The sequence below is a fragment of the Pogoniulus pusillus genome, chromosome Z (genome assembly GCF_015220805.1).
Source record: "Pogoniulus pusillus isolate bPogPus1 chromosome Z, bPogPus1.pri, whole genome shotgun sequence".
In the NCBI taxonomy this organism is placed as follows: Eukaryota; Metazoa; Chordata; class Aves; order Piciformes; family Lybiidae; genus Pogoniulus; species Pogoniulus pusillus.
In genome coordinates, this window is record NC_087309.1 from 35196563 (window position 1) to 35340741 (window position 144179).

The following is a 144179-nucleotide window of genomic DNA, read 5'->3' on the forward strand; positions in this document are numbered from 1 at the left end:
TGGCCAAGAGAGCCAATGGCATCCTGGCCTGTATCAGGAACAGTGTGGCCAGTAGAATGAGGCAGGTTATTCTTCCCCTGTACTCAACCCTGGTTAAGCCACAACTTGAGTACTCTGACCACTTCTGGGCTCCTCAATTCAAGAGAGATGTTGAGGAGCTGGAACGTGTCCAGAGAAGGGCGATGAGGCTGGTGAGAGGCCTTGATCACAGGCCCTACGAGGAGAGGCTGAGGGAGCTGGGATTGTTTAGTCTGGAGAAGAGGAGACTCAGGGGTGACCTTATTGCTGTCTACAACTACCTGAGGGGAGGTTGTAGCCAGGAGGAGGTTGCTCTCTTCTCTCAGGTGGACAGCACCAGAACAAGAGGACACAGCCTCAGGCTGTGGCAGGGGAAATTTAGGCTCGAGGTGAGGAGAAAGTTCTTCACTGAGAGAGTCATTGGACACTGGAATGGGCTGCCTGGGGAGGTGGTGGAGTCGCCGTCCCTGGGGCTGTTCAAGGCAGGATTGGACGTGGCACTTGGTGCCATGGTCTAGCCTTGAGCTCTGTGGTAAAGGGTTGGACTTAATGATCTATGAGGTCTCTTCCAACCTTGGTGATACTGTGATACCACCAGGGATAGTGACTCCACCACCTCCCTGGGCAGCCCATTCCAATGCCAATCACTCTCTCTGTGAAGAACTTCCTCCCAACATCCAGCCTATACCTCCTTCAGCACAAGTTGAGACTGTGTCCCCTTCTTCTGTTGCTGGTTGCCTGCGAGAAGAGACCAACCTCCACCTGACTACAATGTCCCTTCAGGTAGTCGTAGACAGGAATGAGGTCCGCCCTGAGCCTCCTCTTCTCCAGGCTAAACAACCCCACCTCCCTCAGCCTCCCCTCACAGGGTTTGTGTTCCAGGGCATCTCAATGTCCCTCCTAAACTGGGGGGCCCAGAACTGAGCACAGTACTCAAGGTGTGGTCTAACCAGTGCAGAGTACAGGGGCAGAATGACCTCCCTGCTCCTGCTGACCACACCATTCCTGATGCAGGCCAGGATGCCATTGGCTCTCTTGGCCACCTGGGCACACTGCTGGCTCATGTTCAGGTGGGTATCAGTACCCCCAGATCCCTTTCTGTTTGGCTGCTCTCCAGCCACTCCGACTCCAGCCTGTATCTCTGCATGGGGTTGTTGTGGCCAAAGTGCAGCACCCTGCACTTGGAGCTATTGAACCCCATCCCATTGGCCTCTGCCCATCTGTGCAGGCGGTCAAGGTCCCGCTGCAGAGCCCTTCTGCCCTCCAACCCAGCCACATCTGTCCCCAGCTTGGTGTCATCTGCAAACTTGCTGATAACTGACTCCATGCCCTCATCCAGATCATCTATGAAGATGTTAAAGAGGTTGGGGCCCAGCACTGATCCTTGAGGGACACCGGTAGTGGCTGGCTGCCAGCTGGATGTGGCACCATTCACCACCACTCTCTGGGTCCGGCCCTCCAGCCAGTTCCTAACCCAGCACAGAGTGTTGCCATCCAAGTCGCGGGCTGATAGGTCAGCCAGCAGTTTGCTGTGGGGGACAGTGTCAAAGGCCTTGCTGAAGTCCAGATAGACCACATCCACAGGCCTCCCCACATCCACCAAGCGGGTCACCTGATCATAGAAGGAGATCAGGTTGGAGAGGCAGGATCTGCCCTTCCTAAATCCATGTTGGCTGGACCTGAGCCCTTGGCCATCCCTCAGGTGTGCAGTTTTTGCCCCCAAGATAACCTGCTCCATCAGTTTCCCTGGCACTGAGGTCAGGCTGACAGGTCTGTAGTTCCTGGGTTCCTCCATCCGACCCTTCTTGTGGATGGGGATCACATTGGCCATTTTCCAGTCTCCTGGGACCTCTCCAGTGAGGCAGGACTGCTGGAAAATGATGGAGAGCGGCTTGGCCAGCTCAGATGCCAAGGTGTTGAAGAAAAGCCTGAATGAGGCATTTAGTGCCATGTTCTAGATGACTGAAGAGGGCTGGGTGCTAGGTTGGACTGGATGATCCAGTTCTGGGCCCCTCAATTCAAGAAGGATGTTGAGGTGCTGGAACATGTCCAGAGAAGGGCAACAAAGCTGGTGAGGGGCCTGGAACACAAATCCTATGAGGAGAGGTTGAGGGAGCTGGGCCTGTTTAGCCTGGAGAAGAGGAGGCTCAGGGGTGATCTTATTACTGTCTACAACTACATGAAGGGACATTGTAGCCAGGTGGGGGTTGGCCTCTTCTCCCAGGCAACCAGCAATAGAACAAGGGGACACAGTCTCAAGTTGTGCCAGGGTAGGTATAGCCTGGATGTTAGGAAGAAGTTCTTCACAGAGAGAGTGATTTCCCATTGGAATGGGCTGCCCAGGGAGGTGGTGGAGGCACCGTCCCTGGGGGTCTTCAAGAAAAGACTGGATGAGGCACTTAGTGCCATGGTCTAGTTGATTGGATAGGGCTGGGTGATAGGTTGGACAAGATGATCTTGAAGGTCTCTTCCAACCTGGTTGATTCTATGATTCTATGATAAATATAATTTCTCAGGTAATATTTTATAGCCTTGCTTTCTAAGAATATGTGATGAAGCTGAATGTGTGTGGTAAAATGCCTGAGACCGCCAACAGCCTTTGAACCTAGTGGCCCAATGCTGACCCAGTCTTTACTAAAATTTGGAAATAATTACTTTTTCAGAAGTTTTAAGAAAATTAAAGTGAGATGAAAAGACTTCAAAAAGCCTCCTCTCCTCTCTTCTCCCGCAAAGAGAAATGGATCAAGTGTGCATATGGCTTTAAATCAAATTGTTCGAACATGGTTCAGAACCAGCGACATGTCATGCCTTTTCCTCCTCAGGAAATATTTAGAGATGAAAAGAAGAGATAATAACGATGTGAGAGAATGCAAGAGGCAAAGATGCATAGAAATGTGCAGCACAGGGTCTTAAAGTATTGCTTATTTTTTTTTAACTTGCTGGCCCCCACTTTCACTGCAGCATGGCATAGCAGTTCATGTGAGACCTTGCTTCTCTGCTGTCATGGTACTGCTCTCAAATATACCGTATTTTCTGTATCTGTGTTTTGGAAAGAAGAACTAGATTACAGGCTGTGAAAGAGAAACAATGGTGATGTCTGCTTCACTCATAGGCTTGCTGAGATGAGGCATCCTTTAGCAGAAACCACCCCTTGGACAGGTTTCTCTTCTTGGCTGCCCATGGTAGATCATCTTGGGAAGGATATCTCATAGCCACAGCCAACAGTAGGTGTGTCCACAAGCTAACCTTACCAAGAGGACTTGCTAGGTACTTGTCCACTCCACTCTCCTTTGTGAGTGGCCCTAGCTGCTTAGCAGACTTGTCTCCTACCTGCAGGGCCTTTGCATCAATAGTACAGCATCTCATCAGCCAGCACACCATCTCACTAGCCAGCTTAGGATTAGCTCTCCTGATTCCTTTGAGTATCCCTTTCTAACTTTCCTGACCTCTCTGAGGGGATCATTGGAATCCTGGATGTCATCCTTCTTCTCTTCCTCTTGTTGTTCTGGTTGTCCCTGGCTTAGAGACAGTACTTTCCAAAGTGTAGTGGAGGGCCACATAGGCCCAAATGGGCATATATATATATATATATATATATATATATATATATATATATATATATATAAATATATATATGCTTGTCTGGACATGTTTTCCCACCCAAACATGTTTTTCTGCCCAAACCAGAGGTAAAAACATTAAACGGACAAAAGGGGCACAAAAGGCCTGCTGCCACAAAGTCTGGCCTGCCCTGGTTATATAATGTGGATGTAAACAGGTTGCATAAGCCCACATGCTTAGTGTGTGGCCCACCTATGCTCTTCCCATATTTGGGGGTACTAGACTTTTGGACCCTTCCTAATTTGGTGTGTTTTAGCTGACTGCCTGTGATGGTTTAGGTGTTCCTTGTCCCCCCACACTTTAGAAATTACCCAGACTAGTCTCAGCCAGCTCTGGAAATTGAATGAAGCTATTTATTTACAGCTAGCACAATATACAAGCAGATATTTACAGTACATACAGTTATATACAGAAATACACAAGGTAAAAGGTAATACAGAAACACAGCTCCCCTCCCAGAAACCTGAGTCCCCAGGAGGGGCTCTCAACCACCCCTGCACCTTCCCCTTGCCCCTCTCAACCTTACCCCAGTCCCAAGGAAGAACAGAGGTTTGGACAAGAGGTTAAGAAGCAAAGTGGGTTAGGCCAAATGGAAGGTGAGGTTAGGGAGTGAGATGTTGCTCAGTCAGCAGCCCAAGCCAGAGTGAGAGAAAATGGCGAGAGTGTTATCTAATGTTTTCATTTCTTCTTCCCAAGCTCCTCAGTGAGACTTCCAAGGGAGGTAGACATCACCATTGTTTTCCTTTCACAGCCTGTAATCTACTTCTTCTCACTAAAACGTTCTAGATAGCTTCAAACTAGCATACTGCCAAAAGCCTGTTGGACAATATTGTGGCCAAGGGGCCATCAATCTTGGCCCACATCTGATAAATAGGGTGATTCAGGTAAACACGGGGCTCTTGTCACCTCCTTTGCTCACCTCTCCCAACCTGCTGCCTGGGGCCACTACCTTTATTCACTACACATGACCCTTTGTTCCACGGTACCTTGCACCCAACAAGGCGTTCCTGGCCGGCCGCCGCTCCAGCTCGCCACAGCAGCGCAATCATACCTGTGGAACCTTCTCAAACAGCGCGCCCCAAATTCGAATGGAACTATTAGCTTCACGAGAATCAGCTACGTGGCTTTCGCTATATATATTTTGGGACCACAGATACTGAGACTTCCAATTAGTGAGTATTTGAACTCCTTGATTCAAGTTGCTAAGGAATTTCATTGACTTTATCAGTGGCACTTTATGCCACAAGACTCTGTCCAGAACATTTCCAAAACCTCTACCAGATTGCTTAATTCGGCTGTAAATAGACATTCTGTAAAATAGTTTCACCAACTGTGTACAAAGAATTTGTGTGGGTTAACTGTACATAAGTTTGGGAAAATCCTTTGTATATATTAATAAATTATTTAAAAAACTTCAAATTGGCCTCATATCTAACCCCAAACGCAGACTCATACACCTCTAATACACTAAGAGCACTCTATTAAATAAAAGATGTGACAGTCTGGGTGTTACTCACCCCCCCATACTTTGCAAATCACCCAGACTAGACTCAGCCAGCTCTGGAAATTGAGTGAAGCTTATATTTACAGCTTAACACAATACATAAGCAGATACTTACAGTATATACAGTTATATACAGAAATATACAAGCTGAAAGGTAATACAGAAACACAACACCCCTTCCAGAAACCTGAGTCCCCAGGAGAGGCTCCCAACTGCTCTTCCCCCTTCTCCTTCCCCTCCCCCTCTCTACCTTACCCTAGATGTTGCCTTGTGCCCAAGGAAGAATGAAGGGTTGGCCAGGGGGGTTAGGAAGCAAGCTGATTAATCAGAGAGGTGGAAGGTGAGGTTAGAGAGAAATGCAGCCCACAGCCTGGACAGAGAGCAACTCCCTGATCTATGTTTATACTCTTGTTCTTATACATCTCAGCAAGTCTATGAGTGAAGTAGCCATCACCATTGTTTCTCTTCCACAGCCTATAATCTAGTTCTTCTCACCAAAACATTCTAGCTAGCTTTGAACTAGCACAATCTGATAAGTAGGATTTGCTTTAGTTTCTTCCTTGATGCACTCATAACCCATTATTTTAGTCTTAGGTGAAAAGATATGGCAAAGATCCAACTAAAATAGTGGGTTTTAGTTATGCCAATATCAAAAGTAGGATAGAAAAAGGCAGACTATAGAAAAACTTCAGCCTTCAGGCAGCTAGTCATGTCAGATATTCACATCGTCCAGGTTCTCTATGCCTTGGGAAACAGAGGTGATGCCACTAGGTGGATTGGCTAGTTAGAACTGTAAAGTGGTTGGAAGGGTGAGAAAGCAGGAAGGCAAATGAAGAATTACTAGAAAGTCTGGCACAGATGTAACTAAACAAATTTATGTTAATTCAAATTACTTCTCATTCCCACAAGAAGAAATTCTCCAGAGGAAATCTGAGTTACAGAAATATGAGTTGTACTGAAATTGTAGACCAGAACAGTAGTGTTGCTGTAAATGTCTCACATACACAAGCCTAGAAGTTTTTCATTTTGCATCTGCTTTAACTCAAGGCATGGAATTGCCAGACACTTAAAGACAGGTTAATAAGGGTAGAAGGTAATGCAGGAGGTTATATGTTTGTCCATAGTTCCCTTACTTATACACAAAAATTCAGAAGCACTAGTATTAAGATGAATTCTTTGTCAGTGAGAAGGGACACACTTTGCTTCGTCAGACATAACATAAGCTAATCTGTTGCAGAGCGATCATAGAATCATAGAATGGTTTAGGTTGGAAGAGATCTCAAGGATCATCCAGTTCCAACCCCCTGCCATAGGCAGGGACACCTCCTACTTGAACAGGTTGCTCAAGGCCTCATCCAACCTGGCCCTGAACACCTCCAGGGAGGGAGCATCCACAACCTTCCTGGGCAACCTGCGTCAGTGTCTCATCACTCTCACTGTAAAGAACACTTTCCTAACATCCAGTTTGAATCTCCCCTCTGTCAGCATATACCCATTACCCCTTGTCCTGACATTACAAGACCTTGTAAATAGTCCCTTCCCAGCCTTCCTGTAGGCCCCCTTCTGATACTGGAAAGCCACCATAAGGTCTCCTCAAAGCCTTCTCTTCTTCAGGGTGAAGAGCTCCAACTCTTGTAGCCGGTCCTCATAGCAGAGGTGCCCCAGCCCTCTGATCATCTTCGTGGCCCTCCTCTGGACTCACTCTAATAGTTTGATGTCCTTCTTGCGTTGGGAGCTCCAGAACTGTACAGAGTACTCCAGGTGGGGTCTGACAAAAGCAGAGTAAAGAGGGAGAATCACCTCCCTTGTCCTGCTGGCCACACTTCTCTTGATGTCTTCCTAGAGAAAATAACAAATCTTAAATGGCAGAGCAGTTGACTCAAAACCCTAAATAGATATGCACCAGTGAAGATCCACTCCCACTGCCAGCTCTAATTCCATTGCAAAGATGATTTTAACCCTGCCTGAAATCTGACAATCTGATTTTACTCCCCTTCGCACTGCTGACCACTACGTTGCATGCATTTACCCAGAAGGCAGAGAACCCTTTGTTTCTCAGAAAGAAAATAGCTTCTGGTTTATAGCAGCTTTGTTGAAAACAGGCTGAAACTTGTCTCACAAGCCCTGACAAATCTTCTATCTGTAACACTACGTATCAATGGACTCTGAGTGTCCACTGCAAGCTTTACTGACCCTCTTCTAACCACCAAATGCAGAGGTATCTTTAGCTCACAGCATTCATTCAGTTGCAAGCTGATTTTCTCAGAAAAAAAAAAAAAAAAAAAAAAAACCGTTTCTCAGAAAAACCACTGGACTGAATCAAAATAATCTTCTTCTTTTCTAGGTACTATTAAACACCTTTCTTCCTAAGTGTTATTTGCTTCTCACTGCACAAACCCCCTTTCATCACATATTCTGCAATTCCTCATTAGTTACAATTGAAACATACCAGCATTTAGCCTTTCTTATTTTTTTGTTTACTGTGGTAGACCCTCTTGTAACAAATTTTAGCCATATACTGCTGTTTGCACACTAAAATATAAAGAACAGACATGAAGATTTGAGTGGTTCTATTATTTACTGTGCGATTGATGTGCTTCTCCAAACAGTTGCATTTTTCAGTGTTCTACATTTATACGAATAGCAAAAAACTTTCTGTAATTGCCAGTTAGAAGAAATGGTAAATTGCACTGTATCAGTGAAGGGTGTAAAGATATTCACAGAAGCTGCAAAATCAGCAAATGAACTAAAGAGTTACCAGCAAGCCTTGGAAAATCTTAGATTAAATTATAAGCAGTGTGTACATGTATCATTTAAATGTAAGTGCAAGGAATATTACTTACTACTAACTGATAAGTGCTGCTACAATAACCGTTTGCATGAAACAGAAGCAGCATATTCCTAATGGTCAAAAATGTGTCATGTTGAAGCATATATGTCAGACTTGTATCCCTTTTAAAATAATTTGTTTCATCGGTGATTTCACTATTACCATTAGATACTCAGGTAGTTCTAACTTAAGATCAGGAAGAATAGTCCCATGACAGCTAGTAATTTCTTGTTTAATACCTCTCAGCATTTGATCCACAATTAGTTAAAATGAAGTAATCACTTTTAGATTACTCTGGAATTAGATATACCACACTTAACTCTACAGACTAGTTATACTACTTCGAATTATGGAATACTTATGTTCCCATTTCTAGTAGCTTCTTACTGTGGAAATTACTTCAAAATCAACAACAATACAACTAGATTAAACAAACTGCTTCCAAACAGGTAAATACCATCATAAGAAATAACTAGAGTAGTAGTGGAATAGGAAAGAGTAGTAAGTGGACTATTTGAAAGTATACATTTAGATGAACATGATATAAGGTCAAGAAGCCTAGGAGTCTGGGCAAGTACATTAAAAAACACAGCAATTTACCTGATAATTTTTGCAGTTAGAGTAATACACTGTGCCTTAAGTCAGTCCTTGTATTCTAAATAAAGACAGCTAAGAAATACTGTTAGCATATTGGATTTTAACATTTAGTTTCTTCTATCTAATTGAGAAACATTTTTTAACCGGAAAACTCATCCTAGGACCAGGGACATATAGGAATAAACCTGCATATAGAAGCACAGGACACCTGAAATATCTAAGTGTAATACTTGAAGGAACTTGTTCCATGGGAGTATATACATAAAGAAATAGGAATCTTCATAAACAGAATGGATACTTGAGATGTGTAAATATGACCTCAGATAGTTACCAATTTTGCAAATATATTTTATATGCCTCACATGCAAATACTGGTTTCTGTACAGTCAGTAAGCATATATGCAAATTTTGTTGGCACTGTGTGAGCAGCCATTTTAAAAAATTACTGGCTTTACAGAGAGCTGATGTCCACGAAATCAGATCTAGCTATATCTTAGCTAATCTCACATCTGTTACATGAAACAGTATTTCCTTTCCTGATTTTTCAGTTTTCAGTGACAACATTAAGGATGTTTATTTAAAAATAGAAGGCAAAAAGAGTTCATTATTATCTTACAGTAACTGTAAACAAGTGAAAACTTAAAAGTAGAAATTAAATAATTTCCACTGTTATTATTTTGTGATGTCCATTATACAAATATTTCTTTAAAAGACCAGTATTTGTTTTCTATATGACAGGAAAATCTAGAAATGCTCTGCTTAAATTTTACTCTTGAAGTGGTCTATTAAGCAACAATAACAATTTCTACTACCAATGCAGAATATAAGCATCTTGAGTAATATGTGCATTATAATATTTTGTTGATTTTTTAAAAGTTGTGCAAATAATTTAATTTACAGGAACTCCTGTTAGCTGTGTCTTAGAGAAATATTCTTTATTTAAGTTCAAGATATAGGTAGGTGGCAACTAATAACCACAACATGAGAAATTATTTTATTAATGAGAACAATATATTCCTCAACAGTGCAATTACTTGCTTGTTTAAATGTGTCAGGGCAGACAGCATGAAAAATTGACCAAACCTGAAATGAAAGACAGCCCTCCATGCAGTGGCTGACATTATCCCATGAAGGTTACATCATGGCTCTCAGAGGAAGTTCTGTAGGCATTACGAGTGTAATCACATTTTCCTGTTTGCTCATTCTTATCAGACTTTTTTCCTTTCCCTAGCTCCTGTACAAGCACCTACACAAATACCCAAAGGATACCTAAACAGCTGCACAAACACAAAGATGTTTGTCAACGTGTAATTTTTTTCCCATCAACAGTCAGAGATACGCTGCATAAACATAAGGTCATTCATTGACAAGAACCCTTATGGGAGTTAGCTGAAATTAACTAAGCAGTAAAAAATAAAATAAAAAGAAACAAAACACCAAACAAACCCAAACTCGGTTGTCCTTTGTACCTCAGCTCTTTGTCTCATTTTTAGCATCACTTAAAAAGTAACATGACTGTTTAGTGTATCTAAATACAACACCTAACTAAAGACTCAGGAGAGAATCCATATGTGCTTTCTGTGAAGGCATCAGCTACGCATATAGGTAAGGATAAATACACAAATACAGGCAATAGCATGGAATTTAACTCAAAGAGCCACAGTCTTCAAGACTGAAACAATTCTCATAGCACTTGTTCCTATTCTACTGAACTTCTACAGGGGTATTTTACCATGGCCCTTCAGGAACACAAACTTCAGCTCTCAGAAGAATGCTGGTGCTGTTTAATCAACTATTGCATATATGTATATGTATATATGTGTATATTTAAAGCAAATCAATCTGTCAGAGATAAGGACAGAGACCAACATAAAAAAATACAGAAAAATCACAATCAGCTTTTCAAAACAAATAAAATCAATGTTCATAGCTGTGCCTTGTTTTAGTTTAGTTTTTTAGTTTTTTGAATGTTTTTCAGATTGTTATTAAGATTTTACCATGCAGCATTTATTCTGGAAAAATCCACCATCTGCATGGCCACTCAGCTTTCTGGACTCATATCCACTTACACCTTTGCAGTTGCTGCTCTGTTTCAAGTAGAACACACATGGTGGCAGATGTATTTTAGATATAGATCTATTTTTAGACATACTAACCAGTTAATGTTTTAAGCAAACCTAAAAACTGTAGCAGCGTTATGTGAAAAGCATGCTCCCATTGGCTACCCGTGGACTAAAACAATATGCCACCACCTCTGTGACTGAGGCTTACATCTTTATTTTCATCTTCAATACACTTAAAGTGTATCGATGGTAACCACCAAACAATATCTTTCCTTTGGAATGTCAGAGATAAGACCTTCAGTGTGGGTTCTACTTACTTATCCGTTTAATCAAGTCTCTATTACATGAATTTTCAAATTTGTCTGCAAAACAAAACAACAGAATTGACAATTCCAATGTGGTACCAGCTCAGGCACAGTACAATGCTCTGGGAACAAGGCAGAACTGCTTTACTGTGTGAGATCCATCCTTGAATACTGCATCTAGTTCTGATGCCCCCATCATACGAAGGACATAGAAGTGTTGGATTGAGTTCAGATGAGGGCCACAAAGATGACTCAAGGTTTGGAACACCTGTGCTGTGAGGATAGGCTAAGGAAGCTGAAGTTGCTCAGCCCAGAGAAGAGTGGGGGAAGCTTACAGAGGCTTGCCAATACCTGAAGGGATCCCAGCAGAAATTGGGGAGGGACTCTTTATAAAGGTGTCTAGCAACAGGACAATGGGGAATCTATTCAAGGTAAGAGGGATTAGGTTTAGACTGAATCTTAGAATCATATAATCAATCAGGTTGGAAGGGACCACAAGGATCATCTAGTTCCAACTCCCCTGCCATGGCCAGGGACACCCTACCCTAGATCAGATTGTCAAGAGCCCTATCCAGCCTGGCCTTAAACACCTCCAGGAAAGGGGCCTCAACCCCCCTGGGCAACTCATTCCAGGCTCTCACCACTCTCATGCTGAACAACTTCCTCCTCATGTCCAGCCTGAGCCTACCCATCTCCAGCTTCACTCCATTCTCCCTAGTCCTGTCACTCCCTGATATCCTGAAAATTCCCTCCCCAGCTTTTTTGTAAACCTCCTTCAGATACTGAAAGGCCACAAGAAGGCCACCTTGGAGCCTCCTCTTCTCCAGACTGAATAGCCCCAACTTTTTCAGCCTGTCCTCACAGGAGAGGTGCTCCAGCCCTCTGATCATCCTCGTGGCCCTTCTCTGAACATGCTCCACCACATCTTCATCCTTCTTGTAATGGGGGGGCTCCAGAACTGGATGCAGTACTCCAGGTTGGGTCTCACCAGAGCAGAGGGGGAGAATCACCTCCCTCGACTTGTTGGACACACTTCTCCTGATGTAGCCCAGGATCTGAGGCTGCAAGTGCACGCTGCTGGCTCATGTTGAGCTTCTTGTTCACCAACACCCCCAAGTCCCTCTCCTCAGGGCTACTCCCCAGCCAATCACTGCCCAGCCTGGATTTGTGCTTGCAATTGCCCCAACCCAGATGCAGGACCTTGCACTTGCTCTTGTTGAACCTCGTGAGGTTGACTTGTGCCCACCTCTCCAGCCTGTCCAGGTCCTTTTGGATGGTGTTGTGGAGGCAGGGAATTAATGTGGCCAAGTCTGGAATACATAAAAAAACAAAATTATTTCATTTTCTCGACACCCCCCCAAAAAAAAAAACTATACAGAAATTAATTTAGTTTCAATTAGCAGATTCAGTTTGGTTGAGAAGATCTTACAAGGATACCATAAGTAAGTTTGATTATATTGGAAGTCAGGAGTTGGAAAAGGCTAAGCTACTAAACATAGCATTCCCCACTATTAATCAGGCTGAGCCAAAAGTTTACTCACAGGTAAGCCAGACTATCTGAGAGAAAGGGTGGTCCAGATGCTTGCAGGGACAGTCCTGACCCTCAGAAACTTGTCCTTCAGAGCACCAGGGGACTCTTTCTTGCAGTACCTATCCAGGCAAGGAGGGAGAACTCCCAAGGCGGGAACCCCAAGGCGGGAAGTCCCCCAATATTTATACTCTTCCTAGATGAAGAGTCGAGTACCATTTCCTAGGCACGAAGACCACAGCCAATCACTAGCCCAATTCCAGCGCGGGCATCTGCACAGGTTGCCCCTTGTGCCAGAAGGGCTCTTTGCTCACCTTCTTCACGCCTGCAGGGCACGGGTGGAAACAGGATTTTGTGCCTTTTCCTCTCCTATTCCAATCACAGAGAGAGAGGAATTTTGGGGTATACTGGACTCCAGGACAGATGGCATCCCCTCCCTCCAGCGTATCTGCTGCACCACACAGCTTGGTGTCATCAGCAGACTTGCTGACGGTGCACTCAGTGCCACTGTCCATGTCGCTGACAAGGACGTTGAACAAGACTGGTCCCAGGACTGATCCCTGAGGGACTCCACTTGTCACTGGTCTCCACTTGGACACAGACCCATTGACAGCCACTCTGTGGGTGCAACCATCAAGCCAGTTCTTTATCCATTTAGTGGTCCTCCCATCAAACCCATGTTTCACCAGCTTGGAGACCAGGATGTGGTGTGGGACAGTGTCAAAGGCCTTGCTCAGGTCCAGGAAGAAGTTCTTCAGTACAAGGGTGGAGATAATCTGGAATAGGCTGCTCAGAAATGTTGTGGATGCCCCCTTCTTGGTGGTGTCCAAGGCCAGGTTGGATGAAACATGAGTAAATATAGTCTAGTTAAGAAGTGTCCCTGCCCATGGCAGGAAGGTTGAAACAGGTGATCTCTAGGGTCCCTTCCAATCTAAGCTGTTCTGTGATGATGATGCACCTGAATTTGTATGTGCTGTGCCTGAAATAACAGCCTAAAATTAGCAGGTTAAATGGATCCAGAAGTCCAATATCAGTGGCTTTTCTAAAAAGCAAAATTCTGCAAGGTTGTAAAGAGCTGTAGAAAGCGGCACAAGTGAATATGCATTTTCTCAGAGATAAATGAGAGAAAAGTATTTGTCCCCAGGCAAATACAGTAGGTAGAACAGTTATTCTGATACAACTACTTCAATGGGTTTGCTCTATACAATTTCATTCTTTTGCACTCTTTTATGCTATGTGTACTTTTAATGCTATTAGCTTTTACAGGCATTTTCACAGCACTTAGTTTGGATTTCTGAGAAAAAAATACCACAATATGGTTTCTTTCATTGTTGTAGATATAAAATTAAACAAAAAATCCCAAACAAACAATCAAAAAAAGCAATTACTTACCATCAGCAAACAAAGTTTCTTACTCATACTACAAGTCAATGTGTGGCTAGGAGGCTATGAAATGCTTTCAGAGAGAGTGCTACTGAATGCTGTTACTCTTGGTTAAAATGGTTGTTTCTGAGTAATGTGCTGGCTGACACAGTGTATAGCCCAAGATGAATATTTAGCCTGAAGAACACAGTGTGCTTCCACCAGCATGTCACAAAACACCAAGTAAAATTTCAGGAAGATAGCAAATGGTCTAAAACTAGAAAAGTACCAACTGGAAAAATACAGTATAAAACACAAAGTATTTTGAAAAATCACTGGTAATGTGGTAAAAATAACAGGAAAATGTATGCTGACACTAGTGTACTACATTCAAAGAAGCGGATTTTTTTTTTCAAATTGATAGTAATGTAATTAATCTGTGGATACGCTAGTAAGATCTGCATAACATGAATGGCATGGTACAGAGCTCTGTAATTCTCAAGAAATTGCAAAGTAACAGGTTTTGAGCACACCTATAAGGATATACAAATAGTAAAGGTAGGAAAAGTACTTCCATCAGTGTCTGTGACTAGAATGTCTGGATTGGAGTATGTCCTTACTCAGATAAGCAAGAAACAAGATTTATCAGGAAGGAAACATTTTTGAGCCTTGATGTTCTAACTAACATAAGGCTTCAGATCCAAAGACATGTTGTGCTGAGCATCAAACTGTAACATCAGTTTGATTCTGAAAGGAAGAACACTCACTGTGTGCACTGTGGTCTTATGAGAAGGGACTCAAATACCACATCTATTTGCACCAGCAAACCATGAAATATGCAAAACTAGAGGGGAAAGAAAAAGAATTCTTTTCCAGATGCAGCCTGAAGTGAGGTGAGACAAGTGAAAACCTATGACTGTATATAATGGGACTGTCTAAAATGAACAATAGAAAGTGAACAACTACAAGCTACTATAAAAAAGCTTTTAAAGCCATTTTGAAGGGCAGACAAACCAGAAAGAGCTGTATCACCTGCAAAAATAATTATTACCTCATGGTAGTTGTTTGCACATATTTTTTTCATCTGCTTAAGAGATAAAATGTACAAATGTAATAATAATTTCTTAAATGAATTTTAAATGTTACATATTGACTCTTATGATAGGACACAATTTTTATTAGTATAGGGATTACATATTTAATTTTATTTAATATTATATATTTATTTGGAAGGGTCTCAAGCAACAACAACAAAAAAATGAGTAGGGACAAAATGTTATGGAAAAGTCATAGAATTGTAGAATTAACCAGGTTGGAAGATACCTCCAAGATCATCCAGCCCAACCTAGCACCCAGCCCTAGCCAGTCAACTAGACCACAGCACAAAGTGCCTCATCCAGGATTCTCTTGAACACCTCCAGGGACAGTGCCTCCACCAGCTCCCCGGGCAGCCCATTCCAATGCCAATCACTCTCTCTGTGAAGAACATCCTCCTAACATCCACCTGTACCTCCCCCGCCACAACTTGAGACTGTCCCCTTGTTCTCTTGCTGGTTGCTTGGCAGAAGAGACCAACCCCCACCTGGCTACTATCTTCCTTCAGGTAGTTGTAGACAGCAATGAGGTCACCCCTGAGCCTTCCCTTCTCCAGGCTAAACAACCCCAGCTTCCTCAGCCTCTCCTCATAGAGTTTGTGTTCCAGGCTCCTCCCTAACCTTGTCGCCCTTTTCTGGACACATTCCAGCACCTCAACATCTCTCTTGAATTGAGGGGCCCAGAACTGGACACTGTACTCAAGGTGTAGCCTGACCAGGGTTGAGTACAGGGGAAGAATAACCTCCCTCGTTCTACTGGCCACACTGTTCCTGATACAGGCCAGGATGCCATTGGCTCTCTTGGCTACCTGGGCACACTGCTGTCTCACCTTCAGCCTACTATCCACCAGTACCCCCAAGTCTCTTTCCTCCTGGCTGCTCTCCAGCCACTCTGTCCCCAGCCTGTAGCGCTGCTTGGGGTTGTTGTGGCCAAGGTGTAGAATCCTGCACTTGGCCTTGTTAAATCTCATCCCATTGGCCTCTGCCCACCCATCCAGCCTGGCAAGGTCCCTCTACAGGGCTCTCCTACCTTCCAACAGATCAACACCTGCTCCTAGCTTAGTGTCATTGTGGTGGAGGGGCTGTAGCCCCAAAAACTGAGGCTTCCCTATGCCTCTACATGCCTGAACATGTTTTTCTGCCAGGACCCATGGTAGTAAACAGGTTGTGTAACACACACATCCAGTCCGTGTATCCCTGGGGTCCGCCGAGGTGATCCCCGTATTTGGGAGTGTCCAGGCAAACAACTTCTGCCTATTAAGGTAAGGTTTGGCTTACTGCCAACCTGATTGGTCACTTTAGATGCCCAAATGAGCCACGAATCTCAGCCCACAGTCTATAAAGAGGGATGCAAAGGAGCGCCACGTGTTCAGAGTGGTCAGATCTGTTCAGAGTCAGCTCTCTGATCCACATTGCAGCTGTGACCTGCACCCAAAGTGCTCAGTCGCTCACACCCACATACTCGGAAGCCAAAGTATTGCTCCGATGAGCACAGAGGCTTCGGACCTCTTACTTTGATCTCAAGGCACAGTTAACCTGTCTGCATACCCTTAGAAGCAGAGCAAATTCATGCCTGCACCTGATACATATGGGGAGCCGATAGCCCCCTAAGCCTAGAACTATCTCGAATTATCTACGGAGCTCAGTTTCCCAGCAGCCTGGCACACACTGCATGCCCACTGCTTTAGCCTGGAGAATCAAGACAACAGACCTTCTGGATTGTCTGCAAACCCATGAGCACAGCCTGCTGGCTGTACAAAGGACCGTGCCAGAAGCTGCCTGGACAAATCCTTCTCCTGTTCCTGGAATCCTGCCAGCTGACCATCCCTGGACACGCAGCATCCAGAAAACCAGCAGTATCGAGGCAGAGACCACCTCACACCAGGAGAAAAGGTTAGAGAAAACCTGTTTACCCCAGAGACTGGGAACATTTATCATTTCTCCCCGCAAGCCGGGAAGATTCCAGCCTCACAAAGACTCGAACACCGGGCACATGCTGTGACACAATCCCGGGAAGGTGATTAATAATTAAGGGCAACACATCTAAGTAAGCTTTGATTCCTTTGTAAAATAAGTAACCCCTGTCTTAGAGCAGACATAGTTTCAGCCCCTGCTGGGCAGACAGTATAGTCATTAAGAGGCATCAAGCCTGAGGGAAATCTCTCTCTGTCTATGGTTGATAATTTGATAGTTAATAATCCAATCCCTGTACATATATATATCATATCCTAATTGTTTTCATAACTTTGCACAAAAGAACTATTCAGTGGTTGGGGGTGGCAAATTTGTAAATATTAATTTTAATAAATATTTTTAATAAAAAATTAATACCGCCTCAAATTAATTTCTCACCTCCCCCTAATAAGGGAGGAACAGAGAAATCCCCTCCACAACAGTCATCTGCATTATTACTTCATGATATCAGTCTGGGACCAGCCAGCTGTATTTAATAGAAAAAAAAAAAAAAGAAAATGTAAACATGATGTAAGAATTCAACTATCAAGAAATAGAAACATCAGTTCTTTCCCAGATTTTGCTCACCTTTCCACCTCCCCAGAAATATATGTGGCCTCCCATGGGGTTACAACAGCTGTGTAGGTAGCAAGAATTAGCACTCACTCTGCAACTGTTTATTGTATAGCTATGAGAGTAAAGGGGAATGAACTAGAATATCTGGAGCATGGTCGTTTCTTTGTTATAAGAATGATGTTTCTTATCACTCCATCGTGCAATAGAAAGATTAATAATTTCCCTGCTTCTATGTACTTTTGAGACAGGGTAACAGTTTTGGAAAAGCAGAGATAAGCTTCACTCAGGTAGAAGAAGAGGGAAGCAGGTTCTGTGCTAAAGTAAAGAGTGGAAGTAAAAGTTACACGGTGTTTGTGTCCATGATCTATGTAACGCCTTCTATATAAGTAACTGAAAGGCTGGGTCGTTCATTACACGTGGCTTTTCACTCTAAGAAGCATTCTTGTTTAACAAACAGCTTTACTGACAAAGAAAACATGACTGCGTTCAAATGACTTGTCCAAGGCCAAGTAGATCAGTGACAAATCCAACCTGAAAACGCAAGTTGTTAATCACATATTCAGCTGCCCAGGACATCTCACCACTGTCATCACTCTTATGATATGAACTGTTGCATTAGTCCTGGCTGTGAATAAGTGGTATGGCACAAGCTTTCAAGGAAGTATTCAAGACCAGGGTCACCACAGCAGGTGGTTGGAACTAGATGATCTTTAAGACCCCTTCCAGTCCAAATCATTCTGTGATTCTCTAAGTATCTTATATAAACCAGAATGAGTGATTTAGTAATGTATTCCAAAGGTCTCAATGTCACTGTCATTCACCTGCCACTGCAATGGAAGACATCACTTCAGATTCCAAAGTCTCTGTGGTTCAAACAAGACTGGTATGTGACTCCACATGGGAGCTCTCAGTCTCAACAGGGTGGCTGCACACAAACCACTATTTGGGAAGGACACCTGATGTATCTCCACCATCAAGCTGTGCTGAGGTGGTGATATACTTGGAGACAAGACTGAAAAGGTCACTATGCCCCAGGCTTCGCAGACAGGCATCTCCAAGTGCTAGGAACACTCAGGTTTATTTACAGGCATGGTCACATTTTGTAAGTCCTTCACAGGTGGAGTTCCATGCTAAGAACTGTGTTTATCATAAATCAACAAATTAATAGTAGCATTAAAAATGTACAACAATGCGCTTCTGTCTTCAGACTCAGCTTTGGCCTTTCTAGACTAGTCTTTAAATTAGAAGAATCACAATCTACTTGTGCTCCAACATTTTAGTACTCAAACAAGAGTAGAGAATACTAGACTCAAATGCCATCAGGTAAGAAATCGGATACACTCCTAGATCCACCGTTCTGCAAACTGACCCTAAGGAGCACCCAGTACCTTTCAGAAAATCAAGCCTGACAGTGTCTACACAGCATGTTTTTACCAAGGATTTCAGAAAAAGACATATTTGCAAATGTACAAGTAGTAGAGAGAAAATTACTACTACACTTGATCCTTCATCCATAGGCATGTAAACATAGCCTCATGAAGTACTGTAAAATGGGTGTCAGCTTGCAAGTCTTAAGAAAGAGGAAATACAGTGATGTGCGTTACCTGCAGCACCAATAGAGGGGGGACAGATGAGAGCCAGGACAGACAGCTTTGCCTGCAAAGTGAACAGAAATGATGTGTCAAGGTCAGAGAAGCAACAGCTCATCTGATCTCACCAGAAAAATCTCTTTCTGATGAATCATTGTAAAATTTAAAACTGCATCTTGCAGAATAAATGTTCCAAAGGAGTGCCACATCCACATGACCCTCTCCTACAGGAAATTCTTAGCACAGCTCTCCCTGTAGTCCCCACACACCCATACATGCATTGCTGCTCTGGGAGGCACTTAGAAAAGGCTGCCTCCTGAAAGAAGTTTTATAAATATTTACACTGCATTTTAACATTTAGTTGTACTCCTACAAGAGCAACAAGGCTGTGTTGAAATAATTTTATTTCAAAATCTGTGAGGGAGAGCAAGCAGCAGCAAATAGAAACCCACAGAGAAGGCTGGCTATGATATTATTTGAAATTACATTTATAATACTGAAAGGTGGCAATGTGAAAAATGAATTTGTAAGGGACTGCTTCTGAAACGGTGATTTCTTCAACAGAAAACCAGCAGGGTACGAATGTTACATTGCTGTAAACTAAGGGCTGGAGCCAGCTACTCCTTTCACAGACACTGGGCATAAACCCAGCATAAATCTGTGGATTTTAGTGGTGCAATTGGAAGTAAACTTTGCTTTCAGAAAACAAGATACAAAACCCCATTTCAGCAGATAAAAAGAGGATGGCTGGATAGCTGTGAAAGTGGGAGCTGTGGTTTGTATTAGTGGCCTCAGGAAAAATTCACTTAATACTTTTGGGTAATGCAAAGCTTTGAAAACCTGAATGTTTAGATGCCTTCTGAGAGCTCTTGAGAGCAAGTGGCAACGTGCTGCTATTTGTCAGCTCTTTTAACAGCATGGGGAAAAAAAGCTATCTACACCATATACATTGGCTGTTAATGTTTGTCATAGATGCCTTATTCTTGATCATGGAGGCAATTACACATGAGATAAAGCCAATGTGCGAAGTCATACGTCTCTAATAAAATTATTAATGATGAAGACTGAACTGTGGCTGTGAGAACATCCAGGGTTGAGTAACAAGGTAAAAAATTCTAAGTCAGTTTCAGGAAACATGGACAGGCTGGACAGATGGGCACAGTCCGATGCCATGAGTTTTAACAAGGCCAAGTAATGGGTTCTGAACTTTGGCCACAACACCCCCCCTAGTCAATGCTACAGTCTGGGGACAGTGGCTGGAGAGCAGCCAGGCACAGTGGGACCAGGGCAGACTGGTTGACAGGCAACTGAACATGAGCCTGCAGTGTGCCCAGGTGGCCAAGAGGGTCAATGGCATACTGGCCTGTATCAGGAGCAGTGTGGCCAGTAGGACCAGGGAAGTCCTTCTGCCACCTGTACTCAGCACTAGTTAGGTCACACCTTGAGTACTGTGTCCAGTTCTGGGCCTTTCAATTTAAGAAAGATGTTCAGGTGCTTGAACAGAACAGAGCAGGGCAACAAAGCTGGTGAGGGGGCTGGAGTACAGACCTACAAAGAGCGGCTCAGCAAGCTGGGGTTCAGCCTGGGGGGAGACTCGGGAGACCTTACTGCTCTCTACAACTACCTGAAAGGAGGTTGTAGCCAGGCGAAGGTTGATCTCTCCTCCCAAGCAAGCAGTGACAGAACAAAGGGACACAGTCTCAAAAAGCACCAAGGCAGGTTCAGGTTGGACATTAGGAATAAATTCTTCACAGAGACGGTGATTTGCCATCTGCCTGGGGAGGTGGTGGAGTAATCATTCCTGGAGGTGTTTAAAATGAGGCTGAACGAGGCATTTAGTGCCATGGTTCAGTTAATTAGAAAGGCCAGGTGATAGTTGGACTCGATGATTCTAAACGTCTTTTCCAACCCGGTTAATTCTGTGAAAATCCTTTTCAGTTGCAACTCTTAACACGATAAACAGTATCTTGTAGACTCCAGTATGCACTTTTAAAATTCTTACTACAAAAGTATCACTTCTCTTTAACAGCAGAAAACGTTCACCTTACGCAGAGAAGCCAAACCCAGCCAGCAGATCGATCAGCCCACGTGGAGGCAGCCAAGCCCAAGAGCGGTGAACTGCACCTGGACCTTTCCCTCACTCCGCGGACACTCGCGCCGCGGCCGCAGGACGACCGCAGCCATCTCGCCCGAGCCGAGGCGGCCGAATGCAAGCGGGATCGGGACCACCGGCACCGCTCACCAAAAGTCGCAAGACCACGTCGCTAAGACAGTCCCTCAAGGCCTCCCTCCGGGAAGGCCCCACTCGCGGCTCAGGGCTCTCCACCTGCCGCGTCTCCCCCACCACGCCATCTGCCCCTTTTTATTCCTCTTTCACCCTCAGCAAGGTGAGCAGGAGACAATCCTCCTACCCCGGCGTCCCTCACATTCTCCCGCCCTCCGCCCGCGCACGCGTGTGCGCGCGGTGTGTGTGAGGGGGTGGGTTGCGCAGGCGCGGTGCGGCGCGGCCCGTCCCGCTGCCGCGCGTTCCCGGTCCGGCCGGCGGGAGGCGGAGTGAGAGCGCGGGGCCGCGGGAGCCGCTCCCCTGGCGGCCGCCGCCGGGGCCCTGCGGAGCTGCCCTGTGCGTCCAGCCCCCGCCCAGCCCGGGTATTGTTCCCAACCCGTCTCCGCCGGGGAAGTTTTGCCTTCGTCCCGGCTCCGCTCCCCGCCGGGGCGGGGCGGGGAGGGGGGGCCGGGTCCCCTTTGTCGCCACCTCCCCGGCGTGCGGCGGCCGGCGGAGGGGAGGTGGGGGGGCGGGGGGGGGCGGTGAGGCTCAACATGATGGCGGCCGAGGCCGGGAGTGAGGAGGGCGGCTCGGTTAGCTCAGCTGGGACGGCAGGAGCTACCGCCACTGCCGGAGCGGAGCCGGGACACTACCCCGCCGTGTGCCGTGGCAAGGGGTTGGGGCCGCAGGGCCCCTTCCCAGTCGGTTCTGGCGGCGGTGGTGGCGGCAGCAGCCCGGGCGCCGGCCCATCAGGTGGCCCGGCTTTGTGCTCGGTGCTGGGACACCTGGAGCTCGGCGCGGGGCCTGCCCCTCCGCCGCCCTGTGGTGCTGCCACAGCGACCGGCCTGGGGCAGGGACTGGAGGCGGCCCGGGCCACCGATCCCGGCACTACCACCGCTGTATTTCCCCCGCTGCCACCACCGCCGCCTCCCTTGTCCGGGGGCCTTGGAACTGTGGACGAAGGTGACTCACTGGACGGACCGGAGTACGAAGAGGAGGAGGTGGCCATCCCGCTCAACGCGCCCCCCACCAACCAGTGAGTAGCCACCGCCCCGCCGGGGGCTGCCACGCCCGGCGCTACACCCCCATCCCCTCAACCCCCTCCCCGTCGCCAGCCCCCGAGCAGCGGGGGCTGCAGCGCTGGACCCCCACCTCTGCCCGGTGGAAAGTGTGTGTCAAACTCCCACAGAAAGTTTTTCGCGCACAATTTTCCCTGCCCCCCCACTCCCTGCTCCTCCCCCGGTTCCGCTCCAGCAGGAAGGCAGCGGCACTAGAAGAGTGCCCCGGAATGGGAGTCCCGGTGTGGGCAACCCCGGCTGGTGCTCGGTGGAGTGATCAGCTCCTCCGCCGCCTGTCTGGCCTGCTGTGATGAAGGGTGAGCAGTGGCTGTAGGGACGTGAAGCTCCCCTTCACTTAAAAGATGGTACTCTGGTAGCGGCTGAAGTCAGCTCCTGGAAAAAAAGGTTGCTGTTGTCGAGCTGACTTAGGTTTTTACGAATTTTCGTAGCGATGCAGAAGCCTGCCAGGAGGAGAGGGCGATTGCAGTGGTGGTTTAACTGACTACCTTGTGGGGAGACACTTCCAATCTGGCACTGTAGTCTTTCTCAGAACAGGCACGGACTTCTCACTCTCTCTCTTCTTTTTTTTTTTTTTAAATGCTAACTAAAGAAGCTGTCTATGGCATAAAATTACTCCTACTCCATTTCAGCATTTTGTGTTGTGCTGTTTTGTACTGAAATAACTCCCACCAAAGTAGTATTTCTCTTTTCCATTTTACACAGAGCAATGTGCACATCTGATCTTTAAAATAAAAATTTTAAAAAAACAAAGCAATCTGGAAAAGTGAATTCTAAGTGAATTACAGTCTGTATTTCTTAAGTGTTAGAGGCTATTTCTATGGATAATGTCCAAGTGCTTTGCTGCTCAAACAATTTAAAGTTGTTTTTAATTGGACTGTATTTGGAGAGAGGAGGTAGTTCTGAAAAAGAAACTGTAAACCTGCAGTATAAGTTATGTTTTACTTAACCATTCATTAGATTAATCAGGAGTCTTGCAGTGCTGGTAATAAAATCTTGTAGTAGGGATAGACCAGTTCTGTGTGAAATATAAGATCAGATAATGTTGCATAGAGTTTGTGTAATTGGTAATTATTCTAAACACAGCTTTTGGAATTAACTGTAGAAATTCTTCAGGTTCGTATTAGAATGGGAAATAACCCTCAAGGAGGTACTGTATTGTCCCCAAAATTAATTGCTTCAAAGGCTGAAATTGCTTTCATCAGTATCTGGAAATATGTTGTTCCTGAAGTTAAACTGAGTGTAGTCAGTAATTTAGAGTGTTGGGTACAAGGTGGCACATGTATTCAAGGTATAGGGCAGTGTAGTGGTTTGGGTGTTACCCACCCCCCCCCCCACTTTGCAAATCACTCAAACTAGACTCAGCTGGCTCTGGAAATTGAATGAAGCTTATATTTACAGCTTAGCACAATACACAAGCAGATATTTACAGTATATACAGAAATATACAAGGTAAAAGGTAATACAGAAACACAACAGCCCTCCCAGAAACCTGAGTCCCCAGGAGGGGCTCCCAAGCGCCCTTCCACCTTCTCCCACCCCTCAACCTTACCCCAGATGTTGCCTTGTGACCCAAGGAAGAATGGAGGGTCGGCCAGGGACATTAGGAAGCAGACGGATTAGTCAGATGGTAAGTGAGGTTAGAGAGAAATGTAGCCCACAGCCCAGTGAGTGTCCAAATGCCGAATGCCTTATCTATGTTTATACTCTTGTTTTTATATATGTCAGCAAGCCTATGAGTGAAGTAGACATCACCATTGTTTCCCTTTCACAGCCTGTAATCTAATCCTTCTCACCAAAACATTCTAGCTAACTTCAAACTAGCACAGACAGAAAACTAATCAGAAAATCCATATGAAATTGAGTGATTCTTTTCATTCCTTCCTGACTCCACTGTCAAAGAGTTAACTTCAGCAGTATTTCACATACTTAGAAGATTTCAGGCGGTGTTGCAGTTTTAAGTAGGACATGAAGTCTAACATTGTAGGTTTTCTTTTAACTTGATCCTCCCTAACCTGAACAGGCTTCCTATTATTCCTTTATTCTTTTAATTTCTGGGCTTTTTGTGGAAGCTTGTAAACATTGAATCTTTGTTTTGTGAAGACACTGTTTAGAGAGTCTTAAATTTGTAGAATTCCTGACAATCTAGAAATAGGATTGTGCATATTCGACAAGGGATAAGGAGGGAAATACAAAAACGTGAAAGCCAAGTGACTTTTTCAGTGTTGTGTGCCAAGCTAGGAAGATAACCACTCATGATTTTTCTCTCAGAAAGACCAGGCTACTACTTCTGTTAGAGCCCTCTAGGAAAAGGCCAAAAAACAAGCTTCTTTGAAATACATTTAGAAAGTGGGATAATTACTATGAATATTACCTGTTTGATACTAATTGTCACTACATCTAGAATTGTGAGTCAATTTTGCAGTGACAGTATGATCTTGTAAATCAAGTGCAAGTGTGATGGTTAACTTCCATGAAAGAATATGTCAGATGCCTGACAAGGAGTACCTGCTAGGGGAACACAGCAAAGGCCCTGATTTTGTTTTGATTGACAAAGCTACTCGCCTTTTCCACACAAAGGGGACATTGATGTTTCTGCAGGAGCAGGGTGTCACTCTGTAGTTAAATGTTCTCACAAAAATTCTTTAGTACACAAACATCCAAGATGTAAAATGCATTAAAAAATTGTCTCAGAAGTTCATATCTCTGTATACATAACCTTTTTGTTTGTTACTTTATCATTAGTTTGTATGACTTTCCTGTTTAACAAAAAAACAAAAAAGGCTGATTAATTATAAGCTTTTTTTTTCTCTTTCATTCATCTCTTCTCTGGTTTATACAGCATCAGTTCTTACCATTCTCAGTTAAGTTAAATTGGCCATATGTTGCTAGTATATTGTATCTTTTCAGTCATGCTGTTTTGTTTGGGAAGAGCCCTATCTTTGTAATCATACCATCTGCTTCAATGGACTTCAGCTCTTGATTTCTTACCAAAAGCAAAGATAATATTATCTATCATCTTGTATAAGGAAAGATCCAATATAAGTTGTATCATAAGAGCAGTAACTGATCTTGTAATTTAAACTTGGATTAAATTTCTCCAGTTGAATATGATTACAAAACTGCTATTCCATTTGCTTAAATGTGACTGCTAGCTCCACCCTTTCGCACTTCCTCCTAATGCATTCAGTTTTTACAGGAGGTATGCAGGATTTGCTTGGTGGATAATTCTGTGATTCTGGAAAAAGGTTTTGATTCTTTGTCTTAACTGCTTACTGTGTATTATGTGTACATCAGAAAACTGAGCGTGCATTTCAATCCTGGTCTTGCTTTATGTGATAAGAAATGACGATTCTCCTGTACCAGAATGAAAAGACGTTATTCCTTTCATAACAACTCTGTAGGCTTCTTTGCCTTCTAATGGACATGCATCACATTGCAGAATTACTGAATGTTTGGCTACTAACTCCAAACAAAGATACCTGGTGAAAAGTGCTGCGGGTGTTTTCGAGTTTGTACTCCAAGCTTAGATTAGTCTTTTAAGTTTTAAAAAAAATTGAAGTTTCTGCAAATAGTTAGACACAACTTTATCACTTTTTCATGTCCTAAATTTGCAAATTAAAGCCAAACCCAACCAATCAAAAAAACAAAAAAAACAAACAAAAAAACCCCAAAACAAAACACCAAACCAAAGCCCCAACAAACTCGAACAAAATCAGAACGAGTTCTCAGTTTGCAAGTGTTACGCCACAGAGGGTGTTATAGACCAAATATGTTTTTGAGCATGAAAAGTTTCTAAAATACGTTTGACATGTAGTTGATGTTCTGGCTTTCAGAGTAACTAACTTAAATAGTTGGGAAGTGAAGCAAATGAAACAGATGCAAGTTCTGCATTTCCTATCAGGATACAGTAAATGTTTGTTCAGAGTAGTCATGATGTGTTTGTCTTTGCTAGCAAGCACTTGGTACATTTAGTTTCCTCTTCTGTTTTCCACATACCTAAGGAAGAGGGAACCTTATCTTCTCTCAGTGTTTTCTTCAATTTCCCAGCAGTGGAAGGTGATAGTTACCATGTTACAGGCCATCTTTATTCACAAACTCAAAATCTCCTAGTAAGGCAGAATTTTATCTTCTTTGTTCCAGAGCAAAACCAGCTTAAAATTTGTCTCTTCCTTGTATATGGTTTTTCACTTTTCTGAAGCACAGCAGTAGTATGTTTATCTTTCTAGCTTAATGCTAAATGTGAGACATAGGATGCTGGGGAATAAATTGAGTAACTTGGTGATATTTTTTTTCCCCTTCGGTACATTCTACTCCATTCACAAAGCTTACTGGCAGAGACTAAGTGGTGTAAGGAGATGCTTTTGGGTTTAATGAATGGATGCTGTCTAATTTGGTTGTAAATCAGCAGTATGTGGAATAGTTATTTGTGTATTTGATTTAAAATCTTAGTGGACAAAATTATCTTAGGTCGTGTTGTTGCATTAAGGTGGCAAGAGCAGTTCCATTATGTTCCATCAAAACTGACATTTTCATACAGTCTTTTTTTGAGCAGTAGATAATTTGAAATGGAAATCAGTTGAAATTGAAAGCTATCAATCATATAAACGAAATAGCCTGTCAAAACTCCATCTAGTTAAAACAGATCTCATCCAAAGCATATGTAGTCTTACAGTCAATCTTGGTGCTTGTTGAGGCAACATAGCAGTGAGAAAAGGAGATGAAGATGGATACGTGAATAGAGTAGTATTAAATAAGCATGGATTACATATATTCTGTCTGATTATAGAGGGAAATTGTGGTTTCTTCACACAAGTGTTGAAGGTGGCAAGTCCAGAGTTCTGCTGTATTTGTTTATTTCAGTAACTCACAAAAATGATTTTTTTTTTTAATAGTGGCTTAAGGCTCTTTTCCATAGTGATGGATGAATCTCTTGCACTGAAAACTAAGAGGAAGTAGTACTGTCATGTGCAGTTAGGTACTGTATAAACAAAAAATGAAGTGTGATATAACTTGATTTTGGTGTATGAAGTGGCTGTTTAGTGTGGTAGCAGGTAACCTTTTCTCTTTTTATTATCTTAAAAAAAAAAGCATGATAATGAAATAATTTCTGTTGTCCATACAAGACAAACACCTTGCTTTTCCAGAGTTGATGTGTGGCTTACAGATTTGGCAGACCTGAATTTGTGGTGTTAGGAGTGCTGTCTTACATGAATGGAGAAGAGCAAAATTGTACCTGTCCATATACAGGAAGCGAAGCACTAAGTGAACTGAGTATCTTTGTTACATCCATAAATGAAAGCTTCAGATGAAGTAATCCAGAAGTGAACCAGTATTTGATGTTGGAGAAGTTTGAGAAGGATTTTTCAGTAGTTTATTGTTAGTATTTCTAGTTACCAAGAGATGATGGTGTTTTGTTTAAAACAGTGAATAGTCTCTTGACCTACACTTTATATAGTTTTTGTTTCATGCTGTCTTCTGACTCCCAGACTTCAGTATAGAACAAAAATACTTCATTCACTGGCCTGCCTTATTGAGAAACAGAATATCTTGCCATATTTCTTCACCTTCTCTCAGTTTTTTGTGGCTGAGGAAGTGGAGAGGAACACAAATTTTATGAGTGGGGGCATGGATCTTTTTACTGTGGGACTCCATCTGCAGATTCAGCTGTAAATTGTAGTACTTATTTAGTAGTTTTCCAGTTTCTCATGTATCTTTCTTTCTTCTTTAAATAATAAAAAAAAAACCAAGCAAAATGAAAAACAACAACAGCAACAACAAAATAACCAACAAAACAAAACAAACAAAAAATCCCAGGAAAAAACCACACAATCCCACCAAAACCATCCGAACAAACAAATAAAAAAATAATCTTGGTATTTATCTCACTGATAAGTGTAGTAGGAAGGATGAGAAAGCATCTTGTTTTATGTGTCTTTGTGCTTCATTGAAGTGAAGTGATTGTTCAGTTCCTCTTTGTACTTCCAGAGTATGGTCGGTACCAATAAAATGTTACCAGTGCTTTACAAGTTTTATATACTTGATTCTGTTTAAGTGCTTTTACATACTATATAAAAGCTAGGTTAGATTTAAATATTTTTTCTTTTTTTTTTTGTAAAGTGTCTGGTCTGTTGCAGGATAAAGGTTTGTGTCTTGCAATTATGTTTTGTTGCAGATGGTGAGGAGTAGTCAGCATGGATTTATGATAGGGAAATAGTGCTTAACCAATCTGACAGCCTTCTACAAAGAGGTCATTTGCTTGGGGAGAAAGAGAGCATACCTCAGCTTTAGTAAGGTATTTGACACCTCCCACAGCTTCCTGAGGCAAATGTACAGGTTAGATAAATTGACAGTGAAGTTAATTAAAAAACAGCTGAATGACAGAGCTCAGAGGGTCTGTGTAGAGGTGCTGGTGGGGTTCCCTAGGCTGTACTCTAGGGGTCAGGCCAATACTGTTCAGTGCTTTGACCTAAGTGGTGGTGCAGAGTGCACTCTTGGCAGGTTTACAGACAGTGCAAAATTGAGAGGAATAGCTGAAACCCCAGGTGTGCTGCCATCCACAGTGACTTGACTATGCTGGAGAACTGGACTGTGAAGAGTCTCTTTAAGTTCAACAAAAGAAATACAGTGCTCTGGCACTGCAGAGGTATAACACCAAACACACGCTGGGGGCTGACCAGCTGGAAAGCACTCTTCAGAGAAGAATGTGGCCTTCCCAGTGGACAGAGCCAGCAGCCTTCATGGCAGAGAAGGCTAGCAGTATCTTGTGCAGACTGAGGGAGCATTGCCAGCAGGATTGAGTGAGATGGTCCTTACCGTCTGCCTAGGACTGGTGAGACACATCTGGAGTGCTGGGTCTGATGCTGGGCTCACCAATACAAGAAAGCAGGAGTACCAGGATGGTGAAGATAATGGATTATTTGTCTCATATGGAGAGGCTGAGAGAGATAGGACTGTTCAAACTGGACAGAAGGAGGCTTGAGTGACAGGGCCAGAGGCAACGAAAACAAATAAAAAGCCTTAACAATCCCAACCCCTTTATTTTATGATGGGATGGGTCAAACAGTGGCAAAAGCTGCTCAGAGAGCAAGTAGAGTCCCCATCATTAGAGGTGTTTGTTATCCAACTGAACATGGTCCACAGCAACCATGTGTAGCTGTCCCTACTTGAATGTGGTAGGAAGAGAAGGTTGAATTAAAGATTACTTTCAGCTGGGGGTCACTTCCAACTTAAGTGATTCTGTATATGTGTAAACATACAGTTTGACTTGTGGCATCAGTGTCACAAATCTATTTGCCAAAAATTGTTACCTGGTATAGACAGGAATAGTTGTAGGCAGCAGTTAATACAGAGGACTATAAAGGAAAGTGCAACAAATCTGTAAGCTGGTAAACAGGATATTTCCTTATTTTTTAGGGAGGCAGATCTCATAATTTCTTCTGTAAAAGCTGGAGAATTTGCCTTAAGTCTAAGGTAGCTAAGAGTGCTGTTTAAATATTTATTAAATGTATTTGGAACATCTGCCTTTTTAAGGTATGTTTTTATTACAGTTGCTGTCTACAAATTAATGTTTTCAAGCCAGTGTTGCTAAATTAACTTGAACGCTCCACTTATATTTCATGAAGGGAGTATCAAGGATTCCAGGACACAGTCAGTGTTCTGGTAAGGTGGCACTCTGCAATAGACAAAGGAGGAGCAACTGATGTTGTCTGCATGACATTGCAGTCTCTGAACTGGAGAGGCTTGGATTTGTTGGGTGGAACTCTCAGTGGATAAGGAATTGTCTGGATGTTCACATTCAAAAAAATGCTGCAGATTGTTTGATGTCTAAGTGAGGACAAGTGGTGAGCTGTGTTCCTCAGTATTTGATACTGACACCAGTGCTTTTTAACAACTTTGTTGGTGACACAGGCAGTGGAATTTAGGGACTGTCAGGAAGACTGCTGATGGGGCTGGGTGATAGATTGGACTGGATGATTTTGGAGGTCGCTTCCAACCTGGTTGATTCCTTGATTCTGTGACACCACTCTGTGGTATAGTTAGCATACTGGAGGGAACCTTGACAAGCTTGAGAGGTAGGCCAATGCCAACCTCATGAATTTGAACAAAGTGAAGTGCAAGGTCCTGCACATAGTTCAGAGCTATCCCAAGGTAAAAATAGGGACTTGGCGGCGAATGGATAGAGAGCAGTCCTGAGGAGAGGGACTTGGGAGTGCTAGTTGATGTCAAGCTCCATGCTTGCAGCCCAGAAAATCACTCATATCCTGAGATGCATTAGAAGAACTGTCCAGCAGGTCAAGAAAAAATATGCGATCCTTCTACTCTCATACAACCCTACCTGGAGTACTGCGTCTAGCTCTGGAGCCTCTAGGCATGAAACTGTTAGAGTGGGTCCAGAGGAAGCCATGAAGGAAGTCAGAGGGCTGGAACATCCTACAAAGATGGATTGAGAGAGTTGAGGTGTTTGCCATGGAGAAAAGAAGGCTCTATGGAGAACTTAGAGTGGCTTTCTAGTATTTGATGGAGACCTAGAACATAACTGGAAAGGGACATAGGGGCTCCTGTGACAGGACAAGTGGTAATGGCTTTAAAATGGAAGAAACTAAATTTAGATTAGACATTAGGAGAAAGTTCTTAACCATGAGGTTGGCAAGACGCTGAAACAGGTAATTCAAAGAAGTTATGGAGGTGTTCAAAGGAAGACTGTATGCAGTCTTGAGCAACATGATCTAGCATGAGGTGTTCCTGTCCATGGCACAAGGGTGGAACTAGATGATGTCTATGGTCCTTTCCAACCTACATCATTTTCTCACTATTGTGATGTTCAGACTCTTAAAAAGTAATTTTTCTTTTCTGTTTCCCCCCCCAGCTTCCTCTCAGGCCAGGTCATAGCAAATCAAGTCTTTTTGTTAGAGTTTTCATTTTCCATTAAATTGAAGTGTCAATGAGCTCTTTTTTTTCTTCTATGTATACAGTTCATCAGGATTTTAAAGTCTTAGAAAACTGTAAACTAACACGATTTTGGAGGGACCTCAGAAGATTATCTGGATCATTCTCATGCAGAAAAAGGAGCATAGCTGAGACTCTCCACCACCCTGTCCAACCACATCTTGAAACCTGCAGTGAACTTTTCCTCCCTCCCTGTGCAGGTTGCCCCAGGGAATGGTTTACATACTGGAAAATTGAGACAAAGTCCGCTTGAGCCATATTTTCTTCAGGAAGAAGAGGCCTGACTATCTTCATTCACTGGGCAGGTTCTCCAATGTCTTGTGACCCTGCTTTGGACCCTCTCCAGGCTGTCCACATCTTTCTAGAAATGTGGGTACCAGAACTGGAAACAGTACTCCATGACAGCTTGGTAGAGTGGGATGATCACATCTGTCTTTGCTAGCAGTGTTTCTGTGGATGTGGGTCAGGACCTGATTTCCCTTCCTTGCTGCAGCTTTGCATTACTGACTCATGTTCATTTTGTTGTCCACCAGGACCCCAAGATTCCTCCCAGCAAGACTGCTTTCTAGCCACACAGACCCTAGCCTCTGCTGGGCTCTTTGGTTAAATCATAGTGTTGTTCCTAGCTCACTCTTAGAATCATAGAATCACAGAATCAACCAGGTTGGAAGAGACCTCCAAGATCATCCAGTCCAACCTAGCACCCAGCCCTATTCAGTCAACTAGACCATGGCACTAAGTGCCTCATCCAGGCTTTTCTTGAAAACCTCCAGGGACGGTGCATCCACTTCCTCCCTGGGCAGCCCATTCCAATGGGAAATGACTCTCTCTGGGAAGGACTTCCTCCTAACATCCAGCCTATACCTCCCCTGGCACAACTTGAGACTGTGTCCCCTTGTTCTATTGCTGGTTGCCTGGGAGAAGAGGCCACCCCCCACCTGGCTACAATGTCCCTTCAGGTAGTTGTAGACAGTAATAAAATCACCCCTGGGCCTCCTCTTCTCCAGGCTAAACAACCCCAGCTCCCTCAGCCTCTCCTCATAGGGTTTGTGTTCCAGGCCCCTCACCAGCTTTTTTGCCCTTCTCTGGACACATTCCAGCGCCTCAACATCTCTCTTGAATTGAGGGGCACAGAACTGGACACAGGACTCAAGGTGTGGCCTGACCAGTGCTGAGTACAGGGGAAGAATAACCTCCCTCGTTCTACTGGCCACACTGTTCCTGATACAGGCCAGGATGCCATTGGCTCTCTTGGCCACCTGGGCACACTGCTGCCTCATCTTCAGCCTACTATCTATCAGTACTCCCAGGTCCCTTTCCTCTCGGCTGCTTTCCAGCCACTCAGTCCCCAGCCTGTAGTGCTGCTTGGGGTTATTGTGGCCGAAGTGCAGAACCCTGCACTTGGCCTTGTTAAATCTCATCCCATTGGCCTCTGCCCACCCATCCAGCCTGTCCAGGTCTCTCTGCAAGTCTCTCCTACCTTCCAGCAGATCAACACCTGCTCCTAGCTTGGTGTCATCTGCAAACTTCCTAATGAAGGACTCAATCCCCTCATCCAGATCATTAATAAAGATATTGAACAGGACTGGGCCCAGCACTGATCCTTGGGGAACACCGCTAGTGACTGGCTGCCAACTGGATGTGGCACCATTCACCACCACTCTCTGGGCTCTGCCATCCAGCCAGTTCTTGATCCAGCACAGAGTGAATCTGTCCAAACCATGAGCTGCCAGCTTCCAGTCTGCCCAGGTCTCTCTGAGATGTCTCACCTTTCTGATGCATTCACCTCACCACCTGCTTTGGTGCCATCAACAACATTAGTGAAGGTGCTTTCCATCCCATCATCTCCTTACAGATACTTGAACAGAGTTTCTTCTATGAACTTCCCCTTGCGGAATACACTGATTTTTTTCTGGAGTAGCTTCCAGAAACTATCTAGGTTTAAGCTTTGATAATCAACTTAGGAATCATAGGATAATACTGTGTAGGTTTAGATATGAAATTTTCTTAAAATGTTGCTCTCATTTGTTGTTATTTTAAGTCCACCTCCTGCTTTCTTTAAAATTATGGACATATATGCAATTGTTCATCTCTCTGTGGGGCATGCAAAATGATATTGTCTGTGATGTTTTGATGTGCCATCTTTTTCTACATAAAAAATTTAGGACTAACTAAACGAATCATTTAATTTTTTGTATTGCCACCTGTTAGCAGGGTGTCACTGCAGACATTACGAGAGTCAAGCTTCAATACTTGATTAATCTAGAAGAATTGCTTTTCTTATTTTGTTCAAACCACACCTTTTCCCTAGATTTCTACTTCCTGATTTCTGGCAAAAAAATAGTTTTATCTTTGCTTGGACTTTCACCAAGTCTGGACTGGTTTATTTATTCTTTTTGTAAAGCAGACTGTGACTGTATTAAGAATGTAACCAAAGACATGCCTAGAAACAAACCGCGCGCATAGGGTGCAGTTCTAAACCTTACCTCTGATGAAAGAATGGTATACACATCTCTGCTGTTTCTCTCCGTTCTGAACTGCAGTACACCTTGCTGCTATAAAGTGCTGTGTAGGCAAAGACTGACATTCATACCAATCATATGGAGCTGAAGGCTGTGGAGAGTGATCTGTGTAATCATGTTCCCTTGCCTGTTAGGACATGCTTGCTGGGGTCAGTGGCATGTATCAGATTGAAGTCTTATTATTAATGTAAAACTGAAACTACACACTTTATGGTATAGAGACACTCTTGTATAATTAGAATTTGTGCTATGGTAATCACACTTCTCTCTTTCTAATGCTTGTTCATAGTCACTGTTAACAAATATTTGGTTGACTATTTTTATAACATTAGGCTTACCAGTGTCTTTTCCAGATGGCCAACCAGTCAGTCATGTTCCATGAAAGAGTACTGTGTAAGGGCAGCAGTGGTTGTTGATAGTTTTGTTTGTTATATATTTGTAGAGATGTTTGTGACTGACTTGCCTTTGGTACCTGTAAATACCTCATACTCATTCCATGTATTGATTGTTAATTTCACTGTAACTGGAAGTTTGAAATGCAGTAAAATGCTCTAGTTTTGTTCATATATAGTTAAGTGATACAAAGTGTCTCAGGTGCTGCCTGGATGGAAGGGAGTTGATGCTTGCAGGAAGGAAAGATGTTTTAAATGGTGGTTATGAAGCAAAGTCTTAAGAATGGCACTGCCAACAGTTTTCTGTGTTTTTTTGTCGTTTTATTAAAAAAAAAGAATCTGCTGGCTCTTCAGATATAGAAATTTGGTAGTGATTCTAAAAATAAAAGCAATAATGGAGACCTGCAGGGATGTTTAATCCAGTTCTGAGCAAGCCATCTGAACCAGGAAGTGCAACTGAATGCAGTGAAGGAATGCATCCAGTGTGTCCAGAGATCTGTCATTCTTCCTATAGGTGGGAGGTTGGAATAGATGATCTCTAAGATTCCTTCCAACATAAGCTATTCTATGATTTTTTTTTTCTTCAATAAATTTTTGTGCTTTCTAACATCCATGCAGAGGTTTCTTTTGTTCCTTCCACTCCTTGGCAGAAAAAAGAGATTATAGAATTATAGAATGATAGAATGGTTTGGGTTGGAAGAGACCTTGAATATCATCCAGTTCTAAGCCCCCTGCCATGGGCAGGGACATCTTCCACTAGACCAGGTTGCTCAAGGCCTCGTTCAACCAGGATGCTGGAGAAATGCCTTTCTTCCCCCAAAAGCAAAATATTGCCAAGCTTCTGTAGTAATCATCTTGTTCAAATCTAGAAACAGGTTTTTGTTTCTTTTCTTAGCTGCATGCACAGTTGTTTTATATCACACTCTTGTATTTTATATGTGTGGGTTGTACTCTCTAGATTGTGTTGTCTGCTGTTGTTCCTAGTGTATGTGGGAAGTATTGGACTTTTTTAAGTCAGGCATTATACTTATCTTTGATTTCTAGTGTGTAACTGTCAGGTTTTCTCATTATAGAAGCAAATACCTAACTGCTTCCTGTGCTTCGTTAGAGAGGGTAAGGGTTGAGGAGGAGGAAGATGAAGTAGCTTTCAGTACATCTAATGAAGCTAATGGCAATTAAGATGAGTAATATCTTGGAAATTCCTTAATTATTGCAAAAGAGTATCTGCTGATTTCTGTAGCAGTATTAAGGAAATTTCTGTAATAGTTACTCTTAGTTCAAACAGAAAAAGGCCTAAATTTGACCCAAGGTCACAAGTAGGAAATATGTAGGGAAGTTTCTTCCTAGAAGCTTTTATGAGTTCTAGAACTCACTTCCTAAACTGATCCTTCAGTGAAGGTAATCAAAGCTGTTTCAAGAGCTATTTTGCAGCCAGTTTAGCTATATGTCAGTGGTTAATTGGTGGCTGTAGCAGAAGTGAGGTAGGAAATCTTTTCAGTGTGTGTGTGTAAACATATATATGTATATGTATATATATCTGACAGGATTGGGAAGGGATCTTTTGATTATGCTGAACGGTATGCTGTTGTCATGTCTCTGTCTTTTAAAGTTCCTAGCATTCTTTGTTACTGCAGTTGAAACTTTCAGAACCTTCCCTTAGTGAAGTTATTTGAATGTGTTCTTTTTCAAATGTATGCTTATCTTGCTTTTTTATCTTTACATAGTCTTTTAGTTAAAATGTACTCTGAGGTTTTTGGTTGATCTGTTCTAGCCCAGAGATGAAATAAGTTATGGTGAAAGTGTTTTGAATTGCTTCAACGTATGTGCAGGTATGACAGTTAAAAAGTTAACACAGCTGGTGTACCAAGGAGTTCCATGATAGTGACTTGCCATGTCAGTTGATTGATTCCTGATCTTGAAGAGCAGCATGGTTCTTCAGTCTTCCACATGCTCTTTCTGAGGGATTTTGAAGCTGTCAAAGGAGAAAAGCAGAATTAGTTTTCATTAGGCATATTTGGCTATGCTGAGATGCATTGTACTCTCTCCTAGAAGAATGCATAGGGATGCAAAAGGGATTAAAACCTCATTCCTGCCTTTTCTAGAAGAGTATATAACGCTCAAATTTTGTGAATACTGGGAAAAGAGCAGCTAGCTTAGCCTCAAGTTAGTTTCAAGTCTTTTTTCATTATTTTAAACAATCATTGAGTGTAGTAGTTGATACATATTCTGAGGTCTTTTCTCTGGCAGGAAGTTTTGTACTGGTGGAGAACTGTGAAGACTTGGTCAAAAATTAGTAACTACTGGATAGTAACTAACAACAGAAGAAGGAAGTATGTTTACTAGTGTCTGAGTGAAACCTGCCTTAGTTAAATTTAACTCTACAAATAATGTACCTGAAGGAAGTAATGCAGTCTTACACATCAGAGAGGGATGGGTTATAAAATGTTTAAAGGCAGTCTCACAGTCTGGATAAAAATGTTAAATGTAAGAATATGTTTTAAACTGAGAGAGTCTACGGGTGAAGTGGAACTTGAAACAGTGACTAGGATCATCAGGTATTCAGATGGAAAGTGTGAGAGGCAATGGATGATGTTGGCTGGATAAGAAGAAAGACATTGTAGAGTGGCAGAATTAAATAAGATAGAACAAGGGAGGTTGTAGCCAGGTGGAGGTTGGTCTCTTCTCCCAGGCAACCACCAATAGAACAAAGGGACACAGTCTCAAGTTGTGCCGGGGGAAGTATAGGCTGGATGTTAGGAGGAAGTTCTTCACAGAGAGAGTGATTTCCCATTGGAATGGGCTGCCCAGGGAGGTGGTGGAGTTGCCATCCCTGGAGGTGTTCAAGAAAAGACTGGATGAGGCACTTAGTGCCATGGTCTATTTGACTGGCTATGGCTAGGTGCTAGGTTGGACTGGATGATCTTGGAGGTCTCTTCCAACCTGGTTGATTCTGTGATTCTACGATTTTCCAAGTTCAGGGTAGTCATCTCTGCTCTGTTTCGAGGGAACAGCACTCACGTAGCCTAAGGAATTGATAATATTGATATCTGATGAGACATACTTAGGCAGTGACTGAATAGAAGCAAGGTATGGCTGAGAGGAGGTCTGAATGAAATAAATATGGCATTTGCTGTTTTTCCTGTGCACTGTATCCTTCTTTAGATGGAAATAAGAGAGGCCTCTGGCTATTATAAACATCTGTATTTGTACTGAGTTGCTGAAAAGCACTTTTAATCCTCTTCAGCACTTTCTCCTGCATTCCATCCTTCTGAACCTACTATGCTCCCAAGTTAAAATTGCAACATACTGTAACAGAAGAATCCTTCAGTGGAGCAGCAAAGCTTTGTAATATTTGCCTTTCCCACATGCAAAAGGGAAGTATGTAAATAAAAGGATTTGGTTGAATAATGTGACATTCTCCCACACACAATAGCAGCTGCTTTCTTCCACATGGTAAATTCACCATCTCTTTCCTCTTTACGAACAGCCTGTGTCTTGCATGGACCTTGTGGTGTCCACACTGGCGGTCGGACATCCTGTTACTGTACCATGAGCTGGCTCAAGGGATGCAGTGCAGATGCATTCTTGCTTGCAGTAGGAAGTGCTGTCTGGGCCTAATGAGACTGGTGTTATTGGGTGTCTAGTATCCAGCATCTTCCCCATAGTGGAGGACGATTAAAGACCTCTTGTCTGTAAGCCAGAAGTAACAGCTCTAGATGCAGTGCAACTCATTTCGTGAAGTTCATGACTTGGCTATGTCTGTGAGCCACCTGATTTGACTGTGTTGTGTAGGGATCATTGTCCTGCGCAAATCTGTTGCATGTGTAGTTATATAAGCCAGTTGTGACGTTGTTGTGTCTGTGTTCTGCTCTTTGCTGTAATTAAGATTTTAATGCATAGTTTTGAACATGCTGCTGTTAATTTAAACTGGCAGATGGAAATATTTTCTCGCATAGCTTCTGACTGATTTGTGAAACATGGAAGCCTATTGCTGGTATCCTTTTGGAAGCAAAATAAAGATTGTACTTTAGGTAACTGCTGTAAAAAGTTTGTAAAATTGTTAAATTAGTGGTCATGGGAACAACCACCTACATTGTGAGCCATAGCATCTCATAGTAGCTATTGGATAGTTTGGGCATTGGCTGTCATTTGAGAATGTCATTTAATTATATCTGTCTAAAATAACTGTGAAAATAGTGAATTGCCAGCATGTTAAAATTTGCAAAGTTGCTATTAGAAGTACAGGAGGTATTCCTAGGCAAACAAGCGGAGCTGACTGACTAGAAATAAGGATATTGTCTTTGGCAGTGATGGAGGACATACATCTAAATAGTAGTGAGTTACAAGTTTGAGTGCATAAATTTGATAAGTCACAGACTCAGGAAATCTGTATTAAATTTAGGGAGATTTTTTTTAGTTTCATACCTTCCTATCCAAACTTTGATTTCTTCGGGAAACTTCTAGTGCACTGTAGGTATGTCTCCTTTATATGCTGATTTAGAAGCTTTGTTTGATATGAATCAAGAGATCTGGTTAAGCATTGCTTTTGAGTGTGAGCACAATAAACATGAAGCTGTTATGGTTGCAGAATGCTGAAGCTGTTGATTTTTGCCTACAAAAATCAAAATTATTTCCTCTGAAGAGGAAAAGCTAATTCCAAACATTTTTTTGCAGAAGCACTGAACTTGAGCTTTATTGAGATACCTGATTGAGGTACAAATCCAGAGGATCTGGAATTTATTTCAGAAATTATAAAGGCCTTGTCCTATCCATCAGTATTCTGCACTCTTTATTCTCTGATGAAATTGCAAAGTAGGGCAGGTTCTCTAGCCATTTTTGTTTTACTTTTTGGAAAGCAATGAGTCTTGGTTAGATCTTCCTTTTTAACCTATAATGGAGCAGAAGTAATATTTTTCACTAGCTTGAATTTGTGCTCATTATGTTAGCCAATATTCACTGAAAATTTTGGCTATGGATGTATTTCAAAGCAGAAATACCCACAATCTTTTAACAGAAATATTACAAAAAAGAAGATAATGACAACCTTTAGTGAGCACTTGATATCTTTACATGAGATTAACCAGTGCAGTTTTTTTAAAGTAGTCTATTTGCTATCAAACTACTTGAAGATGATGCAAAGTTCCAGAGTACTTTGTCATATGATATTGAAAACAGGTGATAGATGTATGAAGTAGAAGACCTGCCTTTATGAAAAAGAAGTCTTTCATCACTCTTAGACTGTACATTTCTTAGATAAAGTGGTTCTCTCTGGTGATGAAACTTTTTTCTCTGGAAAAATATAATTATTTCTTGAAAAGCATTTTGCCTACTCTAATAGTATCTTAACATCTTGTGCTTCAGTGTTTATCCTGATTTTTGAAGATGCATTCTGTCTACAGAGGCTTTCTGAGATAATCTTGAGCTATTTTCTGCGCGGTATTGACTGCTTTACTGCCGAGTGTACATTCATATCAATTGGCAGTTAAATTCTATGTTAATACTTATTTCTGTAGCTAGTGGTATAATTTGGGTTACACGTTAGTGTATAGTGTAAAATACAGCATATTTTCTGTCACCTGTTAATATTTCAAATATGTGCTCAGTGACACTATTTAATTGCGCCTAGAAGTTAAGTAGATCTCTTTTATTTCAGAAAACCTTCTGAAATGAGCAAGCAAATAATTTTTAACCCTGCTTCCACTTTACCAGATAATAAATGTCTCCTGCTAGGATTGATACAAAACTGTTGAGTAGAAGGGAATTTATATAACTTGTTCAGCATTAGAGGAAGTGATCTCCAGTTTGTGGGATGCACAAATGTATGTGGTGTTGTCACTGCAAGGAGGGTGTCTTCTGTTCAGAACTTCTGGTCCTAACATTAGAGCACCCAAGCTTCTTGCTATCATTGTGAGAAATCCTCGTTCTGTTAGAAAAGTTGGATGTTTTGTTTGCAAAGTCCTTCATTTTTGTTTTCCTTGTGTGTGTATATGTATATATAATTCATATTTTTCATTCTTGCTAACACTCCCACCTTCTCCATTTCAAAATCAAGCCTCTAAATTTGACATTGTAATGGGGAGTCTCAATAGAGTTAAGATTATTTTTCTGAAATGGGTGATAAATAGGAACAAAAGCTTAGTGAACCTGTTGTTAGTTCTTAAAATAGACTTCATAGAATGTTAGTTTCAAAGAATTTCTTGATTGGGAAAGTTTCTGAGTCTCTGAGGAGTTTCTTCACAAAAGTTGGTTTAGGAAAATGCTGCTGTTGAGATGTGCTGATAATGAGCAGACTCTGGTTTCAGTTATACTGTGCGCACTGACAAGCAGAATATTTCATCCTGTATACTTCAATATACATGGTCTTCATTTCTTGTCATAGAGGACCCTCCAAGTAGGGATGGTATGCTCTCCTCTTTAAGCCATAGATTTCTCTCTGTGAAGCTGTAATGGAAATCAGGCAAGATCTCACTAATGTAACAGGGCCTCCAGTAATGTAGCAGCCTCCAGTGTTATATGTTGTACAGACACAGCAGTGCTTTTTCTGGTTTAACTTGTTTTGATTAGAATGAGGAAGAGAAGCAAAGAAGAGCTATACTAGCCAGCACACAGCTTTGCCAGGGTAAGCAGTATCCATGCTGGTGCCGCTTCTGCTGGTATATGCCAATAAACAGGGTTTATCCATTTAGTTAATCTGATTTTCATTATGATAAAAGTTCTCAGAACTTTTGCTTCTCTTTAATAGAAAACAAAAAAAACTTCTGGTCAGATTTTACTAACAATGAAACAGTTGGGTTTTTTTGCTTTAATTTTATTTTGATTTTTCTTCTAACTTACCTATGCACTTTTTTATATTCTTGTCTAAAAGTAGGCTGCATGGAAGCTGATGTTTTCTTGAGTGTAGAAATGAAAAGTTGAATTAAGCACAGTTAGCAAATGGATGCAGAGGAAATGATGTAGCTTCAGAATGTGCTGAGGCTAGGTGATGTGCTGAGGACAATGTCTGGCTTTATATTTGAATGGCTCTCCACCACTGCCTTAAAAGAAAATCCTCATCTAATACTTGATCATTAGGAATAGGACAAGTGTTCTGACAAGATCTGTGTAAATAAACTGAGGTAAGGTGAATGAATTCCTGAATGGTAGCTGTCTAACCTTTGATTGAGACTCCGGTGTTCCTTTGTCGTGTTTTGAGGTCTGTGACTTGCCAGCATCTGCCCTTGCCTTTAATTGTAGGGTATGCATTGTGACTAGGAAAGACCGTTTTGAGGTTGAGTGGTGATCTGGTGACTGCTGTCACTCCAGGTCAATGCAAACTTTGCTGCAGCTGTGTCTACTGAGAATCAGACCTTTGCAATTCACTTCTCTATTGATGCTTTTGGAAAATTCACCCTGAGCTGAAGCCCCTAAAGGCTTAAAATGCAACAGTCTTCCAAAGCATGTCAGTTATGTCTGGTTCTGTGTATTTAAAATAAGCAAATTAAAGAAGAGAGAAAATCTGAGACGTGACCTCAGTAATGTTTATAAATATGTAAAGAGTGAGTGCCAAGAGGATGGGATCTGGATTTCCTCAGTGATGGCCAATGACAGAACAAGGGGCAATAGATGGAAGCTGAGGCATAGGAAGCTCCATGGAAACATGAGGAAAAGTTTTTCACTGTAAAGGTGACAGAACACTGGGACAGGCTGCCCAGGGGGTATGTGGAGATATCTTTGAAGATATTCAAGACCTGCCTGGATGCTTTCCTGTGTGATCTGATATGGGTGATCCTGCTCTGGTAGAGGGGTTTGGACTGGATGATCTGTCGAGGTCCCTTCTAGCCCCTAATATTCTGTGATTATGTAACAATATGTATAGAGCTTTCCCCCTGTGGTGCTTTGGGTGTTACCCCCCCACACTTTGGAAATCACCCAGACTAGACTCAGATGGTTCTGGGAATTTGAATGAAACTTATATTTACATGCACAATATACAAGCAGATATTTACAGTATATATTTATATACAGGAAATATACAAGGTAAAAGGTAATACAGAAACACAACAGCCCTCCCAGAAACCTGAGTCCCCAGGAGGGACTCCCAAGCACCCTTCCACCTTCTTCCACTTCCCTACCTTACCCCAGATGTTGCCTTGTGCCCCAAGGAAGAATGGAGGGTCGGCCAGGGACGTTAGGAAGCAGATGGATTAGTCAGAGAGACGGAGTGTGAGGTTAGAGAGAGATGCAGCTCAAAGGTCAGGCAGAGAGCAACTCCCTTATCTATGTTTGGATTCTTGTTCTTACACATCTGAGCAAGCCTATGAGTGAAGTAGACATCATCATTTGTTTCTCTTTCACAGCCTGTGATCTAATCCTTCTCACCAAAACATTCTAGCTAGCTTCAAACTAGCACACCCCCTTGGGATGGCTAATTAGTAGAAGCAGTATTCTGTCTTAGAAGTACTGTGTATTGGAAATAAGTAAACTGTTAGGCTGAAGATGTGGATATACGATAACTTTGAAATAAAAGCTTGGAGCTACATTTGTTTTGATTGAACACTTTTGTTGACTTCATGGGTCTATTTTATGAGAATAATAAAAACTCTTCAGTTCTAAGGACATCCATTTGTGATGTTTTTTTCAGGTGGTATCATGGAAAACTTGACAGAACAATTGCAGAAGAACGTCTTCGGCAAGCGGGAAAACCTGGAAGCTACCTTATTCGAGAGAGCGATCGGAGACCAGGTTCATTTGTGCTTTCGTTCCTTAGTAAAACAAATGTCAATCATTTTAGGTGAGAATTAAATGTTTTATTTTAAAATACTGTAACCTGTTTATTTTTGATTGTGGGACACAAAATAGTACAAACAGAAAACAATCGTATTACTGTATATTTTTGACTATTCTTGCATGGTATGGGTTTCTATTTGTGCTCAACTGTTTTAAAATGTGCTGCTTAAAAATTACTTTCTGGACTAAAGAACAAAAATATGAGGAAACCAGCAACATATGGATAGATGCCTGTCTAAAGCCGTTGTAAGCAGACTTAAAACAACATGGGAGGTTTCACTAGTGAAGGAGATTGTTATGAATTTGTTTTGTAGTAGCCATTGTGTCTCACAGGGCATAAAGTGCTAGCAGCTCAGATTGCATCCTTAGCTTTGAGGGAAAACTCCCCAAAACCAGAAAACCAAGAAGAAACAAAGAGATATTTATTTAATAATCCAAAGGCTTTCTGGCAACAGTGTTCAGTATGTATTAGTATTAGCTGTTCTAAATACAAATAGCCCTTTATCCCAGGTTGTAGCTAGGATTATTTTACCACTGCCAAGCTGTGTACATTAGTAAATGACTTTATTCTTTCATGTAAGCAAGATGTGTTTTGGGAAGAGCTTGAAGGCTGGTCAGCAAGCAGAGTGCTAGATGTAGGATAATGTTAATGTTTATAACACAGGCAAGCAAATGTTAACTTAAGCAGAGAAATCTTTGTCTATTGTCTCGATAAGCACAAGTTCAAAGGAAATTTTTAACTTCTGTAAGTGGGAATTACCCAGAATACCAACATATGAGCCATTATATGCATGGTTTGCAAGTGCAGGGACTTATGGTTTGCATCTGCTGTATGAAGAAGTGTGGTTCAGAGGTCCTGATCTGCTATATTGCAATCTGAGCTATCGGTTTCATCTTCTCAGCTACACTGATGCTCGTTTGGGATCTGATTACTGTGTCACACTAGCAGAATCATAGAATCAATCAGGGTTGGAAGGCACCACAAGGATCATCTAGTTCCAACCCCCTGCCATGGGAAGGGACACTCTACTGTCGATCAGGCTGGCTGGAGCCCCATCCATCCTGGCCTTAAACACCTCCAGAGAAGGGGCCTCAGCCACCTCCCTGGGCAACCCATTCTAGGGTCTCACCACTCTCATTCTGAAGAACTTCCTCCTCACATCCAGCCTGAAGCTACCTGTCTCCAGCTTCTCTCCATTCCCGCTAGTCCTGTCACTCCCTGATATCCTGAAAAGTCCTTCCCCAGTGAAAAGTCCCTCCACAGAAAAAGTAAACTATACTAATGTTTGCTTTCCAGTGCTGTTTGAGAGGCTTCGATTTTTTTTTCATAATTTCTCCTTTTGAAGCCAGTATCAGGCATTTGACTACTGGTTCTTGTCTGTCATAAATCTGTTTCTGACATCACAGGTATAAAGTAGTCTAACGATATTTAATGATTCTGTGATTTCAGTTTCTCTTACGGAAAACATCCTTACAGTATTTTCAAACCTTACAGAATTTTTCATTTTCACAGGTAGATAATCAAAGGCAATGAATCTGTTAGTTAATAGGTTTTTTTAATAGATTGGACTGCCAGGTGTACTTTTGTTTGCTATTACATAGGCAAGTATCACACTCAAAGAACATTGATAACCTCCAGAATTGGCAGCCTTAAAGTTAGTTCTAGAAAATAGAAGGGTGAATCTCCTATGTGCCATGGAGTATTAATTGTTTCCATCAAATCTTGATCTTTGACAGTTGCTGCTGAAAATGCTTAAAAGTGCTTATTTTTCACATTATAATTTTCCTAGATTCCAGTATGACTGATATCCCCAATCTTTAAATTCTTTTGATGCCTTTTGGAAGTTGTATACAGACATATATGCTTAGGTAGCAAAGTTACATAAAGCATTCTGAAGGAAAATATTTCTTTTAGTCTTGTGTTTCAGAATTATTTGTGATTACAGAAGACTTTGTTTATCTGCTGTCCCTATGTTTTGAAGAAGGGTTTAATTTAAGACTGATGAAATAGTAATCTGAACCTAATGTCTATTGAATATTGTACCAAGGAACCTTACACAGAGATCTAGCCTGCCAGAAGATCTAGCCTGTGTCTTTCAATTTTTATTGTTCTCTGACTCCTCTTGCAGTGCTGCATGCGTAGATCCTTTAGACTGGCTCTCCAAAGGTTCATCTTTGTATATGTGTTACATCACTGGTTGAGAGAAATAGTTTAATTCAACTAATTAATTGAGAATAAAGATTTCTGGAGAAAAGTATATTAAAATCCTGACTTCTTAAAGGAAAAGAGTAAAAATAGAAGAAACCAGTGAATAGTGTATTCATTTGAGATGAAGGATGGGTTTCTTGGCAATTGAATATTTGAGTTCTTTTTACCTCCCTTTTTTTCTTTTGAGTTGCTTACAACCTTATTGAAGAGTTTGAACATGAACTGGAACACTAGAAGTTTCAAATGTATTTATTCTTGGTATGAAATTTGTTTTGAAGTATCTTTAAGATAATTGTTCTGTCTTCTGCAACTGTTGAGACAAGCAACATGAGCTTTTATTTTATTTTTTTTTTAACAAAATTGCTTAGCTTGGGAATAAATTATTTCTCACATTTTCTAAGTATTCATGTGAGCTGCTGCTGCTCAGTATTTCTGTCTGGTCTCCATTGCTGGCAAAGTTTGAATCTGATTATAGAATCATAGAGTCAACCAGGTTGGAAAAGACCCCCAAGATCATCCAGTCCAACCTAGCACCAGCCCTATCCAGTCAACTAGACCATGGCATTAAGTGCCTCATCCAGTCTTTTCTTGAAAACCCCCAGGGACGGTGCCTCCACCACCTCCCTGGGCAGCCCATTCCAATGGGAAATGACTCTCTCTGGGAAGGACTTCCACCTAACATCCAGCCTATACCTCCCTGTATACAGCTTGAGACTGTGTCCCCTTGTTCTGTTGCTGGTTGCCTGAGAGAAGAGACCAATCCCCACCTGGCTACAACCTCCTTTCAGATAGTTGTAGACAGCAATGAGGTCTGTCCTGAGCCTCCTCTTTTCCAGGCTAAACAACCCCAGCTCTCTCAGCCTCTCCTCATAGGGTTTGTGTTCCAGGCCCCTCACCAGCTTTGTTGCCCTTCTCTGGACACATTCCAGCACCTCTTGAATTGAGGGGCCCAGAACTGGACACAGGACTCAAGGTGTGGCCTGACCAGTACAGTACAGGGGAAGAATAACTGACCACACTATTCCTGTTACAGGCCAGAATACCACTGTCTCTCTTAGCCCCCTGGGCACGCTGCTGGCTCATCTTCAGCCTACTATCTACCAGTACTTCCATGTCCCTTTCTTCCTGGCTGCCCTCCAGCCGCTCTGTCCTCAACCTGTGGCGGTGCTTGGGGTTGTTGTGGGCCAAGTGTAGAACTTGGCACTTGGCCTTGTTAAATCTCATCCCATTGACCTCTGTCCACTCATCCAGCCTGTCAGTCAAGGTCCTTCTGCAGGGCTCTCTTACCCTCCAACAGATTAACACCTGCTCCTAGCTTGGTGTCGTCTGCAAACTTGCTGATGCTGGACTCAATCCCCTTGTCCAGATCATCAATAAAGATATTGAACAGGACTGGGCCCAGCACTGATCCTTCGGGAACACCACCAGTGACTGGCTGCCAACTGGACGTGGCACCATTCACCACCACTCTCTGGGCCCGGCCTTTAAGTCAGTTCTTGACTCATATCAGAGTGAATGGCTTGATGCCATCCGTTTAAATAATACTAAAGGTTTGGGGTTTTTTTTCAGCTTCTGAAAATTTCACTTGACGGTAACAGGAATGTTGTAAATATTGTTGACTTTTTACCTAAAGAAACAATTTCTGAACGATGTTAGAATTTCTAATGGTCAGCAGTAGTGAACAGGAATGGTTCCTTCAATTTTGATAGTACAGTGAGAGATCTCTATCCTTTCAGACGAAAAACAACCCTTAGAGAATAAAATCAAGTTTTGTAAGAATTCTTAATTTTTTTTAATTTACTGAAAAAGTTTTGTAATCTTCCTCTCCCATTAGTTAGCAAATTACTAAATTGTGTTTAAGGAGATACTTCCATTATTCCAAAGCAATTTCTTTTTATATGGTAATGGTAAGGCTGGCAAAAACATTAATAGTATTTGAAGGGGGGGGAGTGTGTTTTCTGCATTGTATAACCAAGTGCAATTATTTATTGAATTTATATAGGCCTGCCATAAAAGGTCTATATTCTCCATGATACAAATAATACTAATATTTTCTCTATTAGGTAATTATTTCAGTTTTCCAGGATACTCACAAGTAGTGTTATTATTTATTTACAGGATTATTGCCATGTGTGGAGACTATTACATTGGTGGGCGTCGTTTTGCTTCATTATCAGACCTAATTGGTTATTACAGTCACGTGTCCTGTTTGCTGAAAGGGGAAAAGCTCTTATTTCCAGTGGCACCTCCAGAGGCAAGTAGTAAATTAAGTATCATAACATTTGTAACTTCAATAACTGGTCATAGTTTTCTATGAAGAAAGTACTGTTTCCCAAACTTCTGCACAGCATACGCTGAAATATCAGAATTTAAAATACACTCTTAATGATATGAAGTAATGATTAAAAAACCCACAGCCAACCAACAACAAACTGAACTGTTTTTTAATGAAAGTTTGTAACGGGAAAGGTGGATGTAAAATGTCGCAGCTATCTTCAAATGCACTGACAGCATTGTGAATAAACAGAGCTAAAGAAGAAAATGTGCAGTTCTAGACTAGTAAAGAGCTCCACAAGAATGTAGCCTCTTCTGTTTTGTGATATTTTGTGTATCTACAACAGTTTAAAAATACATATTCTGGAAATAACCAAGATTTCTGAAAAGGAGATTGCTTTCACATGCTGATCCAGAAAACAATAGAAGTAATCAAAATGAAACCAAACTCTGCATAATGCCCTCCCCCAACAAAATCCTAACTTAAATAAAGATGTTTCTGAATGTTAAGCCTCAGGAAATTTCCACTCTAAATGAAATAAAGTTTAGAAGTATACTTTTGAATACGATAAATATAAGTTAACTGTCCTACTAGAAGACAAAACATAAGGAGAGCTCTCATAGTTAACTTTGTGACCTATGCTTTTCTAGTTCTCGGTGGTGTTAAGCTTTGAAATTTTAAAACTGGCAAGGGGGATATATGTTTCAGATAGCTTAGTGTATTTTATTTGAGCTTTACCTTAATTTTGATCTGAACATAATTGAAGGAGAATGAATCTGTGTTTAAATATGGGGTCTAGGTATATATAAATGTAGAAGTATCCTACTAAAGCCATGTCCCATGGATGTTAGGAACAAGTTCTTTACCATGAGGGTGGTGGAACACAGGAACAGGTTGCCCAGGGAGGTAGTTGAGGCCCCATTCCTGAAGGTGTTCATGGTCAGGCTTAACAAGTCTCTGAGCAGCCTGATCTAGTGGAGGGTATTCCTGCTCACTGCAGAGGGATTGGACTTGATGACTTTCAGAGGTCCCTTCCAATCTAAACTGTTTTTTTATTATATTATAAAAGTGACTTTTACCAGTCATTTACCTCAGAATAGCATAACAGGGAGGAGAGGGATTCTACATTAGAAAGGGGGGAGAAGTATTATTGACTTTTCTCTCTTCTCTTAAATTGTAGCCTGTGGAGGACAGGAGGAGAGTTCGAGCAATTTTACCTTACACCAAAGTGCCAGAAACAGATGAAATAAGGTATGTTTTAATAACAGTAGCAGTCAATTAAATACATGTTCAGATGCAGGTAGTGTCCAGTTGCATATCAAACCTTAACACAGGTTAAAGGATGATGCTTCTTCTTTTTCACTGAAAATAGTGGTAAGATTTATTCTTAATACAATTACTGATATTAATTAGAAGGGAAATTACTTTAGATTAATAGGGGTAATATTACAGTTTTGAAGTATGTTATATAAAGCCCTGCATTTCTCTGCTACAGGCTAAGTTTGTGTATGAAAGATTTTTTTTGTGAAAATACCTTGTATGAGTATGTGTAAAAAAAAAAAAAATTCAATAAATAAATAAGCTAGGCTTTTTTTCCTGAACTTCCACATTACTGAGAGCAGCTAAATCTTTCAAAACAAACCGATTTTGACCACTACAGAAGAAATAGGAGCATTAGCTACTAGTAATTGGAAGAGTAGAATATTTAATGTCTTTTTCAAAATAAGAAAAAAGGAGTAATGCTAACAAAACCTTTGGCTTTACTGTTCTAATACTGGTTTTCTTGCCTGTGCTTGAAAACTTAATGACTTTCTTTTCTTTTTACTTCTCTGTCCATAAAATGAACCAAGAAGGCTTTCTCCTTCCCTGATACTTTTACATAAATGTGTAAGTTGATTTAGCACACTAGCTGAACTGGGAATTGGCTCGTTTTAGGGGTTGTTAGTCTAGGACATAGAGAAAAGTATGTGACAGCTTCATATCCTCATTAGGATGGAAATTTATCCTAAAGCTCACAGTCCAGTTACTCTGACCTTTTTTAAAGAGTGCTGTGAGCGTATCATTCTTTGAGTTTGTTTTCAAAGCAAATGATAAGATGAGGAAGGGACTCGCTAATTGCATATCGCAAGTAAGGCTTCCTTCTCTGTGTAAGAATAAAAGGATAGATTGAGAGCATTGAGTACCTTCTTGCACCTACCAGCTGAAGAGGAAACAACATTTTATTACTATGCCATCATAACAAAAAACATAGAAAATTATACCTTTCCCCCCTCTTTTAGGATACAGTTAAACTATGGAATTCTGTCCTTGGATTTTGAGATTCACATGGCTAAAATAGTTCTGTCTGTGGCATAGCTGGGACTCAAGTTCTCAGTTTGTTCTAGGTCAAATTAAAATGCTCTTGAAGACTTCTCACATTTCAGAGAATCCTGATTTACAAATTTTAATATCATCAGTAATATCTAGAAAGTTTGAGGCATTACAGGGTTAATTTCAGCCTATGTTCCATGCAGAAACTTGATGTATAGTTCTCTGCAGTAGACCTGATGGAGGATGCTTGTACTGTCTGTCCTCTGTTTTCAGTAGTTAGGGATGTTAGAAGCTGTTTTCAGTAGATGTTTGTTAGTTTGTTCCTTACAGTTCTTGCTGTTTGCTTTGTGCTCAAGTTAACACCTTTTCTGTTGGCCTACTTTCATTGAGAGAAATACCATGGAAACTTGCTACATATTTTTTGACTGAAATACTAAATAAACTTCAATAGTTTATTTCTATTTCCTGTACCCTGGTGTATCATCAGACTTTATTGAGAAGTCTTGCTGTGCTACAGTGAAAGGCTTTCATGTGCCCTGAGTTTGAGATAATATTTAAGAAGTAACTTTAACCTCTCAGAAGTGAAACTCCCCTAGACATGGTAAAGCTTCTTATTTATCCTTGTCCTGTAGCTAATTGTGTGGCTTTTCTGGTAGTTGTTCTGTGCTGTCTTTGTAGTACTTGTCTTCACATGTGAGAACATAAAGAGTAGATATTACACAGGCTTTTGTTATAGAAGATTTCTTATTAATGAAAGTATAATATTTTCTTACGCACAATTAAGGGTATCTCTATTGTTTTACTTATGTATAATATTTGATCCTTCTTGATAAAGGAGCAATGTTACTATCTTCTAATGTTGTTGTGTTACTTTTGTTTTAACCATCCTTAGCAAACATTGAGGTTGACAGAACTAAAGGATGTATGTAGTAGTTTAAGGCTATTGGAAAACTCTGATAAGAGAAATTGGGAATTTCCTGAAAGTTCAGTGCAGAATGTAGTGAAATTATAGCTTTGGTTGTAAAAAGAATAATAATGATAGACAGGCTGGAGGGTTGGGTAGGGAGAAATTTAACAAAATTCAACAAGGGCAAGTGTAGAGTCTTGCACCTGAGAAAGAACAACCCCAGATATCAGTGTAGGTGGGGACTGAAGGGGAAGGAGGAAAGGATGTGGGGCCCCTAGTGGATGGGAGGTACACCATAAGCCAGCAATGTGCTCTTGTGGCCAGGAGGGCCAATGCCACTCTGGAGTGTATTAAAAGGGGTGTGGCTAGTAGATCGAGAGAGATTCTCCTGCCTCTCTACACTGCCTTGGTGAGGCCGTATCTGGAGTTCAGTTATGGGCCCCCCTATTCAAGAAAGACTGCTTGAGAGAATCTAGCATAGAGCCACAGACATGATTAAGGGAGTGGAACATCTTCCCTATGAGGAGAAACTGAGGGAGCTGGGGCTCTTTAGCTTGAGGAGCCTGATGGGTGACCTCATTCACGTTTATAAATATGTAAAGGGTGAATGCCAAGAGAATGGAGCCAGGCTCTGCATGGTGATGCCCAGTGACAGGACAAGGGGCAATGGGTGGAAATTACAGGATCACAGGATATTAGAGGTTGGAAGGGACCCAAAGAGATCCAACCCCCGCCCCTGCCAGAGCAGGACAATACTATCTAACACAGATCCCAGAGGAACACATCCAGACATGCCTTGAAAGTCTCCAGAGAAGGAGACTCCACGACTTCTCTGGGAAGCCTATCCAGTGCTCTGTGACCTTTGAGGCATCAGAAATTTCATGTTATCATGAGGATGAATTTTGTCACTGTGAGGGTGACGGAACAATGGAACAGGCTGCCCAAGGCAGTTGTCGAGTCTCTCTCTAGAAACACCTGCCTGGATTTGGGTGATCTGTATAGGTGATCCTGCTCTGCAGGGTGGTTAGACTAGACGATCTTTTCAGGTCCCTTCCAGCCTCTGTGATTCTGTGATAAAGTCTGTATGATTCATCAGTTTGCTAAGAAGGATAAAACAACATTGTGTTAACAATTTCACTTTCTTGGATCTTGGCTGTCACTGGTCACCTCTTTGACTCCTCAGTGCTGAATACTAACCTCGACTGCCCAAATAACACATGAGATCTTGCTGGTTTTCTATCTGGGGGAAGAGAAGATGGCATTGGCTGCTTCTGGGCTGTCTTTGTCCAGGCAGGACAATTAGATTTCTGTTCTATGTCTAAATTGTAAATAAATGTATATAATTATAAATACATATATATACAAAATATATTGATGTTTGTAAATTTAGCTTGCTGTAAAAGACAGCTTTATCTTACTTCCACACTGTCTGAGCTGGTCTGGTAAATTTTATTTGGGGAGTGGTTTTCCCAGCCCACAATATATTAGATAAAAGAAGTAAGTCAGAAGTGTAAATACTCATACAAACTATCCACTTAACTGTCAGGAAAAATATATGGTATGTTATCAGGTACCAGTTCATGCATTTTTCACAAACAGGTTTTCAGCTATTTTACGGAAATTATATGAAGAATTAATTGTATTTATTAAAATTTATATTGTGAACATATCCCTGATTTAAATCTTGCTTTAACCCTCTTCAGTTTCCTTAAAGGAGACATGTTTATTGTCCATAATGAATTGGAAGATGGCTGGATGTGGGTTACAAACCTACGAACAGATGAACAAGGTCTTATTGTAGAAGACCTAGTAGAAGAAGTGGTAAGTAACTTTTATATTCAAATTTATTAAATGAATAAGGTTTCTTTGTAAAATAATACTGAAATACTTTAGTCGCCTGTTTTCTAGCTGTGTGCTTTCCTAAATCTAGTAATTGGATCTACTAATGTTAAAATAGTGTAACAAACTTAAACTTAATTCTGTATGACCAAAGTCTTTATTCACTTGTACAAATTAAATTACAAATGAGTGATTTTGCAAATTTACTGGGGAGTTTCATACACTCAACTGTCCTGATAAATAATATGGTACTCATTTAACTGCATTTCTATTTTTGTATTTGCCAGGAAGTTATCAAACTGTATGGAATGTAATTTTTCATTATGATCTCTTTATTTTTAGGATGAAATGTGAATTAAAAAGGTATTGGTTAGTTAATTATACCTATGAAGGCTTGTGTGAGCTCATAAGCTACTCAGGTGACCTATAGATAATTCAGTTATCTGGAGATTACGTGGTTTAAGAAAAATCTGGGGTTTATTCTGAAGGTTTTTGGTTTTGTTTTTAGCAAGCTCAGCATTGCCGTGGAACCAAATATTATCAAAATTACTTGACAATATTTTCTCTCACATTGTATGTGATTTGCTAACAGCAGTGATACCTGCAGATGCTTCTCAGTCTGTGTCAGGATGTAAATGGTTAAAGTGAAGTTGCAGAAAAAAACTATTGAACTGTAGACTCATCTATCAGGTATCAAGTTAATCTTAGGAAACCTGAGATTTAAAAAAGTTACTGCTTCTAAAGAAAGACTTGAAACATTGTAGAAGCAGTCCTCCGAAATAACATATTTTGGCTGAATTTTCACTTAATGAAAGAAGAGGAAAACTACTTTAACTGCAATAAGCCCTTTGTTCAAAAATTTCCCAGACTTCTTAATGGTGTGAATTTTTTTGTTTCTACAGAAGGGTTTTTTTTTTTTTTTTTATTGAGCTGTTCTGTTGTCATCCACTTCATTAATATGTTGGTTTTCTCATTAGGGAAGAGAAGAGGATCCACATGAAGGCAAAATGTAAGGATTTTTGTTTTGTTGTTAAAAGCAATCTTTACTATTTATAAAAAGTCAGTTACGAGGGTGCACACCCTCTGGGTAGGTGAACCCAAGAGATGTATTTTTTTTTAACCTCGGTACCTTTTTTCTATACTAGCTACTGAAGATGCATGGATAATTGACATGTAAGAATTCTGTTGCTAATGGGTTTTGCAGTGCTAAAATCTTGGATGTGTCCTTGTATGATCACTTTCAGCCAAAATATGCACAATATAATGGTTCTTGAACACAGAGTTTGTCTTAGGTATCCTTCTGGTTTTCAGACCTGCGCAACTAAATCCTGGAGAGAGAGCAAAAATGATAGTTCCAGCTTGTCTCTGTTACCTTCATGTAATAACACGCTTTAAAGAGAAAGCTGGAGGACTATTAAGATCTGTTCTGTTTATTTAAATACCTACAATTTTTAAAAGATTGAATACAATTTATAGTTAACAATATGTTGGTATGTCAAGTTATGGTTAGATTGTCTTCAGTAGTAAAGACGAGTGCCAAAAGAAAGTTCTAGTAAAGTTCTAGTGGCATGATTATTTCGTCTGTCCTCTGCTTGCTTACCATACCTGCAGCTGTGTCTTTTCTTCTCTTTTCTGTGTTTCTCAGTTTGTGGTCTCCAACAAGGTTGCAGCTGAAGGAAGCATTTTGTACTTATCTTCCTAGGAGAAAGAAAATCAGTCGAGTGTCTGGTGTTTGTTTACTGTTGGCTAGTGTTCTGCTACTCAGTTTGGCACTAGTTTGGCCTTGAAATATAGGATTTGCTTTTTCATTTGCAGAGTAGCTTGTATCTGATGCTAGGAGTTTTGACATTGTCTGCAGTTACTTGTGCCACTCAGAGGAATTCTGTGGAGGCAACAATTCTTTCAGACATTCCAGTAGCCAGAAATTATTCTTTAAAGGTATAGAAAGAAAGTTAAAGCTAGAGCTTTTTTCTGATTCCTAATAAGGCCATATTTTTTAGTATTATTTTAAAGGACAGGATAAGCTATTAAGTTGTAGCATGTTAAGCTCTCATGTATAGTCACAAGTATCAGGCTGAGACTAGACAGAAGCTACTGAACTCTTTTAGGACACTGTTCTGGCGCAGAACTCTGCCAAAGTAAAAGGTGTGAGATATAGCCTGACAAAGCTTCTGGCAAAATTCAATTTAAATTTCTCTGTGTAGTCTTGAATTTCCTTATTTGAGTTTTGGATTTCATGATTCAAGTAAATGACTTTATTAGAGTGACTTTAAATAATGGCTATCAAAGTATCTATGATTGAGACAGTTCATTTTCATCTCTAAACATAATTGGATGTGAGTATCAACTATTGGACATTTTTATTGAAAATACTTCTTTTATATACCCATTATTACTATTTTTTTCATGCTGTTGGCAGAACAGAATCACTAAATAGCATAATCATTGATCATCTCATCTATGTGTATCAGGTATGTTTAAATAGAGATCAGTTCATAGGTACCAGAGCCTTGGATATTACCACAGCTAATGAAAGAATGCTGTCAATCTTGCTTTCTAATTTTTGTCTTCACCTTTGTTAAGATGGTTTCATGGGAAGATCTCCAAACAAGAGGCATACAATTTGCTGATGACAGGTACTTGTGTTTCTGATTGAAGTACAGTGGTAATGAAATGGCACAAAGTGATTCAGTTTGTATGAAACTGTGGCAGAACTTCTTTTTACGTGTAAACATATGTGAGCATTTAATCTGATCAGCTCCTGTTACTTCAGTAAAGTAATGCACTGGAAGAAAATGGCTGTGGCTATGAGTGTTGAGTATATTCTCATGTGTGGTTAATTTAATATTTTTTTAATTGAAGTATTTTTTCATTAATACTTGTGATAAGTTATATCCCTTACTGATATCTTCATTAAAGTGCTATGGAGAATAGGCTTTTATATACCTAAAGAAAAATTGTATTACAAACTCTTTCAGCCTTTTCATAGAGCAAATATTAATTGAGATGCAAATATCAGAATTTCTGACCCATATTGTTATATACCACAGAAATAGTTAATTTTTGGAAATATATTGTGAAACGTTTACTGTAAAGTAGTGGCTAAGACGTAACAAGGTTGCTGACGTCAGCCAAGCCTTATTGCATGAATTTTGATGGTTTAGTTCCCTGTCATGTAGTTTAAAATTGCTGCTGAAACTTACCTACAGACATTGCATTTCTTCAGGTGTGCAACTCTTGCAAATTTCTGTGGGAATGATTTGATTAAGCTTATATGTAATGCTAAAGTAACATGTGTTATGTTTTCAGTTGGTCAAGTGTGCAGTTTTCTTGTGAGGCCTTCAGATAATACACCTGGGGATTATTCACTGTATTTTCGGACCAGTGAAAATATTCAGCGCTTTAAAATATGTCCAACATCAAACAATCAGTTTATGATGGGTGGCAGATACTATAACAGGTAAGCTTTAATGGTAAAAGGAATTGTGTGTACTTTGTATATGTGTAAAGAATTTGCATAACTTATTTATTTACTGATAAAAGACTGTAGTTTTCTTAATAATATACTATTTATTTCCTTACTAGTTACTTTTAACTGATGAGGTTGTTAAAGCTTGCAGAAGCCTAAGCATAGCTTGTTTCTTTTTAAGTATTGTCCTTCTGCACATGTTTTTCTTCATACTAAATTATGGACTGTATGGATCATATGTTCATCTGTAATTTAGAAAATGTGGTGTTGTCTCAGTAGCTGCTATTTGTGTTCTTGCCTGGTTGAAAAGGGAAGAGACAAATTATAATTTTACCTGAGAGATTCAATGGGAGTTTAAAATACTAGAAGGTATTATTTACAGGAATGGAGACAAAATATCTTAATTGTTGGAAAAAGTCATTAAATTGCATTGTGTGTGATACTTGGTGAGAAGTACTGATCAGCTCATTTAGAGTTAGTGAGCTTCATGTGCATTTGTTTTGCCATAGGTACCAAGAAAGAAATAATTTGTACAAAAATATAAAAAAACCTCAAGAGATGTGGCAGAAACTAACAATATCATTCCATCTGTGATAATCTTGGGTCTAGAGTTGTTGTAGATGCAAGACTTCTCAGTAGTGAAAACTCCTTCTTTTACGAGAGGCTGTTACCTGCAGCAACTTTCCAGACTTGCCTACCTTGAACGAGGGCATTCTTCATCCCAATAGAATTTCTCCCAGTTTAGCTTCTGAATGCATAGAGATCTAGCAGCTAGTGTGTCTGAGAAAATGTCGAGGTCTCCCAACTTAGAAGTTCAATGGGCTTTTTCATGTCTTCAAATGGAGGATCGCATGAGGCTAAACAATTGGACCTTTATGAACCTATGCATGTTCTACACTTCTACCCGAGTACCTTTTGCATTAATCAGTCTGTTCTCCAAACACAGCCTCATTGAAAACCAAGCTGGTAGCAGTGTCAGCCTTTCATAACGGTAAATTTTATTTGCCCATTCTCTACTTAAATGGCTTATTAGGAAGATGATAGATTAGAGGCCTCCACCATAGGTGCTGTCTAACTAGCAAATTAGTGAAACTCTTACTAGTCTCAGATGGTTTTGCAGCATTAAATACTAGGCCTTCAAAAAGATCCTACTTTCAGGAAGTTATTGTTTTAGATCACCAACACAATACTGGATTCACTTGAGGCATGTATCTAAATTATATTTATCTCAAAAAAGGTTCTGTGGTGGAAGAAAACAAAACTATAAAGTAGCACTAGTTATGACAAAATGCTTTTAAATTAATTGTTTTTAAAAATATTTTGGTATCTAGTTTACTGAGGTCTGCCTTAGTGGGAAAAGAGATTTTGCTAGCTACAAAAGGATTTATTTCTGGTATGGATTTTAAAGAATTAACAGCTATACTCCTAGGCTCCCATTCAGTCCAACTTAGTATGTGCTGCACATTTCTAAACCTCCTGAAAAGTCAGGAGTAAAGTTACACAAAATGCAAGATAATAAGGCTGCAAAATGAAGATGTTAACTGCTCGAATTCTCTAATCTAAGATTTACTGTATAAAGCAATAAATAAAGAGCAGGAATTCATTAAACTTCTTACTTCAAATTTTGAAAAGATGTGTCATAAGCATTGCACTTAATCCCTTACATGTTTTAGATTGAAGGATGGAATAAATGATCTAGTTCACAAGAAATATAAAACTTCTGATGAGGATTCTGTTTTAATAGTAGTAGCAGAAATTAATAGACTGGTTGCAAGAAAGTGTTTTCATCTGTCTTTAACTGATTAGTTAGTTATAAATACTTCTGTTCTGAAGCAGTTTCTGTGATTTCATGTTCATAAGTGATAAGCCCACATATAATAGCCTGGCTGATAATTTTTCATGGCGGATGTGGTGGTGAGGCACTCTTACCATTTACTTCCTGCATTATTAAACTGTTCCCCTACCTAGATGTTCCTATGTTTTTTCTTATGAGTGGTTATTTTGCATGGGAGGACTTCTTGTTCCTTTGACAATTTCTTTTTTCATAAGGCATTGGTTAAATTCGTAGCAAGCTGTTAATATATATCAGTATTTTATACACTTTGTAGTCATAATTGTACTGCCCAAACTACCAAGTTTTCAGTCATGTAATTACCTTTACCTCCTGCAAAGGCATATTTAAATTTGCAGTTAATTTTGGGGAATTGGATCTGACTTAAATACGCCTTTCTATTGTAAGGCTTTTGATCATAAACACAGCAATTGTATGTTTCTCCATATCAAATGCAGACAGCTTACAGTAGTTTTAACCAGTCGTTTTGGGATAGTAGGCCTCTCTGCATTCTTCCCTAAACCAAGCAGGGAATGTCATCTCTGGAGAACATATTTCTTCATAAAAGATGAGCTGATGAATTGTGTGCACAATTGAGTTAAAATCAGATGATTTGAGTACAGCTTTGTTGCATGTTAATGTATCTATAATGATACATAACAATGGATATTCATTGTGGGAACTTTATTTATGAATTGCCAAAAAATCGAAACAAGGAAGCTGAGCATTTGGAAAGATGCCCAAAAGTGATTTTTTTTTTTTTTTTTTTTAGTATTAATTTCTGTTTTTCATGCACTTTAGCAGCTCTAATTTTGATACTTGATGCCAGTGTCAGAGTAGGTTGTGTGATGCCTTCCAATTAAAAAATTTGATCTGAAGTTTAAAGACTAAATGCATAAAAATGTGAACACCTTTCAATTACTAATGCACATATAATGCACTTAGTCTGATAAAACTAATGATTAATATAACAATTCACAGAGAATTGCAAGACTGATCCAATGACATCCTGGCCTGCATCAGGAACAGTGTGGCCAGTAGGACAAGGGAGGTTATTCTTCCCCTGTACTCAGCACTGGTCAGGCCACACCTTGAGTACTGTGCCCAGTTCTGTGCCCCTCGATTCAAGAGAGATGTTGAGGTGCTGGAATGTGTCCAGAGAAGGGCAACAGGGCTGGTGAGGGGCCTGGAACACAAACTCTATGAGGAGAGGGTGAGGGAGCTGGGGTTGTTTAGCCTGGAGGAGAGTAGGCTCAGCGGTGACCTCTTTGCTGTCTACAGCTACCTGAAGGGAGGTTGTAGCCAGGTGGGTGTTGGTCTCTTCTGCCAAGCAACCAGCAAGAGAACAAGAGGACACAGTCTCAAGTTGTGCTGGGGAAGTCTAGGCTAGATGTTAGGAGGAAGTCCTTCCCAGAGAGAGTGATTGGCATTGGGATGGGCTGCCCAGGGAGGTGGTGGAGTCGCCATCCCTGGAGGTGTTCAAGAAAAGCCTGGATGAGGCACTTAGTGCCATGGTCTAGTTGACTGAATAGGGCTGGGTGCTAGGTTGGACTGGATGACCTTGGAGAGCTCTTCCAACCTGGTTGATTCTATGATTCTATGAAACAGAAAAAAACTTTGTGGGCTTTGTAATTCCCTTATTAGTTCGTTTAATGGGAACTAAAAGAGAATTCTCAAATATGTGAATAATTACATGGGGGTTTTGGGTGCTTGGGGGTGGCAGCATAGTTTTTTTTGTTTTTTCTTTGCATGTAACAATCAAAAATTGGTTAAAAAAGAAAACAAGGCACTGAATCCAGAATAGAGAGATATAAAGCATGTATTTGTGCAAGATCGTGAAACTATTTTTAAGTACTTCTTGGTACAGATATCTCTGTCTTTGTGGCTTATCTAAAAATAGACTTGACTAGAACATTTCAACTTCTGTGAGTCTGTTTGTACCATAGATAGGAAATTATTCCATTAATGATATTTTCACATTTTTATGGAAAAGCTGATAAAGCTTTGCTGGCTGTACTGAGTCTGGCTGGGGGTTGGGGACAGTTAGTTTTCTTTACAACAGCCAGTATGATACCATGATTCCGACTTGCGTCCCAAACCATGTTGATAACACCAGTGTTTTGGCTCTTGCTGAGCATTGCTTGCACACTGTTGAGGCTTCCTGTGATTTCCAGAGGACCAAACTGACCAAAGAGGTATGCTCAGCAATAAAAAAATGGAGAGGATATTTTGTCTTCCTCAGTGGGTATTGCTCAGACTGTCTGAGCATGAGCTGCCTTGTGAGAAGTGGTGAGTGAGTGCATTTTGCATCACTGGTGTCCTTCCTCCTCTACATAGTAAACTCTTTTTGTAAGGTTCTGTCACATTTACTGTTTTCTCGTCTATCCTGAGGGAAAGCACTTTGTGGTGTTTAGCTGCTGGCTGGTGCCAGCCCTTAATAGGCATTCAACATCCCACTCTTCTTCCTCCTTTACTGGAGCTTTTGTTGCTAATCATGGCATTATTTGGCAGGGAATATCCCTTTGGCTGGTTCAGGCTACTTGTCCTGCTGTGTCTGCCTCCCTGACATTCTCTGTCCGGTTTGTGGGGTGGGCAGAATGGAGCAGAGTTCAGGAAAAGCCTCAGCACTGCAAGTGGTGGCTCAGCAACAGTCAAAACACCAGTGTGCACTGGTATGTCAGCGTTTCCATTACACCTAAAATCAGCACTGCTGCTGTGAAGAAATTTAATGCCATCCGAGGCAGATCTTGTACATCTCAGTACAAAGATAAGCAGTCACTGGTCTATGGATTTTACTGTGAGTGTGATTGAGCACTGGAACAAGTTACCCAGAAAAATGTGGTACCTCCTTCCTCTGAGATGCTCAAGATGTGACTGAGCAATGGCTGCAGTAACTGTCTCAGAAATGCCTGCTGTGCTCAGTTATTCTGTGAGGAACTTTCAGATGTGTTTCACAGTGTTTTCAATGTGAGAACACTTTTACTGTTTCAATTCTGATTTTGTAGGAAAAGTATACCAAGCCATTTTGGTCCTTTTCTTCTCTGTATCTACTGCCTTGCAGAAATTCAACCTACAGAACAGGTAGCATTCAAAAGACAGCAGCAAAAACCTAGACTGTAAAGTAAAGCATAATTCTTAATTTCTGGTGCTTTTATATCAAAGAGGGAGATAAGAAACAGTGTCCCAATAGTTTATAAAGTGAACAAACTACCTTGAATTTGAGAGATGATAAAATTAGAAAAACTAGATGACTGGGAGGTAATTTTATTTCAGATGGTAGATTAATCTCTATTGTGATGGGCTGACCAATGTGTGGGCTAGATTTTAAGTCTTTGCCTATATAGGTTAACAGTTTATAAAGTATTGTTGCTTAGTTCTGCATCCTAGAGTCATCATTACGTGAACTGTCCCCTGTTTGAGTAACTCTCAAATCACTCTTTAAGTGCTAAAATAAAAAAGTTCTGCTCATCGTGGTGACTTCAAAACCATCCAAGTTAGCCAAGTTCTGGGGAACCTATGCATTCTAAAATTACTGAAGTAACTGTAATGCTATGTTGAGACACCACTTATTTCTGTATATCAAGCCAAGTTTAACAATTTGTTTTAAAAAAAATCCATGTTTATTTATACTTTCCTTGATGCATGTTATATAAATAAGATTTTTGTGGTTGTCAGACATTGAAAAGATCTATGATTCATTTTTCTGTCCTCTAGATAAGTTTTGTGGTCAGTCTGATTTCATGCTTGACGTTTTTACATGTTTGATAACTCTGATGACTTGGAGATTCACGTTCTCTAGTGTACTTGTCTGGAGATACCTCGTATCTTTGTGTTCTCACTGTTCAGTTTGTTCAGGCACTGACACTATATAAGTGGCCATCTAAATCAAGTTCATTTGTGCAACGAGAGGACTGCAAAGCAAACTCTTTAGTGTCTCCATCATGGTATAAAGTCCTAGTCTATTGAGTAGGAGTAGTATTCTAACTCCCAAAGGAGTTCTTCCATTTTATGAAATTGGAAGAATTTAAGCACCTGCTCCTTATACTGAAGAACTCCTGCTGCCATTTTTAACAGAGGAAAGGGAGACATTGGCAGTCCAGGTATTTTTTATTTTGTTAATGAGAAAAAATATGTAATGCTGTTTTGCTTTTTATTGGCAGTGCCTATTCAACAAGCAAAATATAACATCTGAGTCTTTCTGTAATGTGTTAAGGTTTAACTTTCTATGCAGCAAACGGCGTATGCAGATTGCATCTCAGTAGAAGCTGAAATTAATTACTTGATTTCAGTAATACTAAAAACACAAATTGATGTAGTTCTGTGTAACTGAGAACCAGAAATACTTGTGGGAAGATTATTTTATCAGTTGTGTGCCAACTCAGTGCTTCAGAATGAGAGAGATAAAAGGAAACAAAGGTGTCTTGCTTAATGTATAAGTTTTTGAGATAAGTTTTACCTCATCAGATATTCTTCCTGTGTTGCACATAACTCATTCCAGTTGTAATAGATTTCATTGCTGTGTGCCTTGTTGATTATCTTTGCACATGCAGTTAAGTAGGCACAAATTATCTTCTCACCAATTTTGTGTTCTATTTAATTATTATTCATTTAGGTTGATATTTTGCGTATGAATGATTAATTTTGATCAATGTTCATACTGAAGTTCTTTATTACTGTGTAAATTTAAGTAGCTGCTAAAGCTAAAGCAACTTGAGTTTCAGCTTGTATCTCAACTTCTCTCTTGAACCTTCCAAACACAACTACTATTCGAACCTGGTGGTTAGAATGAATGCTTACCTGTAGAGGAGTGCTACCAATTGAATATTTAACATGATAGCTCAGCCATTTTCTAGCATCAGCTGTTCTACAAACCTTTTCTATTCCTTTCCTCCTAGGAAGAAATTGCTCTGCACTTGTGGTGTCTCTCATTTACCTTCTTTAGTTAATCTAGGATTGAAGTTTATTGCAGATGTAATAGCAATTTTCAGCCTTCTTGGAGAGCTGGTAATGCACATGTGCTACTTGAATGTGGAAAACCATTGTCCTTATCTGGCATTTTAAGCAACTAATTAAAACATTTTGCAGAGTTTAAATTTAATACATTCTGAGTACAGTTATGTGAGATTTCTTTGACTTCAGTATAGTAGTAAATTCTCATTGCTGCAAATGAAATTATGATATTTAACACTGATTTTATTAATTTTGTGAGAAAGTTTTCTGTGGTTCTGTGGAAAAGCAAATTCTCAGAGAAAACACCTGTTTAATGTTTGAATAACCTGTTTAACATCTGAATCCTCACTTTTTCTTTCTGGAACAGTATTGCTGACATCATTGAGCACTATAGAAAAGAACAGATTGTTGAAGGATATTACCTTAAAGATCCTGTTCCAATGCAGGTAAGATTTTGTCTTTGAGCTTTTGTTGTTGAAGGCACAGGCCTAATTATCAATGAATCAGTTTCTGAACAGAATTACAGAAAACAATGGTAATTAAACAGCATCACCTCCAATTTTAATATTTTCAGCTTGTATATCTCTTGTTTTATCCTCAAATGCATTCACTTGCTAAAGGTTGGCTTGTAGTCACCATCAAAAATGGTAAGCATTGTCTGTCCTCTGCGGTGTTCATCCTCTGCTGTATCCACCTAGTTCTAGTCCCTTGCTCAACCATGCTGTGGCTTAGTCCCATCTTAGGAGCAACTTGGCTGCCCTGTATCTGAAGTTGTTCTTCTGCCAGAGGAAACATGTATGCACAGAAAAGCTTCAGGGATGATTTCAAGGCTGGAATTGCAGGACTTGTTCTGGAGTGCTCTTGCCCAATAGTAAAAGCTCTTCATAAGGTATCTCCATGTCATGTAGCTTTTCATGAGCTCATAGCTAGTTATGAAGTATACATGTTTATTTTATTTCCTCTGTGTTCCCACACTTTCCTATTTCAGTGGTCAGAAATTTAATTTCCTCTCTGAACTATACTCAAGTCATACCCCTTAGAGATCTGTCATATCAACATGACACCATTTCCCTCAGTTAGCTCGCTAAGCTAAGTGTACCAAAGATGATCCTGTCCCTTTTTCATGTTCTTACCAATTTTGGTGCAAGCTTGCCTTTTTTCAGTGTGCTGCACGAGAACAGCTTAAAGTACTATTTCGTGGGTAATTCTTTTTTTTCTCTGGAAAATACTTAATGACTCCTATTTTTCTATCCTTTGGTGGGTTGATCCTGGTGAGAAGCTAAGGACTGTCACCTGTCTTCGCTCACTCCCCTCTCCTGTGGAATGGAGACAAAGATAAAATAAATCCTGGGTTGAGAAAAATATATCTCTAAGCAAAGGAAAGGGTGATGGATACAAAGGCATTTACTCACCATTTCCCACAAGCAAACTGATGCCCAGCTGGTCTCTGAGCAGTGGTGACCCAGGAGTGCACCATCGTGCCACCACTACTACCTTCTCAGTTTTATTGCTGATCATGATGTTAACCTGTCAAAGAATATTCCTCTATTAACTTCTTGTCAGCTGTCCCAGCTACATCTGCTCTCAGCATCTTGCCACCCCAACCACCTTGCTGAGAGCAGGGGCAGAGTGTGGGATGCAGAAGGTCCTGAGGGTGTGCAAGCACTGAACAGCAGAAGCCAAAACGCCAAAACTCAGTGCTACTGGGACTGCTGTGGCAAAAGTTAACTCCTGCCATGCCCAGCACGTTGTCATAGCCATGTTATGTCATAGCTAATCCTCAGATATTTAAGTTTTTCATTTTCTGTTTTCTAGTGGTAAGTATCAACAGGTGTAACTTTCATGTTGTACTAGTAAATTTACACCTTGTTAATCTGATGTTTCCTGTGCTGCTAATTGTGTTGTCATCAGTGCTTCTCAGTAGTTTGCTGCAGATAGCTTGCACTTGATAATGTGGCTGGGATAAAAGCCAAACAAGACAACGCCTTGAAAAGCTTCTCTAGTAACTTTCCTCATTTTTCTCTTGAATCATAACAGTAATTGTCTTCATTTTAGCTTTTTGCGTAGGTACTCAGAGTTCCTGTGTTAAATATCTTCTCTCTAATAAATATTTTTCCATGTGAGACTACTACATATTCTTTTAACCTATTGAGATATGTTTACAACTTTCTTTGTTTAAAAATATTTATTTTCATCTTTGCATTATCACCTTCCACATACGACTGTGCTCTGTGCTTTTGAGGGGAAGAAAAAAATCAAGTCTTACATACTGTTAGGTTCAGTCTGAGGGACTTTCTATGTCTAACATAAAATTTTCTTCCAAATATTTGTCACTAGGTCTGCTGTTTTGTGTCCTGTTCCTTTTTGTAGTTATGGATATTATCTTGAGCTTATAAGCATCTGGATATTTCTCCCATTTTAAGTCCAATAATTCCTCTTAGTATTATTACAAGAGTGTTTTTCATTTTGCTTTTGTTATGTTGTTCAGAATCATTATTCTTGTAGATACATGGACAGGAAGAAAAGTAACATATTTAGTATGAGCCAGTGCTTTTATTGCTTTTCATCTCAGTGCCTTTCCCAGTACTTCACAGTCTTGCTTTTCATGTTTTCTTATGGCTGAAGAACTTTTGATAATCAGCTTACTTGGTAAGGCCAAATTTGGCTTGTCTTTTGCCCATTCTCATTTGTTACTCCCATTTCCAGATGCTATAGTTGTCTGTGTGAATTTATCTTTTTTATGTTTTCTCTTTTTGCTTTCTTTTCTCTTGAGTTCTACTCAGTTAAGACATCCTAGTTCTAATGAGATTAATGAGGGACTGGTCAACATTAAGCAAGTTGGTTTTAATGGTGAGCTACACCATTATTGCTGCTTGAGTTTATCCTCAAAAGCTTTGGTAGAAGAAATTTATGAATTAGATAATTCTTTAGAGACTTGCATGAATTTAACAGTGAAAGGAACTACTTATTTGATATCAAAAACCACAATGCTGCTCTGTAGAAATTGTTCTGTATTGATTTTTTTTTTCTTCTATTATAATTCTGGAAATATGGAAATGGTTATATTACATTTCTAGAAAGGGCATTGTATGACAGATGATCTTGTTTTACTAAAATGCATGAGAGTGAAATAGTAGTGGGTTGGTAGCATTCATTACAGTGACATGGACAATGTCATAGAGTGCACTCTTAGTCAGTTTGTCAGTAACACCAAGCTGTGTGATGCAGCTGACATGCTGGAGGGAAGGGATACATCCAGAGGGACCTCAACTGCGTGGAGAGGTGGGCACAAGCCAACCTCATCAGGTTCAATAAGACCAAGTGCAAGGTCCTGCATCTGGTTCAGGGCAATCCCAAGCACAAATGCAGGCTGGGCAGTGTCTGCCTGCAGAGCAGCCCTGAGGAAAGGGACTTGGGAGTGCTGGTGGACAAGAAGCTCAACGTGAGCCACGAGTGTGCACTTGCAGCCTAGAGAGCCAACTGTGTCCTGGGCTGCATCAAAAGAAGCATGGTCAGCAGGTCGAGGGAGGTGATTCTCTCGACTCTGATGAGACCCCACCTGGAGCACCTGTTGCAAGAGTGATATGGACATGCTGGAACATATCCAGAGAAAGGCCACAAGGATGATCAGAGGGCTGGAGCACCTGTCCTGTAGAGACAGACTGTGAGAGTTGGAGCTGTTCAGTCTGGAGAAGAGAAGGCTCCAAGGAGACTGAAGGCTTTTCAGTATCTGAAGGGGGACTACAGGAAAGCTGGGTAGGGACTTTTTAGGGTGTCAGGCAGTGATAGGACTAGGGGGAATGGAGTAAAACTAGGAGCAGGTAGATTCAGATTGAATGTCAGGAAGAAGCTCTTTATGATGAGGGTGACGAGACAGTGGAACAGGCTGCCCAGCGAGGTGGTAGAAGCCCCATCCCTGGATGTATTTAAGGCCAGGCTGGATGCGGCTCTGAGCAATCTGATCTAGTGCCCATGGCAGAGTGGTTGGAACTAGATGACCCTTGAGGTCGCTTCCAGCCCTGGCTAATCTATGATTCTGTGATCCTAGTTGAGCTTCATAGTATGTAATTTTTTTAATGGCTATTTCTGACCTTAAAATAAGTTTTTCTTCTCTGTTGCCCAGCATCAAGAACAAGTGCTTAATGACACGCTGGATGGAAAAGAAATCTATAATACAATTCGTCGGAAAACAAAGGATGCTTTTTATAAAAATATTGTCAAAAAAGGTTATCTTCTGAAAAAAAGTGAGTTGTGTTTACTACTGTGATTTTTTTCTAAAATAAGGCAGTTTCAGAGAAGAGCCTTTTCCTAACCTGAACTTCCTATGATGCACCTTCATTCTATTTCCTTGTATCCTCTTGCTGACCACCAGAGAGAGATTAGCACCTGTTTCTTGAGGAAGGTGTAGACTGTGCTCAGGTGACTCCTCAGCAAGGAAGCCATCTTGTTGGCTTTTCCTTTGTGAGTTGAATTGAAAAGCTTTAGCTAATAGATGATGAGCTGCTATACATTTGAAAACTGCAGTGCTTAGTACATAGCTGTTTGTGGAGCAAATTGAATAGAATCAGTCTTGCATCAAGGGGACAGTGTTGTAAGTTGATACTGATTTATCTTTTCAAAACAGAGCTAGTATTCGTTTATTGAGATTCATGGTCACTTTACAAGGATCAAAATCTAAAATTAGGGCTGAAAGTTTTGGTTTTTTTTCCTAAATGATCTTGTGACTTATGCATTCATTAACTTATATATTCAGAAGGTTCATAATCCACTTTAGCTTAGAGAACATTTTCTCTGAAACAAGTGGAACTAGAAAAATTCTTTTATGTCTGTGTTTAGGGCACAATTTTAATTTAAGTTTTGCATAATAACAGATTCCTGTTTCTCTTCTTTGACTGTACTCTTTTAAGATACTGTAATGCATTCTATTAAATATTAGTCAAAGTTTAGGAGTAACTTTTACATGTACATTCTGATTTGTAATTTAAGTTATATTTCTGTTAGTTGCAAACTGTTTGGATATAGTCTTGACACTGAGAGAAACTCACTGTCCAAGCAGCTCATCTGCATTGCATAATGCTGTTGAAATTAGTGAAAGCATCTGTAGAATTATTTTTAACTCTTTCTGAGGAAGATCTAATTTTACCCACAAGTTGCATAAAACTGAGTGTGTATATTGATATTTAAACTTAAGTGTGATTACTTGTACACTGTTATTCTGTTTGCACTTAGACAAAAGCTTTACTGCCCTCTTTCATTTCCTTCATTTGCAAAATTTACTGTTTCTTTTAAAAAATGCTGTAACTTTCTGCTTGGCTCTTCTTACAGGTAAAGGAAAAAGGTGGAAAAACTTGTACTTTATATTAGAGGGAAATGATGCCCAGCTTATTTATTTTGAAAGTGAAAAACGAGCCACAAAACCCAAAGGACTAATAGACCTTAGTGTGTGTTCCATCTACGGAGTACATGACAGTTTGTTTGGCAGGTAGGACACTGGCTTGCAATGCTTCTGTGTGTATCAGAAGAGCTGACTCCTAGTTTGAGGCAGGGACAAGACATGGGCTAGTGACCAAGCAGCCCTGGCTCTACACTGTGGTTCCTGATTCATGCTGAGAGTCTACACTTGGTGTGGATTACAACAGCACATGTAGACAGTTGTGGCTGATGAACAGTAACTTGTTTAGCCGTAGCGGCTTGATTGCTAGATACTGTACGTAACAACAACCTCTATTCATAAATTTTAGAAATTAGTATTGAAATTTTGCTGTGAAATAAGATGTCATGATGATTCAATGGATTTTTTTAATGTTGAATACATTAATTGTTCCATGTTGCATTTTACAGACATAGGAGATTGAGCTGAGAGTTTAAATCCCTTTTAACTAAGAATTTTGTCAGTTGCTAACGTTCTTTTGATAGGGATTTGAAAGCGAACTTGGTTACACAGAGTCTGCAAATGCTTCTCTAAGAACAGCTACTTCTGTTAATTGGACCAACTTAGTAGCAGACTAATTTATATGTCAGCATCCTCAGAAATTGTTTTTGCTACCATTTTTGCTATGATGTTTTGCTACAATGATTACTAGGTTGAGAGATAATTTTCACATCAAATTCTGTTCCCTGTATGCCAGCTGCAAGGGATATGATTTGCAGTGAGGAAGCTGAGAATCAAGAGACTTTCTTACATCACTGGTGATTAAGAAGAGTTTACATATTTGTTCATCAGTTATTATAAAAACCCCTCCAACATCCTGTATTGTAAATCATAAAGAGGAAGTTAGAAATTCTAGTTAGAAATTCTGGTTTTCTTATGGATCTTAGTATTTATTTTAAAATGATACATAGTCAACATCTGTTTGTTTTTGTAAAAAAATCCTTAAAGACAAATTCTGGAAATTGGTGGCATTTCTGAAGCTGCAGAGACTTGTGCTTTTGTTAGATATGTTGGGGCTTTGCATGTTTTTTAATCATTTTAATAATTTTGAAAAACTCTGTTAAAATAAGTAATGATGAGCCTAGATAAAAAGAGTATCAGAAGTGTGATAAATAGAGTCCTGGAATATGCCTTATGCAAACTGGCAGATAGACAGGAAGCTTTGGTGTATTTAGTAAATAAAGAATACTTTGGTTAGCAGTGACTACAAGTAAACAGCTTTTGTGGGTTAAAGTGTCGCTGGACAGTAAGTGCCACTAGGAGCGAGTAGGAGGAGATGGAGGGTTGCACTAACTTAGGAAGCTGTTAGTGAGGAATTGCAGCTGAGGTTTGCCCTTTTCTCAGAAGTACAGTGAAGTCAATAACTCTGCATGATTCTTTGGTGGCAGTGGTTTAATTAGCTCCAGACCTGGCTTCTTCTAGCTTTCCTCCACTCCTTTTGTGGCATGGCCACAAAGTGTCCTCTCAGCATTTCTCCAGGCAGTGAATTGGATGGAGCAAATGAAGACTTGAAACTCCTTTGCAAATCAAGTAGGATCCTTCATGCATCACTGCTTTGGAGAGTGCCACATTTCCTTGAGTGCAGTGTGAAAAGTGGGGTAGCATGCACTTCAAACAGCTTGTAATTTGGCAAAGCAAAATATTTTTGTTTAACTTTTTGACTAATCAGTAGAGGTATGCAAAATGGCAAAGACAGTATTATTACACTTCAGGTTGTAGAGGTTTGTGACGCATATGATATTCATGATTTTTGTGTGATCCAGTAAACTTTTTTTGTGACTGCAAGTGCTGTGAGACACACTAAGATAGGGAATTGCCTATGTTAGTACTGTTTCCTGAGATTCTGAAATAACAAATCATTAATGTATGATTAATTAGTTGGGATTTAATGTTGAGCCTTGCTGCTTTTAAAGTGTCTAGGAATGGTTCTTACTGACAAGTCTCTAGCTATCTGGTAATGCAGTTTTTTTGTTTTGGCTATAAGTCAGCCTATATGCCTGTTAAGTACAGACCATTCTAAAAGGTTCTTAGTATTCTGAAACAAAATCTGTGCTGAAGTTTAGTTTTCTAGAAGTGACATAACGCATTCAAAGCAAACTGGAGTTTTGAAGGACCTAAAAGATTGTCTAGTTGAACTTCTTCCTCTTGCCATATGTGATGATCTACAGATACACAAACACAAATTGATGCAATGTTTGATGCTTCTCGAAGACAATTAAGTGCATTACAATGTAAAGTTACTAATTCAGTGTAAGCTTTGTTTTGGCACAGATAACAAGTGAAGATGACAGTTAATGCTACAAAGTTTAGTAATTAATTAATGTGTTTGTTTATTTGTTTGTTTGTTTTTAAGGCCAAACTGTTTTCAGATAGTAGTTCAGCACTTTAGTGAAGAGCATTACATCTTTTACTTTGCAGGCGAAACTCCAGAGCAAGCACAGGTGAGACTTTTTTTGGTAAATATATTTAAGTAGTAATGTTTTGTCTTATGATGCTTAATAATATTGCCCTTCTGAACATGAAGGAAATGTATCACAAATAGTTCAGTGGCTATATCTGTATTAGCAGGTGTTATAGTGGAATAGCAGTGGGTCTATTAAGGCAACAGTGGGTGATGAGAATCCAAGCACTTGAAGGTTCTACTTTGGACAAGTTCTAGTCAGGTCCTATGGACAGAGATTCCCTTATTTTCCATTATATGTTTCTGGATATATTTTGGTTGTTTTTTTGTTGGTGGTGGTTTTTTTTGTTGTTGTTGTTTGTTTGGGTTTTTTGCATTTTTTTGTTTGTTTTCTTTTCTTTGTACAGTTCCATTCAGAAGAATAATGTAATCACTAGGAGTTTTTCATAAACCAAAGCATAAAATGTGAGGTTTCCTTCACAGTCACTTTCCTGTTCCAAGCTAACTGCTAAGGCACATATGTGTACACCAGTGACCAATACATATTGCACAGCCACCTTTTGCAGTTAATTGTTCTATCCGATAGTTGGTGCTTGTTAATAGTCTTAAGACCTGATTATGTGTAAGAAGTAAGCTATTCTGGTTCTAGTAGGCATCCTTCAGTTAGGATCCCTTCAGCAATTATGTTTGTTGATTAAGAATTGTAGGATAAAAGCCTAATTCTGTGCCATTCACTCACCAGCAGGAGAAAATGTCTAGGAAACAATGTCCTTACTAGGTGTGCAACTTTGCAAGTTGCATCAGAAGTGAAGCTTTGCTTTTGATTTTATTTGAATGAAATTAAACTGTTTAGAGCACTCAGACTAACATTCACCAGAGCACGAAAGCAGTATAATTTTAGTATTCTTCATGTGCTGTAAAGGAAGGCAAAATTTGTATTAGTTTTCCTGTTAATACAAGTTTATGACAGTAGCTGACATCGCATCAGAATCATGCAGTGGCTTTTGTCACACAGCTCAGCGTACTGTCTTTGAGAAGCCATGTGCTGTGGAGTAGTTGAGAATATATACATCAATTTCTGTGCTTTTTCAGTGTACATTCATTTTTGTCACATCTGCAGTGGGTTGTGTTCTAAAAATTAAAATAATTAAGTGTGTAGAAGACAGAATATCCTGTCTTATTCCCTGAACATTTGGTATAATCTGCTTTTGGTCTTGATCTGCTTAGCAGGCTGTTCACTGCATTTATACAGAATACAGTGTGTTGATTTTTTTTTTTTTTTTTAACAAAATGGCTTTGGCTCAGAGAAGCTTAAAGATATTTCCCTTTTGAGAAAGCTTAACTTTCTTACTCTGTAACAGTGAATAGAAGGATAGTTTTATTTGTATATTAAGTGTCTTATAATGTGGCAAATAAATTATCAAAGCAGCACTATCCTGTGAGCTGCTTTATGACATGACTTTTCATGTTTTGTTACAAAATAAAAACAAAAGGTGAAAATGTAGCCTTACACACTGGTGTCACCCTGCTTACTGTAGCACATTGTTCATTCACACTGCTCTAAGCTTTATCGTTTAAAGGGAAAGGTTTTTCTGCTATGAGAGAGTATGAGATGTACTTATGCATCCAGGAAATACTTCTGTTAGAGTATTTAAGGAGGCATTTGTTTCTTTGATCGCTGCTCCTGAGACAAAGGAAACTAGCTACTGTGACTTAGTGATGAATAGCTGAAAGCTTTTCCTTCTGTGGAAAGTTTTGAAAGCTGAAACCTGACTCATAAGGTGGTGTAGCTGAGTATAGCAGAATTACATCTGGTTTTATTTTGTAATTATGTAAGGTACTGTGAAGACAGAGATTGAAACACTGTTGTAGGTTTTTGGTGGCATTTGTAAACTGTACTTTGAGAATAGGTGACAAATCTTTGAGGTGCAGATGTAAGAAATCTGTTGGTCAAAACCCAAATGTTGTGCTTTGCAAGAGCTACACAAAACTTGATGTCTGGCGCACCAAAATTAGAGGAGGCTATAGCACATCTTCCTATGGCACTCTGCCAAGCTCCTCTGTTAGCAACTTCCTCATGCTGCGGTGACTTTTTTGGAGGAGGCCTGGTGAGTTGTCAGTGCCTCTTAGCAGTTAATTTGTTTAAAATCAAATTACACACTAAGTTTCTATAGTCTTTGTGGTATTAACCTGTTTACTTCCTTGATCAAAATAGAACTCATCCATCCACTCTGCTATACATATTTGTGAACAAAGGGTGGAACATTGGGTATGTGCTCTGTGTTTTTCTGTGAATACTGTTTTTCATTTCTGTGATGTATATGCAGTATTACAACTGCCATGCAGAAGTATTGGAGAGAAAAACTGGGACAGTTTGACTAGTTAACTGTAATTCTCCCAGAAGCAAACAAGTTTTGCCTCATTTTATATAAATTATAATAAAATTTCATATAATATTACTAGAGTGGAAAATACGTAAAAATGACACTGTATATCCATTCGTAATGCTTGATATTTCTGAAAGAGAAAATGGCTCAGATTTGCAAATTCTTTGTTACATTTTTCTCAGTAAAGACAAGAATTTAGCTTTGGAATTACAGAAAACTTAGGTTTTTCCAACCTAGAGGGAAAACTTCAGATACGCTTTTTAGATGTGTCTGTTCCGCTGCAAGAGACTCTATTTGACTCTTTTATTACTGTTCTGCATGCTTCTCTCTTAGGACTGGATGAAAGCACTGCAGATGTTTTGCAGTTTAAGAAAAACCAGTCCAGGAACGTCAAACAAGCGTCTTCGTCAGGTGAAGCTGATACTATGGTGTTGGTGGTGCATGCAAGAGGAATGTTCTATCTCCTTTCTACAAAATCATATTGATACATCTCACAGTTTCACTTTCAGGAGTAGTAAATTCTGCATGTACTTACTGTGTAACCTCAGAAATGAAAATAATCTCATGACACCAATCAGGGTGACTTAAATTTTGGTGTAATATTTACCTGTATAAAAGCCAGAGTGGCCTCAAGCAATCTAAATGTGCCTTGCTAAGTGTTATTTTCTAGCTACATTTGACTATAAAGGTGAAGTCAGTGTTTGTATAATCTTAACTTCTAAAATCTACCACGTATTACAGATTTCAGTAACAAATACATGCTGAACCATGCTTGTGGCTTAGTTTCTTTTGGCCTCTTTAAAGTGCCGTGTTTGACAGAATTTCCTCAGAGGCAGAAAAGAGATAGTCTTAAATATCTAAGCCTCTAGTGGTTGGAGAGTAAGAGGAATGTATTTCAAGCACCTCTGATGTTTCTGAATGTTAGGAACACTGAACATATTTTTTTAACAGACAGCGGAAGCAGGAATAGATTAGAATGTTTTTCAGGACATAGAGCTATTTTGTAGTTCACAGAATCAAAGAATATATGTCCAGTTGGAAGAGACCCCCGAGATCATCCAGTCCAACCCTCAGCCCAGCATTCTAGGGTCTAAGACTAAACCATGTCCCTAAGCTCCAGATCTGCAGGCTGTTTAAACACCCCCAGGGGCAGTGACTCGACCAGTGCCCTGGGCAGGCCGTTCCAATGTTTGGTAACAATCTCTCTGGGGAAATGTTTTGCACTATCCAGCCTGAACCTTCCCTGGTGCAGCTTGGAACCATTTCCTCTAGTCCTGTCACTTGACACCAAAGAGAAGAAGCTGTCCCCTACTCACTTCAACCTCTCCGCAGGTAGCTGTAGAGAGTGATGAGATCTCCCTGAAGCCTTCTTTTCTCCAGACTGAACACTGCCAGCTCCCTCAGATGCTCCTTGTAGGCTAGGTGCTTCAGGCCCATCTTCAGCCTTGTTGCCCTTCTCTGGACACTCTCCAACACCTAAATGTCCCTCTTGTAGCGTGGGGTGCAGAACTGAACACAACACTTGAGGTGTGGCCTCACCAGTGCTGAGTACAGAGGATGATCACCTCTCTGTTCCTGGCCATGGTTTCTAATGCAAGTCAGGGTGCCTTTGCATTCTTGGCCACCTGGACACACTACTGATTCATACTCAGTCAACTACCAGCAACAGAATCAGAGAAACAATCAGGCTGGAAAAGACCTATGAGATCATCAAGTCCAACCTGTTATCTAATCAACTAAATCATGGCACCAAGTGCCACATGCAGTCTCTTTTTAAACACTCCAGGGATGGTGACTCCACCACCTCCCTGGGCAGCCAATTCCAATGGCTAGTCACACTTTCTGCAAAGAACTTCTTCCAAACATCCAGCCTAAACCTACCCTGGCACAGCTGAGTCTGCGTCCCCTCATTCTGTTACTGGTTGCCAGTACCAATAGTGTTGGGTGTTGGGATGCTTCCGAATAAATGAGCAAGTGAAATCGGGGGCTTCAAGCTGCAAAAGCAAGCAAAAAGAGTGACAATATTAAATAATTGTTTAACAGAAAGAAGAAAATGCTCATCTACATAAAGGGATATAATTGAATGTATTGCACAACAGAATTTTCCCTTATTTGTTGGGAAAGCACCATGTAAGCCATTCCTTTTGAAATTGTCCATGACTCTTAAGGTGCCAGCCTTTGATTTCAATAAAATATTCTATGAGCAGAAAAATTAGTATTTGCAGACACTAATGCCTCAAAAATAGCTTTAAAAGTAGAAAACAAGATGTCTTAAAAATACGTGTCTGGAGATTAATTTTCAGTAACAATGAGTAATCGTTTTGATATTGATGACACTTAAAATCCTGATTCCATTACTTCTGTTCCATGCTCTTAACTAGGAAATTTTGGTTGCTGTTCATTTTTCATGTATTAACACAGGGCATTAAAAAAAGTCATTCATATCTTAGGTATTTTAGCAGCAAAAATTAGATTTAGTGTATTTTTTTTTCAGGTCAGCAGTCTTATTTTGCACGTCGAAGAAGCTCATACCCTCCCAGTAAAGCATTTTACTAATCCGTATTGTAACATCTACCTGAACAGTGTGCAAGTAGCAAAAACACACATCAGGGAAGGGCAGAACCCTGTTTGGTCAGAGGAATTTGTTTTTGAGTAAGTCTTAAACTTTTTTTTTGCTGAGTTTAACTTGTAAGTTGCATTGCAATTAAGATTTTTGACAATCTGTATGTGTATTTATACAGCAGCAACCTTCCAGCCATATTCTGTGTGGGCTGAATTCTCTGTAGTCTCCTAGTTATCTTTGTTAATGTGTCTTTAGATAATGGTAACTCAGGATTGACATGAGTTTAGAATAATGTTAAATGCCAAGCTAAGTACAGTGTTAATGCAGGCTTTCTGTTTTTTTTTTCTCCTAGTGATCTTTCATCTGATATTAATAGATTTGAGATAAGTCTTAGTAACAAAACAAAGAAAAGTAAAGATCCAGATATCTGTAAGTATTTTTCTGTAAAAGATGCATATATATATGTGTGTGTGTATATATATATATATATATTTATCAACTGCAGCAATGGATACTTTGTGTAGTTTTCATTGCTTTTGTCCAACATTGCCACAAGAACATCAAGTGTGTTTTTATGCTCACATACTTTGTATGTTTTGGATGTCTGGTGCTAGCTTTCCATTGATGTTTTTACCCTGCATAATTTTTAGTAATGAATGCACAGAAATTCAGTTCTGTGTCTCATGATGGCTTCCCAAGCTCTGCTCTGAAGTAGCAATTGCGTTACACAATGACTGGGCATACCAAAGAGCAAGGGAAGCTATCGGTATTGGTCTATGCCATAGAATGCTAAGTACCACAGAGTTTTGGGTTTGATTGCATGGCGTTTCTTTTCAGATATTTTTATTGCATCCAGTGAGAAAGGGAAGAAAAGTGTAGTACTTTCATCATTAAAAATAAATTAATTTTCATTCCAGATCTTGGTGATCTCTAAATAAAACTTTCCCTGCTTTCCTTCAATTTTACCTCATCTATTTACTTTCCTTGTACTGCTCTTGGGTTTGAGCCTGAAGCTACTCAGGATCCATATTTTCTTCTGCCTTTGACAAAAGTTGCTGAGAACTTGTTTTCCTCATATAACCCAGACAGCTGCTACTTCAACTCTGTTTTTTTTCCTGTTCCAGCAAGTTACCAGCAAGCTGGTAAAATCAGCTTTCTAAGTTTTGGGGTTCTTTTATTGTTGATTTTTTTTTTTTTTTAATAAAAAAGGGGTTGAAGAACATGAATTATGTGAAGAAGATATGGAATTCTGCTTTTTAAAAGCAGTTTAATTCTCTTCTTACACAGTGTTCTAGGGCAGGTTTTTTGCTTCTGTGTTTGTTCTCTTATTGGAGGTATCTTATTTTCCACCATACTTGTTCCTGAACAGCTTCAGCCACCTGTCTTCTCTTTAATGCCTGCTGGGCAGGACGCCCTCTCCACCCTCCTCAGATTTGTTCCAGTTTCTCTTCTTTCTTTTCCATTGTGTTCAGAGATATCTGGTCCAAAAACTGTCAGTGTTTGTGATCTATTGCAGGATTTTTTCACTTACATATATTGTGTTGCAGGCCTGTTACATGTGTTTTAGTGCTAATTTCTTGATTTTTTTTTTTTTTGAGATTTGTAGGAAAACCTTGACCAAAGTAGAAGAATTACTACCCATTTTGAATTTTCTTGCAGAACCTGATGAAATTTCAAACCTCTTTCTGTTTTTCTCCGACTAGAAAACTTTCTGCATAGAAGTGCGGGGGGGAAAGATTCTTTGCTTTTGACAGGCAAAAAGACTCTACTTGCACCTTTGACCATGTTCTTATACTCTTCTCTTACTCATTTGACCTGGAAATGTCATTATCTATCTACACCAAACTATAGGTTAGTAAAAGAATCTTTAAGAGTATAGTTCTTGAATAGGATCTCTAAGTAACTTCCTTACTAAAGAGGTGACTTCCAGCTGCTGGGAGGTAATAGAAGGTTTCCTTATCTATGCTAGCAGCAGGACTGGGTAAATGTTGATGGCAGGTAGGTACACTCATACAGCATAACCCAACCGTCCCTTGATTTTTGGGATAAGGATTAGACTAAGTCAACTTGAATGAACATACCTCTGCTGCCAGCCCCAGTCCTGTAGAAAATGTGAAGTTCAGGGGGAAAACAATGAGGTAAATCAGAATTTATCTAACATTCCTGTGTGCTGCATTGCCTCAGTAACCCCTGAACTCTTCAAAAAAAGAGAATTGGTTCCTTTTCTGAGCATTCTTCTTTTCAGCCACAGCTGTTATATGTGGAGTCTTATGAAGTGGGAGTCATGAGAAGCTTGTGATATTACTCTCCCCAGTTAATTGAGTTATATCTGCTTTTCTGCTTGCTTTTCTCCCCATGGAATACAGATCGAGGGCCCAAAAATGTCTCACTGCTTTCTTTGTTTTGTCATAATACACAAAAGTTAAATACCAAAATACTGTAATCATACTATCATAAAGGCTATTTCACTGTTTTTAAAAATATTCCTTGAGTTTTGAAGTTTTTGACTTTGAAGTTTGCCTACTATGAGTATTCCATAATTACTGTATAATTTCTAGTTTTTAAAAAGTATTGCAATAGTCAGAACTGTTACTAAGCACTTTACTACCAATTCTTTTTAAATTTGGGTTCTCTTAACAGTAGATTGCATAAGTATGTATTCAAATAAATACATCTTTATGCAGTGTGTTCAACTGAATATCCAGTGTGTCCTTCATGGTACAGAGAAGGGACATCAAGGTGATGAGAGGGCTGCAGCACCTCTCCTATGAAGACGAGTTGAAAGAATTGGGGCTGTTCAGGCTGGAGAGGACAGGGCTCTGGGGACACCTTAAAGCTACATTTCAATATCTGAAGAGGACCTACAGGAAGGCAGGGAAGGGAATGTTAGGAAGGACTTGTAGTGATAGGTTGAGAGGCAGTGCTTTGTAACTGGAGCTGGGTGGGTTTAGTTTGGACAGGGAAGAAGTTCTTTACAATTAGAGTGGCAAAATACTGGAACACGTTGTCCAGGGATGTAGTTGATGCCCTGTTCATTGAGACATTCAAGATCAGACTAGGTGTGGCTCAGTGCAGCCTGATTTAGTTGGAGGAAAGCTTAGATAAGATGACTTTTGAGGGTCCCTTCTAATCCAGTGAATCTGTAAATATATGTAACACATCTTAAAAAGAAAAAGGTAATTTCTAGAATGTATTGGGAAACTTCTGCTACAGCAAACTGGGATGGTCAGGTAGGAGGAGGCAGCTAAATCAGTAAATCCCCAGGAACAACAGCACAATCAGTTGAACTGAAGTGGAAGTTCTGGTTTAATGCTTCACTATGATAGTTGATTAATTAGTATTTCATGTTGAAAACCAAACATTTTTATAGTGGAAGTGGTTACCTCATGCAAGGAAGTCCATGAAACAAGTTTGGTGTTAGCCTTTCCTAAGTTACTAAGACACAGTTACTATTTGCAGTAGTGCTAAAGCTTGTTTTTTGAAACTGATGAATGGATTTATAGAAAGATGGGCTCTGCTGAGGTGGCAGTGACTCATGGTTGTGAAAGGCAAGATTTAACATGTCCATGTATTTGAGCAATTTCCTCTAAAGATTTCAAATACGTCTTATTCTGAATCAATAATTTAATTTCTTTAGGGTTGCTTTCATGGCTTTGTTTTGTTCTGGCAGAATTAGACAAAGGTTTCATAGTAAATTTGCCTTCATTTCCAGTCTGAAGACTGGGACAAAACTAAGTCTAAACCACTTCTGTTTTGATTCTCAGGTTAGAGTTCCTAACAGTCAAAATGCACTCTCATTGCTAAATATGGCCAAAGCTTCATTAGCAAATAAACTATTAAGAAGCGTGTGGGTTTGGTTTTTTTTTAATGAGTTTTCATCATGTAAAATATTTTTATTCTTTTTTTTTTTTTGGATCAGGATTATTACCAAGGGAACTCTTCCCTTTATCTGGAGAGATCAACTATTATTTGCCTTAATTTTCTGTGTATATTTGTTTCACTTTTAAAATGTGCTAGACCAGTGTAAATACTGTGAATTTTTCTCAACTAATAACAGTCTGTTACTGAAAGTAGCCTAATAATTCACTGTAAGCTGATAAATGGGGAAAAGTCTTGTTGCGTCAAGTCAGTTGACTGTCTAGTCTAAGGACATAGTAGCAGGCAATCACAGAATCACAAAATGTTAGGGCTTAGAAAGGACCTCCAGAAATCAGTCCCAACTCCCCTGCCAAAGCAGGATGACCTAGGGCAGGCGACACAGGAACACATCCAGGTGGGTTTTGAATGTCTACAGAGGAGGGGATTCCACAGCCGATCTGAGGAGCCTGTTTCCATGCTCCATCACTGTCTCCAGAAAGGTGTGTCCTTGTGTTGAGTTGGAACCTCCTGTGTTCTGGCTCATACCCATTGTTCTTATCCTGTCACTGAGCACCTTCCAAAAAAAGTCTGGCACCTTCACCTTGACACCCACACCTCAGATACGTATAGACATTGATAAGATCACCTCTCAGCCTTCTCTTCTCAAGAATAAACAGCCCCAGGTCTCTGTCTTTCTTCGTAGGAGAGATATTCCAGTCCTACAATCATCCTTCTAGCTCCCCAGCAGATCCCTGTCTCTTTTGAGTTGTGCAGCCCAAAACTCAGACTACTTGAATGCATTAGCCATTATCATTTTAGTGACTCCAAATAACTTCTGCAGTTCAGGGATCATGGCAATTTCAAGGTACCAACAATACTGAAAGATAAAGAATGATTTGGCCATTTGAAGTTAACTGTCATCATTATTTAGGCGGCAAGTTGTACTTGGGAATGGTTTTAAGCACAATTTACATAAGGTGTTACAGCCTTTAACAGGGAGGTAGTATGAAAGAAATAAATATAGTAGTATTTGAGAAAGCCACGGCAACACTATAGTAATAAAAAGTAAGAATTAATAAGCTCAAGTTGCAGACTTGATGGTGGTACCAGCCTAAGTTTGGAACGAGAAGAGTGAATTTTGAACACTTCTCTTTTTGGTTTCTGAATGCTACCCAGATTTGCAGGATAGCACTTTTTTGAATCATAGAATCGACCAGGTTGGAAGAGACCTCCAAGATCATCCAGTCACAGTATCACAGTATCATAAGGGTTGGAAGAGACCTCACAGATCATCAGGTCCAACCCTTTACCACAGAGCCCAAGGCTAGACCGTGGCACCAAGTGCCACGTCCAATCTTGCCTTGAACAGCTCCAGGGACGGCGACTCCACCACCTCCCCGGGCAGCCCATTCCAGTGTCCAATGACTCTCTCAGTGAAGAATTTTCTCCTCACCTCAAGCCTAAATTTCCCCTGGCACAGCCTGAGGCTGTGTCCTCTCATTCTGGCACTGGCCACCTGAGAGAAGAGAGCAACCTCCTCCTGGCCACAACCACCCTTCAGGTAGTTGTAGACAGCAATAAGATCACCCCTGAGCCTCCTCTTCTCCAGGCTAACTAATCCCAGCTCCCTCAGCCTCTCCTCATAGGACTTATTCTCGAGGTCTCTCACCAGCCTCGTCGCCCTTCTCTGGACACGCTCAAGCATTTCGATGTCCCTCCTAAACTGGGGGGCCCAGAACTGAACACAGGACTCAAGGTGTGGTCTAACCAGTGCAGAGTACAGGGGCAGAATGACCTCCCTGCTCCTGCTGACCACACCATTCCTGATGCAGGCCAGGATGCCACTGGCTCTCTTGGCCACCTGGGCACACTGCTGGCTCATGTTCAGGCGGGTATCAGTCATCACCCCCAGATCCCTCTCTGTCTGGCTGCTCTCCAGCCACTCCGACCCCAGCATGTATCTCTGCATGGGGTTGCTGTGGCCAAAGTGCAGCACCCTGCACTTGGAGCTATTGAATGTCATCCCATTGGACTCTGCCCATCTGTCCAGGCGGTCAAGGTCCCGCTGCAGAGCCCTTCTGCCCTCCAACATCTGCCCCCAGCTTGGTGTCATCTGCAAACTTGCTGATGACTGACTCCATGCCCTCATCCAGATCATCTATGAAGATATTAAAGAGGATGGGGCCCAGCACTGATCCCTGAGGGACACCGGTAGTGGCTGGCCGCCAGCTGGATGTGGCACCATTCACCACCACTCTCTGGGTTCGGCCCTCCAGCCAGTTCCTAACCCAGCACAGAATGTTGCCATCCAAGCCGCGGGCTGACAGCTTAGCCAGCAGTTTGCTGTGGGGGACAGTGTCAAAGGCCTTGCTGAAGTCCAGATAGACCACATCCACAGGCCTCCCCACATCCACCAAGTGGGTCACCTGATCATAGAAGGAGATCAGGTTAGAAAGGCAGGATCTGCCCTTCCTAAACCCATGCTGGCTGGACCTGAGCCCTTTGCCGTCCCTCAGGTGCGCTCTTATCACCCCCAAGATAACCTGCTCCATCAGTTTCCCTGGCACCGAGGTCAGGCTGACGGGTCTGTAGTTCCCAGGTTCCTCCATCCGACCCTTCTTGTCCAGTCTACTCACTTTGCTCACTACGTGGTTGTGTCAGTATCCATGCAACATTTTTAAAAAAATATATATATATTTATGCATTATTCTTCATAGAATGCTTTATATATTTCTTCTTCAGTTTACAGGTGTCTTTTAAACCATTGAGGAAAAAACTCTGTCAATATATTAATGGCAAATCCCCCTGATTATTCCTATTAATTCCTTGATTATTCTTATTAATAATCTTTTGGTGAACGAAGATGATGTGCTGAAAATTGAGCTTTTGAAGTTTTTTTTATTTAGTAGTAGCAGTGTTTAGCTGGAGATGACTTACTGAGCAATGTTTTTTTTCCCTGAAGTGTTCATGCGTTGCCAATTAAGCCGATTACAGAAAGGACATGCCACAGATGAGTGGTTTCAACTCAGTTCCCATGTGCCACTAAAGGGTATCGAGCCAGGATCTCTCCGTGTTCGAGCACGATACTCTATGGAGAAGATCATGCCAGAAGAGGAGTACAGTGAGTTTAAAGAGGTATAAAGTTGTTTAATTTCCATTGCAAAAATGATTTTGTTGGTTGAGATGAATTTCAATACAATGTTTGACATTAAATAATACTTACAGTGATTTCTGTATATCTCCCCAGACGTATATTAGTTTTTCTAAAGTTGTGTGTTAGGAAAAGCTTCTGAGTGTATTAAAATTCTGTTTTTTCTTTCAGCTCATACTCCAGAAAGAACTTCATGTGGTCTATGCCTTATCACACGTTTGTGGACAGGATAGAACACTTTTGGCAGGCATTTTACTGAAGATTTTTCTCCATGAGAAGCTGGAGTCCTTGTTGTTACGAACACTAAATGACAGGGAGATAAGCATGGAAGGTACTGCACTAAGTGACACTACAGTTTACTGGAACGTTGGGCAGGTGGGGAGGGAAGGGATCTGGCTCCACCTGTTTCCTCCTCCTTGAGCTATAATGTGATATAAACACAGTACACTCTTCCTCTGTTTTTTGTTGTCTCTTTTTCTTAAACTTTCACTTTGTTGTCTTTTTTTACCTTCAGATGAAGCTACCACCTTGTTTCGTGCCACCACTCTAGCAAGTACACTTATGGAGCAGTATATGAAAGCCACAGCAACAAGTTTTGTTCACCATGCACTGAAAGATTCCATATTAAAGATAATGGAGAGCAAGCAGTCCTGCGAGGTAATACTTTGAACTGTTACTAATACTTTGGTTTGTGAACACAATTAGCAACTGGTTGTTACAGTTTATGTTTACATTAAATACCAGCTTCAGACACTTTAGTTTCTCAAAACTAAAGCTTGTTTACATGAGAAATAGACTGACTTCATTAGTAGTTGTGAGTTTTTTTCCCTTAGTCTCTTTGAACAATTTTCAAAACTTAAAGTTTTTTAATTCCTATTTTTTTCTAAAGTGTCAGGATATCCTAGAAGTCAATGCCCTGACTTTTCATTTTAATTTAAAATTTCCTGATATTGATCCTAAAACTGTTTTTTAATTGACTCTTCTAACTTGTGTGTTTAAATTAATTGTTCAAAGGGTGGGAGTTCTCAGAGTTTTGGATTGGGAGAGACCAAAAGGCCATGCGGATGGATAGTGGAGGATGTCTAAACTGTTAAAAGCTTGGTGTATTGGAACTTAAAACCATCACTTCATTATCTTTCTTGATAAGCCATTGAAATACACTTGTGAGTTCTGTAAGAGAATCATACAGCAGCAGAACTTCTAATTACTTGGAAGCAGTATTCAGTGTGTAATATTATGAAACTGCATGGAGTTCTAGAAAGGAGACTAAACACAACCTTTTTCTCTTCTAGCTAAATCCATCGAAGTTAGAAAAAAATGAAGATGTAAACACTAATTTGGCACATCTACTCAGCATACTCTCAGAACTGGTGGAGAAAATATTCATGGCTGCAGAGATATTGCCTCCGTAAGTTGCAGTTTCCTGTTCATATTTGTCTTTGAAAGTTCTTGTGTAAATTATGTTGCACCTTAAAATGGTGAACTTATTGATTTAAATTCTGCTAGTCAATGTCAGACTACTGTGTTTAGGGCTGGCTGCAGGGTTTAAAAAAAATAGCCATTTCAGAAACTAAAACTATTTTTTTTTACAAAAGTCTCTGGCCAGCACATGTGCTTTTCCTTGAAGGAAAAGCTGCTAGAGCTCAGGGAAGGAATCACAGTAAAGATACTAAATCTACTTTTTTGTGGAAATATGAGGAGACAGTAGTAATTAGCAGACAACTATATATCTTTAAATTGATTACAAATACTTTCCAAAAGTGAAGTGTACTAGTAGCCCTCTTTGTCTGGGTCAGTATCTTTTAAAGTACACAAAATCCTCAATTTTGAGTAGCACAAAAATGCTTTCTTTGTGTCAGTGCTGGCAAGGCTAGCATTAAAAGTTGCCCTCTTTTTAAGTATATTATGGAGCTTTCAACACATTGTGAAATAAACCACAAGTTTCCCTTTACTTTTTCTTACAGGAGAGGACTACTACTGTGGTTGCTTAACTTTTAAACATCTAACTCATTTATAGAAAGAATAGATGGTTTTGGTTAAGAAGAGGAAAAAAAATGAGAAATTTAAAAAAAAAAACCTTTTATAAAGGGAAATAGTACTTAAGAAACAGGAAACAGTTATAAAACATTTAATATACATGAATAATTAATTGCACATAGAACTGTGTATTAATGAAGACTTTTCCTTGTCATTTATAACTTATTTTTTGACATGAATTCATTATTCAACTTTTATTTGAAAGTTGGTTCTATTTATTATAAACTAACCATTAGTTAATTTATAAAATTAACTAATAGTTCTACATCAAGTAGGAGATTGTCTACACCCTGTCTGACCACCTTTCTTAGTTCTGTAATGTTAATGGAATGAGTAATTAGCTACTATTTTTCCAGGACATTGAGGTATATTTATGGGTGCCTACAGAAGTCTGTTCAAAACAAGTGGCCAGCTAATACCACCATGAGAACCAGAGTTGTTAGGTAAGCTACTTGGCACTTTGTTCTGCAAATAACCTTTTCCAGCCTTGTTAAAGACATACTTCAGTGTGTGTATCTGAGGAGGAGACTTAGAGGGGACCTTGTCACTCCCTACAACTACCTAAAAGGAAGTTGTAGTCAGGTGGGGATCAGGCTCTTCTCACAGGCAATTAGTGACAGGACAGGAAGGCATGGTCCAAAGCTGTGCAAGGAGAGCTTTAGATTGGAAATTAGGAGGAACTTCCTCACAGAAGGGGTGATTTTGCACTGGAACGATCTGCCCAGAGAGGTGGTGGAGTAACTGTCCCTGATTAGATGTGACACTTGGTGGCATGGTTTAGCTGATGTTGTGGTGTTGGGTCACAGGCTGGACTTGATGATCTAAGAGGTCTTTTCCAACCTCAATGATTCTCTCATTCTGTGACAGAACTGCATAATGCTTACAAAGATTACAGCAATATTTAAGATATTTGTGATGCTAAGGCTTTATGTCCTAAGGATTATAAACTTGCTAGATTCTTAATCATGTTCTTAGAGCCAGGCCAGAATAAGGTGATGCAGTGCTGAGGTCAGTGTAGCTTTCTTTTTTTCAGTTTGTCAAGTTCTACCAACTCGTAAATCAGCAATTTCCTCTTTCATGCTGGAAAAGAAAAACCTCTTTCAAAGCAGTATCTCAGGTGGATGTTTTTCACTTCTGCTATGAACAGAAAGTAAATAAATTTCGATGCTACTGAAGGCTCATCTGGGTTTCTATTGAATGAGCTTCTGGTTCTGCAGTCAAAAGAGGAGTGCTTTTTTCTAGATTTCTAGGTGGTAGAAGTTTCTTTGTGGAGGAAAGCAAAGAGATACACCATTGTTTTTCTGCTCTAGTGTACTGTTTTTAAGGTATGGATCACCTTAAGATAGCCTAAGACTGTGCTGCAGCCAAGAAAGACCTTCCCCCTCTCCTGTGCTCCTCCTTACATTGTCCTGAGGGAGCAGGTGGCTGTGGGATGGATGCCTTGCAGCAGACAGTGGAAAACCTTTGGGAGGTCAGGGGTCAGAGGCTCCTTCTCTCCAGAGCTTGGCTTCAGCATGATTTTACAGTTAAGTTCTTTCCCCATGGTTTCAACGTTTCATCTCACCTGGGAAATCAGCTGATAAAAGCTGAAAGAACAGGCACATTGAAGCCATAGTATGATACTCATAATTTGCTAGCAGATTCAGAAAGTGCAGGCCTATTGGTTGGTGTCTGTCTCAGATTCCATGCTAACTTAAATCCATGAAGATTGCACAATTTTGCATTAATTCTCTAACTTTATTGAACAAATTGCCATTTTCTTCCCATTTCAGTGGCTTTGTTTTTCTCCGGCTGATTTGTCCTGCTATCCTGAACCCAAGGATGTTTAATATCATCTCAGGTGACTATATGCTTCAGGTTGAATTCAAAGCCTATAGAGCAGTGGGTATGAAAATACTGTCTGATATATGAAGCTTTTTGAAGGCTGTGCCCGAAGCCATGTTGCTTATGTTACTTGAGTGTCTTCTCCATAAGGCAGACAATGTATGCTTTTCACCCTTAAAGTTTAGGTTGTGGTTATCCCCACTGTTGTTTTAAAGCCCAGAAAAACATGCATTTAATAACACAGTTTTAAGTTACAAGTCTTAACAGTGTGGATTATATTATAAGCAGTGTGAAAAATAAATGTGTTATCTTCAGATGCCACTTTGGATACAACACAATGCTAAAATTAATGGCTGATATCCAGTAGTATCTCAATAATGAAGAAGACATACAGAGTTGAAAATGACTTGCAGAGCTTGGAATACCTTTGTGCATCTAGGAAATTATGATTGAATGACTGCTTAGCTCCCAGCCATTGGAGAAGTCTTTTCTGTCACTCATTAAGCAGAATCAGTCTCAAATATGAACTCTTAAAGATGACAGCAGGGTTGCATTTAGAATGGGCAGGTTGTGAAGATTCGAGATGGTGATCTTGGTTAACTTAGAGTCCATATATAGGAGAATTCTGATGGGTTTGCCTAAATGAATGGTCTCACTACATCAGTTTTTACCCTGTTTTTTCTGTTTTTTAAAGCTATCTTGGTAGAGTGCACTACAGGAGTTAATTAAAACATCAGGGAATGCTCCTTGGCAAAACCAGGATTGTTTTGTAGGCCTGTGGCACAGTGCTGGCATTGGATGGCATTCTTCCAAACAGTTTGTAGGGGTGATTTGTATGGTAAGGGCAAGAGTGAGAGCATCAGGGACCACATCTGACATGCTGCTGGCTTGGGGCTTTTGTATTGTGAAGCTTTAATGGTGAGGGCATGAACTATCCCATGGCAGTTGCCTTAAGCACCTAGAGATGTTTGTGGGCATTTTTAACTTAGCTTGTGGGCTGGGATGAGTGGAAAGGAAAGGTGTAAACTACTGAAAACTTATTACTAAACTACCTAGAGATCTGAGTTGCTTGGTTTTAGAAGTTTGTGTAATGTTATCTCTCATTTTTGTCTTCTTTGTTTTCTTCCTGACAAAGATCATGCCAAGCTAGAGGGCAGTTAGTTTGCATGAGCCATTGCTCTTCCTTCTTCCCTCCCTAGCAGTTTCTTGATTTTTTTTTTTTAAAGCAGTAAAATGCTGATGTGGAAATAGGAGGAAATCAGAAATATGATTCAGAAAATACATTTTTCTTTATTCAAGTTAGGTACCTCCTCACTTGAGATACACTGTGTCTGCAGGTGTTAAAAGTTACCTACAAATCTGAATCATTCCTTTTTATGCTCATCTGTGAGAGTCACATCCAGCTAATATTCTTGTCTGCTGCTAAGGTAACCTTATAGTCTCCATGCAGGGCTTTTATTGCTGTTTAGGAAAAGACATTTCTTTTGGAGCCAAGCTGCCAGTTGCATTCTTAGCAGGGAAAAAGTAGACCAAGTATAGAAAATAGGGAGAAATGTATTCTGAAGTCTGCATGTACATCTCAGTACAGGCAGCAGTCCTATCACCTCAACAGTCATGATTATTTCTAAAGTTAAAACCCTAAGTGTTTTTATAAAATGCACTTCCCTTGGGTCAGTTCTCCTAACCTGAAGTTCTAGATTCCAAGGCTAACAACGTTTTCCAGCCTTGCACCTTTAAATTCTTGTTTTGTACCAAGCACTTGATAACCATCGACACCTCACATCATTTGTTCCAGCTATACAGTACAAATTAAAACTTATTTTTTTAGTTAATTTTAGAGGAGGGGAAGAAAAAAGTAAAGATGCAGACAGACAATGAAGAGTTTGTAGCATTCTTCTGAAGAATTACAACATATATGTAATAACTGTGTCCACTGTGGAGCATTTCACACCTGGTTTTCAGCCAGGCCATTTACCATAACTGGAGAGAAAAACAATTTTGTAAGAAACAAATGCCCCTTCCTTTGGTAAAGCAAGTTTTAAGTCAATGGTTAATACAAAGTGCTAAGTGTAATGATAATTACAGCAGCTGACTTATTTCATGGGAACACAAGCTAAGATTTAATGTAGTGTTTTACTCTGGTTTTCTGTTGCCAGTAACTCAAAGTATAATTTGTATGTCTTGTCACTTATGGGTATACACAAATGAGGAATAAGGTAAACCTGCCCTTTTAAAGAAAATTAACAACAAATAATCCTCCTTTCAACAGAACAGTTTCCTTTTTGTGAAAATGGTTCTTACCTCACCTAACTCTTACTAACACCACTTTATTTTGCATACATGTTCTGTATGTAACTATTACAGAAAATCAGATATTTGTATTAGTGTTTTCGTGGACATTATTAAAGCAAGGTAAGTTTGTCACCAAGTGACATCTTCCACATGCAGTTCTGTGATAAAATTAAAAATACTTTTAATGGAAAAAAAATGAATGAAGAGCTTTACATTTTTGTGAGTGCTGTAAGTTTTGGACAGAGCAGCTTGTAACTCACTGCTTTCTGTTCCTGCCAGATTCTCCTTCTCCCACTGCTGCAAGAACACTGACGCTGGTCGCCAAGTCTGTGCAGAATCTAGCAAATCTGGTTGAATTTGGAGCTAAGGTGAATATGAGTAGCCCAGAACTGATGTGTAACTACGTTTCAGTGTTCCTGTGTAATACCTGCAAAAATAAGTTGCCATCTTGTTGTGCAAAGCCTGAGACATGACCTTTTGTCCTCATAAGCAGGGAGCCCTCCCTTATGCCATTTCTTCTATCCTTTTTCATTTAAACAGGGTGTGGGTCTGAACCAGAGCAGCCAAACTGTGAGGAAGCAATACTGCAACTCACAGTAACACTGTTAGATTCCATAAAGATTCTGAATCTGGCAGTGGGAACACCAGCTGTTAAAATCACCTATGAACTGATTTACCATACCAGATATTGAAGCTGTAAGAACACAGATAAACCCAGCTTCTAGGAGTGTGTGGTGCATTCTTTTTTCTCTTTGTAGAAGAGCTGCCTCATCTTTGTAACCTCCACTGGACTCTGCAGTAGTTTGTTGTTTCTTCTGAACTGTGGATCCCAGAACAGAACACAGAACTTCAGATGTACCTTGCCAGGGCAGAGTAGAGAGGGAGGAAAACCATCCTCAGCCTTCTATTCCACACACATATTCTATCTGTATATAGTAATTAACTTTCAGATGGTGACTAATCAAGCCTAAATTCCCATCTTGGTATCAATTACCTGATTCTGAAACAAATTAAGAACTGAAACTCAACTGTTCCACTTCCCCCGAGTTCACTCTGCCTTTATTTACTCCTTACATTGCTATTTTCTATAGTAGAGCACTTTCATAGAATCATAGAATCAGTCAGGGTTGGAAGGGATCACAAGGATCATCTAGTTCCAACCCCCCTGCCATGGGCAGGGACACCCTACACTAGATCAGGCTGGCCACAGCCTCATCCAGCCTGGCCTTAAACACCTACAGGGATGAGGCTTCAACCACCTCCCTGGGCAACCCATTCTAGGGTCTCACTACTCTCATGCTGAAGAACATCCTCACATCCAGCCTGGACCTACCCATTTCCAGCTTCATTCCATTCCCCCTAGTCCTCTAACTCCCTGATATCCTAAAAAATCCCTCTCCAGTTTTTTGGTAGGCCCCCTTAAAGCATCCCTTCTATTTGTATTCATTTTCATACTGCTAGACACAATTAATGTAAACCAAATGTACCTGTTGCTCAGACTGCAAACTGCAAACTGGCAGCTTCAGCCCCAGCTAGCTCTATGGCTGTGTTGTGGTGTTTAGAGGAGAACAGGGTGTTCCATGAGACATGAAGCCTGAGAGAGAGGAGATCCCACAAGATTCGGCATCTCTCTCTGTGCCTGAGAGGGTGATGTGTCTGGGGCATTGTCGGGGAAACCACGCGATTTAAACCCTTTGAAACCAGAAGGGGCACTCAGACTGCAGACTCTGAGAGAGTGGCTTTCTTGCTGGTTGGGATGCAGTGAGCGAGCACATCAGGGATGGGGTGTGGTCAAACAGCTGGGAGCATGTGGCCATTGTGCAGGCAGGTTTTGGTTTTGGGTTTTTTTTTGTTGGTTGGGTTGGGTTTTTTTTTTCCTTTTTTTTTTTTTCCCAGAGAGTGGAGCATCCCCTCCTTCTTCCCTGAGCCAGCATCTCTTGTGAGAGAGGCAGGTGAAGCATAGGCAGAGGTGCATCTGTAGTAGGTGATTTAAACACCTGCAAATCAAACTGGAGCAATCTGTGTCTGCGATCTCAGGCTCTGGGGCTGCTCTGTCACTATGGCAGGCTGGAGAGCTGGTACTGCATGGCACAGTGCCTTCCAGAGAGCAGAAACTAGTCAGAATGTGGAGAGCAGAGCATCCCCTCCTTCCCTGAGCTGGTCTCTCTTGCAAGAGAGGCAGGTGAAATGTGAGCAGAGCCTCAGCCACACTGGGTGATGTAAATGCCCCAAGAGTGCAGGGATCTAATATCACCCAACAAAGTCAGCAGAGAGAGGTTCTGAGTCACTTGGGTTTGTTGTTGAAGTTTTCTTGAGGTAACCCATGTGATCATGGGTAGGAACAGCAGTGGTTGCAATTTGGTGTAAAGTGGTTACCAAAACAACTGTGTCGATTCAGAGGTCCATCATAAACATGGAGGTGTCCAGGCCTCTGGCTGTGGGGAATGCTGGACTCTCTCGCTTGTCATGGTCAGACTGCAGGATCTACACCTGTGTCCCCTGTGAGCAGGTGAATAACCTACTCAGCCTAGAAAGAGGAATTTGAAAGGCTATGCATTATTGGGGAGTGTGATAGGAAGCTGGACTGGTGGAATCAAGCTCTACTGTCCCTTAAACAGTCTGAACAGGTACGTGAAAATCATGACACTGAGAGCTCCCTACCCTCTTGCTAGCTTTCCAAACAGGACGACTCAGAAACTGAAGATCAGTGGAGACAAATTCCTTTCAAGTGTGGCAGGTGTGGCACTCCAGTAGCCACAGAACCCCCTCAGGTGCCCCTGAAGAATAGATTTGTTGTTTGTGGTGAACCTGTTTTCACCAAAAGCAATGTTCTGCAAGTGAAATCAACCAGCACTAACTATGAAAGCCTGTCTAATTTAACATCATTCAGAGAGGCTTAGGAGGGAGCAAGCCTATTAAAACATCTTCAGTTAAGATGAAAAGACAGGTGCTTGTCATCAGAGACTCACTTCTGAAGGGTGTTGAGGGCCCTATATGCAGGCCTGATCCAGTCTTTAGGGAAGTATGTTGCCTCTCTGGGGCCAGGGTTAAGGATGTAGTGGGAAAACTTATTAGCCCTGTCCATCCAATTGGTTACTGCCTGTTGATGGTTTTCTGAGTAGGCTTAAGAAGTAATGAAGACTTCAGAGCCCTGAAACAAATGGTGAAGGGGTCAGGAACACAGGTAGTTTTTACCTCTGTCACACCAGTAGCTACACCTGATGAGGGCGCAGACATAAAAAACTAGCAGATTAATGCCTGGCTATGGGTCTGGTGCCAACAGCAGGATTTTGTTCTTTAATCATAAGCTGTTCTACAAGCTGCTGACTACTAGCCTGCTGACTGTAGATAGGAAATGCTTGTCTCTAAGAAGAAAAAGAATCCTGAGAACTAGCAGGGCTGGTTGATAGGTCTTTAAAATAATTTTGAAGGGGGTATAGGTAAAAACAGGTTTACTGAAGAAAAACCTGGGACAATTGTGAGGCAGGATACAAGCTCCAGTGCTATCCCAGATGCAGTAGGGGATGGTGGATTATGTGATACCCACAATGGTAACAGATGCTCCTCTACGAAGTCTCTGAAGTATCTCTATACCAATGCAAGAAGCATGACAAGCAAGATGAACTAGAGATCTGGGTGCAGTCATGAGGCTATGATCTCATCACAGTTACAGAGACATGGTGGACAGCTTGCATGACTGGAATGTGGTAATGGATGACTATGTACTTTTCAGGAATGATAGACTGACAAGGTGAGGTGGTGGAGTTGCTCTCTGTGTAAGCAACTAGAATGCATTAAGCTTAACCCAGGGAGAGATGATCAAAGTGTTGAAAGCCTATGAATCAAGGGACATGCAAACATGAATGATGTAGGTGTTTACTACAGGCTACTAATCCAATAAGCTGTTGATGAGGCCTTCTACAGGCAGCTGAAAGTAGCTCAAGATCAAGTGCCCAGGTGCCCTGCCAGTGCAGGATCACCTATACCAGATCACACAGGAATGCATCCAGGAGAGTCTAGAATATCTCCAGAGAGGGAGACTCCACAACCTCTCTGGGCAGCCTGTTCCACTGTTTTGTCACCCTCACAGTGAGATGATTTTTTTTCCTCATGTTTTCATGGAACTTCCTATGCCTCAGCTTCCACCACTTACCTCTTGTCCTGTCATTGGGCATCACCAGGAAAAGCCTGATTCCGTCCTCTTGGCACTCACCCATTACATATTTATAAATGTTAATGAAATCATACTTCAGTCTCCTCTCCAAGCTAAAGAGCCACAGCTCCCTCAGTCTCTCCTCATAAGCAAAATGTTCCATTCCCTTAATCATTTTTGTGACTCTGCACTGGACTCTTTCAAGCAGTTCCCTGAGGCCCTTCTTGAACTGAGGGGCCCAGAACTGGACACAATATTCCAGAGTAGCAGTTGAGGAGAAATTCTCATGACCTACTAACTACAGACCTTCTAATACACCCCAGAATGGCAATGGCATTGGCCTTCTAGGCCACAAGAGCACATTGCTAGCTCATGATCAACCTTCCATCCACCAGGACCCCCTGATCCCTCTCCCTTTCACTGCTCTCCAGCAGGTCAGTCCCCAGCCTATACTGATCCCTGGGGTTGTTCTCTCCCAGGTGCAGACACTACACTTGCCTTTGTTGAACTTGTTGTATTTCTCCCTGCCCAACTCTCCAGCCTAAGTCTTGCTGAATAGCAGCATAATCTTCCAGTGTGTCATCAGTAAACTTCCTGCACGTTGTGTCTTCATCCAGGTCATCTATTCACCTGGCTATGTCCTCATAAAAGGCTATCCCTTGGAAATACCATGTTGGCTGCTCCGTATGACCCCCTTGTCCTTGATTTGCCTAAGCACAGTGCTGAGGATAAATTGCTCCATTACCTTTCCAGGGATGGAGATGAGGCTGACTGGTCTATACTTAACCTGGGTCATCCTCCTCACCCTTTTTGAAGATTGGAGTGATGTTTTATTCCTCCAGTTCCCAGGCTCCTCTCCTGACCACCGTGACTTACTGAAGATGGTAGAGGGTGGTCTGGCAATAACCTCTGCCAGCTCCCTCAGCACCTGCAGATGCATGCATCAGAACCCACAGATTTATGGGTGTTCAGATTTCTTAACTGTTCCCTAAGCCAGTCCTCATCAACCAAGGAAAACTGCTCCTTTGTCAGGTCTTCCACAGAGGCCTCGGGTCTGGGGCTCCTGAAGACAGTCTCCAGCAGTATACATGGAGACAAAGGCATTCAGTAACTCTGCCTTTTTTGTGTCCTCTGTCACTAGGGGACTCGCCTCATTCAGGAGAGGGCCTACGTTGCCTCTAGCTTTAGTTTTTCCTACAGTATAATTGAAGAAGCCCTTTTTTTTTTGTCCTTGACATTCCTTGCAAGGTTGGATTCCAAGGAGGCCTTAGCCTTCCTAGTTGCTCCCTGCATCCCCTGGCAAATGCTGTTATACTCCTCGCAGGATACAAAGTTGAACATAGAAAATTTCATCTCAACATGAGGAGAAACCTCTTTACAGTAACACTGACAGAGCACTGGAACAGGTTGCTCAGAGAGGTTGTGGAGTCTCCTCTGGAGGCTTTCAAGACCTGCCTGGATGCATTCCTTTGCAGACTACCTGGGTGATCCTGCTTTTGGCATGAAGGTTGGACTCAGTGATTTTTGGAGGTCCCTTCCGACCTCTGTCATTTGATGATTCTGATTGCCCTAGAAAACTCCAGCTTTCAATGCAGTTTTATTACAACACCAAGAGGACATAAAAAAAAATTAGTCTATCTTAGTTCCCAGGCCAAAACACAGCCAAAGACTAATCTGTTGCCTTAGGTGTGTCTTCAGGCTGACATTTAAAGTTATTTCTCTGACACACAGAACTTGTAATGTAGATGTTAATGACAGAACTCCTGCTCATACCTTTGAAAGCTGAGCATTTGTTCATTGTTACTAGGCACTAAAGACATCCTTCTGAATGTAAATTCATGTCAGTATGCATATGGCAGGAAATTTCTTAAGTCCTCTGAACAGAATTAAATATAGGGGTTGGAAGGGACTTCCTACCTGAGGTCTGTCATCTGACATTTGATGTTCACTTGAAAAACTAAGATCACTTGAGATGACCGACTAATTTTTGCAGTCATTTGACTGCACCGTATTCACTTCAGTTACTTTGGCATTGATTTGTTCTAATGAATGCTTTTAAAAATTAATAGGAGCCATATATGGAGGGGGTCAATCCATTCATCAAGAGCAACAAACATCGCATGATCATGTTCTTGGATGAACTTGGGGTAAGTGGTTAACAAAACTTCACTGGAAGTTACACAGCAACACTGTAAATGAAAAATTCTTTATACTTCCTATTAATTACCGCAAGAATGCACCAGCTCCCACACAATATTGAATGCTTATAGCAATAGATTTCTCTTGTTCATGTTGAGAAACTGCATATTTAAATTCCTATCAGGGAATTTAAACCACCAACTGTCATCTTAGACTTTATTTATTTTGTGTCTCTGTAGAAATTAAAGGCTGAAATATGTTTTTTTATAACTGAGGATTATAAACTTTGGCCACAAATACTTTAAAAATACTGATCTTGAAAACCCCAAAATTCTTACCTGTGTCATTGAGATTGAAATTTTTTATTGCTTTAAAACAGTTTGAATTTCACTTCTGCATTACCAAATGTGTCACTGTGTATATTCTAGATATTGTAGTTTTAAAGTATGCTACAGTCACTGTGTTATTTTAAAGAGCTGCTGTTTTGTGTATGACAGCTGTAACATGAGTTAGGTCCTCTTGTTTTATTTGTATATTTTTACACCAAGAATCCATCTAAAACAAATGTGCCCAGCTTCTTGAATTGATCTCTTAAAAGTGACCTAGAAGATGTCTCAGAGTATTTTGTTAAGATACAAAAATGAGGGTAGCATTCAGGCAGATTGTCAGTGTTACCTTTTTCTGGGTAGATTGCAATTTCTGCATATCATGATACATGAATTTTCTTTAAGTGACAGGTTTTTCATGAGGTTTCTGAAAATTGCTGGTTTGAGAATAACAGCTGGACTAATCTACTCTTGATGACATTGGTTTATGACAAATTAGTTGAGTTACTAGGTAGTTAATTAGTCAGTTGATAGTTACAGGTCTTTCCTGAAGTTTTGTTGCTGCTGTTCTCTCATTTTAGATTTCTTTTTTTTTTTTTTAAGCACCTAATGGATAAATCTCCCTCATTTAAGGGAAGGTTACAAGTCTCTAAATGTGGTAGCTTTCTGCTCAGTTCAGTGGTAATGTGCCAGTCAATACCAGATCTTTGAGCATTTCTGGCAGGAGCAGAAATTGCAAGATACTCATAAAACACATCTCTCCTCCATTTATGAGGAGAGAAGGAAATCTCTAAGTTATAACAGAAAGGTGGGCTAGAGACTGAGCTGCAGAGTCAAACATCGCAGTATTTGCTTGTGGTACAAAACAAATGTGTCGGCTGTAGAGACAGAATTTATCTCCCCAGATGCTTGGCATCCTACATCTGCTCTCATCTCTTTTTCTTGTTGTTGAAGAATGTTCCGGAGCTTCCAGACACTACAGAGCACTCTAGAACTGACCTGTCTCGTGACCTGGCAGCCTTGCACGAGATATGTGTGGCACACTCAGATGAACTGCGGACGCTCAGTAACGAGCGAGGTGTAATGCAGGTAAGGACAGAGGTGCGCCTCCAGCTGCTCTCTGGAGTCTGGGTCCTTCTGTAGTACTTCTGGCTGGTACCAGGACTGAACATTTTAAGGTACTTGCATTTCACCAGGAGCCTGTCAGCAGTAAAGCTTAAAACAGCTACAACAAGCATAAAAAATTGAAAGGCTTTGAAGACAGGTCTTACGGGAAATGGTTGAGGGAACTTAGGCTGTTTAGCTCTTCAGAAGAGGAGGCTGATAGGAGTCCTTATTGCCCTCTGCAACTACCTGAAAAAAGGTTGGAGTGAGGTGGAGGTCAACATGCAGCTAATAACAGCACAAGAGGAAGCGGCCTTAAGTTGTGTTAGGGGAGGTTCAGATTGGCTATTAGGAACAGTTTCTTCACAGAAAGTGTTCCCATGCATTAGAACAAGTTGCCTGGGGCGGTGGGGGAATCACCATCACTGGAGGTGTTTAGAAGACATATGGATATGATGCTAAGGGGCATGGCTTAGCGGTAGTAACTTAGCAGTGGTGTTGGGATTGTGAGCTGTAGACAACTGGTTGAACTTAATCTCAAAGGTCTGATCCAGCCTCAAGAGTTCTGTGTTTTTAGTATTTAGTCCAAAGTTTTGTTTCTTCATTCAACAAACCTAAAGAAGTTACTTTAAAGGTTCCAGAGGAAGTCTGAGTTTCTAGAGGAAGCTTAAACCCACCAAACAACTGTCCTCTGACAGGCTTTCGGGGTCATTAGTTTTAGCATCTTGGTTTTTCATTAGCTTTCTAGTGATAGCTCACTTCTGCTTTCTAATTTGCCAGAAGTACATTTGTTAAACCACAGAGATCCATAGGTGGAGAGGCAAAGTTCACAACAGCATTTTAGACTTCCCTTTCCAAACTGATGTCTCACTGACTGCAAAACTAGCTGATTCCTTTTTTTGGTTTCATTATAAACTACCCAGTAGCAGGTCTGATAGACTAATGCTGAAAACCCCTCTCAGGCAAGACTGTTCTGTTTTCAGTGGCTAATGCACAGTTTCACTGACTCCCTTTCTACAGCACGTTCTTAAGAAGCTTCTGGCTATTACCGAACTGCTTCAACAAAAACAGAATCAGTATTCAGTGTCTAACAACACCAGGTAGCAGCCCTCTACCTGAATTCTGCACGGATCCAGCATGCCCAACATGGCGACTCACACCAGTACCACTTTTTTCTTGCTCTTGCCAAAAAAATAGCACACCCTATCACATTCCCAGTGATGTGTGAACTATGCAAAAAGAACAAAGATCCTGTTGGTGAATGATAGTACCAGCAGCTTTTTTTTTTTTTAAGCTATCTGTGCAGGACATTTGCACTTTTTTTCCACTTGGAAACAGTTTTCACAACCTCTGAGCCTTTGGTGTACAGTTCACCTTCCACAAAGAAAATGCTGTGACTGTAGTCTTGAACTTTTGAAAACTATTTTCAGCACCTCTGATTGCCAAAGTTTTGCTGTCTTGTTGGAAAAGAATTATCAACTGACATGAAACATGTTGTTCTGACAGCTGCATATAACTGGATAACATTTCTTACTGTAATGTCTGACTGGTTACAATAATTACGACTTTTGACTGTTTCAGCCACTTCTAACTTGTATTTACAGTTTCCAGAATTTGATGTTATGGTAGAAACAATCTTTACTGTACACTTTTTTTTACCATGCTGTTTCTCTTGCTGGAATCATATTGATAAAGAATATGGAGAACAATGGGGGTATTTTCAGCTTTATTTTTTTGTTTGTTTGTTTTTTGTTTTGACGGGCCACTGATTCAGGCAGAAAGAGTTCTTCTGTCAAGAACCGTATATTCAGATAAATCACAATGCTTTGTAAAATGTTTACAACAGTAAATAATTTCAATTCATTAAATTTATTGATCATTGTATCAGACATGCATGCATTCATTAAACCATTTTATAAAATATGTATTGGTTTGTCTTATCTGTACTGTAAATCTAGCCAAAATATTTTTTATAAGGAACGGTTAAGTTTTTAAAATAAATCAAGCTGCAATCAGCTCTGGCTGGAAAAGGGCTAGCTGGCTGCTGTGGAGATTTGTTACACATGCATATTCACACAGTGTCATTTTTATAGCATGAATCCTCAGAACAGCTTTACCTTGTCCCTGTGGCTTAATCTGTACATCACTCACAAGGTGAGAAAGTAGATCTTAAAGTTAAAATATATGGTGGCGTCAGAGGGTGTTTCAGCATCGCCTTTTGTAACAGCATTAGTGCACATCCTCTAGGTCTTCTTGAAGACAGTGGCCCTGTGCTGTAGCAGACAGAAGTGATGCTCTCAAAACCTAATGAAGACTTAATCGATTTTTTCCAGCACTGTACTCTTCTAGACCATCCCATGACAACCTTGATTGATCTGTCATTGTCAAGCCTGTGTTAAAATGAATACCTTTTCCCTGAGATGCAGGTTTTTGTTGTGTTTTTGTTGTTTTTTCCCTGTGTGCAGTCTGTGTACCCCTAGGTTACAGGCATCCCAGTTTGCAATTTTTTTTTTTAAATGATGAAGTAACTGCTGAAGGCTCTGCTTCAGTATGTGTTTTAAGCTGTGTTAAGTCACACCTCCCTCACCTAACTATGAAGGTGGTGTGGAAATGGTGCCAGGCTCCCTGCACTGAAATTGAGAGAGCTGCTTTTCTAGTGGGACCAGAACCTTGCTCTACAATTTGTCAAAACTGAAGGGGATAAGGTGAGTTGGCTAAGTGTAGCTAGCATAATATGGTAAAAGTACAAACTAGGGAGAACAAATGTGGGTAGCTATTTACCCATCACAAACAAAACACAGTGATGGGAACAAAAGGAAGAAACTCCCAAAGTTGCATGTACTGTAAAACTGCTTACATTCTGAACACTGCATGAAAAGGAGACAGACTTTGCTCTGGATCTGAAAACATTTCACCACTAAGTATTTTTTAAGTCATTCCCAGTTGCCCCCTAGTTAAGTTGGTCAAAACAATCTAATCTGAGATCTCATTTGCAGACTAAAGTCACACAAACATGATTATTACTTTTGATATTGTAAAACATGTTGCTAGAGCCTCCTGGTACATTTCAGGAGAGCCTCCCAAATCTATCAAGTCATATGAACACACCTATTATTCCTTTAGATGCTTCAGTGACAAGCTTGGGAAGAGGGGAGCACACCCTGCTTTAAAGCATATAATGGTCTGTTATCAGCATTTGTTCAGGTCTGCCACTGCCATGCTGCAGTCCTGTATGGAAGTCACATCTCAAACCAAAGCTCTTCTGTGAGTGACAGATCTCTTAAAGCAAACATTTCTTACTCATGTCTGACCTTGAATAGAGAGTTTAATGGAACTATAATTATTTTAGCAATATTAAATTCTTTATTGCAAAGGCATAGAAAAACTGACAGAATAAATACCTCGTGACACAGTAAGGAACCTGTGGCCAACAGGCTCAGACTTGACACTGAAGAGCAATTCCTGCAGTGGTAGGATTCCATCTTCCTTCAAGATTACATCGAGTCCATAAGATCATCATCAGACCACTCTTCCTAACAGAAGGGAAAAAGCAATCCCTTGAGCAAGGTATGAATCTGGTGTGTGGGCCAGGCACTGCCTTGCTGTAGAACACATGCTGTCACTGTATGCTATTTAGAGAGAACTTCACTGACACACAGACCTTTCCCTATCTCTGAACTGTGCCTGCTATCACCATCCTTACATAGCAAGTTTAAACTGAGCTCTTGTGTACTTGACAGATGAGCATTTTTGCCAGGTACATGATCGTGCTTACCTTGCACACTTCATTCTGCTTCTCACAATCCCCCAGCAATTAGTTATCCATCCTGGTTAACTTACAAGCTGAAGTGGCAGCTCATCAAGGCCTGCACACAAGTCACTTGATGAAATGTGGGTTTATCAACTTCCCCTTCAGATTCTCATGACATTTTTGATCTAAGATTCAGCAGTTCCTGGCTGTGACAACATAAGGGGACATTCCCTTTCCTTAAGCTCCCCAATACTTTGGCTTTCTGCTGAATCTCACTCCCACTTGTAAGTGTAAGCACACCTGAAGATGTTTCTGTAAGTATGCTCTCTTAGGAGACTCCAATTAAGTTTTGGGGTTTTTTTTCCAGTGTTCGTTTACATTTTTTTTTGTCATGCCCCTCCCAGGCAAGCTCACAGTAAAAAGCTGCACTAGTATCTTGTGCTTTTAATGCCTTTAATCACTTCGGCATCCAAGTCACCTGTGGCCAACCAGTTCCCACTGTATCTCTCCACCACTTGAGACTGATTAGCTCTAAGTACCAGTTGCAGCCTTGCTCTTAACTTCAGCTGAACACCATTAGGCTGATTGTGCACTTATATACTTCAGCCTAATTACTTGCAGATGTAAGGCTGCTGTTACCAGCTGACTACAGCTGTGAAGCCTCAAGGTTGGAGCAGTACGCACACTCTATGCTTTCAAAACATCAGGTCACACTTTCTCCTTTACATCCCGGGCAACTCAGATCTACTCCTGCAGATGGTAATTACTTATAAATCAAACTACACAAGCGCAGGCCCTTGGCTGTTCAGCTACATGAGTGTTTAAAAATCTTAGTTTCAAGAGCTACCAAAACTCTGCCAGAGGTCACTGTGAAATGCTGTATGCTAGATTTGTCCAATCAGTTTACTGTTTTGCAAAAAAAAAAGTAAAAATTAATAAGAAACCCAAATACTGAAACTACTTCCAACAATAGTGGTATAACTAAAATAAGATCCACCTTCCTCCCCCACACTTTGAATTAAACTGGGAAGAATGAAGTGAATCTCTGAAGTTCAGGCTGAAGCTTTATCCAGCTCCTTTTGAGAGACTTAAAAGTTTTTTGTGCTACTTGTGTTGAGTGCTACTGTATTTAGGTGCCAGTTTCAATGTGCTTTTTAAGACTGGTGTTTTGAGCAAAACTAGTCAAAGCTTTTACAGCATCAAATAATTGCCATAAAACATGCTTGATGTGCCTCATTTTATAAGACACTTTGAATGCTGATTTTTTAGATTCTAGTCTGATGTGACAGCAGCAACCTCCTATGATAGCTTATAGCAGCAAGACTCCTTGATATACAAAGCTCATACACTTTATGGTAAGATTTTGACAGATTTCTAAACAATGTAATTAAGGTGTCTGACTATGAAGACATGCAATGTCTTCCTTATCAAAAGCAGTCCAGTTAGGAAGGTTCTTTACAAAGCTATTCCTCCACCAGAATGTTTTGTCTACATCTTCCAATCAGTGTCACAAATGAAAGCTCTAAAAGGTGCTCAGGTAAGTCAGAAGGATTATCTATTTTCATCTGTTGAGCCACCAACCCTTAGTCTGTCTTCACCTCATTTTTGCTTGGTCTTACAATCTGCAGTACAAGCTACCCATCTGCAATTGATGCAAGCCTCAAACTGGCTGACTTCTGCTTTGTGCAAGAAGCCAAATAAAATAAATAAAAACAGCTTTAGAAATGCTTGCCATCAGAAAACATACCAAGAGACCCTGCTTCAGGATACACTCAAATTTCAGTAGCATTCTGGGAAAGGAGATTCCACCTGCTAAGATACATTTCTCCTCAGGTGTTCAGTTCCTGGCCTTCCAAAACTGCCTTTCATCACAGTATTCTGGATCTCAGTTTCACAGCTGTTTCTCCTCACTGACATCACGAAAGTTCAAGCTTAGTACCTTCCTGCATGTGATGTTATTCCATGGCTGTTCTGTGGTTTGTTGCAACTCTGAAAGCACAGGAAAACAGGCAGGATGGCCTGCTTGTTCCTCTCCCTCAGGAAGAAGAACAGCCTCAAGCACAGGCTACCATAAACTCCGTCTCAGTTTTTGGCAAGCTGAAAATCATCATCTGAGCAACACATGAAAGCAGTTTGTCTCACTGTGTCACTTTTGTCCTGGACGTTAATGGAACAAGTTTACTGACCTCATCCATTTTAGATTTCTTTGAGACATAATCATCATCTTCATAGCCCTTCCTCTTCTTCCTAATCCCAGTCAGAAAAAAAAAATTCAGAAATTTCATATTTAGCCATAAAATCAGATGATGGACAAATTTGTCACAAAGATACTAATGCCTCAACTATCAGCTTGCTGGAAGTTCAGGTTCCTAAAGTGAAAGGGCAGAAAAGGAAAAAAAAACCAAAAAAATCAGGAATTCCTTTGCTATCCACATACGCAGGATTTCTAGGTCTTATTATCAATTAGTTAATAGAGCTTGCAGTGCAAATTAGCACAAAAGAAAAGGTATTTACACATATTACTGAAAGCACCACTTTTGAGTCTTAGTTCTCAGCTTCCAAAAGACTGAAAGTAAGCACGTGAACAGACATCCTTGTATGTGTATTTAGGTGCTTTAGGTGTTTTCATCACTCACACAGGTCAAAGAAGAGTAACAGCAAAAGAAAAAGCACAACGTGAACACAACAAACAAGTATCTACTTACGGATTTGTATTAAGTGAAAGCTCCAAGCTGTGACACTTCTCCAGTTTCTGCTTCAGAGCAGCAACCTCTTCAGGTCTTGGCAGTTCATATTTCTTTATGAGATTTTTCATGCCTGCAGAAACAACACCACAGCTCTGAGCACACTAAATAATTCCTGCTCTGCTTAGCACTGGGTTTGCAAGGCCAGGACTTGGTACTGAGGGGCTTATAAGGGTGGCTTCAGTGAGGAGAAAAATTTCCACAATTGTGTTTTGCCCATGATAGTAATTGTTGAGTGATCTTTCCCTGTCCTTATCTTGACTCAGGAGCCTTTGATGCTATTTCCCCTGTCCAGACAAACTCAGTGATAGAGTAGTTTTGGTGGGCACAGGGATCAGCCCAACACATTTATGAATTACACAAACTTATTCTAACTATTACTGCTTACCCCTCAGTTAACCTTGAGCCATATATTTATACTCTCATTATAAGAGTATAAATTTTCAAGCAAAATAAAAATGGATCAGAATGGTACAGAGAAAAAACAGAATCTAAGAAGTCCACGCCTCTAAGGTTTTGAAAGCATTGTATCTAGTTTTTAAGCACTCCAAAGACACTGCAAGGCAACATACAAATATTTCAAACAGTCAAAACAGAAAACCTGCCAAGTAAAATCCTCTGTCAGAGCAAGCATTAGACCTTCCAAGTATTAAATCATCCCAGACTGCTTGCTTAGAAAACCTCCCATCCCATACAGCACTCTAAACTTCAGAGGATCAGAGATGATGTGTGAGACTTAACTATCATTTTACATCCAAGATTAATTCCAAGTCAGATCAAGTACAGCAAAAGCTGAGCACAAAGAGCTACACTGCTATGTGCCTTTGGCATTGTTGCTACAATTTACCTTAAGGATATCCAGAATTAGAGTTCACATCACGCTCTTAACAAGCCTCAAAATGCACAGCTATTGTCACGTTCAGCATTTTACCTCATCCTTAAAAAAGACATTGTCTGTAGTCTTAAGAATGCGAATTCATCTACAGCTACCCTTCTAGAAGCAGTATTTTTAACCCTGGCACCAGTTACCTGTACAACTATCTATTTGCAGATGCTTCGTGATTTCCCTCCTGCAAGTGAGGAATAAGTGATCCCAGCATTTCCTTTGCATCTCAGTAATGGATACCTGAAGACTGGATGATTTACTACCAGCAAGAGAAAGGGAAGAGCACCTTAAATTTCATAAATCAAATAGGATATGGGAAGAACACACTCAATGTAGTAATATATAGAATAGAGGAAGGTAATGGAGATGGAGTGGGTCCAGGAGGGGCACAAAGGTTGGAACCCCTCTCCTATGAAGGCAGGCAGAGAGGGTTGGAACTCTTCAGCTTGGAGAAACAAAGGCACCAGGAAGATCTAACAGCAACCTTTCAATATTTGAAAAGAGCCAGCTGTCACAGAGGGGTATTCTACCACCTATGCCAATTGTGGCAGAGATGTGTGCAGGCTGGCTGGGAGACTGAGCTCCATAAAGGCAGATGCTCTGCGGGTGGGCACGCAGGCAGGCGTAAACAAAAAGCAGTGCTGGTGAGTCTAAGCGAGCATGTGGGGGAACCTGAGCACTTTATTCACCTGTGTGCCCCCATTTATTAAATGTGGGGCAAGATTAATGGCCCCTTTGGCCACTAGAATGACCAATCAGGTTGGCAGTTAGTCAAACCTTACTGTAATAGACAAAAGCCACAAGCCTGGACCTCCCAAGTACGGGGGGTCACACGGGCCTCACACTAGGCAGGCACGAGCTGGGTGTGTGGGGGCTTAGACAAGCATGTTCACACAATCAGGCATCCTGGGCAGGCCAGACTTTATGGCACCAGGTCTGTTGTGCCTCTTTGTGCTCGTTTTATGTGTTTACCTCTGGTGCAGGCACAAAAACACGTCCACGCAGGGCAGGCATAAATAAGCCTGTTTTTGGGCCTAGAGGCCCTCCACAACACCAAAAGTGCAGCTAGAGAGGGACTTGACAAAGGCTTGTTGTGACATGACAAGAGGTAACAGCTTCAAATTAGAAGACACTTGATTTAGATTAGACATCAATAAGAAGTTCTTCACCATGAAGGAAAAGGTTGCCCAGAGAAGTTGTGGAGGTTCCAAACCCACAAGTATTGAAGGTCAGGCTGGAAGGAGCAACCTGGTCTAATGGCAAGTGTCATGGCAGGGGAATGGAACTATGTGACCTTTAAGGTCCCTTCCAACTCAAACCATTATGAAATTCTATCAATTTAAAATGGATCTGTAAATTTTAGTGACTTGTATGATACACTCAGTGTCAAAGGCTTCTATTTTTAGTGCTATCACACTCTCATTTTAAAGCATTATCTAATCAGTTCCTTACTGGAAATTTCATATCCCAGCCTTTTTATTTAATCAACAAAAAGGTAAAAATCGGTGTCCTGCATTTCCTATTTTCTTATTAAGCCATGCTAGCATTCTTAATCTTTAATATCAATATATTAAGATGATGTGTAAGTTTGCTAGTGAGACAATCAACAAACCCTAAACATATTCTGAAATATCTGTGCAACTGCAAAAGAGAAGCAAAGTGCAAATCCTGTCTTATCACTTAACATTAAAATCATTTAACCTAGAATAGGTACCCTCTGGTGGCCGAAGTAGCTATGTGCAGCCTTTTGCTTGAAGCTGTCATTTTTCTGACTTAAAACATTATCTCGTTCCCAGAGTACGTTTCTCACTTCTGAAGTCAACTGCTACAACTGCAATGACTGCTCTAAGCAGTATCAGGCCTTTTGCCTTTGAATTTCATCTGTTCATACCCAAGAAAAGTCTGTTCTTCACCCTTGCATCTATAAGCTAAGCAGTTCATTCTACTGTCCATGCTCTACTTTGCTTGTATTCATCCCATCTTTACTTACATTTCATGTTCTCCAGTAGACTGGCTAAGGATGTTTTTTCTTCTTTCAGCGCAAGACTTTCTGATAAATAACTGCAAAGAGACGTGGAGGAATATGTTCTTAAAGTGTCATGGCTTGTGGCAACAACCATTAGTCAATAAAATATATTATTATTCACATCTGTTACAGCTTTGCTTAGTCTAAGAACATTAGCACATCCCAGTTATGGCTATAATGTGATAAGAAGGAAAATCTGTCACTTGCAACATTATTCTGTAAGAATGTTACATCAGCTTTCCCCTAGCCATTACCAAACCAAAGTTCCAGCACTGCACAACTTAACATTTCAAAGTAACCAATGGGTTTAGCCAACTTAAAAATCAAAGTTTCTGTGAATTGCCACACTACCATCCCGCTACTTCAGAGTACGCATGCTGGAAAAAGCAAACACTCCACAAGAGCAGCCTTCAGGAAGAGTTGTGGATCCAAGCTTGCAGGACAGGACTGCTTCTTCTGGCAGCTGAAAGCAAATCCTAAATGCCACCTCGTAAAAGTTTGTGGGTCTCTTCATCTTCCCTGAGATTTAAGTCTTTTTTAAGTAGGAAAATCAATATCTACACACGCAACCTCAGTAAAACTTCAACAAACCAAGATCTGCAGCCACTAAGTAGTTTTATCCCTTCTGGAAAGTGCACTTCTAGTTAAATTGAAAGAAATCAGAAGGCTCCAAAGTATTGATCTGCTCAGTTTGTGTTAACTTCAAACTTAATTCCCAGGCACGCACAGTCCATACTGAAACATGAGCCAGTAGGAAGGTAAGCTGGCAGACAGCTGCTCTTAACATCACTGCCCTTGTAGAATTCAAGTTTCAGAGTATTATTTCACCTTGTGCTGATACCAGGTTAAATAAAAATTAACGTTAATATAGAGCCAGCTATTAACCAGAGCACAGTGGCACTCATTTTTTCCTGAAGGTCTTCTTCACCTGTACAGTAACATGAAAGTTGCCTTCCACATTCCAACCCACCGCTGTAGGCCGATAGAACTTGAACTGCAGCCTTAGCATCTCATGTCCAGCAGTTCAAATCCAGGTAAAGCAACAAAAGGCAAAGTTATAGCAACTGTATGGTGCAGATAGATGAGAGACTTGAGTTCTCTGTGAACATACAAAGGAAGTTCACACACCACGATTCACACATTAACTACAAATCATTCTAGTGTTTTGTAAGCATGCTTTCAGGAATTTTGGTAAAAGTAGTACAGGTAATGCAAGAATGAGATCAACAGTGAACCACGTTGAGGACACTCTCACACTTCTGGAGTGCAGATATTTGAGATTCATTTAGAGCAGGTGAAAGACATGCTTCTTTAAAACAAGCTGTTTGCATTAGGCCCTAGTGCCTGAAAGAGTTACACTCTACATACAAAAAATGCTCACACAGAGCATCATGTAATTAAAACACTCCAGATGTAGCTACTTAAATAATCTAGTGTCTCGACTGGTTTTCTGAAGAAAGCAGGATGTTTTAGCTTCAGAAATAATCAAAACAAACAAACCATGCTTTTCAGCAATGACAGAAAGATATTTGTTAGCACTTCTGCAAACACCAGTGGAAGGAAAAAGCGACAGATTTAAAACATGCAAACTGAACAGCTGTACCAGCCAAATACAGTATTTAGTTTCCACATGCTTAATAACCCTTGTCAGCTCAGTGCAATTTCATCTGAATTGTAGCCTGACACCTTACAAGCCTATTTTTTACTTAAAGTGATTCTCTATCTGTTTCATACTCAGTTTCCACTGTACTTCCATTTTCTTCACTCCAATCTTCAAGGTAAGTCTGAAAAGCTGTTCTCCCTAGGAAGAATTCACGATTTTTTGTTTTCTTCCAAAGGAATACAGAAGCCAGGTACTAACTAATTGTATTGAAAACTCTGTAATTTATTAGGGGCATCAACAGAACCTCCACGCTGGACTTCCGAAGGGCAGACTTCAGCCTATTTAAGGAACTAACTCAGAAAGTTCCTTGGGAAAAAGCCCCTGAAAACAAAGGGGTCCAGGAAGGTTGGACCTACTTCAAGAAAGAACTCCTGAAGGAACAGGAGCAGGCAGTGCCATTGAGCCGGAAGACGACCGACAAGGGAGGCAGCCAGACTGGATGGGCAGGGAGCTGCTGAAGGAATTAAAGATTAAAAAGAGAGTGTATCACCTTTGGAAAAGAGGGGAGATGTCCCAGGAAAGGTTCAAGGAAGTTGCTAGGTCCTGTAGAGGAAAAATTAGAGAGGCAAAAGCCCATTTGGAGCTTAGGCTGGCCACGGCTGTCAAGGAAAATAAAAAAATGTTTCTTTAAATATATGAATGGCAAGAGAAGGGCCAAGGACAGCCTCCAGTCCTTGTTAGAGAGGGGAGTATAGTGACAAAGGATGAGGAAAAGGCAGAGGTGCTTAACACCTTCTTTGCCTCAATCTTCAATAGTGGATAGGCTGTCTCCAGGACAGCTGGACTCCTGAAGTGGTGGATGGAGTCAGGGACCAGTATAGTCCCCCTCTAATCCATGAGGAAGCAGTAAGGGACCTGCTGCGTCATTTGGATCCTCACAAGTCCATGGGACCGGATGGGATTGACCCTAGGGTGCTGAGAGAGCTGGCAGCTGAGCTGGCCAAGCCACTCTCCATCATTTATCAGCAGTCCTGGCTCACTGGAGAGGTCCCTGAAGACTGGAAGCTGGCCAATGTGATACCCATCCACAAGAAGGGTCGTAAGGAGCCAGAAAACTACAGACCTGTCAGCCTGACCTCAGTGCCAGGCAAGGTGATGGAAGAGGTCATCTTGGGTGCCATCACAAAGCACCTACAGGATGGCCAAGGGATCAGGCCCAGCCAGCATGGGTTTAGGAAGGGCAGGTCCTGTCTCACCAACCTGATCTCCTTTTATGATCAGGTTACCCACCTGGTGAATGTGGGGAAGGCTGTGGATGTAGTCTACTTGGACTTCAGCAAAGCCTTTGACAATGTCTGCCACAACAAGCTCCTAACCAAGCTGGTGGCTCATGGTTTGGACAGATTCACTCTGTGCTGGATCAAGAACTGGTTGGATGGCACAGCCCAGAGAGTGGTGGTGAACGGTGCCACATCCAGTTGGCAGCCAGTCACTAGTGGTGTTCCCCAGGGATCAGTGCTGGGCCCAGTCCTGTTCAATATCTTTATTGATGATCTGGACGAGGGCATTGAGTCCAGCATCAGTAAGTTTGCAGATGACACCAAGCTAGGAGCAGGTGTTGATCTGTTGGAAGGTAGAAGAGCCCTTCAGAGGGACCTGGGAAGGCTGGATGGGTGGGCAGAGGCCAATAGGATGAGATTTAACAAGGCCAAGTGCAAGGTTCTGCACTTTGGCCACAACAACCCCAAGCAGCGCTACAGGCTGGGGACTGAGTGGCTGGAGAGCAGCCAGGAGCAAAGGGACCTGGGGGTACTGATAGATAGTAGGCTTAAGGATGAACCAGCAGTGTGCCCAGGTGGCCAAGAGAGCAAATAGCATCCTGGCCTGCATCAGGAACACTGTGGCCAGTAGGACAAGGGAGGTTATTCTTCCCTTGTACTCAGCACTGGTCAGGCCACACCTTGAGTACTGTGTCCAGTTCTGGGCCCCTCAATTCAAGAGAGATGTTGAGGCGCTGGAACGTGTCCAGAGAAGGGAGACAAAGCTGGTGAGGGGCCTGGAGCATAAACCCTATGAGGAGAGGCTGAGAGAGCTGGGGTTGTTTAGCCTGGAGAAGAGGCGGCTCAGGGGTGATCTTGTTACTGTCTACAACTACCTGAAGAGACATTGTATTCAGGTGGGGGGTGGCCTCTTCTTCCAGGCAACCAGCAATAAAACAAGGGGACACAGTCTCAAGTTGTGCCAGGGTAGGTATAGGCTGGATGTTAGGAGGAAGTTCTTCACAGAGAGAGTGATTTCTCATTGGAATGGGCTGCCCAGGGAGGTGGTGGAGGCACCGTCCCTGGAGGTCTTCAAGAAAAGACTGGATGGGGCACTTGGTGCCATGGTCTAGTTGACTGGATAGGTCTGGGTGATGAGTTGGACTGGATGATCTCGGAGGTCTCTTCCAACCTGGTTGATTCTATGATTCTAATTGCATTTAGTCTTTTTTAAATGGAAAAAAAAAGACAACCAAAACACCCCAAAACCAAACAAAAATACACATCCAGAAAAAGAAGCCAAAACAAAGAAAATGAAGCAAACTCCCAAACTCCCCATTAGCAAATCAGTTTTGTTTCAGTTTTTGAAACATACTGAAAGAATGTACCAGACTATTAACAATCAGTAGATACACACTTCTAGTTAAGTATCTCTAGAATAAGACTTTATACAGGAACCAAATAAAATGTTTAAGTGAAACTTAAACCAAAAGGAAAGTATTACCTTTCCATATTAATTCCTGCTCTTGAACCACTAGATAATATGGCAGTGAGAGCTATCTGTGATGGAGCAAAGAGCAGATACGCATCTGTCAGAGCCACTCGATTGAGGAAGTCATCAGCAGATTTTCTCAAAACTTCAGGATTCTCCAGCATCGGATAACGAGTCTAAGAAGCAAGTGTTATGGAAAGTAAGTATCCGGCTCCTCATCTGCTGGTTTGTGAGCTCAGAACACATAGTTCAACAATACTGGAACTTAACTGATGTGTGAAGCTAAAAAGGCAGGTCACAACTAAATAAATTTGCTTTCAGGTATTTGCCTACCACTTTCAACACTTATCTTTTAAGATCACAGGCATTAAAGGATGTAAAGGCTCCCAATACAATCCAGAGTACATTTGTCTTATCTTAGTATATGGAGTGCATAGCATATAAATAAACGGTACCTTGAGATCAATCAGAAATCCCTCAAACGGCCTGTATGGATTGTGGACAATTAGATGAAAGTTCAGTTGCTGAATAAGCAGTAGTTCATACTCCAGTATCTGTTCAAGAGCTTTTTCCTGTCCAACAGGGCTTTCTCGAAGGTTGCTAACAAACTGTGCACTGGACACGTTAAATTCATCTACTTTGCAGGCTAAAAATGCACACGTTAACCTTGAGGAAGGAAAAATAAGAAACAACAAGAAACTGACAAATGCAGCATCCATCTTTTTTTTTAGAGTTTTTAATGACATTCTATCTTCAAAACAACACTTTCTGAACAAAGCATATTTTGCCAAATCGAAACCGGAAGTGACCATACTTGCACTCATATCTAAGCTATTTGATTTTCTGTATAATTTTTTCAGGTCTTTAAGGACAGAAGGATTATATCCCCAGCATTCCAATTAATAGAACAATTTAAGATACGCAGATAACTTACATTATTATCCGAGGATGATACTCCATCACCGAGTTGTTAAGGTAAAAGCGCTTGAAATACATGCAAGCTGTTCCCTAGATAACAAAAGTGAGAGGTATTAAAGCAAAAATGGATCAAGAGGAAAAAAAATCACAGGTTTGAATAGACACTACAGAAGTAAGACACACTAACATGCACACAATGCTGTATCAGTAAATATTTTGAAGTCTAACGCATTTATGCCTGCAAGACTAACAAAAAGCAGCTTGGTTATCTTTCCTTTCTTTTTTATATATATGTTTACGAAGACAACGGTCAGGGAGCCTCAAATATCTTCATGAGAAAACAATACAAAGTGACGTTTAACAACTAACTAGAGGCTGAAAAAAATTATCTTGTAAATTGTGAGCAATCTCAAACATATGGCTTTTTGACTCAGTAAATTGCCTAACATGTCTAACGTTTATGCATCTGTGTGTTTCAAATTACTGATGTGAGTGCCAAACTGCCGTGCTGCTCTGAATCCCACAGGCGTGAAAGTTGCTATTTTCCAAAACCATTACTTGGTGAGTCAGATCCAGCACACGTACTCTACAGGGGTCACTTATTAAATATAAGTTCTGGCTCCAGAGTATGGATATGGATGTCCTATGGATGACTACTACTACACTTCAAATACATTTTCAGAAAAATCATTCTTTATCTTTGTTGCCTACCACACCTGCCAGAAAAAGGAAGGACTGAGAGGGATAACACACATTACACATCTTAATGGCTAGGTAATAAAAGAAACACGGTTTAATTCTTTGCTTCAGCTGTTAAGCTCCACACACTCTCTGTCCTGAAACCAGTTCTGCATTCAATGTAAGCAAGCCCAAAAATATTTTCTTTTCCTGTGTAGGTCAGTTTACCGCCAGCACAGATGCTTCAAACAGCTTGTTTTGAGGTCAGACAAACACCAGTGCTTGAGAAATAACCAAACAACCCAGCTTTTGTACTACCTCCTTTAACTACACCAATCTCATGTTATTCATCATTTATCCATACACCGTTAGGTTTGTTTCTACTCTTTACTTAAAGAAAATACTTCAGAGCTTAAAGTAAAGGGTTTAAAGTCATCCTGGAAAGTGTAACAGCCACAATAAATGGATAAATTTGAAAAATTGGAAACAGCTGTATTGGCCACAAAATAGAAAGTGATAAACCTATGTCTGAAACAGACTGCAGCACTGGAAGTCAAACGAACTTTAAAAGACATCCATGCTCTGAAAACTAAGACAAGCGGCAAGACATGGAGCAAGAAACACGGAAGTGGCAAAGCCTGCATCTCCACTGACCGTAAACAGAAGTCACCCCGAGCCGGCACGGCTGCTTACCACCACGGATTTCGGCATGGCAGGTTTGAAGACGGTGCAGAAGTCCAGCAACCGCTTTTCGTAGTGCTTGCATATCGCCAGCTCCTCATGAGGCTCCAAAAGAACAGGGTCGGTGGGCTGGACCTTGAGACGAAGAAAGCTGTGTCTGAGCTACCTGCTGCGCTTCAGTGTAGCCACCTCCCCCCACCCAGGTGCCGGGGAAGGCTGGCCAGCAGGAGGCCGCAACCGGCCCCGATCTCGGGTCCGCCGCCCCTAGCCTTCTCCTCACGGCCCTCCGCCCCACACCTTCCCACTCGCCGTCACTTTGCCGCGGAACTTGCGGTTTGCTTCGGCCCGGCACTTCGTCAGCTCCTCCTCGCCGCGGAAAGTCCAGTGCCGGCGCTGAGTGCTGCTGTGGTACATGATGGCGGCAGCGGCACGGCCCCTCTGGCCGGCTCGCTTTATGGCAGGCGGCGCGCTTTGCGTCGGGCGCGGGCCGTGCCGGGAGGTGTAGTTTGGCGGGAGAGGGGCGAGGCGCCGCCTTGTGGGCGTGGGGCAGGGGTGGGAGCTGTGCCAGTGCGGATCCGTTACCGCGGGCTTTTGTCAGGGTGCTGGCGGCGGCCAGCGCTGCTAGAATTGGTTAGGCTGGGAAGGACCAGCTGTGGTGGTTTGGGGGTTACCCCACCCCCCCACACTTTTGTATTTGCCCCAGCTAACTCAGACGGACCCTGGGAATATAGATGAAGCAATTTATTTACAGCTAGCAGAATTTACAAGCAGCTATTTACAATATATACAGTTATATACAATTATATACAGAAATATACAAAGGATAAACAATACAAAAGCACAGCTCCCCTCCCAGAAACCTGAGTCCCCAGGAGGGGCTCTCAAACCACCCCAACACCTCCCCCCGGCCCCTCTCAACCTTACCCCAGTTCTCAGGAAGAAGAGAGGTGCAGCCAAGAGGTTAGGGAGCAAGGTTAGTAGGAGCAGGGTTAATGAGATGTGACCAGGTCTAAGGCAAAAGCAAGAGTGAGAGACAAAATGGAGAAAAAGTCTTTCTTCTTCCCAGAGTTCTCAGCGTAACTGTGAGAGAAGTTGACATCAATTGTTTTTCATTTCACTGCCCGTTATCTAGTTCTGTTACCAAAACATTCCAGCTTGCTTCAAACTAGCACAATCCACCCCTGTCTACTTCGCTCAGAGTATCGCTGAGAATTATCCAATCTAATCTAAACCAATATTTACACTAAAACAATATATACAAGTTCAGTTCACACTTCAATCAGATGTAGGTGATTCAAAAGCTCAGAACAGGGACTCCCAGGTGATGTTGGGTTCGTGCTCACGTACTGTAGATTCTATTGTAGATTCTCTCAGTGTTGGGCGCCGATGTTACCTAGAATAGAAAACTCCTAACAGCTTGAATTTAAACTTTCTCAGCTAAGGTTAGATTTCTCTGTGGAATACACTGGATTTCACCATTCTCCTGCATTACCCAGTAGGTATGACCAGGACCTTCAGCAGAAACCACCCCTCGGACAGGTTTCCCTTCGCCCGAAGGAGAAAATACCCAAACAGTTTTCCCTAACAGATTCTTTTCACGTACAACAGGAACTTTATCACTGTCTACTGTTTGGACCAAATCTGATTGTGCAGGTCCTGCTCTGTTTACTGAACCTCTACTATTTACCAACCAAGTAGCTTCTGCTAAATGTTTGTCCCAGTTTTTCAGAGTTCCACCCCCCATGGCTTTTAGGGTGGTTTTCAGCAAACCGTTGTAGCGTTCAATCTTCCCTGAAGCTGGTGCATAGTAGGGTATGTGATAGATCCATTCAATACCATGCTCTTTGGCCCAGTTTTTTACAAGATTATTCTTGAAATGAGTACCATTGTCTGACTCAATTCTCTCTGGAGTTCCATGTCTCCACAAGATCTGTCTCTCCAAACCAACAATGGTGTTACGTGCAGTAGCATGTGGAACTGGATAGGTTTCCAACCATCCAGTGCTGGCTTCTACCATCGTTAGCACATACTGCTTGCCAGAACGAGATCGAGGTAAAGTGATGTAGTCAATCTGCCAGGCTTCACCATACTTGTACTTTGACCATCTATCACCATACCATAAGGGTTTGATTCGCTTAGCCTGCTTAATAGCAGCACAAATGTCACAGTCATAGATGACTTGGGTGATAGCGTCCATGGACAAGTCAATTGACCTATCGCGAGCCCATCGGTATGTTCCATCTCTGCCTTGATGTCCAGATGAGTCATGGGCCCACCGAGCTAAGAACAGTTCACCTCAGTGTTTCCAATCAAGGTCAATGTCAAGTGCAGAGTTGGTATCAACTTGAGCAATCTTAGCAGCTTGGTCTGCCTTCTGGTTATGTTGATGTTCCTCAGTAGCTCTGCTCTTAGGCATGTGTGCATCTACGTGCCGCACCTTCACTGGAATTTTCTCCAGCCGTGCATCAATGTCCTGCCATAGATCAGCACACCAAATAGGCTTTCCTTTCCTCTGCCAACCATTCTTCTTCCAGTCCTTCAGCCAACCCCATAGAGCATTGGCTACCATCCACGAGTTGGTGTAGAGGTAAAGGATAGGCCAATTCTCACGTTCAGCCACATCAAGAGCAAGTTGAACAGCTTTTACCTCAGCGAACTGACTGGATTCTCCTTCGCCATCTTTTGTTTCGGTAACTCTCCTGGTTGGACTCCAAACCGCTGACTTCCATACTCGCTTGTTCCCAACAAGACGACAGGAACCATCTGTGAACAAAGCATAGTTCTTTTCCTGATCAGAGAGATCACCATAGGGAGGAGCTTCCTCAGCACGAGTTATTTTCTCCTCTGGAGGTTTGGAACAGTCTGTGCCTTCCGGCCAGTTGGTGATCACCTCCACCAGACCAGGTCGGTCAAGATTACCCATTCGTGCTCGTTGGGTTATCAAAGCCATCCATTTAGACCAGGTTGCATCTGTGGCATGATGTGGTGATGAACCTTTGCCCTTGAACATCCAGTTAAGAACTGGCAGTCTAGGAGCTAAAAGCAATTGTGACTCAGTTCCAATCACTTCAGAAGCTGCTTTCACTCCCTCATAGGCTGCTGAACGAATTACTTACTGTCGCTTGCAGAAATGGCTTTTGGGATTGTTAGCTAAGCTTGGGTTGTTAGCTTGCCAGACTAATGCTACTGATGAAAGCTCTAACAGGTTTATTCCTTTTGATTGTAGCGCTGTTGATTTGTAGCTGCACCATTCACCCCTGTGTTAAACAGCCTATGATAACTTCCTTAGCAATGAGGGCGGACACTGCGGTTCAAACGACAGTGACAAGGCCCATATTAGACCTTTAGGTGCTTTTGGAGCAAACAATTGGCGTTATGGTGTTAAAGCATCAAGAAGGGGCCGAGGTCATCTGTTGTGGAACAACAGAACCGCTAAGGCACTTCCCACTGATGTGTTTCTTATTTGTGGTGATAGAGCCTGGCAAGGCATACCAAGAACGTTTATGGAGGTCCACATTATCTGGGTAAATTGACAATGTTTGCCCCTCATCTTAGTCAGCTCAGGGACCTAGCCCGACACCGGTCTAAGCGATCTTTAAAATTGAGTCCTAATTGCAATGACAACGTTCAACTGTTATCCACAGCTGCTTGTGTTGCCTTAGCTGTATTTCTACCAGGAGGAGCAGCTGGAAAAGCATTAGTACAGCTAGAGAGACTCACGTGTTGGTCAGCAAAACAAGCCAATGTCACCACAAAGGTTTTAGGACAACTATTGGTTGATCAAAATAGCCTTCGTCATGCCCTGTTGCAAAATCGAGCAACCGTTGATTTTCTTTGCTAGCCCAAGGACACGGCTGCCAGGACTTCGAAGGGATGTGTTGTTTGAATTTATCAGATCATGGTGAGCCCATTCACAAGAGTATAACCTGGTTGAAAGGTCATATTGACAAGATCGAAAAGGAAACATCGACCTTTGATGACTGGTTGCAGAACCTGTTTGGGACAATCCCGGGGTGGTTAAGCAGCTTATTAGGAGAAGGCTTACAGCTATTTGTTATTTTCATAATAATTCTGCTATGCGCTTGTATTGTCTTTGCTTGCATTAAGAAGAGCTTAACTAAGGTAGTTAGCCAGGTGTGGGTTGCTCAAAAAGAAAAAGAGGGAATTGTGGAAGAATTTCTCGCCAGTCGAGGACATAAAGTCATAAACATGGGTAACTGGCGCTGAGAACGTCCTTGGTTCCCAGCGAGGCTAGGAAATCAAGATGTAAACAACTGAGCACCCCACACACAGCTGCAGTGGGCAGAGACTAGATAACCAAGGGAGCTGGAGTGGGTGGTCTGGAAGGCTGACCCTTAGAATGTTGTGATAAGTTAACCTATGCACACCTTACATGTAACTCTGGACCCTCTGACTGTAACCAATCTTAAGCTGAGCACGCCTTTTGCTAGAACGCATATAAGTCACTGTATCACGGAAATAAAGTGGATTTGACCATCTAACCATATTGGTGAACAAAGAGTCATCTTCCCATAGCGCTCCACCCAACGTGTTTCCCAACGTCTGGCGCTCGAACAGAGGAGTCAGGACACAAGCCGGCCGCAGGTGAGACTGCGCTGGGGGCTGGAAGGTTGGCCCAAAGAAAGAAGGGTCTGATCAACTTGTGGGACGTTCTCCTTATCGGAGACAGTAAGCGTCATTCGGTGCCGCTGGGCCGGGTAGCGCTGCCCCGAGGTGGCAGTAGTCTGGACGTTCATTTCCGGAGTGAACAGCCTGTGTGTAAGGCAGGTAAGGCCCACAGTGGATTTGCTGGGGCACTGCGTCTGCTGGCATATTTATCTCGTGAGAGAAGTTCGCCGGACACTGAGCTCTGAGAGCTGCTGGCCCGGGCGTGTGCGCAGGGTCATGCGAGTAAAGAGCCTCCCATGATTTTAAGATAGAAAGTGCAGCGGGAGGTCGGAGACGCACTGTGGGACGCGGTTCTTAGCAACGGAACAGACTCTGAGTCGACCCGACAGCTAAGTCCCGCCCGGCGGGAGGTGCTCCGCGCGTTACTAAGGATGAAAGCCGAATGCAAGGCGGCGGCGGTGGTTCTCCTGGTACTTCTTGCCCCGCCGGCCGTGGCAAACAGTTCAGACGTGTGCGCGGCGCCAGGTTTCTCCTCCCCCCGGCCCCTCTCAACCTTACCCCAGTTCTCAGGAAGAAGAGAGGTGCAGCCAAGAGGTTAGGGAGCAAGGTTAGTAGGAGCAGGGTTAATGAGATGTGACCAGGTCTAAGGCAAAAGCAAGAGTGAGAGACAAAATGGAGAAAAAGTCTTTCTTCTTCCCAGAGTTCTCAGCGTAACTGTGAGAGAAGTTGACATCAATTGTTTTTCATTTCACTGCCCGTTATCTAGTTCTGTTACCAAAACATTCCAGCTTGCTTCAAACTAGCACACCAGCCTAAGATGACGGAGTCAGTTGGCCAGCACTAAACAAAGTCCCTCAGCAGCACCACCGAAAGGCTTTTCGATTCCTCCAGAGATGATGACTCCACTACTGCTCTGGACAGCCTGCTCAAGGGCTTGACAACTCTTTCATTAAAATGTTTCTCCTAATGTCCAACCTGAACCTCCCCTTGTGCAGCCTGAGGTCATTTTTTCTTGTCCTGTTGCTTGTTACTGAGAGAAGAGACCAGCCCCCACCTGACTCCAGCCACCTTCCAGAGAGCTGTAAAGAGTGAGAAGGTCTCCTCTCGTACACCTCTTCTTCAGACAAAACCAACCCACTTACCCTAGCTGCTTCTCATACAATTTGTTCTCCAGGCCCCCCACCAGCTTAGCTGCCATTTTCTGTACTCACTCCAGCACCTCAATGTCCTTGTAGCAAGGGGCCCAGAACTCAACACAGCACTTGAGGTCCAGGCTTACCAGTGTCCAGTACAGGGGCAGGATCACTTCTCTGCTCCTTCTGACCACTCTGTTTGTTGGCCTTCTTGTCCACCTGTGCACATGGATGGCTCATGTTTAGATGGCTGTCAGCCACACCCCCAGGTTCTTTTTTCCTGGTCAACTTTCTAGCCACTCTGCCCAAGACTGTAGTATTTCTTAGGGTTGTTGTAACCCAAGTCCAGAACCCGGCACTTGGCCTCATTAGACCTCATACAACTGTCCTCAGCCTATCTACCCAGCCTGTCCAGATCTCCTTGTAGAGCCTTCCTACCCTCCAGGAGATCAACGTTCCTACCTGATTAGTGCCATCTGCAAATTTAGTGAGGGTGCACTCAGTCCAAGTCGTTGATAAAGTTACAAAAGAGAACTGGCCCCAGTACTGAGCCCTGGGGAACACCACTTGTGGCTGGCCACCAGCTAGGTTCTTGCTTTAATTGCAAGGGCAGTGGCTCAATATTGTTCTTGTTTTGATTGCAAGTGCAGTGAACTGGGATGATCTGGCACTTTCTGACCTTGCCTACCAAAGCAGTGAGTTCAGACAATCTGATATCACCCTGTCCTGGTGCAAGCTCCTTTGGAACAATTAGGCACTCCCTAATCACAGCTGAAACTCTTGTTGCTTGGGAAATGTACTCAAGACCCCTCCTGCCCAAAACACAAGCACACTTTGAAAGCTACCACCGTCACTTGGCAAGAATCACAGCCACAGTGAAAATATACTGACCAAAGTCTAACTGAATGCTGGGCTGCATCCAAAGCAGTATGGACAGAAGCTTGAGAGGAGTGATTCTTCTGTCTCTCTGCTCTTCTGACACCCCACCTGGAGTACTGACTTCAGCTTTGGAGACACAAACCTGTTGGAATGTGTCCAGAGGAGTGCCATAATAATAATCAAAATGATGAAACACCCATCCTGTAGGGACAGGATGAGAGAGATGGGGTTGTTCAGCCTGAAGACAGCTCTAGGATAACCTTATAGGCTGAAACATGTCCAGCTAAAAAATTTGTCCCCATCTTTCTTACAGGCCACTTTAAGTATTGAAAGGCCTCAATATCTGTCATTGGATCTTTTAATGGGAAAAAAGTCTAGCTTGCATGAGTAATGGACCCAGGACTGAGCACAGAGGGAGCTCAGTATTAATGTACAGAAAACCTTGAAAATGAGGGATAGTTTTTTTCTTGTGAAATGGTATATCAGGAAGACGTGATCTAACATAAAGGCTTTTGTCTTATACAGACAGCACCATTACACTGACATTTAGATACAGACAACTGAGTTTCAGTTCAATCTCTTTTTAAGACAGCAGATACCCAGTTGTCAGAACTTTCTTGTAATTTTGTTTGCTATTTTAAAAGGCAAAAGTTAAAACCTAAGTTAAGAGAAGAAAAGGAACTGTGATTCTGGCTGCATATTCTGCCCCTGTTCAGTATGAGCTGACCCCAGCAAACAGCAAATGTCTGCACAGCAGCTCGCTATCCTCCCTTTCAAGGATGGAGAGAAAGAAGGAGGGTGAGCAGCGTTGTGGAGTTATGTAATGGCAAGTTAACAGTAAGGGCAAAGGCTGCATGTGCGAACAAAGTTGAATAAAATTATTCACTCTTCCTGTTGGCAGCCTACTCTCTGCAAAGGGTATCCTGGATGTCATGTGGAAGATGAATGTGAGCCAACAATGTGCACTCACAGCCCAGAAAGCCAGTTGCATATTGGACTGTGTAAAAAAGCATGACCAGCAGTCTGAGGGAGGTGATTCCCCCAGTTTATTCCACAGTCCTGGGACTCCGTCTGGAGTACTGCATTCATCTCTGTGGCCTCAGTGTAAGAAAGACATGGACTTGCTCAAGGAGGGCCTAAGGAAGGCTGTGGAGATAGTCAGATGGATGGGACACCACCTCTCCCGTGAAAACAGGCTAACAGATTTGGCATTTTTCAGCCTGGACGACAGAAAGCTCTGGGGAGATCTTGTGGCATTTCAGCACTTAAACCAGGCTTATTAGAAAAATGAGAACAATCTTTGACAGGATCTGGTGTGATAGGATAAGAAGTAATGTTCTTAAACTAAAAGAGGGAGATTGAGACTAGATGAAAGTAAGACATTTTTTTATGAGAGTGATGAAGCACTGGCACAAATTGATCAGAGAAGTTGAGGGTGTCCCATCCCTGGTAGTGTTCAAGGCCAGGCTGGACACGGCTCCAAGAAACCTTGTCTACTGGAAGGTGTCCCTGTCCATAACAGAAGAGTTGGAACTAGACAACCTGTAAGGGTCCCTTCCAACCTAGCCACTTCAAGATTCTATGATACAGTGTTGTATTTGACGAGGCAATGGTTTTGGGCAAGACACACCTGAACCTTGAGAAGCCATTGCACAGGAGACTGCTGGAGCGCCCTGTGCTGGTGTTTCATCAGAGATGATGTCCCAGCCTGTCAGGAGACAATATGCAACTGTTTGCTACATAAAACAAAAGGCACTGGGGGAGAGGAGGAACCTCTCCACAGATGGGGTCTGCACAGTGTGCACAGTACACTTGGGTTCTCTCTAGCACTGCATGAACTCAAGATTCCCAGTGGCTGAAGGGCTATTTTTATAACATTAACAGAATTGTTTTATTACGTTGCTAATTGTTAAGCCTTTCCTATGGAGATTCAGAAATAACTGCCTCTAGGTTTTAGCTTTAACTGCACATTCTTGCTTATGCTAAGGAGTACTTTTTTTTTTTTTTTTTTTTTTTTTTTGTCTCACCATTATCAGTGAGATTATTTGGTTGACGAAGCATAATCTGTAGTAGCAGAATGTACTGGTCATTTAAACCAGTATGAAAATGTAAATAAGCCACTTACATTGCCTACGCAATACGTAAACATTAGAATTCTCAGCAAAAACACAGGTAAGTGAAAAAGGACCAGAAACAACACTGTGGAATTCGTGACATTTGCTTTTCTTCTTTTTTTTTTCTTTTAATATTAAGAAAAACCTTTTGCACTTAACAATGAAGGACTTCAGAAGAACATTAAGTGCACAATCTCAAAGAAATAACAAATCATAGGAGCAAACCTTAAATATGCTGAGGCAGAGCTGTTCCAAAATTGAGGGCATCACATTCATCTAGCAGTGAGGGCTGAATTCCTTCTGGACAATCAGAATTTTATGCTCCTTTTGTTACTGTGCAAAGCATCTGCTGAGGTCAGTGGGGCAATTGCCTAAAGACCGAAAGTCAAAGATGTTTTTTATGAAAGCAATTGGTTATTTTTGCCATGCGTCTCTGATATATCCAGAGTTGTTCAAGGAGGAAGTTGCATTGCTTCCATCTTTTCTTGCTTGCCTTTCCTTCTCGGTTTCTCCATTCCACATCCTCACAATGCCTTGATGTTCTTGACCTCCCTTTTTAGTACCTTCATGACCCCATTTTTCCCAACCACTTCACATTCAATATGTTATCTCACAAGAATATAATTAAATCCTTGATACTGATACTGAAAATTCCTGGGTGAATTTGTGGGCTGATGGCACTGTGAAGTTAAGAAGAAATTGAGGATGTGAACCTCTGAGTTATTCACTGCCATTGTCTTTGTATTCAGAAAGCATTGTTGTGGCATGTTTGCAAAGATTTGAAAGCAAGCATGCTCAAAATGTTCTTTAAAAGTGAGTGTGGGTAGATGAATGAATATCTGAAAGCAACAAAAAGTAGGCCACTTCTAGCCTAACAGATTTCTGCTGAACACATCTTGATTTTGTTTTTTTCCAATGTTTCAAACACTTTTCTTTATGTTCACACAAAGCCACGATGGTGTGTGGATCATTAATTTTGTGCTTAGTTGTCACACTTAGATAACGCTTCTGCAAATATATCTGAGCTACAACAGCAGATTCTGGTCTGGTCCTGAATGTAGTGCTCAGAGATGGGGCTTGGTTCATTTTCACATAAAGGGGAAAGTTTTCTGCAAAGTTGGGGTTTGATGCAATTACCTCTAAACTTCAGAGGATTTTGCTGCTGGAGGTCTTTCTGAGACATTAACTCAAATTGCTATGGGACTGCACAGTGGTTGCTTTTACCAAAGTGATATTGATCCTCTAGGTACAGCCTGTAGAGATTCATGAGCTCTCTTTTCTGTCCTAAGGCATAAAACTACTGGAAATTAGAGTTACTTTGTGTGATCACTTCATGTGCTTTTGGCCATGGCATATTAAGAAGCCTTTATATCTGATCACCTTGTGTATAAAAATGAGGTGTGCCAATCTCATCCTTTTCCCTGCAATGCTACCACGCTGTGATGCTGTCTGTTGGTGAGACTGTGGTCGTGCTAAGCCAGACAGACCTGCTGCAAACAGCGATTTTGGAAAGTGCAGTTACCCTGGCAACAACAAGAACATGAAAGCAGACAAAACTACTCTTGTGCTCATCACTTGAGTTTTTGACCTCTAGTCTAAGTGTTGTCAATAATGGAGGTAGATGCTATGCATGTGATTCTGAGTCTTTACTACCTGATGGACTTACAGCAAGCCAAGAGAACTGGAAGCATCTGAAAATTGCCAAATGGCTCTTAGACCCTAATATATTGATAAGCAAAGCTCTCTTTCCTACAGCTTTCACTATCTTGCTGAGAAAAAATAAGCTGAGAGACAGGGCTGAGAATTCATTATCTTTGTCAGAGATAATGACTGTGACATCACCACTGGCAATTATTACCATAGAAAACTATTCATTATGTCTCCAAATAAATGAAATAAAATTATGTAGAGGTAAGAAACTTCTCAGTGCAATGTGTCCAGGAGAATCAAAACTCCATTGCTGAGTACATACAGTCACTACAGTTTGGCAGTTTGTATTTTACAGTTTCACAGTTTGTATTTTAAGGTCTGGGATATTTGCCCTTTTGGGATATTCACTCTTTTCCTTTGTTATTTGTTACCTGTCATCTATGTGTTGTGTGAGAATTGAACAATTTCTATTCATGGATATATTCATGATTGAGAAAAAACCTTGGGGGTTTCTATCTTATCTTATAGAATCAAAGAATTGTTTCAACTGGAAACATCAAGTCCTACTGGCAACCTGGCACCGTCGTGGCTACTAAACTGTGTCCCAAATTGCCATGTCCACATGTTTCTTGGGCACTTCCAGGGATAGTGACTCCACCAGCTCCCAGAAAGGCCTGTTCCTATACCTGACCACTCTTTCAGTAAAGAATTTTTTCCTATGTGACCTAAAACTCCCCTGGCACATTTTCAGGCCATTTCCTCTTATTCTATCACTTGGTACTAGGAAGATGTGTCGTGGAGGGCCTGTAGGCCCCAAAATAGGCTTATTTATGCCTTGCCCTGCCTGGACATGTTTTTCTGCCAGGACCCCTGGTTATAAACAGGTTGTGTAAGCCACACACACCCAGCTCGTGTCACCCTGGTGTAAGCCCATGTGATCCCCATGTTTGGGAAAGTCCAAGCAAGTAGCTTTTGCCTATTATGGTAAGGTTTAGCTGACTGCCAACCTGATTGGTCATTCTAGTGGCCAAAGGGACCATTAATCTCAGTCCACATTCAATAAATAGGAGTGCACAGGTAAACAAGGTGCTCAGACCCCTCTGCATAGCTCAGATGCTCGGACCCTCATGCTCTGACCCACTTGCAGTGCGGATTCCCCTGCCTGCGTACCTTACTTGCAAAGCTCACTTAAGCCTGCCTATATATATATATATATATATGTATGTGGAGCATATAGTCTCCTAGCCAGCTGTGCACATCTGCATGCCACTGTGTTATCAGGACCAGATCCTGTATTGCTTGCCTTTACCTATGGAGCTTAGACTCCCAGCAGCCACACACATCCCACATGCCTGCTGCCTATCATTGCCTGGTAAGTGCCACTGCCACTGAGTTAACCAGGAGCAGACTCTGAATTGTCTGCACACACGCTATCAGCCTGCTAGCCATGTGAGAACTGTGCTGGAGACTGCACAATATTCTCCTCCTGCACCTGAGATCCTGCTTGCTAAGAATCCCTGGACAGAGCATCCAGAAGAAGCCAGCAGCACAAAGGCAGAGATTGCATCTTTCACCAGGAGAACCAGATCAGAGACCATCGTTTCCCCAGAAACTGGGAAGATTCATCCTTTCCCCTCAAGCCAGGAGGATTCCAGTCTCAAAGTCCATGGGCAGAGATCCCCTGAAGTTTGGACACTAGGCATAGGCTGTGACATAACTCTGGAGGGTGAATGATAGTTAATAAGAATTGTAATTGTTTTGATGCCTCGGTAAATATCTGTTGCCTCTGCCATAGAACAGAATCCGTTTCCAGCCCACTCTGCTGGATGAATAGTGTATAGACTCCAAGCGGTATTTGTCACGGGGAAAACTCCTCTCTCTGTTAATAGTTTGAATGTTTGTGAGTCATTAATAAGTCACTGTACATATTTTATCCTAGAATGTTTTCATAACCATGTAGAATCCATTTTAATATTAATATACAGTGGTCGGGGGTGGCGAGAGTTCAGAATATTGAGTTTAATAAATATATATTTTTATATAACATTATCTCTCCCCAGTTAATTTCTCCCCTCCGCCAAAATCAGTGTAAGCGGCAGAATACCCCTCCATGACAAGATGTCATGGAGGGCCTGTAGGCCCGAAAATAGGCTTATTTATGCCTGCCCTGCGTGGACGTGTTTTTGTGCCTGCACCAGAGGTAAACACATAAAACAAGAACAAAGAGGCACAACAGACCTGGTGCCATAAAGTCTGACCTGCTCAGGACCCCTGATTGTGTAATGTGGTTGTCTAACCCCCACACACCCAGCTCATGCCTGCCTAGTGTAAGGCCCATGCTACCCCCATATTTGGGAGGTCCAGACTTGTGGCTTTTGTCTATTATGGTAAGGTTTGGCTAACTGCCAACCTGATTGGTCATTCTAGTGGCCAATCGGGGCATTATTCTTGCCCCACATTTAATAAATGGGGGTACACAGGTGAACAAAATGCTCAAGTTCCCCCACGTGCTCGCTTAGACTCACCAGCACTGCTTTTTGTTTACGCCTGCCTGTGTGCCCACCCGCAGAGCATCTGCCTTTACAGAGCTCAGTCTCCTAGCCAGCCTGCACACATGCAAGCCACTGTGGTGAGTTATCTGGACCAGATCCTGTATTGCCTGCCTCAGTCTCCCATACAGCCATGTACACTATTGCGCTCCTGCTACCCTATCACTGCCTGGTAATTGCCATTGCCGCCAAGTTACCAGGAAGCAGACTCCATTTGTCTGCACATGATCAGCCTCTGTAGCCAGCGTGAGACCGTGCTCAGACTGCACAACATCATACTCCTTTTGCACCTGAGGTCCTGCCTACAAATTCCTGGACAGAGCATCCAGGAGAAACCAGGAGACAAGGGCAGTGATTGCATCCTTCGCCAGGCGAACAAGGTCAGAGACTGTCCTTTCCCCAGAAGCTGAGAACACTCTAGACTCAAAGTCCATGGGTAAAGAGTCCCCTGTAGTTTGGACACTTGTATAGGCTGTGACGTAGCCCCAGAGGGTGATTGATAGTTAATCAGAATTTGTGAGTAAATGCTTTAATGCCTCTGTAATTTCTGTTGCCTCCTGCCATTGCAGAAAAATCTTCAGCCCACCCTACTGGGCAAGCAACATATTGGCCCTACATGGCATTAAGCCACAGGGAGAGTCCTCTCTCTGTTTAATAGTTTGAATACCTGCTAGTTATTAACAAGTTACTGTTTGATATATCCCTATAATATCTTCATAAGCGTGTAGATCCATATTAATATTAAAATACAGTGGATGGGAGTGGCAAGAGTTCAGAATATTGAAGTTAATAAATATATATTTCCATGGAATATTATCTCACACTAATTAATTTCTCCCCTCCACCACAATTGGCGTAGGCAGCAGAATACCCCTCCAAGACAGAAGAAGAGATGCACTTCACTACAACAGCTTACCCAAAATCCTTCACTGGGGCACAGAACCTGATCTGTCTCACATAGGTATGTAAAAGACTGAATATTAGCGATCTCCTACTTTAGAAATGTGTTGTGTTAATAGGTCACTCGGCTTGCTCCCACTTCTTCTCACATCCTCTTCATTAAAGGGCAGATGTTTCTCCAAAGAAGCAAGAAGGAGATGTGTCTGTCTTACTACACCACCCCTTCACTGGAAATAAGACATTTATCTGCTTTTTTTTTTTTTTTTTCCCTCCCTGTGGAGATGAAGACAGTGAAATAGTAGATAAAAGAAGATTTGCAAATTTTAGGACAAAAAACAAAGATATTTATTCACAGCCAACAGCTCATGGCCCATTGACCAGTGACCGAATAATTCCTTCTATTCTTCAGTTTTTCCCATAAGAATATTTTAGCTGTGACATTCTCCCTGTTTGGCTTTCTCACAGTGTTAGAAGAGATCATTCTGAGCAATAAGCCAACAATTCCCTCATGGTCCGTAGAGTTCTGAAAGTTGATCTTTGAGGACTTACAGAAGAAACTCTTCTCAAAGTTCTGACTTGTATAAGTGTGTTTAGCTGCTTTATTTTTCCATTTAACTTCTTTATTGCATTAAATTTGACAAGAAAACATCTTTTTTTTTTTTTTTTTTTTTTTTTTTTTTCCCTGTTGAATATGGTGACATGAAGGGACTGGACCCTGTTAAACTAAGGTGTCTGAAATAATTCTAGCATAAAGGGATCTGATAAAGGCTGGAAAATGCTTTTATATCTCCATTGCAAAGTTATAAAGAAAATGAATGCAAAATTTGAGAAATAGGTGCACCAAAATTGTCAGGCAAATTGGGTAATATGAAACCTCATATACAAAGCACTCTTCTGACCCATTAGTCAAAATACACTATTAACTTAAGCCCATCAGGAGGCAATTTTCTGACAGCTAAATAACTACTGCTGCACATTTGAGGTTTCGTGACCTGATAACCACTGACCTTAGAATTCAAGAGGTTGCAAGAAAAGAAACAGATCTTCCTTCTTGTAACTCAAAAGTAACTTCCATGCTGGAAGAAGGCTTGGGCTGCAGAAATGGGGTGCCTCCCTTGTGGAAAAGCCTTTGCAAGTCTTGAAGTTGAGCTGTACTACCTCATGTTTGTTGCCAGCTCTTGCACTGCCAAGCTCTTCCGTGAGAGCAAAGAAGAATGTAGATTTAGTGGGGCAAGCAGGGCAAAGGACTAACCTGGACCATGACACGACTTCAGAACCTTTGGGTTTCACTGAGTATTTTGAAATAGATTCTTCTCAAACTATACTTTTTCCCCAACAGGATGACCAAGGAGAAATACTATTAGAAATAGAAATTGTTTCCAAGAGCACTTGGAATTTTCTTTTGGCCCTGGAGAAAGAGGTAAGTTTACTATGACTCTGCACACCTGAATGGCCTTAAACTGCTAGCAAGGCACTCTGATGACTGTGGATATCGTTGTTCTTAGTATTTTTCTTATTCTTGACACTAAATAATTAAGTTTAAAAATTATTTCTACAAAATCATTTAACATAGTCCATATACTTGAAAAAGATTGTGCCAAATTAGTTGTCCCATTTTCCTTGAACATATTACAAAACAAAGGGAATAGGAATACTTTGTGATGTGTGGGAAGTCAGCTTACCACTTGGAATTGACTATGTTCACTCCTGATTTATTGTTAAATGAGGAACAATTAAATTATTTCAACTATCACAATAATGATTTGTCATTTAGAAAGGGAATAGCCTATCAGTGGGACAGAGTAGACTTCAATAGTAGTCTGTTCCACATCTTGTCTGTTCCAATAGTTACATCCGGATGACAGAGTATTTTTGCAAATATTGCATTTCAGAAAACTGCAACCTTAATTGGTCATGAAAAGGGAATGAGGTTAAAAGTAATTTTGATAACATTGTATGAGGGTGCAAAATACAGTTCTGCAGGACCAGCTGCAGAAACAAGAGATTGAAAGTCTCTGGCTAGATAATTATTCCTTGTGGGTAGGTATCCCTTGGAAAAGCTGAATGTGAACTTTTAGTCTGTTGTAAATGCATGTGTCATTGCCAATACTGCCTTTGTGCTATGCCTAGCACAGGTAAGGCTGGACCTGTTACCTCTTTGGGGCACTTCCAATAAAAATGTACAGCCCACTTCAAGAGTCTGAAAGATAAAATGAAAATTCTGATAGTCTTGTGAGGGTGGAAGTTGTCTGAAGTAAATAGCTCTGAGGAGGAAAAGTTGTCATAGACAGAAAGTCTTTGAAGGACTGGACTTTAAGCTGAAACAGAGGAAAGGAGAGCATAGTTCAGATGTTAGCACAATCAGAGGACTGCTATAGAGATTCCTTCATGAGATGTCTGTCAGAAATGCCACAGGTGAGAGGTTGGTTTGAGTTGGCCAGTGAGGTGCATGAAGAACACTTAAAAACTTTCTTCAGACCTATGTTTCTGTGGTCAGCCTGGTTCCATGTAACTATAATTATATGATAGTGTCTCATGTGTGCTAAAGGAAACTTTCCACTAAGATTAGAGTTTAAGAATCTTTTTCTTCTTGCTTTGCATAAAGCATGTGTTGTATGACTGCAATGTTCCTTATGGTTTTGGTATTCACTTTTACACGTTAAGTAAAAAGATATCTTGTATGATAATACTATATGATACATTTCACTTGTAGATATGACCTACCTTTCTTTTCATTATGCCAGTCATTTAAATCTGCATAATAAATTTGGCTTCATTTTTATGGAGTGCTCAATGAAGAAGCAATGCAACTACATGCAACTAAAGAATTGGTTCAAGATTCATGATTTACTCCTGTAGTTTCCCCCAGATTCTGAACTAGTCTTGAACTTATGTGTTTGTGAAGATCATTATGCAAGAGTTTAAAAGTGAATATGTTTAAAGTTACAGTTACTTTATAAGTATGCCAATGGGGGAAATGATATTAAAATAAAATTCTGCTCTATTCTGACCATAAGAGGATTTCCTTTTTCTTTGAAAACTGACTAGTGGAGAATTTAAAACACAATATATTTTCCTATGGACAACCAAGATGAACTTGTGTACAATATCGCTTTAAAATACTAAGAGGGATGGATGTTACTAGTATTCATCACCTGTGACTTGCATGCCTGTGGTCTTCTGGTTCAACACACTTTGTAGATCATAGACTGACAGGTTCTTCCAGTAACAGGAGATACTAATAAGTTGACTCTAGACATGTAATGTATAGCTGCTTATTTGTAGGAGCAAAGTGTCACCTATATGGCAACATTTCACAGTCAAATTAGGAGGCAGCATTTTTCTGTTCACTCAAAGACAGAACCAGATTTCATCAGGAAATTCCAAATAGGGGTTACCACTTTGGGCACAACACAAATTTTGTGCCTAAAGACTCTTGTTTCTCTGAATACTGTGGTCATGTTTCAAACTCTCTGGGCTGTGGGCTCACTAGAAAATAATTTGGAAGTGATCACAGTATCACAGTATCATCAGGGTTGGAAGAGACCTCACAGATCATCAAGTCCAACCCTTTACCACAGAGCTCAAGGCTAGACCATGGCACCAAGTGCCACATCCAACCTTGCCTTGAACTGCCCCAGGGACGGCGACTCCACCACCTCCCCGGGCAGCCCATTCCAGTGCCCAATGACTCTCTCAGTGAAGAACTTTCTCCTCACCTCGAGCCTAAATTTCCCCTGGTGCAGCCTGAGGCTGTGTCCTCTCGTTCTGGCGCTGGCCACCTGAGAGAAGAGAGCAACCTCCTCCTGGCCACAACCACCCCTCAGGTAGTTGTAGACAGCAATAAGGTCACCCCTGAGCCTCCTCTTCTCCAGGCTAAACAATCCCACCTCCCTCAGCCTCTCCTCGTAGGGCTTGTGCTCGAGGCCTCTCACCAGCCTCGTCGCCCTTCTCTGGACACGCTCAAGCATCTCAACGTCCCTTCTAAACTGGGGGGCCCAGAACTGAACACAGGACTCAAGGTGTGGTCTAACCAGTGCAGAGTACAGGGGCAGAATGACCTCCCTGCTCCTGCTGACCTCACCATTCCTGATGCAGGCCAGGATGCCACTGGCTCTCTTGGCCACCTGGGCACACTGCTGGCTCATGTTCAGGCGGGTATCAATCTGCACCCCCAGATCCCTCTCTGTCTGGCTGCTCTCCAGCCACTCCGACCCCAGCTTGTATCTCTGCGTGGGGTTGCTGTGGCCAAAGTACAGCACCCTGCACTTGGAGCTATTGAATGCCATCCCATTGGCCTCTGCCCATCTGTCCAGGCGGTCAAGGTCTCTCTGCAGAGCCCTTCTGCCCTCCAACTCAGTCACATCTGCCCCCAGCTTGGTGTCATCTGCAAACTTGCTGATGACTGACTCCATGCCCTCATCCAGATCATCGATGAAGATGTTAAAGAGGATGGGGCCCAGCACAGATCCCTGAGGGACACCACTAGTGACTGGCTGCCAGCTGGATGTGGCACCATTCACCACCACTCTCTGGGTCCGGCCCTCCAGCCAGTTCCTAACCCAGCAAAGAGTGTTGCCATCCAAGCCATGGGCTGACAGCTCAGCCAGCAGTTTGCTGTGGGGGACAGTGTCAAAGGCCTTGCTGAAGTCCACATAGACCACATCCACAGGCCTCCCCACATCCACCAAGTGGGTCACCTGATCATAGAAGGAGATCAGGTTGGAGAAGCAGGATCTGCCCTTCCTAAACTCATGCTGGCTGGACCTGAGCCCTTTGCCATCCCTCAGGTGCGCTCTTATCACCCCCAAGATAACCTGCTCCATCAGTTTCCCTGGCACTGAGGTCAGGCTGACAGGTCTGTAGTTCCCAGGTTCCTCCATCCGACCCTTCTTGTGGATGGGGACCACGTTGGCCATTTTCCAGTCTCCTGGGACCTCTCCGGTGAGCCAGGACTGCTGGAAAATGATGGAGAGCGGCGTGGCCAGCTCAGCTGCCAGCTCTCTCAGCACCCTGGGATGGATCCCATCTGGTCCCATGGACTTGTGGGTGTCCAGATGGCTCAGCAGGTCCTGAACTAATTCTTCATGAATTTCCAGGGCAACACACCGCTCCCCGACCCCATCCCCCAGTTCAAGAGGCCACTTGCCTCCTCCTCCTTCCTTGCTGTTGAAAACTGAGGCGAAGAAGGCATTCAGGACCTCAGCCTTCTCTACATCATCAGTTATAGTATTCCCCTCCTGGTCCAGTATGGAGTGGAGGCTCTTCTTGCCCTTCCTTTTAGCGGTGATAAATTTATAAAAGTGCTTTTTGTTATCTTTCACAGAAGTGGCAGCTTAAGTTCTAGCTGGGCCTTAGCCTCTCTAATTTTTCTCCTGCATAGTCTGGCTACCTCCTTAAACACGTCAGGAGAAGCCTTCCCCTCCTTCCAAAGGCGATACACCCTCTTTTTCTCCCCCAATTCCTTCAGGAGCTGTTTGTTCATCCAGGCTGGTCGCCTTCCCCGCCGGCTCATCTTTCGGCACATGGGAACTGCCAGCTCCTGTGCCTTCAAAAGCTCCTGTTTAAAGTAGGTCCAACTATCCTGGACCCCTTTGTTCTCAAGGACTGCTGCCCAGGGGACTTTGGAAATAAGTTTCTTAAGCAAATTGAAGTTTGCCCTCCGAAAGTCCAAGGTGTAGGTTTTGTTGTAGTGCCTCCTTACCTCCCTGTATATTGAAAACTCCACTAACTCGTGATCACTACACCTCAGGCAGCCTCCCACTGCCACATCTCCTACCAGCCCTTCTCTGTTGGACAGCAGCAGGTCAAGCTGAGCTTGACCCCTAGTAGGCTTGCTTAACAGCTGGGTCATGAAGCTGTCCTCCATGCACTCTAGAAATCTCCTGGACTGCCTCCTCTCTGCTGAATTAAGTTCCCAGCAGATATCTGGCAGGTTAAAGTCACCCACAAGGACAAGATCTGATCTTGAGACAGCCTCCAGCTGTTTGTAAAATATGTCGTCTCTTTCTTCATCCTGGTTGGGTGGTCTATATCAGACTCCAACCAGGATGTCAGATTTATTAGTCCTCCCTCTGATTTTAACCCACAAGTTCTCAACCCCTTCGTCCCTCACCTCAAGCTCAGTGGCATGGAGTGACTCCCTAATATACAGAGCCACCCCTCCTCCTCTTCTCCCTTGCCTATCTCTCCTGAAGAGGTTATACCCCCCCAGTATAGCAGCCCAGTCATGCCTGTCATCCCACCAAGTTTCTGAAATGGCAACTACATCGTAGTCACCCTGGTGGACCAGGACTTCCAATTCCTCCTGCTTGTTACCCAAGCTGCATGCATTGGTGTAGATGCACTTCAGCTGGGCTCTCGCTTCCTCAATTGACCCTAGTTTCCCTCCCACTCTCTCCTTCTCAGAGAGAGTAATTGTCTTGCCCACCCCCTTCAGACCTAGTTTAAAGCCTGCCTAATGAGCCCTGCCAACTCCAGTGCCAGGACTCTCCTGCCCCTCCTAGGGGAAAAATAGAATGGGTTTCACTGGGAAGTCTGTTGACCTGTTCTTTATAGGAGGTAGCTTAGTTTGTAAGCAAGTTGTTTTTCATCTCAGTGGTGGTTCAGAACTGTTCCTCATTTTTTGGGGGGAAAAACAATCAAACAAAAAAAACAACAACAAAACCCCATACCAAAAAAACTCCAAACAGAACAGTCATGTTGCTGAATCAAAGACTGGAAGCAGCAGGAAATTTTTACAGAGCTATTTTCAGTGGCATGACAGCCTCACTGTGGTATTCATCCAAAGCTGTAGAAGAAAAATTATGTATTCTTACAATAATATGAAGGAAACCATTGCTTTCTATAGACTCCACCATTTTTCAGAGAATCACAGGATATTAGGGGTTGGAAGGGACCCAAGGAGATCATTGAGTCCAACCCCCCTGCCAGAGCAGGACACTGCTACCTAACACAGATCACAGAGGAACACATCCAGACAGGCCTTGAAGACAGTTTCCTCCAGAGAAGGAGACTCCACAACCTCTCTAGGAAGCCTATTCCAGTGCTCAGTAAAGAAGTTCCCCCTTGTGTTGAGGCAGAACCTCTTTTGCTGCAATTTACACCCATTGCTCCTTGTGCTAACACAGTGAGCAAGTGAGAAGAGCCTGTCCCCCCCCCCCCCCCCCAGGCTGGCCAGCCCTCAAATACTTATAAACATTTATCATATCCCCTCTAAGTCTTCTCTTCTATAGACTAAAAAGCCCCAGGTCCCTCAGCCTCTCCTCATAAGCCATGCCCTCCTGTCCCCTAATCATCCTCTTAGCCCTCCGCTGGACCCTCTCCAGCAGATTCCTGTCCCTCTTAAACTGGGGAGCCCAAAACTGAACACAGTATTCAAGATGAGGTCTCACCAGGGCAGAGTAGAGGGGGAGGAGAACCTCCCTTGATCTGCTGGACACACTCTTCTTAACACACCCCAGGGTCCCATGGGCCTTCCTGGCCACAAGGGCACATTGCTGTGCCATGGTTAACTTGTTATTCACCAGGACCCCCAGGTCCCTCTCCACATGACTGCTTTCCTGTAGATCACCTCCCAGCCTGTACTGGTGCAGTTTATTATTCAGTTTATTATTCCTCCCCAGATGCAGGACTCCGCTCTTATCCTTTTTGAACTTCATCTGGTTCCTCTGTGCCCAGCTCTCCAGTCTGACCAGGTCTCTCTGGATGGCTGCACAGCCTTCAGCTGTATCAGCCAAGCCTCCCAGCTTGGTGTCATCAGCAAACTTGCTAAGCAGACACTCTGTGCCCTCATCAATGACATTGATGAAGGTGTTGAACAGCACTGGCCCCAGCACTGATTCCTAGGGGATACCACTAGTTCACTAATTACAGCTCTCCAGCCGGACCTGGCACCATTGATCATCACCCTCTGAATTGTATCTTGTAACCAATTCCTAATCCACCTCACTGTCTGCTCTTCCATCCCACACTTCCTCAGCTTATTTACTAAAATGTCATGGGAGATGATGTCAAAGGCCTTGCTAAGGTCAAGGTAGACTACATCCACTGATTTCCCTGAATCTACTCATTCAGTTATGGCATCATAAAATGCTATCAGGATAGTTAAGCATGACTTCCCCTTGGTAAATCCATGCTGATTACTCCTGATAACCTTCTTCTCTTCCAGGTGCCTTGAGATGCCCTCCAACAGGAGCTGTTCCATCATTTTTCCAAGGATGGAGGTGAGGCTGACTGGTCTATAGTTTCCTGGAGCCTCTTGCTTGCCCTTTTTGAAGACTGGAGTGCCATTGGCTCTCCTCCAGTCCTCAGGCACCTCTCCTGTCTGCCATGATTTGGAAAAGATGATGGAGAGTGGTTGTCGTGGATGGGTTTCTCAGTGCCTATGCCCGATTTGGTGGAGGGGAGAAATTAATTAATGCGAGAGGATATTTATAAAAATATAAGTATTTATTAACTTCTAGTATTTCAACTCTTGCCACCCCCAAACACTGAACTTTGATATTACAGGGTTCTTACACCGTTATGAAGACATTCTAGGATATAAATCTACAGCAAACTTATTAATAACTAGTGAACATTCAACTATGAACAGAGAGATTGTTTCCCTGTGGCTCAATGCCACCTGAGGTCTTATACTGTTTGCCCAGCAAAGCTGAGCTGAAACTGCTCTCTGCTTTATAGTAGAGGCGATAGAAAAGGCAGAGGCATCTACTCACAATTCTTATCAATTATTAATCACCCTTCGGGGCTGCGTCAGCCTATTGCAAGTGTCCAGTTCTTCAGAATCTCTCTCTGTGGACTAAGGCTGGAATCCTCTGGTGTCAGGGGAAATGGCAGGCTCTGCTCCTCACTGCTGCTGGATTCTGCTGGCTGCTCTCAACCTCCAGGTGCGGAGGCAGGATTCCGTGCAGTCTGGCTTCTCAGGCTGATCGAACACAGGCAAGTGGGTCTGCTCCCGGCAACCCATGGCAGTGTGCACACCAGGCACTCATTCAAAGGCAGGCAGGCAGGCAAGCAAGCATGTGGCAGAGCTGCAAGTAATGTGGAGAAGGCCTCCACGTGGCCCCGTGCACCCCTGTTTATCAACTGTGGGCCAAGAGTTGATGGTCTCATTGGCCACTCGAATGAGCCAATCAGGTTGGCAGTCAGCCGAACTCTATCACACTGGGTAAAACCCACAGGCCTGGACTCCAGGTATGGGAATCACATGGGCCTTGCACCAGGCAGGCCCAACCTGGGCGTGTGGGGACTTACACAATCAGAGGTCCCTTTGTGCTCATTTTTCCCTGGTGCAGGCAGAGACACGTCCAGTCAGAGCAGGTATATTTATGCCAGCTTTTGGGTCTACAGGCCATCCACAACAGTGGTAGAGTGATAATATCAGCCAGTTCTCTCAGCACCCTTGAGTGCATCTCATGAGGGCCCATGGACTTGTTAATATTTAATTTGTACAACTGATCCCTAACACAGTCTGCAGTGACCAGTGGGGAGTGTTCCCTCCTCCAGGCTTCCTCTCCTTCATCCAGGGTCTGGAGTACATACGAAAGCTCAGCCTTAGGTGTAAAGACTGAAGCAAAGAAGGCATTCAGCAACTCTGCCTTCTCTGCATCCTCAGTTATCAAGGCTGCCTCCTCATTCAGTAGTGCCCCCACACCTTCCCTGTACTTCCTTTTTCTACTGATGTATTTGAAGATGAAGAATAAGAATTTGCTGGCAGGTATAATATTTTCTATGAATTAAATATCAACCCCTATTAAATTTATTTTTCATCTGTATTAATATTAAAGCAACAAATATTCCTGAGAGGTGAGCAGTGTCATCAGATCCAACAAGAAGAGATTTGGAGATCAGGTTATGCTTGCAGAAGCCTCTCTAAACCCACAATTCCTTGAGTGCTTTTGGATGTCGTCTTCAAGATCTATCTTTCTAAATAATTTTCAATTTATATGGTACTATGTTTCAATTAAAGGAGCTGCAAACAGGTTGAATTTACTGGAAATTACATGCACAGGTCTCCAGGTTACCCCTCCTGAATTTCAAATAGGCACTGCTATTCTAATGTTTGTCCAGTTTATGGTTCATTTTATTCTTCCTCTCATTGCACAGTAAGTTCAAGAATTAAATCAGAGTAATGGTGACACACTGACTTCCTTTGTGCCACATCTTCCTGATTTAAATCTGTAAATTCAAGATCATGATAAAGATGTAAGAAAGGCTACAATATGTGGACTTTTCTGTTAGCTTTACAAACCGGATAATTAGTTTATTTACTTATCTGTTTTCTACATAACTGTTGTGCAAAAGGGTTAGATCAAGAGAATCAAATTGAGAGACAAGAACCCTAACCAGTCCATCCTAATTCTTTCTTGAATGTTCATTGTAAAACAGCATTGGAAAGCAGAACAAGATTACGCCACAGATTACTTAGTCTCTGAGCATCAGGAACATCTTATCTGTCCATAGCTGTTGTTTACTGCTCACAATGTCCTATTTAGGCAATGTGTAAGGTCCTGCACCTAGGCCAGGGCAACTCTACAATCTGATACAGACCTGGGGATAATGAAATTGAGAGCAGCCCTGCAGAAAGGGACTTGGAGTGCTGGTGGGTGAGAAGCTGGACATGAGGCAGCAATGAGTACTTGCAGCTCACAAAGCCAATCACATCCTGGTCTGCATCAAAAGCAGTATGGCCAGCCACTTTGCTCTGATGAGACCTCATCTGAAGTGCTGCATCCTGCTCTGGCATCCTCAACACAAATAGGGCAAGGGTATGATGAAGCAGGTCCAGAGGAGGGCCACAAACATGATCAAGGGGCTGGAATACCTCACTTAAAAGGGCAAGTTGAGAGGGTTGTTCAGCCTGGAAAAAAAGAAGGCTTCTAAGTGGTCTAATAGTGGCCTGCCAGTATGTGAAGGGGGCCTACAAGAAACCTGGAGATGGACTGTTTACAAAGGCTTTCAGTGATATGACAAGGGACAAGAGTTTGAAACTAGAGAAGAGTACATTTAGATTGAATCTTAGGTTCTTTACCATTAGCATAGTAGAATATTGGAAAAAGTTTTCCAAGGAGGTGTTTGGGGCCCCACAACAAACAGTAGCATGACCACTAAACCTTGTCCTGATGTTCCACATCTATGTGCTTTTTGGATGCCTCCAGGGATGGTGACTCCACCAATTCCCTCAGCAAATATGTTAATCACAGATCACAAAATCTTAGGGGTTGGAAGGGATCTTTGGAGATCATAAGGTCCAATCCCCTGCCAAAGCAGGTTCACCTAAGGCAGGCTGCACAGGAACACATCCAGGTGTTTTGAAAGTTTCCAGAGAAGGAGACTCTACAACCTCTCTGAGCAGCCTATTCCCATGCTCCATCAACTGTTAGATTTATCTAGTCTTCTTCTGTGTTGTGTTGTATCTACTGTATTCTGATTTACCTTCTTTGCACATTTTGTGAATGGCCTATTGTGCTAGTTTGAAGCTAGCTAGAATGTTTTTGGTGAAAGGAAAACAAGGCTGATGTCTACTTCCCTCCTCATAGGCTTGCTAAGAGATAAAAGAACAAGAATCAAAACAGATAAGGTACTTCTCCTGCTGGGGAGCTCTGAGCTTCATCACTCTCTCTAACCTCACCCTCTGTTTCTCTGACTAATCCACTTTGCTTCCTAACCCACCTGGCCTAACCTCCATTCTTCCTTGGGGCTGGGGTAAGGTTGAGTGGGGTAGGGGGAAGGTGAAGGGGCAGTTGGGAGCCCCTCCTGGGGACTCAGGTTTCTGGGAGGGGAGTTGTGTTTCTGTATTACCTTTTACCTTGTGTATTTTTGTATATAACTGTATATATTGTAAATATCTGCTTGTATATTGTGCTAGCTGTAAATAACAGGCTTCATTCAATTTCCAGAGCTGGCTGAGTCTAGTCTGGGTGATTTCCAAAGTGTGAAGGGGTGGGGAACACCCAAACCATCACACCTCTAGAAATTATATCTGTAGAAACAGCAGTCCTTAAAAAAGTCCACTAGCTAATAACTCTTCATCTACATTGTTATCTGAAAAGATGGCCTATAGCTTTTGTGAGGCTTAGATATAAAATTGATTTGCCTATCTTTCTCCCAGATATGAGAAGATTCTCTTATCTGTACTTCCTGTAGATTCATTCTGGATTTCTGGTTTCTATCAGGATTCTTTTAGGCAATCCTGCAATCAGTGATCTTGAAATGGGCCTAATTCATTCTCTTGGTTCTGTATGAATGGTCTCATTTACACTCTCATTGTGTCTTTGCTGGTGTAAGTTAAAGAAATATAGGTCCAGTCTTCTTGTAAGACAAAGTGTGCCACTACAACCACACCACCATGTCCTGTATCCTCATGGCAGCATCATATTTTGCTATTTTTAAGTGAAAAATCAGACATGCTATGTTTAAGCAGTTACAGGGTTGAACATCGTTGTGATAGTTTGAGGCTAGTTGGAGTGGGTGGGTGGGTAACTCCCAAACCATCACAATTGTCAGCTGCCTTAATTACAAATCCAGAAGGAAAGCAGAAAAAAGAATGTAGAGAGCTGTCATAAAACTGTGGGTTGTGGAGTTTTTTTCCTGCTTTTAATAAAATTACGTCATCTCACAAAACATAGTGAATCTTTTCTTTCCAACTTAGAAAATATCTATGACCTAAGGTGTGAGTTACTGGTAAATTGGCATAGAGCAAGTTTGTTGTTCACTAGACATTTGTAAATTGTGCACTCCTTTTTTTTATTATTAACTTGGGAAACTACTTTAGACTCATTGGTTTAGATGTAGTGGTTGACTTGGTAGTGTTAGGCTTATAGTTGGACTCAATTATTCTAGGGGTCTTTTTCAACTTGACTGATTCTGTGATTCTATGGCCTTACGAGTATCCTCTCTATATTCCACTTTTGCTGCCAATTCTTTAATGCATCCACACAACAGTGAGATAAGATTTTCTGAGAAGGAATTCGCTACCTAAAATGGAATTGCTGCAGAAATCTGATCTCTTAGAGACCTGAAGACCTGAGACCTGAAAACAGGTTAGCAAGCAATTATGTTGCAAAATATCTGAAATTATTCACACTTATTCAGAGGAGTTTCTCTTTGTATTTTCTCATTTGTTTTAAATTCTATTCCTTTCTTTTAAATGTCTCTTTTTTAAAATGTCTGTTTCTTACATACAAGTATCTGTCACATAGAGGTGCAGGTGGGAAAACACAGACTCCACACAATTCAGTGTGGATCCCACTGGAGACATTTATTGTTGGTTATGATTCTGCATATATAGTCTTGGGCATAGAGCACGCTTACACATTAGCATAATCTAGGCAAGTACAGCTCAGTCTTTTATATACATCACACCTTGTTTTTCCTCTTAGCCAGATGTCCCACTATCTTTCCTCCCTCATAAGAGACATTTTGAAGCTGTGGGAGTGAAGGTCAAATGCTTATACACTTCACGCTATTATTCCTTCCCTCTTGTATTGCATTCCTACACAGGGGATATGAAAAAGCTGTGTTTTGCGATGTTCTCATTATGGAATTTTTGTTTGACTGGTCCTGTGAGTAAAGCATAACTTAATAGAATTTAAGTTATGTGTAGGACAACTCTAAAAAGATTGATACAATATAACTCCAAATTAAGTAAAAGCTGTGATTTCTGCTGTCCCACTATCATTCTGTATTTTTAAAGCGAGTGATATGACTGCTGATATAAATGTTCTGGTAGTTAAGTATCCTACAAGCACTTTCCTTTGAACATGTTTAGCTATGCCTGAAACCTTTTCCAGAAGCATCACTATGACATATAGATAGCAATAATTTATCTCAAGCTCACCAAACTATGCAGCTTTCCTTACATATTTGCTACACAGCACTGGGGTTTATCCTTCATGAAGAGGAGATTTCAGACCTTTGTCTCATCCAGAGATAAGATGGGTGAAACAGGCTTACCCAGCACCTGTCATTTTCTGTCTGCTGGGTTAACTCCCTGAGCTGGATTCTGCATTAATCTCCAGCCACACATGGAGTGGTAGAGCAATGTATGGTTGCAAATATATCCACACAGGATTGGCAGGTGGCACATAGCACCTATGAGACACTTGCGCTGCATCAAAGTGAAGACAACTAGCACAACCTGAAGCACCTTGCATGGTACTGGACACCAACATGAAGCAGAGCTCAAACAAATCCCCTCTTTCTTTCAGTTGTTTGGTTTTGTTCAGTTTTGGGTTTGATTTTTTTTACTGTTTGCTTGGCTGGATTTTTTTGGTGTGTGGCTGCATAGTTTGGCATGCACTGGCTTCCTTTTGCACCCATCCGTCCATGCTAGCACTCTATTTTGCAGTACCTAGAGTTAGAAGTATTGATAGCCTTAATCAGTGTCATATCTCTACTCAGATGATGTTTGAAGACCAATAAACACACTCTTGAAAATCTATGAAACAAGAAAAAGGAAGAGCTTATTTCTCCTTGGATAGAAATGACATTGTCTGAATTGTGTGTTTGGTTGGTTTTTTTTTTTTATTAGAGGCTGCTTTTATTGTAGCTACTATTCTTTATTCCAAAATTAAAATAGATATACATGAAATGAGTTACTTTTTACATGTCGAAAGGAGGAATCTTGTGCTATCAGCCACCCCTCCTCAATGAGTATCTTAATCTATTGCTAAGATTCATGAAAAATGGTAAAGAACAGCATTTCTTTATAAAGAGCTGTGATAGATGCTGCATATTTCCATCTCTGTATTCAAATCTCTTAAATGTGAGAACTGGGAAGACTCATTGCCAAAGTTGGTAATATGCTACATAATTGTGGAGGAATAAATCTTAGTCATCACAATTATATTACATTTATCCTGGAAAGAGGATGTCGCTGAAGGTCTGTTGGGATCCTCAGGCTGTAAACAAGTGTGTTCCCCAGTTTTCACTGGGTCCTACACCACTCCATTGCCTAAATACTCCCTCTTCCAGCAGCATCAATAGTGGTGGCAGCAGAATGGCTTGGTCACGCCTGCCATGCTTGTCCCTCCTCCTCAGTGTGCTACAAGCACTCTTCTCACTTCATCCTTACTGCATCTGTCCCTGTTTATAGGTCATGAGACTATTTAGCAGCTGGGAGGTCCTGCCTCATTTATTTGGGACATCAGGAAGATTTGGCACTGGTAAAATCTGCAAGTAATTTTTTTAAAATGATGTTCTAAACATCTTTCTTGACTACTGCTAGAACCAGTGATCTCTTTAGTCTCAATTATATATGGTAGTACTAACATGAAATTGTGATACCACATGTTTGCTCCTAAATATAGAACAACTATCACCTAGCATCCATGTTGTGGAGGGCCTGTAGGCTCGAAAATGGGCTTATTTATGCCTTGCCCTGCCTGGACATATTTTTCTGCCCAAACCAGATGTAAACACATTAAATGGATAAAAGGGCCACAAACAGGCCTGGTGCCATAAAGTCTGGCCTGCCCAGGACCCCTGATTGTGTAATGTGGTTGTAAACATGTTTGTGTAAGCCCATGCGCCCAGCTCGTGATTACTGGGTGCTAAGCCTGTGTGTTTACCATATTTAGAAAGTCCAGGCCTGTGACTATTGCCTATTATGGTATTGTTTGGCTGACTGCCAAAACCTGATTGGTCATTCTAGAGTCCAAGGGGCCATTGATCTCAGCCCACATTCAATAAATAGGGGTACACAGGTAAACATGTGCTTGCTGCCCCACATTGCTTGCCTGCCTGCGTACTCACTTGCAGAGCTCACTTAAGCCTGCCTGTACATATGTGGAGCTCAGACTCCCATGCATCTGTGCACACCTTACATGCCTGCTGCCCTATCATTGCCTGGTAAGCGCCATTGCTGCCGAGTTATCAGGAAGCAGACTGAATTGTCTGCAGGTGATTGGCTTGTCTGGCCAGCGTTACATCATGCTGAGACAGCATGGCATCCTGCCTCTGCACTTGAAGGTCCTGCCTAAGAATCCCTGGACAGAGCATCCAGAAGAAGCCAGCAACACAAGGTCAGAGATTGCATCTGTTGCCAGGAGAACAAGGTCAGAGAGTCTCCTTTCCCCAGAAGCTGGGAGGATTCCAGCCTCAAAGTCCATGGGCAAAGACTCCCCTGAAATTTGGACACTAGTAATAGTCTGTGACGTAGCCCCGGAGGGTGATTGATAATTAATAAGAATTGTGAGTAAATGCTTTAATGCCTCTGTAATATCTGTTACCTCTGCCATAGAGCAGAAAACAGTTTCCAGCCCACTCTGCTGGATGAATAGTATATAGACCCCAATCAGCATTAAGCCATGGGGAAAAATCCTCTCTCTGTTTATAGTTTGAATGTTTGCTAGTTATTAATAAGTTGTGGTTGGATATTAATCCTGGAATGTCTTTCATGACCATGTAAGATCCTTTTACTATTAAAATACAGTGGTTGGGAGTGGCGAGAGTTCAGAATATTGAGTTTAATAAATATAGATTTTTATATAATATTATCTTGCACCAATTAATTTTTCCCCTCCGCCACAATTGGCTTAGGCAGCAGAATATCCCTCCGCAACAATCCAATGCCAAAATGAACATTCCATCTCTGATTTCTGTGCCTGTGGAATCCAGGACCATAGTCTTATTTCATCTAATGTTGCAAATTACCTTAGAAATTTTAGATCTGCACCTACCAGGGATTTACTCTGATATATTGCAGGTATATTTTATGTGTTTTTGTGATTGGCACAGCATCAGAGTTACAGAATAATAGAGTCATAGAATCACAGAATCAACCGGGTTGGAATAGACCTTCAAGATCATCCAGTCCAACCTAGCACCCAGCCCTATCCAATCAACTAGACCATGACACTAAGTGCCTCATCCGGTCTTTTTTTGAACACCTCCAGAGGTGGTGACTCCACCTATTCCAATGACAAATCACTCTCTGTGAAAAACTTCCTCCTAATATCAAACCTATACCTCCCCTGGTACAGCTTGAGACTGTGTTCCCTTGTTCTGCTGCTGGTTGCCTGGGAGAAGATACGGACCCTCACCTGGATAATCAAGGGTTTTAGAAGTGTCTTTATACAGGAAAACTTCCCCATTAAATCAGCACGTCTTGGGAGTAATATTTGGGTTTAACTTATTCATAAGTTAAGATTAGACTCATTTCAGACTCACTGGGCAAGCATGTTTGATCCACCTCATGGCCATAGGATCTAAGGATATGTGACCACTTTCTTAAAACACATTTGGAAATAACCTTTTAAAAAAATATAATAATTATTATTATTAAAATGTTAGCAGGTTTCAGACAGGGCATTTATGAACAAAGAGATGAAAATTTATTCACAGTGTTGCAGTGCAGGCAGAGGCTGTTATTGTGTTAATATTGTTTAATAACACTAGAATGTAAACTTTGTGTATGTTTTCTTTGATCAGAGTATCAACTGCCTGAAGAATATTTTTATCCTTCCACTACCATTTCTCATTCCATAAAATCCTGGCAGTCTGACTGAAACTATAGACTTACAACTAATAAACTTACAGGGGTGTACCTTTATTTTATTTGAGAAGCAATTGGCTTGTGATCCTCAGGTTCCGAATCTTAATCCCATGAAGGAAAACTAAGTGAATATACAGCAGTTGCAACTCTGCCTTTGATCTACAAGTGGCAGCATTTATTTATAGGAGAGAGTGAGAACTTGTATCAGGATTGTCTGATGTTTGTGAAGCACTGTGTGTCACTCTGCTTCATTTCCAGGTATGCTGTGTGGAAGCCAGCTGCAGCTTCATGCCAGCAAGAGCCACAGTTTGCAGAATAATTGC

General features: G+C 41.6%; 2 protein-coding genes across 4 annotated transcripts; one reads left to right on the plus strand and one right to left on the minus strand.

The window, feature by feature from the left end:
* The first annotated feature begins 21850 nt into the window (after positions 1-21850).
* On the plus strand, positions 21851-98387 carry RASA1 (RAS p21 protein activator 1). Its single transcript, XM_064140805.1, has 25 exons — positions 21851-22339; positions 42863-43012; positions 47336-47471; positions 48673-48743; positions 52413-52530; positions 53526-53557; positions 55132-55184; positions 55858-56008; positions 63166-63244; positions 66922-67042; positions 68124-68280; positions 70583-70670; positions 73351-73428; positions 75512-75669; positions 75933-76009; positions 82401-82573; positions 82761-82920; positions 83104-83246; positions 83882-83997; positions 84983-85069; positions 86399-86466; positions 89022-89110; positions 94965-95042; positions 96315-96449; positions 97485-98387. The coding sequence occupies exons 1-25, from the start codon at positions 21858-21860 to the stop codon at positions 97566-97568; spliced, it is 3084 nt and encodes a 1027-aa protein (XP_063996875.1). The 5' UTR covers positions 21851-21857; the 3' UTR covers positions 97569-98387.
* Positions 98182-112949, minus strand: CCNH (cyclin H). 3 transcript variants are annotated; one of them, XM_064140807.1, is made up of 11 exons: positions 112800-112949; positions 112515-112637; positions 111160-111233; positions 110681-110891; positions 110238-110401; positions 105836-105906; positions 102921-103032; positions 102402-102462; positions 102155-102204; positions 99866-99997; positions 98182-98737 (listed from the first exon to the last, which is right to left on the minus strand). In XM_064140807.1, exons 1-10 carry the CDS (start codon positions 112914-112916, stop codon positions 99901-99903), a joined length of 1080 nt encoding a protein of 359 aa, XP_063996877.1. In that variant the 5' UTR covers positions 112917-112949; the 3' UTR covers positions 98182-98737; positions 99866-99900. The 3 variants fall into 3 exon arrangements, with proteins under 3 accessions (XP_063996877.1, XP_063996876.1, XP_063996878.1); XM_064140806.1 differs by lacking the exon at positions 98182-98737 and having other exon boundaries at positions 99772-99997; positions 112800-112948; XM_064140808.1 differs by lacking the exons at positions 98182-98737; positions 102155-102204 and having other exon boundaries at positions 99805-99997; positions 112800-112944.
* Between the last annotated feature and the right edge of the window lie 31230 nt (positions 112950-144179).

What these genes read in the sequence shown, in the direction of transcription:
- CCNH (XM_064140807.1), bottom strand. Translation starts at nt 112,916, where the DNA reads ATGTACCACAGCAGCACTCAGCGCCGGCACTGGACTTTCCGCGGCGAG. An exon ending in TCTACTGGAGAACATGAAAT is followed by an intron (nt 103,033 to 105,835) that starts GTAAGTAAAGAT and finishes TTGTTTCTGCAG; the next exon opens with GCATGAAAAATCTCATAAAG. An exon ending in ATAACATCACATGCAGGAAG is followed by an intron (nt 99,998 to 102,154) that starts GTACTAAGCTTG and finishes CCCTTCTGTTAG; the next exon opens with GAAGAGTGGTCTGATGATGA.
- RASA1 (XM_064140805.1), top strand. Translation starts at nt 21,858, where the DNA reads ATGATGGCGGCCGAGGCCGGGAGTGAGGAGGGCGGCTCGGTTAGCTCA. An exon ending in TTCCAGTGGCACCTCCAGAG is followed by an intron (nt 47,472 to 48,672) that starts GCAAGTAGTAAA and finishes CTTAAATTGTAG; the next exon opens with CCTGTGGAGGACAGGAGGAG. An exon ending in GCTGCAGAGATATTGCCTCC is followed by an intron (nt 83,998 to 84,982) that starts GTAAGTTGCAGT and finishes CTATTTTTCCAG; the next exon opens with GACATTGAGGTATATTTATG.